General features: G+C 39.5%; 4 protein-coding genes, 2 long non-coding RNA genes and 3 pseudogenes across 8 annotated transcripts in view; 3 read left to right on the top strand and 6 right to left on the bottom strand.

Annotated features, from left to right (window-relative positions):
* Window positions 1-2,648, top strand: part of PLR1 (NAD(P)-linked oxidoreductase superfamily protein) — a 4,847-nt gene extending 2,199 nt beyond the window's left edge. The window contains exons 4-8 of the mRNA XM_078584223.1: window positions 444-567; window positions 695-796; window positions 1,397-1,548; window positions 1,642-1,735; window positions 2,319-2,648. Coding sequence (XP_078440349.1) covers window positions 444-567; window positions 695-796; window positions 1,397-1,548; window positions 1,642-1,735; window positions 2,319-2,504 — 658 coding nt within the window. The 3' untranslated portion in view covers window positions 2,505-2,648. The remainder of the gene's footprint in view (window positions 1-443; window positions 568-694; window positions 797-1,396; window positions 1,549-1,641; window positions 1,736-2,318) is intronic.
* Window positions 2,649-20,042: 17,394 nt separating this feature from the next.
* Window positions 20,043-27,616, bottom strand: LOC144710646 (kinesin-like protein KIN-7C). The gene is made up of 13 exons (XM_078584466.1): window positions 27,097-27,616; window positions 26,936-27,025; window positions 26,533-26,633; window positions 25,936-26,049; window positions 25,762-25,843; window positions 25,614-25,681; window positions 25,465-25,530; window positions 24,242-24,366; window positions 23,773-24,109; window positions 22,669-22,770; window positions 21,930-22,601; window positions 20,814-21,094; window positions 20,043-20,490 (listed from the first exon to the last, which is right to left on the bottom strand). Exons 1-13 carry the CDS (start codon window positions 27,266-27,268, stop codon window positions 20,169-20,171), a joined length of 2,532 nt encoding a protein of 843 aa, XP_078440592.1. The 5' UTR covers window positions 27,269-27,616; the 3' UTR covers window positions 20,043-20,168.
* A 6,208-nt stretch (window positions 27,617-33,824) lies between these two features.
* Window positions 33,825-35,850, bottom strand: LOC144710609 (Pentatricopeptide repeat (PPR-like) superfamily protein). The gene is made up of 2 exons (XM_078584419.1): window positions 35,715-35,850; window positions 33,825-35,604 (listed from the first exon to the last, which is right to left on the bottom strand). Exon 2 carries the CDS (start codon window positions 35,587-35,589, stop codon window positions 34,108-34,110), a length of 1,482 nt encoding a protein of 493 aa, XP_078440545.1. The 5' UTR covers window positions 35,590-35,604; window positions 35,715-35,850; the 3' UTR covers window positions 33,825-34,107.
* Window positions 35,851-40,329: 4,479 nt separating this feature from the next.
* On the bottom strand, window positions 40,330-43,113 carry LOC144710722 (uncharacterized). Its single transcript, XM_078584558.1, has 2 exons — window positions 42,051-43,113; window positions 40,330-41,068 (listed from the first exon to the last, which is right to left on the bottom strand). The coding sequence occupies exons 1-2, from the start codon at window positions 43,106-43,108 to the stop codon at window positions 40,522-40,524; spliced, it is 1,605 nt and encodes a 534-aa protein (XP_078440684.1). The 5' UTR covers window positions 43,109-43,113; the 3' UTR covers window positions 40,330-40,521.
* A 5,108-nt stretch (window positions 43,114-48,221) lies between these two features.
* LOC144710053 (cytochrome P450 84A1 pseudogene) lies at window positions 48,222-50,801 on the bottom strand (annotated as a pseudogene). The gene is made up of 3 exons (XR_013583195.1): window positions 50,657-50,801; window positions 50,331-50,560; window positions 48,222-48,927 (listed from the first exon to the last, which is right to left on the bottom strand). The product of XR_013583195.1 is annotated as a cytochrome P450 84A1 pseudogene (transcript).
* A 418-nt stretch (window positions 50,802-51,219) lies between these two features.
* LOC144710300 (uncharacterized) lies at window positions 51,220-61,593 on the top strand. The gene is made up of 3 exons (XR_013583251.1): window positions 51,220-51,290; window positions 60,987-61,083; window positions 61,160-61,593. It is a non-coding gene; the product is annotated as an uncharacterized LOC144710300 (long non-coding RNA).
* Window positions 61,594-63,083: 1,490 nt separating this feature from the next.
* Window positions 63,084-63,716, bottom strand: LOC144710052 (cytochrome P450 84A1 pseudogene; annotated as a pseudogene).
* Window positions 63,717-66,452: 2,736 nt separating this feature from the next.
* Window positions 66,453-69,814, bottom strand: LOC144710376 (uncharacterized). 2 transcript variants are annotated; one of them, XR_013583274.1, is made up of 3 exons: window positions 69,405-69,814; window positions 66,886-66,961; window positions 66,453-66,735 (listed from the first exon to the last, which is right to left on the bottom strand). It is a non-coding gene; the product is annotated as an uncharacterized LOC144710376 (long non-coding RNA). The 2 variants fall into 2 exon arrangements; XR_013583273.1 differs by having other exon boundaries at window positions 66,453-66,961.
* A 16,154-nt stretch (window positions 69,815-85,968) lies between these two features.
* On the top strand, window positions 85,969-86,063 carry LOC144710784 (small nucleolar RNA R71; annotated as a pseudogene).
* Window positions 86,064-106,084: the final 20,021 nt, after the last annotated feature.

Raw genomic sequence — 106,084 nt, 5'->3', positions numbered from 1 at the left:
TATCAATTTTTAGTTGTAGGACTTTAGAATTTTAACTCAAGATAAGATTCTAATTTGGAAATCTATTCATCATCTACATAGAAATGTTTAATAAATTCAATTTTTTTGAGACTTCGATGCATTTTTTACTGGTCAGCTTTTCATATTGACAAGTCATCATGGACACGTGATGTGCATTGTGCACAGCACGTTACATGCTCTGCTTATTCCCTCTTTTCTCAACAGGAGGTATAAGTGCTGTGAGGTCTAGTTGTATGCCATGTATAATTATTATTGACTTATTAATTGCCTCAGATTAGTCAGCTTGATGGAACAATAGAGTCACTCTATTTATTGTGGGATAATATTGGCAATTATGTAATGTTCGAATGGCTTGTGTGTGGATTTTGATAGGAATAGAAAAAGATGTGGTATTTTATTCGTGGATCTTCCTTCATTTACAGGTCATCGTTAGAGAGATTGGAGATTGAGCAGATTGGGATTGGACAGCTCCACTGGTCGACCGCAAATTATGCCCCTTTGCAGGAGTTGGCTCTTTGGGATGGCCTTGTTGCCATGTATGAAAAGGTTCCCACATAACGTTTAATTCTGGGATACGACTGTTCAAGCAATATGATTAGCTATATATGGCGTCAATAATTTTTTTATTTAAGTTCTCATGGTCTAATTTTTTTTAGGTTTGATGAAATTTTAGGGTTTAGTTCGTGCTGTTGGTGTCAGCAATTATGGCCCAAAGCAACTTATCAAGATCCATGATTATTTGAAAGCCCGTGGAGTTCCCTTATGTTCGGCCCAGGTATTTGGATGGCCCTTCAACATATTTATTTAAAAACGCTGTACTCAACTTTTGCCGCACCTTAATAGTAATGGGTTCTCAAAGATGAGAAATCTAAGAGCTAGAAACCGTGATGTTAATTGGGTAGGGATGGGCTCGTCTCATCTATGTGAATGTTAGACGTTGATGTCCTCATGAACAATAAGTTGAGGATTTTTCTCCATGTCAACCGTCCATGAATGATGAAAAATTCTGTTCAACTACTGTGGTTGATGTTGAAGGTTGGCAATCCCTGTCTTTAAAAATGATTCTACTTTTTAAGAATCTTGTATCTTCGATGTTAACTGTCTGTGATACCTTTTCCACGTCACCTGTCAATGCTACCTGCAACTTCAATGTCATCATCAAGCACCCCCTAAAAAGTATCGGCAGGATGGTGGTTGAAAATGATAGTTGTGTTGAACATCATAGTTGGCCAACACTATGATGAAGACAGGTTTTCCTTCTATTTTGGTAATGAAATTCAGATTTTTTAGACTGACAGTGTTTGTACCCTAACGAAAGAACTCATCCCTTTTCTACTTTTAGAGTTTACCAATTATATGTTTTTTTTATCTTCAGGTACAGTTTTCCTTGCTAAGCATAGGCAAGGAGCAACTGGAGTTGAAGGCTGTGTGCGACTCCCTTGGTATCCGTTTGATCTCGTACAGCCCGCTTGGGCTTGGAATGCTCACTGGAAAGTATACACCTTCAAAGCTTCCCCGTGGCCCAAGGTATTAGCGTGAAAAATTTGTTTTAATGGCTTAGCTACAAATAAAAAAAGCACTCGATAAACTAACAGATTGGCTTGTCTGAGAATCGTACAGGGCCCTTCTGTTCAGACAGATTCTTCCCGGTTTGGCTCCATTATTGAGTTCGCTGAGAGGAATCGCAGCCCAAAGAAGAAAAACGGTGTCTCAAGTTAGTAATTCTGCCCATTGCTTTGTGTACAACCCTCAGTTATGGCTGGGGCAAAGATGTCAGAATAGGACAGGCAACATGGGATGGGATGTCATTTGGTCAGTCATCTGTCACAGATTCTGCAGTTTTGTTCCATTTCCATTGGAAAGGGATGAACGGAATGGATGACTGAACGAACAGAAGACAGTTGTAAAACTAGTGTAAATCACTGGCATCCGGTGACAGAACAGGACGGAACGGCACAAAACGGAAGGCACGAGGGCTTTCGTTACGTTTACGTTCCGAGGTCAGGACAGATGACTGATGTCAATAAGGGGCGGAAAAGATGATATATCATGGTCCCTCCACGAGCCGAATCCTCAATCCCTGTCAGGGTTATTTTCATCATTTGCATTTATGGTAGTGTTTTCGTTTGGAAAGCTATAGGTCTCCTGCAACGGATGCAGGCAGGCAAGAAAGATGAAGGCACTTTTTCCCTTTATCTTTTTCCCTTCTTCTCCTTCAGCACAGTTCATGATAGACACATACATCAAGATCCTTATCAATGATTTAATTAGCACTTAGTACTTTGCTTCACCTGCAGGTTGCTATTAATTGGTGCATCTGCCAAGGTACAATACCCATTCCTGGAGTGAAAACAATTAGACAGGCGGAGGAGAATTTGGGAGCTCTTGGTTGGCGTCTTACTGCCGACGAGATCCTCGAGCTAGAGTCTGTGGCGAAGGAGTCACCTAGGCAGATGATCCAGAATATCTTCCAGACTAGTTGACGAGAGAAAAATGATCACCACTCGCTCAAGATAATGAGTTTTTTATCCACCTGTTCTTAATATGCCTTCTATACAAGTGACTACAAATGTAAACATTACTTATCGTTTTTCAATGCATCCAATTCATCAAACTAGAACGTTCAAGCAGTTCGTCTGTCTTAGTGATGTTTGCAAAAGGTTTTGGATAATATCATCTTCTGTTTATGAGTAAAGAAACGTAACAGACATTGTAATCATCTAGCTGCAAGACATTTTAATCTCCCACTCTCTCCCTCTCTCACTGACACTTCCTCCTCTCTCTCTCGTTCTCCCCTCCTCTCCTTCCACTCCCACTCCTCCCTCCCCCCCTTCTCTCTCTCTCTCTCTCTATTTCCCTTCCTGACCCTCTCCCATCTCTCTCTCTCTCTCTTTCTTTCTCAAAATCCCCTTCCCTTTTCTCTCTTTTTCTACCTCCCCATTCCCCTTCTCTCTCTTCCTCTCTCTCTCTCTCTCTCCCTTTTTCTCCCTCCCCCTCCCCTTCTCTCTCCTCCCTTTCTCTCCCTCCCCCTCTTCTTCTCTCTCCTTCTCTCTCTCTCTCTCTCATTCTCTCCCTCTCTCTCTCTCTCTTCCTCCCTTCCCCTTCTCTCACCTCCTCCTCCCTCTTTCTCTCTATTACTCCCTCTTCCTTCCCTTCTCTCTCCCCATCCACTCTCTCCCTCTATTTCTCTCACTCCCCCTCCCCTTCTCTCTCATCATCCTTTCTCTCTCTCTCTTTCTCTATTTCTCTCCCTCCCCCTCCCCCCCCCCTCCTCTCTCCTCATCCCTTCTCTCTCTCCCTCTCTCTCTCTCTCTTTCTCTCCCTCCCTCTCTTCTTCTCTCTCCTCCTCTCTCTCTCTTCCTCTCTCTCTCTCTCTCCCTCCCCTCCCTTCTCTCTCCTCATCCTTTCTCTCTCTCTCTCTCTCTATTTTTCTCCCTCCCCTTCCTCCTCTCTCCTCATCCTTTTTCTCTCTCCCTCCCTCTCTTCTTCTCTCTCCTCCTCTCTCTCTCTTGCTCTCTTTCTCTCCCTCCCCCTCCCCTTCTCTCTCCTCCTCCTACCCTTCTCCCTCCTCCTCTCTCTTTCGCTCTCTTTCTCTCACTCCTACTCCCCTTCTCTCTCCTCCTCTCTCTCTCTCCCTCCCTCTTCCCTTCTCTCTCCTCCTATCTCTCCCTCTTTCTATTCCTCCCTTTCTTCTTCTTCTCTCTCCTCCTCTCTTTCTATTCCTCCCTTTCTTCTTCTTCTCTCTCCTCCTCTCTCTCCCTCTTTCTATTCCTCCCTTTCTTCTTCTTCTCTCTCCTCCTCTCTCTCTCTCCCTCCCTCTTCCCTTCTCTCTCCTCCTATCTCTCCCTCTTTCTATTCCTCCCTTTCTTCTTCTTCTCTCTCCTCCTCTCTCTCTCTCTCTCTCGCTCTATTTCTATCCCTCTTCTTCTTCTCTCTCCTCCTCTCTCTCTCGCCCTCTTTTCTATCCCTCCCCTTCTTCTCTCTCCTCCTCTGTCTGTCTCTCTCTCTTTCTCTCCCTCCCCTTCTTCTTCTTCTCTCTCTATCTCTCTCTCTCTCTTTCTCTCCCTCCCCTTCTTATTCTTTCTTCTCCTCTCTCTTTCTCGCTCCTTTTCTCTCCCTCCTTTTCTTCTTGTCTCTCCTCCTCTCTCTCTCTCTCTCTCTCTTTCCCTCCCTCCCCCTCCCCTTCTCTCTCCTCCTCTCTCTTTCTCTTTATTTCTCTCCTTGAAGAGAATCGAGCTTCCCGTGTAGCAGTTGCAAGAATGGGGGTAGAAGTGAAGGAGAAGAGAGACACCAGAGTAGTTGGAATCTTGATCTTTAATCCATGGAATCTTTAACTTAAGAATGGGTTCTTATTTATATATGTAAATTGGTAGCCGCTATATAATCGGTTTCTATGTTTTAACCATAGTAGTTATAACAGAATATAACCGCTATAATAAAACAAATTCTATCCGTTGGATCTTCCCTATCTATGTTTAATCCTAACGGCTATATTTAATCCTATCTATATTTAATCCTAGCAATCTATGTTTAAAATTATATTTAATCCTATTCACTATTTGCTCTAACGAGTATTGGGGTACGTGGCTTCATTTTACTAGCTAGTTATTATATTTGATCCTATTGGCCCATACCTGATTGTCCGGAGACCTTGACTCAACTTGAACAAAGTTGGAAACTCTGTTATTACCCCCCTTCAAGCTCAACGGCGGAATGTCCAGAACGTTGAACTTGCTTCTGAGCTGGAGGAACCTGCTTTTGGGAAGAGGCTTTGTGAGGACGTCGGCAAGCTGGCCATCACTCCCGATGAAACGGATATTCAGCTTCTTGCTCGCGACTTGCTCTCGTACGAAGTGGAAATCAATATCTATGTATTTTGTTGTTGCATGGAAGACAGGATTGGCGGCGAGATACGTAGCTCCAATATTGTCGCACCATAGGATGGGACTAGTTGTTGACATTTGATGAATTTCTTGCAGAAGAGACTCAATCCAGAGAACTTCAGATGCACAATTGGCTAACTCTTTGTACTCAGCCTCCGTACTCGAACAGGCTACTGTAGGTCGTTTCTTGGAGCTCCAAGATACTTTGTTTTTACCAATGTAGACAAGAAATGCGCCAGTAGATCATCTGTCGACTTTGTCACCTGCCCAATCTGCATCACTGAAATTGTTGATCGTGAAATCTGAATTACGGAGAATTAATAGTCCACAAAGAATAATTCCCTTTAGATGCCAGAGAAGATGTTTTAGAGCTTGCCAATCATCTTGTGATGGGGAATGCATTTTTTGGCAAGCTTTGTTAACCTCAAAGGCGATATCTGGTCGAGTAAGTGTCAAGTATTGAAGAGATCGAACCAATTGTTGGTATAAACCAATGTCATTCTGTGATGGTTTGTTAAGTTGAACGGGAGAAACAACACATGGAGTGGAGGATGGTTTACGGTCTGCCATGTTGGCTCGAAGTAAAATAGAGGCAATGTATCTAGATTGAGACAAGATAAAACCATCTCTATGTTTGATCAGTGCAATCCCAAGGAAGAAATGGGTGGGACCTAAGTCTTTAATAGAAAATTTAGTATTAAGATGGTTGACTAGGTTAAAAATTTTAGTATTAAGATGAGAATAAAAGTAGGGATTGGTTGTAATAGGAAAAAATGAAGTATCTGTTTTAGAAGCAATAAACCCAAGTTCTGCCAAACATTCAGTCAATTTTGTAAACCATGCTCTGGGAGATTGTTTAAGGCCATACAATGACCTACGCAAACAACAAATATGATTTGGATGAAGTTTACTCTTGAACCAGGAGGTTGTTCCATGTAGATTTGTTGTTGCAAATCACCATGCAAAAATGCATTTGGAACATCTAATTGATGAATTTTCCAGTTCTTACTAATTGCTAAGGAAATCAACAGTCGAATGGAGGTATGTTTGACTACTGGACTGAAAGTTTCATGAAAATAAATCCCCTCTTGTTGATTGTATCCTTTTGCAACCAACCGGGCTTTGTATTTATCGACTTCTCCAGTAGGCTTATATTTTAGTTTATGCACCCATTTACACCCAATTACATGAAAATTGTTATTTCAAGGTATTAAAGTCCAAGTATTATTATCAAGGGGAGAGCTTTATATTCTATTTCCATAGCCTTCATCCAAGTTGGACTTTTGGATGCAACAGTATAGGAAGTAGGTTCAATAAGTTCAGCAACATTGGATAAGAAACATTGTGGAAGGGGATGTCAAATTGAAAACGCAGAATAGAGTTGAGGATTTTCGGGTTTCATGTGAGCTGACTGGTAGACATTACGGAGAGTTTTAGCCTTCATAATGACTTCTAGAGTATGGATAAGTTCAGGAAAATTTTCAAGCAATTGTTCGGGCTTAAGTTGAATAGAGGTTGGAGTGGCAGAAGACAACCTCGAGGAATCTTGGGAAGCATCTGAGTTATTACCTGATGGAGAGCCTTGAAGATTTTCCGAGGCTTAGAAAGATTCTGATCCTTATGAGTCGATAACTTGAGTTTCAGCAGATAATTCTCGGACTTGAAAGTCAGGTAAGTGGTTTGAGTTAGAAAAAACGATTGTATATGCCCCAAGAATACCTTTGTCAGTTGTCTTCAGAGAAGTTTGGAAGGTAAATATGTGTTCATAAAATATCACATATCGAGAAATGAATAACTTACCTGATTCTAGAGAGAAACATTTGTATCCCACATGTAGATGGCTGTAACCCATAAAAATGCGCTTTTCTGACTTGGAGTCAAGCTTATTCACAGAATATGGTCGTAAATAGGGATAACATAGTCATCCAAAAGTCCTTAAAAAATTGTAATCCGGAGGAATTTTAAACAATATTTCAGAAGGACATTTATTCTTAAGAACAGAGGTAATCATTCGGTTAGTAAGAAAAGATGCAATAGAGACACTTTTGAAGATTAAGCTTTAAGGGTATTTTTAACAAAATGTTTTAATGAATGTTCAAAGTGATGCATGCCTCAATATGGGTTGTGATCAAAGCACAATAGGCCCTCAGTCAAGTAGTTGACTGATTGTATATGAAGATAAATATAGTCATTACCACTGTTCAGATATTTGTGTGAATTAATCTTCATTTGATTTGTTGAATAATTTGTTCAAAGTCTTAATTACTACCTTCGAATATTTAAAGCTGAATTAATTACATCAAGATACTATTATCCAATGGTGATATCTTGATTTAAATTGTGTTAAACATATCTAAAAGTTGAATATTATTTTAAATCTCAAGTCCTTTGGTATAACGGCTAGTTTTTGCTCTTAACTCTTGAAAGGTATTTTGAATTGATGGCAAAATTGTAAATATAAATAAATCAAAATTAAAATGATTATTATTTTATATTGCTTAATCATAATCAATGAATATGACTGTTGAACTTTTGACAGATTACCATTATGCCACTTTCGGATTTCCAAGTCCATATATGCAGTTTTGAGCCCTAATTTCAAACACCCTTCTCCTTGCCCTTTGAAAATCACAGTCCAAAAGCTAGAGAGATTTTTCAAGTCCTGGAGCAATTCTCAAGCAGTTTTTGAGCATTATTTGAAGAGATCATTTGTTTTGAACTTGGAATCGTGATTTTTGGTGCAGGGTATTTCAAGATTCAAAGAAAAGAAGGCTGGGATCTGAGCTTCGCACATCCTCGACCCTGGGATAAGTTTATAATTTTTAGCATATTTTTTATTCTGCTTTTGAGCGTTTGTTCAACATATGCAGTGTTCCCAACATCCATATAAAACCAAATAAATTTGAATTTCATCATTTGGTTGAGTTTTGAAAGAGTTACAGGCGTTTGAAGTTGGACACGAAGGAATTGAGCGGTAAACAAAGGACATTGAAAGATTGATCTCTATGGATTTCTCTGATTCATTTTTGAATACTTTGTGTGAGATTATATTTGTGCAAAATTGTGTTACAAAACCGTTCCAGGTAGAATCATTACATTTGGTGGAGGAGAAAAGTGTTGAGAATCCTCGTGTGCTCAGAGAAGAGAAAGATAGAGAAAGAATGGGAAAGAAGAAAAGGAGAAGAAGGCACAAGAAGAAGCAGTAAGATCGTTATTATTCTGCAAGTTTTCCAATTTTACATTGGTTGCATTTATATTACATATAGAGTAGTTTGTAAAAGAACTTCTGTTTCATATATCCGTTGTAGCAGTTCTACAATGGATATAAAATTCAGTTTAATCCCAACCATTATATCAGGTTGGGTGCACCAATCACAGCCGTCGATCGGTGCCATAGACCCATCTGTTATAACGGGTATCTAATGTTTAAGTCTAACAGTTAAAACAGGTTGGGTGCACCGATCACAGCTTTTGATCGGTGCCGTAGACCCATCTGATATAACGGATATCCTACGATATAATCTCAACCGTTATAATTCTCTTTGGTTCGATCCTGGCCGTTTATGTTGAATCCTAATCTATCATTGATCCTAACCATCTATGTTTAATCCTAATCCAGATTTGAACCTATATTTAATCCTATTCTCAAGGTCCCTAACAAGTATAAAATATTCATTTATTTACTAACTAATCTTGTTTACGTCCCTAACAGGAGGTTGATGGCGAGGTCGCTGGCGCGATCCTTCCCGAGTAAAACTCCTCTCTAACAAAAAGGACTAAAGAAAGGACGACCACAAACAAGGAGGTATTATTGAAGGGAAGTCATAATGAGATTTATGAATCTTTAACTGTTAATTAATAAATTTTGACATAAAAGTTTTCTTGCTGAAATACTTAAAATTGATCATTGTCTTGAATACTATTTTGAGTAGCCATCAATACTAAGTGCTGTTGAGGAGAATACATTATTCAGAAATATACTGTTAATCTTAGTGTTCGCCCATCCCGATGATGCCGGTACCGGATACCGGTATCGGGACGGATGCCGCACGGATACCGGAAATAAATTTTCCGGTATCCATTTTTTCTGATATCCGGTATCCGGATATCGGTATCGGATATCGGTTGCTACAGTGCCGATATCCGATACCGATATCCGTTTGATACCGGCATCCGTCTCCCGTCTCAGGGGGACAGATGACGGCACCGGATATCGATTCGGATATCGGGTTTTCGATATCCTAATCGAATTTCTTAAGTTTCAAAATAATTTTTTTTTTGAATCGAAAGGGGCGGGCAACGGTGGCAACGGTGAGCGGGTAATTGCGAGCGGCCGGCGGAGCAGGCGGACGGCGAGGAGTGGGCGGCGGAGTGTCGGCGGAGTGTCAGCGGAGGGCAGACTCGCAGGTACGTATTTGTAAATGCACGTAATTTTGGCTTAAATCTCGTCCTCCTGAATCCTGAAAGTCAATCTCGTCCTCCTGAATCTTGAAATGCCAAACCTGTACCAGCCCCTTCCTGGTTCCAAAATGGGTTTATTCATGGTAAATTGCTTACTATTGTCTTAGAGGCATGTACGAAACAACAACAATCACTGAGGTCAATATATTTTTAACCTGAATCTACAGATATTGTCTTAACTGTTGATGTATATGCCGAACAGAAAACAATTCCTGCAATGCTTTTCAATCATAATTATCAGATTGTCTTGTTTACTTCAGGCATGTACGATTCGTCATTCCTCCCAAAAATGAGTACCTTTGAAATTTTGGAATCTTAATGATGTTTACTTCAGCGTCGTTTCATCAAATATTTGAAAAATCAATTGAAATAATGCCAAGCTATTGACATTTTTATGATTGGGTCTGATTTCTGCATAGTTAGTAACTCTTAAGTGTTCATCTTCCTAAAATTGCTTTAGTTTTTGCATTTGAAAACTGTGCAAAAAGATGAAAAACATGAAAATAATAGGCTGATTGTATATGACTGTGACTTCTTAATTTTTTTGGTCACTATTTCGGTGTGATTTATCATAAACCTGCTGATTTCTTCCCGATTGAGCATCTTCATCAAAGTTTTTGAATGTTTACTCGCAAGAATCAAAATCATAAACCGGTTGATTTCTTCATCAAGGTGTGAGATCATCACTGGATTTTCTCCGGGTCTATCGAAGTCAAACCAATTGAATGATGAATCCTCATGAATTGGCATTTAACTTTCGAAATAATTTTTTTGGAAGAAAAAATCAATGATGTCTTCCGGATTGAGATTATTAGCCTTCTTTCTCATCGATTTCCGTTGAAGTTGCATGAGGATTTAGCTTCTTTATGCATCTCAACTTCTAAGACCCTCTCTATCCTCGTCCTTTTCCTCTTCTCTCTTTCTTCCATTTTTGATTTTCTTCTCTTCTTAGTCTTAAATTTATTCATCTTTTACCCTTTTTCCTATCCATGAATTTCCTCTTAATCTTCTTTTTCCTCTCTCTTTCTTCCCGTATTTGTGTTTTAGCCTTCTTCCTCTTCTACCCAGTTCAATTCTCTGGTTTTTAGCCTTCTTTCTCATCGATTTCCGTTGAAGTTGCATGAGGATTTAGCTTCTTTGTGCTTCTCAACTTCGAAGACCCTCTCTATCCCTGTCCTTTTCCTCTTCTCTCTTTCTTCCATTTTTGATTTTCTTCTCTTCTTAGTCTTAAATTTATTCATCTTTTACCCTTTTTCCTATCCATGAATTTCCTCTTAATCTTCTTTTTCCTCTCTCTTTCTTCCCGTATTTGTGTTTTAGCCTTTTTCCTCTTCTACCCAGTTCAATTCCCTTGTTTTTAGCCTTCTTTCTCATCGATTTCCGTTGAACTTGTATGAGGATTTAATGAAAGTTTTTGGGTTTGATTTAAGTGTTCAATGAATGTTTGTATAATACAAGCATTAAAAATGTGGAACTCTTGACTTAGGTAAAGTTATAGAGGAGCATAAAACTCAAGTCAAACCCAAAAACTTCATCATGTGTTTAATCTGTTCTGTTTTAGTATCCAAATAGAAAGCAGAGGCAGGAAGCAACTGTTTTCACTCTCAAATACAAGTGGACTAAGTGGGGAGGGTTTGGAGAAGAGTGATATCATGCATCCCATTAAAGCAGGAAGTCGGATTTAAGTCGAGAAAGCATCTTCTTTGACCAATACACTGTTCATCTTCTTTAAATTGCTTTAGTTTTTGCATTTGAAAACTGTGCAAAAAAAATGAAAAACATGAAAATAATAGGCTGATTGTATATGACTCTGACTTCTTAATTTTTTTGATCACTTCTGATCAAGTTAAAGTTAATATTTAATTATTGAGCTAGCGTCATTTTATTGGAAAAATGCAGGAGCGTCTCCGGGGTGAAGATAAAGAAGGAATACAGAGAGTTTGTTGAAACGCACAAGTGACCGTTGGGCTCACATTTCAGGTCTGAGTTCTCCTTTTTATCCTCATATCTTGCCATTATAGCCGAATCGCTCTTGGATATATATTTGCACATCATGTTTGTTTCGCTTTATGATTGGGTCTGATTTCCGCATAGTATCTAACTCTTAAGTGTTCACCTTCCTTAAATTGCTTTAGTTTTTGAAAACTGTGCAAAAAAAACGAAAAACATGAAAATAATAGGCTGATTGTATATGACTCTGACTTCTTTTTTTTTCATCTTTTTCATGAATAGAAATCTTGACTTCTTAATTGAGTATGGACGCATCTACATATATTTTTATGACCATAGTTGAAGTATTGTCATCTTTATCGTTAGAGTATGGACTTAATGATCTCTCAAACTTTGAACTGGTGTTTGAACGTACGTAACTCATAACACAAATTGGAATTATGATACAGAAACATGAATCCAACTGGAGGCAGTGACCCAGCCCAGGAAAGAGCTGGGTCAGGAGCCGTAGGTCCCGAACGTACACAGCGGGGAACTTCCCGTGCCGTACAGAGTCAACCTCATACGAATCGTTCCCTCATCATTGACTACTTCGAACTGATGGAAGATGGATACTATATATGCATACTGTGCCGGGAGTTGAACCCGCACAGTAAGAGGAGACCCATTAAGAGGCAAGCCGACAAAAGCACAAATGTGTTTTGGCGCCACTTCAAATCATGCCATCCAGCTCGTCATGCCGAACTGAAGGGCGAAGTCCCTGAAGAACGTGGTCAGACACGCATCATTGACAGAATGCAGAGCAGCCAACAGGGAGAGCCTAGCTGACGGGGGCCGATTAGAGTGCACACTCCAGATGAGACGAAGAATTTCATTGCACGGTTTGTATGCCTGACAGATTCACCCTGGAGCATTGTTGACAACGTCAGCTTCAAGGATATGTGGCGTTACGTGACGCTTATCGACTTGGATCATCCAAGTGCGAAGGTCATCAAGAAGTGGACCATCCAAATGCACGACCAAATGAAACTTGGTGTGAGGAAGCTTTGGGAGACTATGGCCCGAGTGTCACTCACCGTAGACGCGTGGACTGCGGAGAATAGGACCGGATTGCTAGGCATCACCGTCCACTGGGTGGACGAGACATGGACGTACAGAGAGCGGGTTCTTGCCATCCGAGAGATCGTCGTCAAGCACAACGGGGAGAACATGGCGTCCATTGTTCTCCAGGCACTGGATGAGTTTTGTCTGCAGACGAAGGTCAGAACTCAGCGTGTTATTTGTTGTACTAGTAGAACTTGCTAGTTTTCATGTCTAACGTAATTATGCAAGTCTACGCTGTTACTACGGACAATGCCACGGCGAATAAGAAGATGTTGGCTTTGATGGTGAGAAAGTAGAAGAGCGTAAACCCGACGTTTACTGCCAGGAGGCACATCCCCTATGTCTCACACATTTTGAATATTGTCGTGCAAGCGGCGTTAAAAAGCTTCAATATTCCTTCGGCCCAGGGTATGGAACCCGAAGAAAGCGATGTGACGAGGACCACAAATCAGTACTACAGCGACCAGGACAATGATCTCGGTGATGTATACACAGTATCTGATGACAGTGACGGACCGTGCAAGCCATTATGTATGGGTGATGTAGTTGCAAAGGTCCGCAACATAGTGCGGAGTATTCGGAGCTCTACACAACGAAGAGAACTCTACACCCAAGCCTGTGAAGACGACCCCGAAGTCGGGGACTCCAACATGGTTGTCCTCGACTGTCCTACCCGATGGAACAGCACGTACACTATGTTGGCGGTCAGCGTGAAGAAGCGTGATGTGCTGGACGAAGTCTCGACGGCTTTCGGCCAGAAGACGACGTCATCGAAGCTGTCGAAGGACAAGTGGGAATTGCTCAAACAGTTATGCCGCATCCTTGGCTGTTTTGCCGTATCGACGAATCATGTTTGCAAGACAATGATGCCGGCGATCTGTGATGTCCTATATCTCGTAAACGGCCTCAAGTTTCACATGGAGGAAGTGGTCCAGCAAATCAAAGAAGGCACATTTTTTACATCTGTTCGACGCTTGCATGAAGGAGATCGTTCAAACATGGCACAGGCGTGTAGAGCGATGCTTTCCAAGCTTGAACAGTATGCGGAGATATTGTGGGCAAATGAGGCGATCACGACCGCAACATTTATGGATCCAATCCATGAAGGGGCTATGCTCCGCCCGGGGGTCCGAGAGGCGACTATCGCATACGTACGATCGTTGTTGCCCGGTGACAGGTCGAGCCGTGTTCCGAGACGGACCGCTGAGGAGGGGCAGCGAGGAGGTGAAGAGCTGGAGGAATGGCTTAGCACCACTATGCAGCGCGTGGAACCGACACCGGTGACAACGCGGTCGGCCTGGGATGAGTTCAACTAGTTCCTTGCAGAGATTGTGCCAAACGAGGGTGTGTTAACGCCACTATCTTGGTGGGCCACGACGGGGGCGAAGCGTCTCCCCTTGCTTACAGTTGTCGCGAGGGACTTATTATCTGTATGTGCGACAAACGTCCCTGCCGATCGCATGTTCTCGGTTGGCAACACTATTGTCACGTACAAGCGATCGCGGCTCTCGCCAATCAGCATTGAAACACTAATCACTGTGAAGTGTTGGCTCCGTACGGACAACAAACGTTCGTACAATGACGTCGAGCTAGATGAGGATGCCGACGACGAGGAAGATGGTGTGGTCACATTTGCCAAAGGTATACATCACATAACTGAACTAGATCTTCTTATTTATATGTAATTATCGTTACTTATCACTTATGTTATGCAACGCAGGTGATGATCAGTTGAGCACAAATCTTTGCCGGAGCCGTTGGGAGTACACTTTTTTGACAGGGCTCCAGTCATAGCATACGTGTAGATTTTGCTACAAATCTCAAATCAATGATGTGTATGGTTTCTTTTGAAAACGTAATTTTGTTCCCTTAAAATGAAAATTCCATTTATTTCTTAATTCTATAACTACAATGTCAGATTAAATATACTGTTAATGTAATTCACTATATTAGTAACTGTATTTAATCCTAATTGACTACATATTAATTACCTACTAGCATTAGTTGTTAGGTCATAGTAACATTAGTACTTAATACTCTAACGACAAAACGTAATTTTGTTCTCTTAAAATGAAAATTCCATTTATCTCTTAATTCCACTAACTACAATGTCAGATTAAATATACTGTTAATGTAATTCACTATATTAGTAACTGTATTTAATCCTAATTGACTACATATTAATTACCTAGTAGCATGAGTTGTTAGGTCATAGTAACATTAGTACTTAATACACTAACGACAAAACGTAATTTTGTTCTCTTAAAATGGAAACTCCATTTATTTCTTAATTCCACTAACTACAATGTCAGATTAAATAAACTGTTAATTTAATTCACTATATTAGTAGCTGTATTTAGTCCAACTTGACTACATATTAATTACCTAGTAGCATTAGTTGTTAGGTCATAGTAACATTAGTACTTAATACACTAACTACAAAACGTAATTTTGTTCTCTTAAAATGGAAATTCCATTTATCTCTTAATTCCACCAACTACAATGTCAGATTAAATAGACTGTTAATGTAGTTCACTATATTAGTATCTGTATTTAGTCCAACTTGACTACATATTAATTACCTAGTAGCATTAGTTGTTAGGTCATAGTAACATTAGTACTTAATACTCTAACGACAAAATGTATTTTTGTTCTCTTAAAATGGAAATTCCATTTATTTCTTAATTCCACCAACTACAATGTCAGATTAAATATACTGTTAATTTTATTCACTATATTAGTAACTGTATTTAATGCTAATTGACTACATATTAATTACCTAGTAGCATTAGTCGTTAGGTCATATTAACATTAGTACTTAATACTCTAAGTACAAAACGTAATTTTGTTCTCTTAAAATGAAAATTCCATTTATTTCTTAATTCCACTAAATACAATGTCAGATTAAATATACTGTTAATGTAATTCACTATATTAGTAACTGTATTTAATCCTAATTGACTACAAATTAATTACCTACTAGCATTAGTTGTTAGGTCATAGTAACATTAGTACTTAATACTCTAACTACAAAATGTAATTTTGTTCTCTTAAAATGAAAATTCCATTTATTTCTTAATTCCACTAACTACAATGTCAGATTAAATATACTGTTAATGTAATTCACTATATTAGTAACTGTATTTAATGCTAATTGACTACATATTAATTACCTACTAGCATTAGTTTTTAGGTCATAGTAACATTAGTACTTAATACACTAACTACAAAATGTAATTTTGTTCTCTTAAAATGAAAATTCCATTTATTTCTTAATTCCACTAACTACAATGTCAGATTAAATAAACTGTTAATTTAATTCACTATATTAGTAACTATATTTAATCCTAATTGACTACATATTAATTACCTACTAGTATTAGTTGTCAGGTCATAGTAACATTAGTACTTAATACTCTAACTACAAAACATAATTTTGTTCTCTTCAAATGAAAATTCCATTTATTTCTTAATTCCGCTAACTACAATGTCAGATTAAATAAACTCTTAATGTAGTTCACTATATTAGTAACTGTATTTAGTCTAACTTGACTACATATTAATTACCTAGTAGCATTAGTTGTTAGGTCATAGTAACATTAGTACTTAATACTCTAACTACAAAACATAATTTTGTTCTCTTAAAATGGAAATTCCATTTATTTCTTAATTCCACTAACTACAATGTCAGATTAAATATACTGTTAATTTTATTCACTATATTAGTAACTGTATTTAATGCTAATTGACTACATATTAATTACCTAGTAGCATTAGTTGTTAGGTCATATGAACATTAGTACTTAATACTCTAACTACAAAACGTAATTTTGTTCTCTTAAAATGAAAATTCCATTTATTTCTTAATTCCACTAACTAACTATTAAACGCCATACATTTTCCTCAAATAACATTACAGTTATTGATATTTTTATTAGCTATATCTTCTTCATCATGAGGTTTTAAATTTTTTAACACAGAATAATGGGCCACGTAGTGGCTGAGATGTGATTTAACTGAAAAAACGGTCGAAGGTCTATATTGTCTCACGGAAGTTTGAATTTTCGGTATGGGATTGCAAATAACTGAACAAAAATTGCTTGATATCGATTTTCGATATCCAGCATCGGAGATCCGCCTCGTCCCTCCCCCTCCGATATCCGGTACCGATGTCTGTCCAACCTCTAAGGGACGGATATCGCCCGATATACGATATCCAATATCCTAAACTGTCCCACTTTATCCCGGATATCGGATATCGGTTGTCCGATACCGGATATCGGACAGATATCGGGACGGGCGAACACTAACTGTTATTGCTAGATCTTTGTGATCAACCAAGTTAAGGCTTTGGGGGCCATATGAAGAAGGCTTTGGGGGCTAAGTTGAAGTAGATTAAGCAACTCATTCCGCGGAAGCCTTTGAGGGTTGAGGAAGACAAAGCTTTATCGACTTTTTCTTTTTCTTGGTATCCTTGTTCAGCCCTATTTCCAAGTGATTTGCTTGGGGGGCATTCACACAAACTTGGTTAAGGCACATCAGCACCTCGGGACAGATACCCCCAGATAGCATTAAGGATTAGCCTAAGCTGTCTAAAAAAATAACTGTGTCTTCCATTTCCTCTACCTCATTTATTAAGTAGAAAAATTCTAGGCTAATTAAAATAAAAATAAATGTAGAACCTAATTCACCCCCCCCTTAGGTTGTTCCTTGGCCACCTAAACTAACAACTTTCATCCCAGAATTTTGAGGGCATATGAGAATTTTTTAGTAGTGCTAAAGCGGTTTCTATCAAATGCATGTGTTTCCTTTCTACAGTGCCATTTTGCTCTGGTGTGTGTGGACAATAAATTTGATGTACAATTTCTATTGTCTTAAGATACGAGTGGATACCTTGATATTCTGCACCCCAATCCGACTGAAAATAACAGATTTTAGAGTTGAACTGGTTTTGATCTCTAGTTTGAAAGTCGATAAATGTTTGAAGAAGTTCATTTTTCTTCTTCAAAGGATATAATTGCTATAATTGCTATAATTTGCTATAATTGCCAATAAAAACTACATAGTGTGAGTAACCAGAGTGGGAAAGAACAGGTGCTGGTCCCCAAAGATCTGAGTGAACCACTTCTAGAGGAGTCGATGAACTATGATTTGTAGGAGAAAATGGAAGCTTGTGACATTTTGTAACATTACATGAGTCACACACAGATTTTATTCAAATGAAAAGTAGGTAATCAAAAATTTTGAATGATAGAATTTAAAACTCTCATTTGGGGGTGTCCAAGCCTGTAATGCCAGGTTTCCGTGGACGGCTTTTCTCCAGCCAATGCAACCTTTTGTGAAGAATGTGGCAGGAGATAATAGAGACCATCTCTAACTGTTCCCTTTAGAAGTATCTGGTGTGTAGCTTTGTCCTTCACAAGGCAAAAAGAATTGTTATCCATGGTTAGTTTTTCTATGGATAACAGATATTTATTGATGTCTGGCGCATGTAAAATATCTTTCAAATATAAAATACGATTTGAAGTAGAAATCTTTGATGAACCAACATATAGAATCTTCAAACCTGTTCCATTACCAATTTGGAGTGTGTCGTTGCCATGATATTCCTGGCTTGATGAGAGATTATGTTGACTTGAAGTGATGTGGTGTGTTGCACCTATATCAAGATACCAGGCTTGATGCTCCACTTCGTGTGATGCGTGTGCTGTGTGCCTCAGCTTTCCCTGTTGAAGATTTCTAGTTCTAGAAGCTCTTTTGGAGTTCAGGGCACTCTCTTGCTCTGTGCCAAAACTAGGTACATAGTTGGCAGCGGGGTTGAAATCTTTGGCCCCTGCCTCATCCGTGACCACGACGCTGAAAATTCCATCGATTTTGGTCGTAGTCTTTCTTTGAGAAAGAGTTTGATCCTTGAAATCTTTGACTCTGAGAATAGTTGGCTATTGGTGGGAATGCATTTTTGTTGTCATCTTCTTGTGAGAAGGACAGGAAGGGGTCGAGTGCCTTGAGGTTTGCAACAATTTCATCAAATTTAAGATGCCCCAAATTTGCATTCGTGCTTACCAAAATGGTGCATATGCTGCACCCAGACCTCTTAAAAATGTGCTCGCTATGCCAAATGGGTAGGGTGGCTGTCCAGCAGCTTCTAAACCTTCCACAACTAATCTGAAACACTTCACATATTCGTTAGTGCTCATAGTACCTTTTTCATGTTGTGGAATCTTCTGTATAAGTCCATAATTCGAGCTTGATCACATCCAGAAAATACTTCTTCTAGCTTTTCTCAGGCCTCATTTGACAATCTTGCCTTACTAATGTAAGGAGCTACGGACTCAAAAATTGTTTGATAGAGACCCAAGCACATGTTGGTCAGTCCACCACCAAATTATGAATGACTAGTTCTCGATAACATTTCCTTGATCATCAGTGATTGAAATAGGAGGGGGAAAATCTTCAATAAGCCTCATGAGCTCATACCCGTGGAGCAATGGCAGCATTGTGCTTTTCCATATGCTGAAATTGCTCTTGTTGAGCTTGTTGAGCACCATGGCTCCTGTAATAGTAATGATTGAGACTTGTACCATATTTGTTGAACTGAGATCCCTTGAGAAAGATGCAGCATACGCTGAAGGGAAGGCAGCGTATGGATGCACTCCAGACATGTCGAAGATCCGCCTTGGCTCCGATACCATGAAGAGAATCGAGCTTCTCATGTAGCACTTGCAAGTATGGGGGTAGAAGTGAAGGAGAAGAGAGACACCAGAGTAGTTGGAATCTTGATCTTTAATCCATGGAATCTTTAGTTTAACAATGGGTTCTTATTTATATATGTAAATTAGTAGCCGCTATGTAATCGGTTTCTATGTTTTAACCATAGCAGTTATTACAGAATATAACCGCTATAATAGAACAAATTCTATCCGTTGGATCTTCCCTATCTATGTTTAATCCTAACGGCTATATTTAATCCTATCTATATTTAATCCTAGCAATCTATGTTTAAAATTATATTTAATCCTATTCACTATTTCCTCTAACGAGTATAGGGGTACGTGACTTCATTTTACTAGCTAGTTATTATATTTGATCCTATTGGCCCATACCTGATTGTCCGGAGACCTTGACTTGACTTGAACGGAACTGGGAGTATGAATGGAATTGGAAACTCCGTTATTACTTCCTTTCTTTCCTCCTCCCCTCTCTTTCTCTCAGTCCCCCTTCCCTTCTATCTTCGTCTCTTAATCCCCCTCCCTTTTCCTCTCCTCCCTCCCCTTCTCTCTCCGCGTTCCTCTCTTTCTCTCCCCCTCCCCTCTTCTCCCTCTCTTTTCTCAGTCCCCCTTCCCTTCTCTCTCCTACTTCCTCTCTCTCTATCTCTCCTCTCAATTCCCCTCCCTTTTCCTCTCCTCCATCTCTTTCTCTCCCCCTCCCCTCTTCCCCCTCTCCCTCCTCCTCCCTCTCTCTCTCTATCTCCCTCCCCTCCTCCCCCCCCCCCTCTCTCTCCCGCCTCTCTCTCTCTCAAAATCTCATTTCACAATTAATTTTAAGAGCAGGTTTTTACCACTTCTATCTCTCTCTGTATCGATCTCTCATTTGACTTTCAAATTTTAAGATACACATGCCACATATAGACAAAAAGGAGTGGGAATGACAGGTTGTTGACACTCCTTTTTCTTGCGAGAGCTGAGAGAGAGAGATAGATGTATAGATACATAGAGATAGCGAGCGAGGGATACAGAAGGGAGAGAAGAATTAAATAATTGAAGACATACCATGCTTCCAGCTCTGAGACCTGGTGGGTATTTGCTGGGGCACGAAGCTCAGCTGGAACATCTCCTTTATGGTCTGGTTTGGCTCAAGTAAGCCAACAAGCGTAGCCACAACTGCTGCACTCTCTTTAATGTGTTCCATGTTCATTGTATCTCTCCAAAGCATCCGTGAAAGCTGAGCCTTTCTCTGCTTCGACTCCAGAGGGATCCCCCATTTCTGGTAAAGTTTCACCCTCTCTTCTGCAGCCAGTCTTTTCTGAAGCTTATGGGCAAGCATATCCCTCTCTCTTTGGAGGGCCCTAACACTGTTCCAAGTTTTAAAGATATTTTTATCAGTTAGAAACAGTGAAAATATTATTTTTTCTTCAAAAAACATGTAACAGATTTGTCTCTTAAAATTGTATTCAGATTATAGTTTTTATATTTATTTAACTTGCTTTGACAAACTCAGGTTCATATGAATGAAAAATCCTATCACAAACGTTTTTTTTCTATTTGCTCTTCCATGGTCTGGAAATCCTCTTAAAAGAATGCCATTTAATGGAATGTTCTGGTTAAAACTGTTACAACATTTTGAGGCATCTGAGCAAACCCATCATAAGATATGTAAAGTTTTGGAGAAATTTACCATGATGCTGGTGTGATCTTTATGCCATTCTCAGCTAGAGCTTTGTCTACTCCTCCCTCAGTGAAGACCCGTCGGAGGAAGCACATACGCCTCAGCTCAACCTCCATGTAAATGGAGTCAGCCGGATCTCCTTTGAAGAGGAGAAAAAAATAAGTCCTGTGGAGCAATGAAACCTTGCACATGTCCCAGAGCTTAATGATCTCCCACCGTTGCTGTTCAAATTTTTCCTCCCAGCTAATGGATTCGTTAGGACTAATCCCTTCATCTCTATCATCCCCGACCTGCATAGATAATTTGACCCTTTAGAAGTAAAATATTACAACTACATCAATGCTCCATTTAATTTCGTCATCATACCTGGTTACGTGAATAATAAAAAGGGAGTTTGATTTTAGGAATTGAATAATTCGAGTATTAAGACGTAAATATAAGATATACATGAATGGCCCATGTAATTTGATCATCATACCTGGCTCCATAAGTAATAAAAAATATATCTATTTTTTATGAATAGAACAAATTGAATCTTTAGAAGTGAAATTAGGTCTACATAAATGTTTCATGTCATTTCAGCATCATACCTAGCTGCAGTAGTATAATTGATCCAATTATTATTTTTGCATGGAAATAATTTTAGTGTTTAGAAGTTCATATAAAATTTGCATTAGTGTGTAATCGAATCTTATCACTATAGATGACTCTGTAGGCAATAAACAACAAATTTAATAGACATGTTCGAAATAATTTGGACACTTAGACATAAACACAAGATCCTACGAGGTACCATGCAATGTCAGCATCATACCCGGCTGCATCCATATAAAATAATGAAGTTAATCATAAGGTTAGAATATAAATCATTAGAAGTAAATTTAATATCTTAATTAATGTGGCATGTTATTTCATAACCATTACAACCTGCGCATGTAATACGCATAAATTTTTTTCGGCTGCTTTGAAATCATTTGAATTTGTAGAAGTAAAAGATCTAAATCAACCTTGAATGATTTACCTAGCTGGAAGCAACCTACATCAATATATACTCCATGCAGGTTTTGTCAAAATAAATGCAATTATTAGAAGCACCAGATATAACATTTTTCTGACATATCTTACCTGCCTAGTATTTGACATGATGTGTGACTGATCTTTGGCCATACCCTTCATCTCTGCCATAAAATTATGGATCCCCATGACACCATCCATATGCTCAAGGCCATGTTTAGGATTCTGCTGGGGACTCCCATCATCATCTTCAGAGCTGACCCTGTTTTTCTTTCCATCATCTCTACCATTTTTTGGGAGCAAAGGTGGAGTTGTTGGGATCCCTGCACTTTTCACTGTGTGATCTCTGGTCAAGCCCCTTGGTGTTGGTTCCTCCACTGTAAGCCATTTTTGCATTAGAGAGGGCCTACAACTTATACTCCTGGAAAGCCAGGGAGTAGAGGCAACTGTCTTCTTCTTCTCTATCACCTCCTCCACCTTCTCTGACCTAATTGGGAGACGTGGATAGGGGCTTCTACTGGTCACGACTTCATCAATTTCTATGCATCTTACGTCCCTACAGCTCTCTTCTTGGCCTTTATGGGTTGAGCTATGTGGGCTTACACCGCTGTTTGATCTTGTTTCAGCTCTTTGGATGACATCCTCTCGTGCAGATGTCTCTTTCCCAGAGGTATTGCAATAGTTGAAGCCAAAGTCATTCAGGCTGGAAGTCTCGTAAAGAGAGAAGAGTTCATCGTCTACCATACTATGGTCATGCTGAGAAGAATTTGCGCCGAGTTCGTCCTGAAAAAAAAAGGATTTTTGATATGGGAATACGTTATTTTATGATATGATTATCGAGTTTGTTTACCGAGTTCTGTGAATCTCGGTCTGTTGAAGCCCTGAGCCATTCGTTGAGCTGAGACTGAGCCAGATCTCGCTGCCTGGTTAGTTCCCTCATCTCCATTTCCATCTGTAAGACATACCCAGAAAATAGCTTCACTCATCTGGAAAAATGTTATATTTTAAGGCATCATATGATTTGGATGTCAGGTTTTATATTCGAATGATTTAGATTTATTTTTTGTTCATGAAAAAAGAGTCGCACAATCACGGTTTTTGGCGCTAATGGAAAGGAGCCCTGAACTCTTTAAATCCCAAAAAAAATTATTTTTTTGCGTTTAACTTTAAATCAAGGAAGTGAGGTTAGATTTGACGTAACGTATAAAAAGTAATAATCATCCGTTGAAACACCCCCAAAAATTTTTCATCTTTTGCCGCATTCACTGGTTAACATCTGCCTAGCCTTCTCTATTAATCCATTCGTCCTATTCTTGTTTCATTGGTCATTGTAAACAAGATAAACAAAGAGATAGAACCATTTGGCTACAATTATTTAATCGAACAATATAACTGACACATTCATACATGAATACTTGAAACCCATCTATCCATTCAGAACAGGACCCACGAAGATAAAGTCGAATTTAGTATTGATTTTTTCCTTACTATAAATCTTAGGGAAAAATTGGTGTGACTTAAAATATGCCAGCTAAAAAGGCTTGAACCTTAGACCCAGCATAATCAAATCCACTTTTGTCAATTTGTATGTTAGTACTTGTTCATGAACATTAAATCCATTCATAATTTTGCGCATAGGAAATAGTTGAAAGTCAATGGTGTTTCAGGAAAATAGAGTGAGACATACATACATAAGTACAAACAAGATAAAACTCTTGACTCTACATCGATTTAACCGAATTTTAAAATTTTAACTCATATTCCAATCCTTAAATTTCATTCATCAATTCAGACGGCCATGTAAAGAAAAAATGATTGGGTATCCGGCAGTACAACTGATCTCTTGTCCTAAAACTGCTCTACCCATTTGAAACCAACCAAAAAATGAAATACTAAAACAAATTCCTACAAAATCCAACGAACATGAAAATTAATGATCAAAACAGAGCATTACCTTTTGAATCTGGGCATCTTTTTCTCTCAAGAGGGCCTCTGAAGGGGAACCGGAGGAAGAGGGAGGAGGGCCTCTGACCTCAGCCTCCAGCCTCTCCAACTCCCTCTGCAAGTGCTTAACCAGAGCCTTATCAGACATAACCACGTTAACCTGAGCATTGGTCGCCACTTCCTTAGCACAACAGGCAAAGAGAAGCGTATTCCTGGACTGTTCAACATGGCATCTCGCTGGACTCATGGTGCATATAATCGTCGTTCTCGCATTTCCCCCGAGAGAAGACTGAAGTATGCGTGTTAACTTAGAGTCTCGATAAGGTACGTGGCCGCCCCTCCCTTTGCTGTTTATCCCATTGAGAAAGCCAACCGTTTGACCCAGAAAATTCAGCTATTAATGGGTTAATCGTCATCGGCGAGGGTATTAACGTGGTAATTTGTTTTGAGGATGGGTTATGGTGGGGGCAGAAATGAACCTTAGCTTGCGGATGACCGTCCCCAGAGTGAGTAAACTGCGGTTTATGTGGCAGCCCTCTTTAAGCCGAGTGCCGGCCGATAGTGTCTGAGACGCCCTCTCGCTGCCCGCCAGGTCTACAAAGTTCTGCCAGTAGATGTCGATTCAGAGATATGCGAATAGATAGATATGTAGATACAAGAACAGGTATATATCTGCATGAAGGTCTATAATGAAATAGATGAATCGACAGGGGTATGGGCAGATGGATTTACAGAAATAGTGAAGGAGAAAGCGAGAGAGATGGATGGAAGGACGTAGAGATAGATTGATAGATAGGTGAATGGGTGTGCAGCGATACTGAGACGCGGATTCAACGAGATAAATAAACAGATTGACTGATACATTGAAAGATAGAGAGGTAGATCGATAGTTGGAGAGACAGAGGGAAAAATATAGAAAATTATAGAAGATGGGAGAAAGAGGGAGAAATAGAGAACAGTAAAGATGAAGAGAGATAGAGGAAGAAACATATAAATGTATAGAAGAAGAGAGAGATATAGATAGATGAAGAGATATGGGTAGCTATAAAAGAAGAGGGAAGGATAGAGAAATGTAGATTGGTTGAGAAGAGTGAGAAAGACACTTATAGAAAGGTAGAGAAGAAGAGTGAAAGAGAAACAGATAGGTGGAGAAGAATAGATAGATAGAGAGATATTATACATAGGTAGAGAAGAGTGATACAGAGACTTATGAAAAGGAAGAGAAGATAGATAGAGAGAAACGTATAGAAAGGTAGAGAAAAAGAGAGAGAAACAGATAGGTGGAGAAGAATAGAGAGATAGAGAGCTGTATACATAGGTAGAGAAGAGTGATACAGAGACTTATGAAAAGGTAGAGAAGATAGAGAGAGAGATACATATAGAAAGGTAGAGAAAAGAGAGAGAGAGAGAGAGAGAGAGAGAGAGAGAAAGAGAGAGATAAACATTTAGAAAGAGAAGAAGATAGAGAGAGAGAGAGAGAGAAATATATAGGTAATGATGAGTAACATATAGACGTAGGGAAAGGTAGAGAAGAAGAAAGATTGAGAGAGAGCGCGAGAGAGAGAAGAAGAGTAAGAGAGAGAGATATATATGTATACGCATAGAAAGGTAAAGAAGAAAAAATGTAAATAGGTAGAGAAGGAGGGAGAGAGAGAGAGAGGAATATAGATAGGTAGATTTTTGCGAGTTGCGTTGAACTAACCACACATGCCGTGAGGCTGCTGGAGTTTCCCCTCGTCGTAAACTCCCGCGCCGTGCTCTCAACCGACTAGATTCCAAACAATAAATAAATAACCGATGGCACTCTCAAATCTTCGTAATTTAACTGATCTTGGGAACAACGGAACTTACCAGTCTGAGAATTTGATGAGATCTGGAGCTCATTGCGTTCAGGGATGTCTCTCCAATCTGCCTCTGAGCTGCAACACAGAAGATATGAGAAATACGCTGACAATCTTATGAAGTTTATTAAGAGCATATTAGAGGAAAAATCTCAGACCTTCGCACACAGATAGAAGTTCTTGCATATGTTCCCAGTCTGTCACTACCTCCTCTGTTAGCTTGTCAACGATAGTTCCTCTCTATAGAAAAGAAGAAGACGGCCCAAACTTGAGATATTTTATATTGGTTGAACTGTAGAAGAAGATTAAAAATGGTGAGATGTTGTTCTTGCATCAGGGTCATCTAAAAGCCTTAGAGGAGTGTTGTCGCCGCTCAGTAGATCCTTCACTGCTTCGTTGTAAATCTCCAGCGCCGAAAATTTCAGCACGAAATCTCTTTCCGTGTGCTGAGAAGCAAGGAAAAAATACAATATTATTCAAATTGGATTATCTTTCATTCGTTTAGGCACACACCATTGGATTTAAGAGCCATTTGATGTAAACTTGACGATCATCTTCCATTAGATTCTTAAAGATGAATCAATTTTTTTAACAGAGGATATAGAACATGCCTGAGTCCATTGAAGTAAGATTATTTTGAGGGGTAGTCTTTTAATTTAACAGAAAGGAACTTGTTGAACCTTAATTGGAACTGCTGCTATTTATAGGCAGCAAAAACTTGAATCTTGTTTAGTCTAGCCTAAGGTATCCCATCATTTTAATTAGGATGGACTTAGTTTCTTCAAATTTAATAAACCCCAGAACTTAAGAAGTATCTGAATGCCAAAATTGTCAAAAGTGAATCACTTTACTAGGAATTATGTGATAAAAATAGTCCAAAATAATACATAGTACTGTCTATTAATGCATTCAATCTTAACAGCATTTACCCTCTCAATGTAGTCGTAGATGTCAGCCATGGCGTACTCTGTGACCCCAGTCATGGTATACGTCTTTCCACTGCTCGTCTGCCCGTAGGCGAAGATGCTCGCTGCAACACACAGATCAATCATCTGTATATTTCTCTCTCTATCAGTATACATTGATGTCTATGAAACTATCTAATACCTCTATCTATCTATCTCTCTATCTATTTATCTATCCATCTGTCTCTCATCTATCTATCTATCTATCTATCTATCTATCTATCTATCTATCGATATATATATACATCCTTCTATCAATATATCTATCTATCTTTCTATCTAGCTATTTGTCTATCTTTATATCCATCTATCTCAATATCTACCTATGGATATGGAAAAGCTGGCGGAGGAAAAGAAATAGGCCAACCATTAACACCGCTGAGCACGGAAAGAGCAACTTCTCTCGCCCCTTCCTCATACACTCGCTTCGTATCGCAGTCATCCCTGAAAACTCTATCTGAAGGAAGAACATGAACAAGGACACCAAACCTACAAAAAATCACCAAATACCCTTCAAAATCTCTTTACCGAAGGTGTACGCGGTGGGAAACATGGATCGCTCGGGCAAGACGTTCCTGAAGATGATAGTGCTCTCGTTGATGCATTCCCAATCGGACTGATCATTTCTCGATAATTCCTTATCGCTTAATGGCCGCAACCTCACCGATACATGTATCTTCTCCTCCTGGGCCTTGTCCATCTCTCTCTCTAGCTCTCCTTCTATCTTCCTCAGCAGTGTTAATAAAATAGGGTTGCACAAGAAGAAGGCTTCCCGTGAAGAGTTTGTTTCCGCCGAGACTCACCATTCCATCAATCTAGTCACGGAGAGCACTGCAGAGAGAGGTTTTCTGAGGAAAATTTAATGCTGTTTTTAAGAGAAAATAGACGATTGTTTTCTGGGGAAGTCTGTTCTTCTTGCTAGAATTGCTGCATGGGGCATGCAACGGAGGACAACGAAGAGGGTCGGTGGACGCGGTGTCTTTTCTCCAATCCTGGCCGTCCGTTGGGTTTTGCCTTTCTTGTCATGGTTTCCTCCGATTCCACCGCTAAGAAGCCGATCTAATAATGGAAAACGAAATCTGGACCGTCCGTCAACTCATCACGTCTCCCGTGATCTTTCTTATGTTGCTTTCACTGCCTGCATGAATTATCGTGAAGATCCCTGAGAGTGAGTTGATGAGCTCTCCAAGAGCATTTTTTTAAGAGATTGGGGGACGGACGGATGACGGGTTAGGGCGGATACTGTTGGAGTTAAACGCCTATCACTGTGTTAAAAGCTATAGCTGATAATCTGATATCAAGGGTGCTACTTTTACTCTTTGATCTTTCTGGGACAGGGACCGAATGGTTTTTTGGAGTTCGATCACAGAACCGGGATGGGACAGAAAGGGAATCAGTAAAGGGTTTTGTTTGGTTTCTGCTTGGGGATCAGGACAGGTGAATGAATTGGATTCCGTCCCATTTCGTTTGTCATCCAGATATAAGATGATGAAGTTTTATTGTTATGTCAGAATTCAATGGGTAAGGGTTTTAATTGGTCATTTAGTCCAGGAAACCATAGCAGCCTAGGGAAAGCCTGATGAGTTTGAATTTACTTAGTGGACAAGATGATGCATTAATTGTATGATATAGAATATTATGACTACTTTCCAACTGACATTTCATTTAGTGTGAGGTTAAGCCCTCATAAAGTGATTCAATTATGATAAATATGTAGAGTCTATAAAGAAGAAGGGATACTTTGAGATGGATTAAAAATGATATGGTTACTGCTCTTTTCTATGATTGGGGTCAGCCCTTGAGCCAGGAGTGAAGTTTATTTGAGGGTCCCCGCTACTCTCAATAGTATCCCTTGATATCATAATGGAATTAGGTATTTTTTTAAGAATTCAATGCAAGATGATAACTAATTATGCATACAAGCCTTCGTCCTTGTCAGGCATTACACCCTTGGAAAGCCCATGAATGCCACTATGACAAAGAGAAAAACTGGTTAGGGTCATGTAATGGAGTTGAATGGAAGAAAAAATAGATTTGAATTTTGAGTCAAATTTGATTCTTTGAGGAAAAGGAACATAGTTAGTTATGATGAATAAAATGCTGAAATGGGATATCAAAGAATTTAATGCGTATATAGGTGAATCATCATAGTCAACGTACTACTTATAGTTTGACTGTTCTGAAGAACACTCGACCTCATCGGCCATAGGGAAAGCATGAGCAATGATATCATCATAAGAAATGTAGCAAGGATGAATCCTAACCTGTACCAGCAACAGAATGAAGCACTACAGGCTTAGGCTGAGAATCAACTTCTGGTTATGCTATTGGATGCTATACAACTTGTAAGCCAATCACCTTTCCATGTGTCGTTTACGCTAATTTAAGTAAATCTTCATTCAGGATTACCTTCATTTGATGTTATGATAAATTCATTGAATATAGTGTTCAATTGCATTTAAACCTTTGTTATGCATAATTCTATTCAAAGGATGGTCAAGATGAGTATACCATAGAATTAAATTTTCAAATTCCCCAGTATGATAGTAGGGAGGATCATCTAGCAATTCGTCTATATACACTGTGGGTAGGTGATGGGTGTTATATAGGGAAATAATGCACTGAATTAATGTGTATTAATCCATGAATGGTAACATCAATCAGGTTAAATCATGCTAGGGTTATATAGGTGGTCCATTAACATGATACACCAAAAACACCTGGTGGTCAGATGGTTATGTTTTTACTATAACTTATTTGTCTCTAACCATGGGATTTAAATCAATCATTACACAGATTCAACAACTTCATGTTCCATGATAAAATGATGTCTAGACCCAAATCATTCAACTCTAGTTGTATTTTTTCAAAATTTTCCGTTTTTATTAAATTATTTAAAATAGCAGTATTCAGTTACATATCATAAAATAATATATTTAATTTAAACTAATATGACGCTAATACATAATCAAGTGAAAGTGTGGATTTAAATGACACATTCAGAAAACTATGGTAATCATTTTTTTTAATTTATTAATGTAGTGTAATCCGCAAATTTGATATACTATTAAATTTTATGTCCTATCTCTACCGGCATCAAAATTTTGATAATAACAAAACGCTGAAATCAATGTATAAGAATACTTCTGTCATTTACCCTAACACTGATCTCAGGGGCCTGGGTAGATGAGTTGACTTTTGGGGGTATTTTCTCAAATGTTCGTCCCATTAACATCAACTTTATATTATGATTTAATCTTGTCTTGAAGAAAATTACCCTGGAATGTAAGTTTTTTCATTTAATACACGGATAGTTTCAGTGAAATTTCCTGTAACACTTTATGTGAAATATATTTTTGAATAACATACTATGGATATAACTTTATTACCTTACCTCTATTTCTCAATAAATGATTGTGATACCTTTAAGGGTAAGAATTAATTACAGATAGTGTTTTCTTGTATCTCAAATCTAAATATTGTTATTTAATTTTTTAGATATTATACTTCCAAGGACTTCATACTAACATACGAAATTTTAATATCTTGAAAGTTTCATAATCACTTGGTACTGTAAGCCAGTTCACATAGCTTGCATGATTTTTTTTCTCTAGATATCTTTCATTTATACTGCAACCGTATGATTGTCATTTATAGAATAATCACATGTTGAGCTAAAATTATAATCTAAGTTCAACATTACAGGTGGTGTGAACACCATTTCACATGGCTTCTGAATTTAGAACATACTTTTCGCACAACATGTGATTCATCAAATGTGTCTTTGTTGTTATTACAGTAAATATTGCACTGTACTAGAAGAATCACCTAGTTGTCTTAAATTTGGCTTCATGTAATTAGGTCATTTCATGACCAGCATACTTTGTACATTCAATGCTATGAATATGAATATGTGAGTAAAATCCATGATATATTCAGTGATTTAAGAAATAAATACTTTTTTATGATGGTATTCACTCTTCGCAGTCCATGCAAACCCATATTGATAAGCCTAAAATTGATGTGTAAATAGGTCGTTGTTTGAAATTTAAGACATGCAATAAAATTTATTATATCCCTTAATCATTAAATACTACATATAGAGTAAACAAGGAGTCGAACCACAGGGAGGCACTAATCAAGAATTTTTTTCCTATTCCAAATCAATTAATTCAAGAATGAATTAATTTGCACATAATAGACCTCAATTATTTTTAATTCTGTTTATAATTAATCAAAATTAAGTAGAATTTTAACTTTGATCTTACTGTTTTCGGTAAAGACACTCAAGATAGGATAATTTTGATTATAATATCAGATTAATTCGGATTACCCATTTCCCAATCAAGGTAATTTTTTAAGACAATTTTTATTTATTAAAATTGGGAATTAATAATCAAGAAAGGGATTTTATAAATTGGACTTGAAGATGGATTACTTTTTTGATGAAGTTTTCGATTTAGGTTGTTTATATATTGAATTTAATTTCTAAATAATCAATTTTGAAATCAAGAGAGAGAGTATATTAATTAAAGTAGAGAGAGAAAGTAGAAGAATTTGGGGGAAAATAGATTGAAGATGAAATTCGACCCTAATCTAAAGATCTAAGATGCCTAATTGGATGAAAATCAAAGTAGAACTCAGGATTAAAAACCAGATCTTGAATCAAAATCAAAATGCAATGCTAATTTCATTTCAAATCAACTTCAATGGCATGTACATTTTGCCCATGCCATGGCGTTGTAGAATCTTTCAAGAAGAAGTTCAGAAACCAAATTAGACACTTCCAACTTTCAATGATGAATCAGGATTTGTCGACTTCCAAAGCAACTCCTGTGTCCTTCCTGGCCAAATCCTTAGGGAGAGCTTCAAAAAGTCCTTTGCCCCTTCTTCCCGACCTACATTTAAAAATCCAACCACATGGTCGTAGAGGGGGAAAAGACAAACATGCACTAAAATTTTGGGCGCAACCGGACGGCTAGATCTCAAGATATCGTAGATTTATTGGCGCATAATCCTGGCCGTTGGATCATTTGATTATTTAAAAAATTAGCTTTTTCTCACTGGCTGATATTTTTCCTTGTTTTCTCTGCCCTCGGATCGTGTTCTGACTGTGTTTGGGTGCTTCCACAGGCCGCAATCATCATGAAATAATTCTGCATTTTAACGGCTCACAAAGCGCCACGGCATCGTATCTATTCACGTTTGAATAAAATAAAATCCAAAAAAGAAGGTAAGCTTACCAGAATTTTTTAATGCACACAGAGTTGATTGCCACTTGCATTAGACGTGCACGGCGAATCGATTCTGCGTGCGTGTCATACACAAAGAATTGTCATAAATGTACGTGTGTCGATTGTCGCGTGCAGTAAATGCACGCGGCTAACCAACTGCGCGTGCGAGGTATCTTTTAGATCTTTTAAATATATGCAAAAAATATCCTTTAATAAATGCACGAAAAAATCAATAAAACGAAAAGGATAAAACACACCTTTTCCTCTTCACATTGGGCCTTGTACTTTTCAGCGTACCATGATTTGCTCATTATGGCATCGTGATGCACGATGCCATAATGAGCCAATAATTGATTATTTTGGCGCTTCTAATCATTCACCTCCAATTTTAATATAAAAAAATCATAGATAAATCATAAAAATCAGTTCTTTTAATTCTTAAATCATTTCTTGGCTAAATAATGGTCAGAAAATAATAAAACAATATGGAAAAATTCCAGAAAATTAGTAAAACCCTTACCAACCTTTAGCCAAGTATTTTAAGCCCTGTAAAAATATTTATTCAATGAAAAAGAGGTTAAATACCATGTAAAAAATACTAAAAATTTGAAACAATCATAAAATCAAAGTGCAAGTCATTTATATCCATTTATATATGATAACATGCAAATATGGCAATTAGAACACACAAATGTACTGTAATATACATCAATTTAACATTATAATTTGCAAGTTATCACATATTGAATGAGTAATTCCATCGTCAGCACGCTACTTAAATTACTCCAAAGAGATGAAACATAACAAGTTCATTAAACGAGCCACCTGCTTAGGAAACCCTAAATTCGTAGAGCATCGTTCTCTAAGTCAGAAAACAGTTGTATTCAGTTGGTAGCATCTTAAAGGTGAATATTTTTGTATTCACATATGCCCATTACCTCTTGTTTCAAAATTCTGCTCTTTGGTAAAATATTATCCAGTATTTCTCAAGTTATAAGTTCTCCAAGTCACGAATAATAAAATTTCATTATCATATCATGGAAAGATATTATAATTTAAAATGATAGTCCTTCACCCAAGATAAGCAAAAAAATCCAACTTGGGAGATAAATTGAGGATGAGTCTGATCTTTGAAAGCTGAAAAAGCTCTTTGAAAATTCAAACATTCAATGTGGAATTGTAAGATCAGTCAGGTAAAGTATACATGACTAAGTATAAATTGTCTGCTGGAACAGACTATGATAAGCCAATGGCCATTTCACAGCGTAATGACCCATTTCCAGGTGAAAATAAGCAGAGTCTCTAAAAGTTGGCTAAAAAGACATAATATAATTATATATGATTCCCAGAGAAAATGGAGCTATGGAAAAGTTTGACCTAGTCCACGCATATCAAGTCAGCTCAGCTGAGTCTTTAAGAATTAATAAGACCTGTTCCCGCAATGTTCTAACTAATCATTTAAAATAGAAACTGCTTGTAACCAAACGTCAAACACAGCCAAAAAGGTCCAGGTACAGAGAAATAATAATCACCAGAATTAGGGTTGTCGGAAGATGAAGAACTTTTTATCACTGTTGCCGTTATCATTCTTGAATTTTATCATCATTCTTGTCATCCACGATAATGAAATTCAGGAATCATAATCATATTGATCAGGATTCCCCACTTCTGAGCTTAAGACAGCATTTAATAATGCAGTCCCCATCATCTTCCATCTGTTGACTTTATCAACATAATTGCCACCATCAGGAATCCAAGCCGCACATGGACGATGAAGATGATCATTATGATGAAATTTAAGAATGATGAGGACGATGGCAATGTTCAGGAAGGATAATGACAGTGACAATGATGAATTCAAAGGATTGATGCCATTGATGATGATTGCCCAAGAAAACTAGACCATGCTTTTATTAAATCCTATGTCTCAGATTGGATGTGAACAGCCTTAGAAAACTTCGACGTCCCAGCAGCAGATAAATGTTTTTTAAGGTAAGACTTAATAGCATAAGAACAGGTGAGTCAACAAGCCATGTTAAAGTATATTGACAAAACTATCTGTCAAGACACTTCCCACGTTTTTTTTGAGTTACTACTTATCTACATAAATGAATGGGTACTCCATAAGCATGGAATGAGATGACAGGGGTTTTCCTCACATCGTTCTTCCATCTTTTTTCATGCTGCAAAACCTGTTTTTTCGAAAATATGGCCCAACTCCAAAACAAGCCCCACTTGAGCTTTCTCCGAGTAATCTCTGGATTATGGGAGTTGATGATTTCTTTCTCTAATCATCTCTCTCTCATCATTCCCATCTCTCCATCAGCTGACTGAGCTCGTCAAGAACTTGATAAACAACCTCCATCTCTGGCTTGAGTGGAGCACCTGAGGTAAAGACATACACTGCCTTGCCCACCTCAATCCAACTCTGCCCAGGGCTCTTTCTCAGTTCCTTATTCCTCATCATCATCCTCACCTGCCCAGAATCATCCCACCTCCCACACGCTGCATACACATTCGCCAGCAAAGAACAGCTCCCTGCAATCTCTGCTCCCAGAGAGAGCATCCTATTTCCAACCTCCTCTGCCATGACTTCATTCCCATGCATTCTGCAAGCATTCAGGAGAGCTCCCCACACATAGACATTGGGCTCCATTACCATCTGCTCGATCATCGATCGAGCCTCATCCAACAGCCCTGCCCGGCCCAGGAGATCGACCAAACACGCATAATGCTCCACTCCTGGCCGCTTTACCCTTCGGAAAAGCTGCTTCCCCTCTGCGACGAGCCCTGCATGGGCACAAGCAGATAAAACAGCCACATAAGAGATGCCATCAGGTTCAATCCCTGCGACAACCATCTCCTTGAACAAGGCCAAGGCTTCCCCTCCAAGCCCACTGATCCCATAACTTGAAATCATGGCATTCCATGAGACGATATCTCTTCGTGTAGACAACCCATCGAAAACTCGGCGTGCATCTTTCAGGGACCCGCACTTGGCATACATACTGATGAGCCCATTTTCAACCAGGTTGGGCCCAGAGTTTGCAGCAAAGGAAGTCCTGAGAGTATGACCATGGACCTCCTTACCTAGCCAGAGAGCGGATAACTCGGCACAGGACGAGATAACGGTGACCAGGGTCACTGAATTGTGCCTCACACTGAGCTCCTGCATACGACGGAACATCTCCAGCGCCTGCGAAAATCGCCCCCCGGAGGCAAGACCTCCAATAACAGCGCTCCAGGTGACTGTATTGGGCTTCAACCCGGCTGTCTCCTGCATCTCCATGAACAACTGGAGGGACTTTTCGTGTCGAAGACGCGCGGCATGGCAGGAGATTATGCAATTCCATGTGACCAGGTTCTTGGGTTTGGTCTCAGAAAAGATAAGCTCTGCCTCTTTCTCTGTGTCTCCAAGCATGCCATATAAGGAGATGAGTGAGTTCCTGACAAAGACATAGAGCTCAAGGCCGTCCCGGACGACGATCAAGTGCAAGGCCTTCCCCTCATGTAGTAACCTCATCTCTGTCGAAACTGAGAGGACGACGGCGAGGGTCTCCGGGGTGGGTCTACTTCTTCGAGATACCATCTCTTGAAAGAGCCCAAAGACGAAGGCGTGCTTCCCCTCCCTGGCATGAGCAGAGATCAGAGATGTCCAGGATACTGGACTTGGCTCCGGACCCTCCAATTCCATGCCCCGGAAGAGCTTCAACGCGCCGTCGCCATCGTGAGCGGCGGCAAAGCCTGCCAGAAGACTGTTCCAGGCGATGATATTTCTGCTCGGCATTCTGTCGAACAGGTTCTGGGCAAGAGACAATTCACCGTTCGACCCATACATTAAGATCAACTCATTGGTAACATGGAGATGATGGGAGAAACCCCAAACGACGACATGAGTGTGAACAGCCTTACAGAGCTTCGACGATCCAGCAGCCGAGCAACTTCTGATGATCAGAGGGAGAGTGAGGCCATCAGGGGCGAAACCCAGATCGCGCATTCTTCGGTAGAGGGCCAAGGCGCTATCGTGGCGACCGTGAGAGAGATTTGATCGTAGGATGGAGTTCCAGAGGAGACTTTCCTTTGGATCGCCATGAAAGACTTGATGGGCTTCGTTGAGGAGGCCAAGACGGCCGTAGACGGCGATTAGACGTGCAGAAAGGACGGAAGAGTGGTGAAATTTGCCCAAGAGGATGATGCGGGAGTGAAGCTGTTTGCATTGCTGAGGGTTGCTGCATCGCCGGAGGAGAAGGTCCAAGATAGAGAAGTCTAGATTTTGGCGCCATGGAAAGAAGGGCATGAAATTCTCCGCTGTAAATCGTCAAGTCTACGAGTAATGCAAGGAAAAGTTGAAGTTTTTCGTCACTATGTAATGGGTTGAGGCGTGACGGGTTCAATTTCGATCGGAGGGGCTAAAAAAGAACGGTTTTTTCGCGCTTTGGCGAAGAGGAAGAACAGATGAATCCTTGTTGATTGGAACCGGTACTGAGAAGGTGAGTTGTTCAAAAAACCAATGAATTGTTAGTGATGGCAACATGAATAAGAAAGGGAAGTTGGGGCTTGGCGTTGACGGCGTCGACGTATTGTGGCTCGGGTCGTTCCCGCGGTGTCCCCGGACGGCGAATGAAAAGATACAGTGCATTCTTCTCTCTCTCTCCTAATCTCTCTCTCTCTAATCTCTCTCTCTCCCTCTCTCTCCTAATCTCTCTCTCTCCCTCTCTCTCCTAATCTCTCTCTCTCTCTTTCTCTCTCTCGTCCTCCCTTGTTCCCGCCTAGGCATCGAGGATCGGATCGGATCGGATCGTTCGAATCTTGATCAACAGATTCGAACGAACAAAAGCCAATTCGAACAATTTGTTCGAATCTTTCGATCGAACAGACCCTTTGTTCGTGTTCGATTGAAAGTTTCGAACGAAAATTTTAGTTCGTTCGTGTTCGATTGCCATTTGTTCGAACAAGTTCGAACAATTTCGAACAAATGGCCAGTGGCGCCAGCGACTGCCAGCGACTCTCTCTTGCTGCTGCTAGCACCGCTGGCCGGCGCTGGCGGCCGCTTGTTGGCGCTGGCACCGCTGGCGGTCGCTGGGGGCAGATCGCCAGCGCTGGCGGCCGTTGGCCGGCGCAGGCGGTCGCTGGCCGGCATTGGCAGCCGTTGGCCGGAGCAGGCGGTCGCTGGCCGGCACTGGCAGCCGCTTGCCGCCGCTCAGGGACGCTTGTCGGCACTGGCGGCCGCTTGCCGGCGCTAGCGGCGGCTGGCGGCGGCTGGATGGTAGCTGGCTGGTGCTGGGCGGCCGTTGGATGGTCACTGGCTGGTGCTGGGCGGCCGTTGGATGGTAGCTGGCTGGTGCTGGGCGGCCGTTGGATGGTAGCTGGCTGGTGCTGGGCGGCCGTTGGATGGTCACTGGCTGGTGCTGGGCGGCCGCTGGCCGGCGCTGGGCGACGCTGCCGGCCACTGGCGCCGCCGGATTCGAACATTCGACTCGATCGGATTCGAACAACGTGTTCGAATCGGATCTTATTCGAACATTCGATCTGAACAGCCACCTTGTTCGAACAGTCGGATCCGAACAGATGCTCAGAATGGGTTCGGATCGGATTTGAACAGAGCAGATCGGTGTTCGGATTCGATCGTTCGAATGCCCGATCCGATCGAACATTCGAACGATCTGTCCGAATCCCCGAAGCCTATTCCTGTCGTGCTTCTCTCTCTCTCTCTCTCTTTCTCCCTTGTTCCTGTCGTGCTTCTCTCTCTCTTGTTCTCCCTTGTTACCGTCGTGCTTATCTCTCTCTCTCTCTCTCTCTCGTTCTCCCTTGTTCACGTCGTGTTTCTCTCTCTCTCTCTCTCTCTCTCTCTCTCTCTCTCTCTCTCTCTCTCTCTCGTTCTCCCTTTTTCCCGTCGTGCTTCTCTCTCTCTCTCTCTCGGTCTCCCTTTTTCCCGTCGTGCTTCTCTTCCCTCTCTCTCTCTCCCTTCTAATCTCTCTCTCCCTCGTTCCCGTCGTGCTTCTCTTCTCTCTCTCTCTCTCTTCTAATCTCTCTCTCTCTGTCTTCTAATCTCTCTCTCTCTCTCGCTCTCTTCTAATCTCTCTCTCTCTGCTCTCTCTTTCTTCTAATCTCTCTCTCTCTTTTAATCTCTCTCTCTTCTAATCTATCTCTCTCTCTCCTCTCTCTCTCTCTCTTTTCTGTCTCTCTTTTAATCTCTCTCTCTCTCCTCTCTCTCTCTCTTTTAATCTCTCTCTCTCTCCTCTCTCTCTCTCTTCTAATCTCTCTCTCTCTCTCTCCTAATCTCTCTCCCTCTCTCTCTTCTCTCTCTCTCTTCTAATCTCTCTCCCTCTCTCTCTTCTAATCTCTCTCTCTCTCTCTCTCGTTCTCTCTCGCTGGCTCTTGCTTATTCTCTGTCTCTCTCTTGAGCTGCTACACACATTGCTGTCTATCATTCTTTCGGGGCCCAAATTTATTCAGATTCGCGCAGATCCGCTGATTTCAGCCTCAAATCTTTAGCTTTCGTCGTTAAAATTTCTTCCGATTCGCCCAGAATATATTCAAAGACGCAGACGGGACGATTTTTTATCTCGGGACGAAAAAATCGTCCTGTTCAAGGATATGGACGATTTCGGGATGAAAATTCATCCCAGGGACCATCGGACGGGACGGATTTCGTAATGTGGGACAAAAAAACCGTCCATCCGGAGGTACCAGACGATGGACGGACAGATGTGGACTAAAAACCACCCGATTCACATTCGAGGGTTGAGATGTAGCTACATGGCTCGCCATGACAATTTGCATAAAACTCCCTGTATTTTTTCACGCATGCAAACTGACGTCGCTCAGAAATAATTATACATATGTCCATTTGCATTCTCTCTCCTCCATATTTCCCTTAAAAAACTTAGAAAAATCTATACTAATATATTAAAAATATTCGGACGGAACGAAAATTCCACCCGGGAGGACAGGACGGGACGGTTTCGTACCGTTGGACGAAAAATTTGTCCCGTCCTTCGGCCCTGCACTGAATCCGAATGTCGGACAGGAAAATATTCATCCCCTCCCATCCATCGTCCATGTTCGAGATGATCCGGAACTATAATTGCAAGTCGACTTGCAATTAGGGAACGGCACGTCCGAGACGTGACGTTCCGTGACGGACAATGATGTGACGAAAGTTTCATCACGTCACCGTCCCATCGCACGTCCATGGATATCATTTGAAAATGAATGGTTCAGAGAAAATCAAACTTTTGATTCATCGGGGCACGTGGGATCCTATGGATGAGAAAAATCCATCACGTTATCGACATGCATCCGTCTTTGCGTCATCCTGTCACATCCTGTTGCGGCATCTGATACGGGTCTGTCTCGCACATACTTGGAAAAAAAGAAGAAAGAAAAGAAAGGTCAATGCTGCCAGGTCAGATCAAGCTCAGGGGGGCCACTAGGCGGATGACTCCGCCTATAAATAAGGAGAAGCAAAGCGACAAGGGCATCTTGAAAAGTGGTTGGTCTTCTCCAGGAGAGGGAGATACTCTCTCTCCGTGGCGACGGGAGCGATCCGCCCCGTTGATGTTTCCCTATTGATTCTCTATTGATTCTTGATCTCTCTTCTGCTACTTCTGATGAATTGGAGCGTTGTATTGGACTTCATTCTTATCGGATCTCACCGTATCGTCTAATTGGTAATTCTTCGTCTTGGTTTCCTGAATTTCTAGTACTGAAGGATTTACAAGCTGGAATTTGATATCTCCTATGAGGACTGTATCAGCATCACCATCACGTGTAGGGAAATATGGAGGAGAGAGAATTGGAGGGGCATATCTCCGATTATTTTTGGGCGACGTCTGTTTGAGCATGCAAATTGTTGCAGGGACTTTATTACAAAATGCCAAGGAATAGAGTTAGCGACGCCATGTGGCGAGATCTCGGCCGTCTGAAAGCGTAAATATAACCATTTTCAAGCATTTTGGCCATTTTTAAAGTTTTCAAACTTCCGTCACCGCCTTCATCTGTGACAGCCGTCCCAATCACGTCATCCATCCAAGGCACCCCGTCACCTTCGCGTCACCGTCACACCCAGTTCATCATCTGTCACCGTCACCATCACGGGCCCCTAATTTCGTCACTGCCACATCATCTGTGACATTGCCGTCACCGTCACGTGTGACGTGCCGGATGATGGCTGTCGTTCCCTAATTGCAACAACAATAATAAAGGAAGTTGGTATCCTGGACTCGACATTGATGACGTCGACGTGTTGTGGCTCGGGTCGTTCCCGTGGTGTCGAGTGGGTGTCCGTACTCGGCCACTGCTTCGGACTCACCACCATGGATTTCTAGAGGCGTTTGAGGATGATATGAACATTACTCTTGTACTTTAGGCTAAGATGATTGATATGAACATTATTCGCCACCCAAATTAAGGATTCCTGCATCAAAATTTTTAATAATTTCTAAATAAAGCAGCCTCAAAATATTATGAAAACAAAGGCGAAACATTATGAAAACAAAGTCAAGTTTTAGAGTCTGATTAGGAGTGAGCAAAACCCACAGATGCGTGCTGACATTCTTCATTAGAAATAAAACAATGTAATCGGAGATGCTGTAACAAAAAATTGAACTTCAGCAAATGAACTCCGCACACTTCTTGAAATCATATATGATTCAGGACAAAAAACTTCCCCTTACACTGGACCTTTAAAATTAAATGCTCCAAACCTGACAACACATTAAAAAACTTGTGCAGCTACTCCGCAGTCTGAATCGAACTTAGAACTTCCATTAAGCTCTCCAAATTTTACACTTCTCAGTTGATTTATCTGCTTCCCAGCAGTCCAAAGGTGAGATTTTCCATTGTTTTCTCCAGGCAAGAACACTAAATTTGCATCGTATCCAATCATACCCTTGCTAACAAGGGTTCCACTATCCACAGCATAAATTGATATCTTCTGAGACCCTTCTCCTGGTGTGGCAATCATGAATCCATTGTTCACAAAAGCTGGCCTATAAATTTGGCTACAAATTCCTGTGCTTGACTGAACATGACCCTGAAACTCTTGAACAGGTTTTGCATGATTTCTGATATCATATAGTCGAAGAACAGGGTCTTTACTTGCTGTTAGAAGGATATTCCTGTCTGATGGGCACCATTCCAGAGAATTAATGTGGGTTTCATGGGTTGATTCAATGGTGAGTGTACACGGCTCTGACAATCTCCCATCTAATATGCATACGCAACCATCACCCCCGCAGTCAGCGATTATATCTTTTGTCTCCCTGCAGATCGCAAAAAAGGATAAAAGTAAGACTAAGATTCTAACTTATTTTGCTCAGCTTAATTATTTTTTTTATTTCAACAAATGAACTAACAGATGGAAAATAGTTTCAGCTCACGTTTTGGGGAAGCAAATTTTTTCAAAAGTAAAATTGTTCATAAATATATACATAGATCATAAGGAATGCATGAAGAGCAGAAAGATAAGGCAAGAAAACTTGAGGTTTGCAGGTAAACAACTATCCCCGTAATGTTCTAGAGATGTTACATGCCATTATAACTAAACATCTAAAATTAATTCAAAAAAAAAAAACTAAACATCTAAAAGAAAAACTGCTTATAATCGAAGTTCAAACCAAGCAAAAAGAACAGGGTACAGAGAAATATAATCACCAGAAGTAGGGTTGGCGGAAGAAGAAGATTTTTTTTATTACTGTCGCCATTGTCACTATTGAGTCTTATCATCAACAACGATGAAATTCAGGAATCATCATCATATTGATCAGGATCCATCAGTTTCCAGCTTAAGATAGAGCATGTAATAATGCCTTCTTCATTGGCATCTCCATCATCATCCATCCGTTGAATTTATCATCATCATTCCCACCATCAGGAATCTAAACCTCACATGGACGATGAAGATGATCATTATGATGAAATTTAGGAATGATGAGGATGATGGCAATGTTCAGGAAGGACAGTGACAATGAAAATGATGAATTCAAAGGATTGATGACATTGACGATGATTACCCAAGAAACTAGACCATGTTGTCACTAAATGCTATGTCTCAGCTTGGAAACTGATGGATGATGATGATTACTATGATAGCAGCTCTTAAAAACTTGATGACATTGACGATGATCATTTGTCATAGACCAATGGATAATGAAGACAGTGACAGTGACAAATTCTGAAGACTCATTGACAGTTCATCATTCTCTAAAAACTTAAGCCATAGAATCCAGAGAAAACCCAACCCACCTAAAGCAGACGCTTCTGATAACTCCTGAATGGTGGCCATATATCTTTCTTTCCATCTCAAGCCGCCCTCCACTAAAATTAGAGATCACAACGCAGGAATCCTTAGAACCTGTGACAATCGCATGCCCAAGATGATGCATAGAGAAAATTCCCCCAGAATGTAGCCCAGCAGCTTCATCAACCGACGGAGGAGACCAAGACATTTCTAAAGAATCCACAAAAGGCTGCCTTCCCACATCCCAAACCACAATCTTACCATCATTTGAGCTTGATATCATTAGCATTGGGTTATCATCTACGAAGAACACGCCAGAAATCCAGCTTTTGCTAGCCTTCCAGCTCAAGAGCGGGCTCTCAATCTCTTCCTGAGACAAACCCTCTTCACAATCACTGTTTTCATCCACTCCAAAGACTGAAATCACTCCTCCGTGGCCCCCAGCAGCGATCAAAACTCTTTCATCGTTCACATGACGAGCATCCAGAGTGTAAATTTTCGCCAAAGAACGACTCTGGAGTGTTTTCCCAGTGACCCTGAATCCCAAAACAGGTGAAGAACAAGAAGAAGAAGAAGAAGGTGAACTCTCCAATGGTGGCAGACGATCCGCGGGGGCGTTATTTCTCTTGCAAGCGTATTGGAAGACGGAAGAATCAACAAATACCGGAGATTGAGGCGCGGCGGGTTCAATTTCGATCGAAGGGGCTGAAAAAGAGCGTTTTCTCGCGCTTCGGCGAAGGGGAAGAACAGAAGAGACAGGACATTCCCTCGGAAAAACTTTTCTCTTCGCCTGGGGCCGTGAATCTGATCTTGGGGCATGAACTCCGCGAGAAATTCCAAGGGTCAAGAGGAAATCTCGGTTTCGACGAATGTTCTCTGTGCGAGCGCGCTCGTACTCCGCCGCGGCTTCGGATTCGCCGCCATGGATTTGTAGAGGAGTTCGAGGATGATCTGAAGTTTGGTGATGATCTGTAGGTTGGGGATGATCTTCTCGAGATGGGTTTCTTCGCGAGATGAAGGAATCGAGAGAGGATTGCTTCAGCTCCGCGCGCCGGAGTCCCATGCCGATCGTCCAGACAGAAAGAAAGCGCGGGAGTGCATTCAAAGCTATATATATTTCATACAAAGTACATATTTTTAATAAAGTTCAAGCTATGTATATTGATAGGAAGTTCATATTAATTGCCATTTAACAAAGCTTAAACATTTGTTGATATAAACATTATTCTTGTGCTTTAGGCTAAGTTGATTGATTTTCCATGGTGAAGAATCATTGAAAAGTTCATATTTTAGGAAAGTTCATGCTATATATATAGATAATATGTGTTAGAAAGTTCATATTACTTACCATTTAACAAAGCTTAACATTTGTTGATATGAACATTATTATTGTGTTTTAGGCTAGGATGATAGATTTTCCCCTGTGGACAATGCTTGAAAAGTTGTCATATTATGATTCTAAATAGATAGTGGGTCATGTTTCAGATTTGTTCCAAACTTGATTACATGGTCACATTTTGCTTTAATTAGAATGGTAGTTGTGTTCATTACTTGTTCTCTGCATTTGGATTCTTCATGTTTCTATGTTAGGCCAAAATAATTCCCAGTGATAAATAAAGTTGATGTATTATGTTGCAAACCTGGTCCCAACAAGAGAATAAATTTCTAATCATAAATGACGGATATTTAAATGAATTATTTACAATCTCAATCACGAGTATTTTCTGAATTTATTTATATTGTTGTTTCCAATATATCGTTTCTACTCTTTTGTTGAGAGTGTATGTTCATGCACATGATATGTTTTAATATCAGCAATTGAAAATTCATGCATGTTTGCCCTTGTTGAGGGGTACTGCTTTTTGCTGAAATATGTATATAAGACACTTCATATAAGATAAAGAATTAAATTTACAATACATACTATGGAAGCTAATTTGTAACTTGAACTGGATAAAAGGTTAATATCATGAAAAAAAATTACATAATATATTGTTAAAAAACTTAGAGTTGCCAGAACTGCATAAGAAAATTGAGATTCTAGTGTGTATTTGAGATGATAACTCCTTTTATTTCTTCAATTAAGCATTCATGTTAAACTTGAAACAAATACTCATATCCAACTATCCTACCAGAGTGGACATGAAGAGGAAGGAATTCCAAAGCTAATTGTGTAGTTGCTAGGGAAGGACACGGTCCAGTCTCGGTTTGATTTTATCTAAACCCAGATCCAAAGTTAAGTCGGGAGGGAACAAGTTACCGACTCCTAATGGTCAAAATGAGCCCTTTCATTCAATTCTTTTTGATCTCAGTCCCGTCTCACTCAGTCATTTTGACTAGTCAATGTAAAAGTCAATGTCAGGTTGAATTGGTCTACTCACTGTATCTAACTAGAAACCATCTGAATGTTACCTTGGGTGCAAAAATAGTGTTCAATAATTAGAGACTGAGAGAGGGAGAGAGAAAGTGTTATGGGACTATAATTAGATAGTGAATGAGTGCAAGAATGATAGAGGGATAGAGTTAGACACTAAAATAGGGAAAGAATGAGAGGGGGAGAGAGGGAGAGGTAGGATGAGAGGGAGATAATGAGAGAGTGAGAGAGGGGGAGAGTTATAGAGTGAAACAAGGAGAGAATGAAAGTGAGAAAAATGAGAAAGTGGGACACAGAGATAGGGAGAATGACATAGTAAGACTGGGATAGTACAAGATGGATAGAATATGAAAGGGAGAAACTCAGAGTGCAAAACTAAGTGAGAGAGACTGTGTGTGAGAGCGAGAGAGGGAGAAAGGGAGAGACGGAGAGGGGGAAAAGTAAGAGGGAGAGAGGGGGAGAGGGAGAGGGGAAGTAGGTTATACGTCAATATCTTCAAGGAGTGGATGATCCATGACTATATCTACACTTACAAGCTCCCCAGTTGATCATCCAAAGTACACTTACGGATACGTTCTGGTTCATTTCCAAAAACTTTTAACTTCAATGTCATCATCAAAATCATCCCTAAAATCATTTTCAGTATCTTCATAAGTGATATCCTGGATTCTCTTGGTTAACTCCTTGTGCTACCCAAGAATGATGCTTTCAAGATTCTTGATCAACCTTTTCAATTTAGATCTCTCATGGATGTCACATCCTCTAAGTGTAACAGCTAAGGTATTGGTCCTGTCCCTACCTAACTTGAGCATTCCCAACATTCAAAGACATAGGTCATTCATGTCACCTCTTTCGAGTACAGGCCACGACTCACTAATATGTTCATTCAACTCATAAATCGACCTAAAGAATAGTTCTATTCTCTTAGCGTTGCAAGTCGACAGGCCCCATGACCATTGTGGATCTAGTGCATAAAAATCAGGTTCAGCTCTTACTATGGAAGTCGTGTGCTGATCTCGATGATTGTAGTTGTGATCGTGTGTAAGAAATTCATCATTCTCGTATTGCGAACCATGAAAATAATCATGAGCAGTGCAATGGAAGAGTCATCTCTAGATTCTAAATATGGGTGATACTCTAGAGTATGGCCATGAGGTGCTAAGTTCTGGCTGTGGTCATCCTCGTAATAATCATGAGGTGTGAAGGGTAAGGTCATGATGTTGGATATTGGAATATGTGTCGAATGAGTGTGATATCTGATGATTGATGATGACTCATTCTCATCCCAAGGTGAGGATGGGTATTCATACCCTGAATGAGCATGGTTCCAACTATCATCTCCTTTCATGATCAATCATGAAAGGGTAGGTACATGGAGGTTTTCAACAATGTTGGATTTAAAATCAATAAAATAGAAATGTAGAGAGCATAAAATATATGAAAATTAAAATAACATAAATTAGAAAATAAAATTTCACATGAAATTTAAGTAGTTCATATATCTGGAACACGTATACTAATAATGCATGCAAGTATAAAAATATTTCAATTAAAATAATCCTAATTAGGGGAGATAAGATGTTAACTCCCTTTTCTCCTAATTAGCTGATATAATTGGAAATTTATTTTCATGTAATGTTAGGCTCAAGAAAAAAATATAAAATTATATGTATATTTATCTTTTATTAGGTTCAAGAAAAAAATGGAAAATAATATGTATGTCTATCAATTACACCCTGATGTATGTTTATCTTTGATTAGAGGGATTGTGTCTTATATGGTTGTGTCAATCCACTATACCTCAATGGGAAGTCCATGAGACCTTCACAACTTTGGTGGCTTTTGATAACATGCAAGTAGGAGCTAAATAAGTGCTAATTTTATCATATTTTTGGACTTTTAATGCTTAAAAACATTAATTTTTAAATCATGTTATCATATTTTAGGTTAAAATAAGGATTTCCTTAATTTTCAAGTTAAATAATACATTTGATAAATAATTAGGTCAATTTATACATTTTAAATGTGTTTTTAAATGAATTTTAAAAGAAATTAAATGTCTAATTGTCCTATTTCTATAAATAAAAATAAAAGTAAACAATAAAACATATTTTAGAAAGGAATAAATTAGTATTTATGAATTAAGAAACAATTTTTACAATTTATGTTAAGTATTTATTTTAGTCAAACGTCTTTTTATTAAAACTCGCTCTTATTGGGCTGGGTTTAGTGCTAAACGTTTGTTAAGTGTGCAGTGAAACTCAGCAAGCAACGCGCGGACAAATCAAAAGCCAGATGCCGAGTGTGGTGCATGACACGCACGCACGTGCTCGCCGTGTGTGTGCATGACGCGCAGCACACGCCAGGCGACGAGGATCAATCACGCTCGACTTAATGCTGTCGCATGCAACGCCCGACCTGGACCAATAGAAATGCAGATCAAAACTAAGATGGTGAAGTCTCCTCCGTGCGTTTCACACGTATACACCGTCGTGCGCATGATGCCTGATGCTCCACACCCGACGTGGACCAACCAGCTTGCTCTGTGCAACCTGCTTGAAAAGCAAAAAAGATGAAAATAATAACGGAATCGAAAGAACATGTTCTTCCGATTCCACGGCGATAAAAGAGAAAAATGAGAAATTAGACAGGCAGTATTGATTTTAAATCTCAAGGAGAAAACACTTAGCTCCCTTGAAGACTCGAGATCCAACCAGGAACGATTTGGAGCTCAATCGGGGCAGGAATTTCGCAGATCCGTCGCCGCAGTTTTTCATCAAGTTCAAGCCAAATCCGTGGAAAAATTTGGTGTTCGTTGCTCGGGGTTTGCTTTAATCGACTCTCTAATAATTCCTGGTATTTCTAGGTTTATTTTGAATTCATTTTTCAATTAGTTACATCTTTGATTTTCCCAATTTCGTAGTTCATTCATGTTCGCCGTTTTTTTTTAATTTCCGATTTTAATCATAGTTATTTGTAAATCTTACCTTGTTTTTAATTCAATTAGTACTCCTCGAGTAGCAATTAACAATTTTGAATTACATTTATCTCTTAAATCATCCAAATTAATCTCGTATTTCTTTAATTAGCAAATCATATTCACTATTTGCTAATTTAGGGCATTTCTACAATTACAAATTAATAAGCATAAAATAAAATTTGAGTAAAAACTTTCATGTTGTCCCAAATCTTTGTGTTGAAATTGGATTTTGCTACAAAATTTCATAAATTAATTTGAATTCACTATATTTGCCTCAACTAAATCATACCAATTCTACTATCAATTTGAATTGAAATTTACTAAAACATATTAATCCCACAAAATCTGATTAGCTAAAAATTCTGTGATTACTTTGTAATTCTTACCAAAAATAGTTAACTACTCATACATCCGAAGCTTGAACTTAAACACTAAGGGATATATAAATTTTATTGATTAAGTTCAGAAAACCGTTAAATAACGATATATAAAAAGGATATAAATTGTAAAAATTGTTTCTTAATGCATAAAAACTAATTTATTCCTTTCTAAAATATGTTTTATTGTTTACTTTATTTTTATTTATAGAAATAGGTCAATTAGCCATTTAATTATTTTAAAATTCATTTAAAAAATGTTTAAAATGTATAAATTGACCTAATTATTTATCAAATGTGTTATTTAATTTGAAATTTAAGGAAATCCTTCTTTTAACCTAAAATCATGATAACGTGCATTAAAAATTAATGTTTTTAAGCATTAAAAGCCCAAAAATATGATAAAATTAGCACTTATTTAGCTCCTATTTGCATGTTATCAGCTTTTAAGAAAGAGATGCAATATAAACATGGTCACTAGAGAGAGAGAGAAAGATAGATGATAGAGAGAGGGGACGCCAGATCGGATTTGGCAGGTCAATCGAGGCGTGGGGACAGCGTAGAGGACTGCCCTCGGGGCTGTATCCCAAACACATCCCCCATATCCATCTCTTCCCCCTTCATCCCCTCCGGCAACTCCCAGCTAAAACAGTGCACCAGCTGAGCCACCGCCAGCTTGAGCCCATACAGACCCAGCCGCATCCCCGGGCACGACCTCCTCCCCGACCCAAATGGCAACAGCTCGAACGACCCCCCACTCATTTCCCGAGCCGCCTCCTCCCCCTCCACAAACCTCTCTGGCCAGAATTCCTCTGCCCTCCTCCACGTACCCACATCCCTCCCAATCGCCCAGGCATTGACCAATACTCTTGTGCCAGCTGGCACCCAGAACCCTGCCACATCGACGTCCTCCATTGCCTCATGCATTGCCATTGGGATCGGCGGGTGTAGCCTGAGAGTCTCCTTGATTATACACTTGAGGTAAGGCAGTTTGTCTAGGTCTTCCTCGTTGACTTTTCGGTCAACGCCGACGACTTTAGTCAACTCGGCCTGGGCCTTCTCCATCTCTGATGGGTTTCTTAGGAGCTCCTCCATGGCCCATTCTATCGCCAACGCCATTCTACCGTCTCTGTCCCCCCAAACATGACATCCTATGGGGAGAAGTGTTTGTTAGGGTTCAAGCAAGTGTAAATCACTTCACTAGTTAACATGATTAGGGTGTGGTTATAGGAGATTCAGCATATTATGTGTAAAACCAAAGTAGATTCAGCTTGAAGTTGTTTAAACTGCATGACCCTAATCTTACATACATACTGGATGGAGGGAGGGATGAGAGAATGAAAAGGGTAAGGGGGACAAAGGGAGAGAGTAAGAATGAAAGAGAGAGGAAGGGGGATGGAGGGAGAGCGCGAGACATAGGAAGAGAGAGAAGGAAAGAGAGGGAGAGAGAAATAGAGAACGAGAGATGAGAGATAGAAGGAAAGAGAAAGGAAGGCCGATAGAGGGAGAGAACACGACAGAGGAAGAGAAAGGAAAAAAGAGAAGAGAGATGGAAGGAAATAATTAGGAAGATGGAAATACAAGGAGAGAAAGGATGGGAGAAGGAAAGAGAGGAATAGAGAAAGAAAGAGAGGAAGAGAGAAAGAGAGAACGAGAGAACAAGAGATAGAACTATAGAAGGAAGGAAAAAGGGAGAAAGAGAGAACGAGCGAGAGAGAGAAGAAAAGAGAGAGGGAGAGAGAAATATAGGTTTAAGGAAAGGGTGAGAGAGGAACGGGATAGAGGGGGGGGAGAGAGAGATAGAGAGAATTGGAAAGAGAGAAGGAGAGAGAACTGGAGACATAAGGAAAGGGAGAGAGGAACGGGATAGAGGGAGAGAGAGAGAGGTAGCAGGAAAGAGAGATAAAGGGGAATAGAGGGAGAGAGGAAGACAGAGGAAGAGAGAGAAGGCAAGAGAGGGAGAATGGGAGATAAGATAGAGAGAGAAGCGGGATAGACGGCGAGATCAAGACGGAGGAAGAGAAAGGAGGAGAGAGAGAAAGATACGATAGAGAGAGAAGCGGGATAGATGGAGAGAGCAAGAGAGAATGAAAGAGCGATAGAAGGAAAGAGAGAGGAACGGGTTAGAGGGAGAGAGAAAAAGAGAGATAAGGGAAGGAGAGAGGAATGGGATAGAGGGAGAGATAAAGGGGGATAGAGGGAGAGCGGAAGACAGAGCAAGAGAGAGAAGGCAAGAGAGGGAGATAAGACAGAGAGAGAGAGAGAAGTGGGATAGACGGGGAGAGCAAGACTGAGGAAGAGAAAGGAGGAGAGAGAAGGCGAAAGAGAGAGAGCTAAGATAGAGAGAGAAAGAGTAGCGGGATAGACGGAGAGAGTAAGGCAGAGGAAGAGAGAGAGAGAAAGAGAGAATGAAAGAGCGATAGAAGGAAAGAGAGAGGAACGGGATAGAGGGAGGGAGAGAAAGAAAGGAAAATCGAGAGAGAGAGAGAGAGAGAGAGAGAGAGAGAGAGAGAGAGAGAGAGAGAGAGAGAGAGAGAGAGACAGACTTTTATACCATAATGATCGCCTTGATGTTATTCCTGGTGAGCGTGAAAGACCCGGCGAGCTCAGCAGAGGCAGCGTCGCCCCCGCTGGCGCCCGACTCATCCAAGAGAGCGAGCATATCATCAACCATATCCGCCTTTGGATCATCACCCTCCTTCGGGCTCGCTAGATGATCACCGATAATCCGATCAATAAACGTGTCAGCCTCCGACCTCACCTTAACCAGCCGCTTCTTAATCCCTTGTGCCAAACAGAATGATGCCTACTCAAGTACAGGGGTATGGACGTCTGAAGGCCTCAACTCGACATTAGGCGGAAGCCTCCAGAAGATCGTACGGACGCCGTCATCAACGTTAAAGCAAGTCCTTGTTAGTCTCTGACAAGGCGTTTCCCAGCAGCTGTCGCACTGTCTCAAGACGACAGAAGGCGGCGGCGTCGACCTGGCGGCTGTACTGACGCAAACCATCATGACAAGCAGCATGGCTGCTGGCGCAGTGGCTAATGCATTATTTAATGCATTACCGCCTTCTAGTGTTCGCCTGTCCCGATGCCGGTACCGGATACCGGTATCGGAACGGATGCTGGACGGATGCCGGTACCGGAAACTTCTGGTACCGGTTTTTTCCGATATCCAGATACTGGATACCGGTATTGGATATTGGTTGCTACAGTGCCGATACCCGATACCGATATCCGTCCGATACCGTGATCCGTCTCCCGTCTCAGGGGGACAGATGACGGTATCGGATATCTGACGTGGATATTGGTTTTCGATATCCGCATCGAATTTCATAAACATTTCATATAAGTTAGTTCTTTTATGAAATTTCATACAAGTTACGTATTTCAAATTTTTTAAGTTTTGAGCCTTGTTTTCTAGCAATGGCAGGAGCGGGCATCGGCGAGCACCGGCGGGCAACAGCGAGCAACGGCGGGCAACGGCGGGCAACGGCGGCAGAAGGCAACAGGGGTAAGTCGATTTTCAGCTCTCTCTCTATCTTTCCTCTCATCTTCCTCTTTTTCTCTATCTTTTCTCTCCCGTTATCTTCGCCTCTCTCAATTTCCTATCTCTCTTCGTCCTCTCCCTCTCTCACTTTCATATCTCTATTTTACTTCTCCCTTTCTCAATTTCGTAGCTCTATTTTTCTTCTCCCTCTCTCAATTTCATATCTCTATTTTTGTTCTCCCTCTCTCAATTTCATATCTCTGTCAATTTCCTATCTCTATTTTTCTTCTCCCTCTCTCAATTTCATATCCCTATTTTACTTCTCCCACCATCAATTTCATAAATACATTATTCTTCTCCCTCCCTCACTTTCATATCTCTATTTTACTTCTCCCTTTCTCAATTTCGTAGATCTATTTTTCTTCTCCCTCTCTCAATTTCATATCTCTATTTTTGTTTTCCCTCTCTCAATTTCATATCTCTGTCAATTTCCTATCTCTATTTTACTTCTCCCTCTCTCAATTTCATATCCCTATTTTACTTCTCCCTCTCTCAAATTCATATCTCCATTTTACTTCTCCATCTCTCCAATTCATATCTCCATTTTACTTCTCCATCTATTAATTTCATAACTCCATTTCTCTTCTCCCTCTCTCAATTTCATATCTCCATTTTAAATCTTCATCTTTCAATATCATATCACTATTTTTTTCCCCATCTCTTAATTTCATAACTCTATTACTCCTCTCCCTCTCTCAATTTCATATCTCTATTTCTCTTCTCCCTCTCTCAAATTCATATCTCTAGTTTACTTCTCCCTCTCTCAATTTCATATCACCATTTTACTTCTCCATCTCTTAATTTCATAACTCTATTTCTCTTCTCTCTCTCTCACTTTCATATCTCCATTTCTCTTCTCCCTCTCTCAATTTCATATCTCTATTTCTCTTCTCCCTCTCTCAAATTCATATCTCCATTTAACTTCTCCATCTATTAATTTCATAACTACATTTTCCTTCTCCCTCCCTCAATTTTATAACTCCATTTCTCTTCTCCCTCTCTCAATTTCATATCTCTATTTCTCTTCTCCCTCTTTCAATATCATCTCACTATTTTTTCCCCCATCTCTTAATTTCATAATTCTATTACTCCTCTCCCTCTCTCAATTTCATATCTCTATTTCTCTTCTCCTTCTCTCAAATTCATATCCCCATTTAACTTCTCCATCTCTCAAATTCATATCTCCATTTTACTTCTCCATCGATTAATTTCATAACTCCATTTCTCTTCTCCCTCTCTCAATTTCATATCTCTATTTTACATCTTCCTCTTTCAATATCATATCACTATTTTTTCCCCATCTCTTAATTTTATAACTCACGTACTGCTCTCCCTCTCTCAATTTCATATCTCTCTTTCTCTTCTCCCTCTCTCAAATTCATATCTCCCTTTAACTTCTCTATCTATTAATTTCAAAACTACATTTTCCTTCTCCCTCCCTCAATTTTATAACTCCATTTCTCCTCTCCCTCTCTCACTTTCATATCTCTATTTAACTTCTTCCTCTTTCAATATCATATCACTATTTTTTACCCCATCTCTTAATTTCATAACTCTATTACCGCTCTCCCTCTCTAAATTTCATATCTCTATTTCTCTTCTCCCTCTCTCAATTTCCTATCTCCATTTTACTTCTCCATCTCTCCAATTCATATCTCCATTTTACTTCTCCATCTATTAATTTCATAACTCCATTTCTCTTCTCCCTCTCTCAATTTCATATCTCTATTTTACTTCTTGCTCTTTCAATATCATATCACTAATTTTTTCCCAATCTCTTAATTTCATAACTCTATTACTGCTCTCCCTCTCTCAATTTCATATCTCTATTTCTCTTCTCCCTCTCTCAAATTCATACCTCTAGTTTACTTCTCCCTCTCTCAAATTCATATCTCTAGTTTAGTTCTCCCTCTCTCTATTTCATAACTCCATTTCTCTTCTCCCTCTCTCAATTTCATATCTCTATTTTACTTCTCCTTCTTTCGATATCATATCACTATTTTTTCCCCCATCTCTTAATTTCATAACTCTATTACTCCTCTCCCTCTCTCAATTTCATATCTCTATTTCTCTTCTCCCTCTGTCAAATGCATATCTGCATTTAACTTCTCCATCTCTCAAATTCATATCTCCATTTTACTTCTCCATCGATTAATTTCATAACTCCATTTCTATTCTCCCTCTCTCAATTTCATATCTCAATTTTACATCTTCCTCTTTCAATATCATATCACTATTTTTTTCCCCATCTCTTAATTTCATAACTCTATTACTGCTCTCCCTCTCTCAATTTCATATCTCTATTTCTCTTCTCCCTCTCTCAAATTCATATCTCCTTTTAACTTTTCCATCTATTAATTTCATACCTACATTGTCCTTCTCCCACTCTCAATTTCATAACTCCATTTCTCTTCTCCCTCTCTCAATTTCATATCTCTATTTTACTTCTCCCTCTTTAAAATTCATATCACTATTTTTCCCCCATCTCTTAATTTCATAACTCTATTACTCCTCTCCCTCTCTCAATTTCATATCTCTATTTCTCTTCTCCCTCTCTCAAATGCATATCTCCATTTTTGTTCTCCCTCCCTCAATTTTATAACTCCATTTCCCCTCTCCCTCTCTCAATTTCATTTCTCTATTTTACTTCTTCCTCTTTCAATATCATATCACTATTTTTTCCCCATCTCCCAATTTCATAACTCTTTTACTCCTCTCCCTCTCTCAATTTCATATCTCTATTTCTCTTCTCCCTCTCTTAAATTCATATCTCTAGTTTACTGCTCCATCTCTCAAATTCATATCTCCATTTTACCTCTCCATCGATTAATTTCATAACTCCATTTCTCTTCTCCCTCTCTCATTTTCATATCTCTATTTTACATCTTCCTCTTTCAATATCATATCAATATTTTTTTCCCAATCTCTTAATTTCATAACAATTTTACTTCTCCCTCCCTCAATTTCATATCTCTATTTCTCTTCTCCTCCCTCTATCAAATTCATATCTCTAGTTTACTTCTCGCTCTCTCAAATTCCTATATCTAGTTTACTTCTCCCTCTCTCAATTTCATATCTCTATTTTATGTCTCCCTCTTTCAAAATCATATCACTATTTTTTCCCCATCTCCCAATTTCATAACTCTTTTACTCCTCTCCCTCGCTCAATTTCATATCTCTATTTCTGTTCTCCCACTCTCAAATTCATATCTCTAGTTTACTTCTCCACCTCTCAAATTCATATCTCCATTTTACTTCTCCATCGATTAATTTCATAACTACATTTCTCTTCTCCCTCTGTCAATTTCATATCTCTATTTTACATCTTCCTCTTTCAATATCATATCACTATTTTTTTCCCCATCTCTTAATTTCCTAACTCTATTACTGCTCTCCCTCTCTCAATTTCATATCTCTATTTCTCTTCTCCCTCTCTCAAATTCATATCTCTAGTTTATTTTCCCTCTCTCAAATTCATATCTCTAGTTTACTTCTCCCACTCTCAATTTCATAACTCCATTTCTCTTCTGCCTCTCTCAATTTCATATCTCTATTTTACTTCTCCCTCTTTAAAAATCATATCACTATTTTTCCCCCATCTCTTAATTTCATAACTCGATTACTCCTTTCCCTCTCTCAATTTCATATCTCTATTTCTTTTCTCCCCCTCTCAAATTCATATCTCCATTTAACTTCTCCATCACTCAAATTCATATCTCCATTTTACTTCTCCATCGATTAATTTCATAACTCCATTTCTTTGCTCCCTCTCTCAATTTCATATCTCTATTTTACATGTTCCTCTTTCAATATCATATCACTATTTTTTTCCCCATCTCTTAATTTCATAATTCTATTACTGCTCTCCTTCTCTCAATTTCATATCTCTATTTCTCTTCTCCCTCTTTCAAATTCATATCTCTAGTTTACTTCTCCCTCTCTCAAATTCATATATCTAGTTTACTTCTCCCTCTCTCAATTTCATAACTCCATTTCTCTTCTCCCTCTCTCAATTTCATATCTCTATTTTACTTCTCCCTCTTTCAAAATCATATCACTATTTTTCCCCCATCTCTTAATTTCATAACTCTATTACTCCTCTCCCTCTCTCAATTTCATAACTCTATTTCTGTTCTCGCTCTCTCAAATTCATATCTCTAGTTTACTTCTCCCTCTCTCAATTTCATATATCCATTTTACTTCTCCATCTCTTAATTTCATAACTCTATTTCTCTTCACTCTCTCTCACTTTCATATCTCCATTTCTCTTCTCCCTCTCTCAATTTCATATTTTTATTTCTCTTCTCCCTCTCTCAAATTCATATCTCCATTTAACTTCTCCATCTATTAATTTCATAACTACATTTTCCTTCTCCCTCCCTCAATTCTATAACTCCATTTCTCTTCTCCCTCTCTCAATTTCATATCTCTATTTCTTTTCTCCCTCTTTCAATATCATCTCACTATTTTTTCCCCCATCACTTAATTTCATAACTCTATTACTCCTCTCCCTCTCTCAATATCATATCTCTATTTCTCTTCTCCCTCTCTCAAATTCATATCTCCATTTAACTTCTCCATCTCTCAAATTCATATCTCCATTTTACTTCTCCATCGATTAATTTCATAACTCCATTTCTCTTCTCCCTCTCTCACTTTCATATCTCTCTTTCTCTTCTCCCTCTCTCAAATTCATATCTCCTTTTAACTTCTCTATCTATTAATTTCATAACTACATTTTCCTTCTCCTTCCCTCAATTTTATAACTCCATTTCTCCTCTCCCTCTCTCACTTTCATATCTCTATTTAATTTCTTCCTCCTTCAAGATCATATCACTATTTTTTCCCCCATCTCTTAATTTCCTAACTCTATTACCGCTCTCCCTCTCTCAATTTCATATCTCTATTTCTCTTCTCCCTCTCTCAATTTCCTATCTCCATTTTACTTCTTCATCTCTCCAATTCATATCTCCATTTTACTTCTCCATCTATTAATTTCATAACTCCATTTCTCTTCTCCCTCTCTCAATTTCATATCTCTATTTTACATCTTTCTCTTTCAATATCATATCACTAATTTTTTCCCAATCTCTTAATTTCATAACTCTATTACTGCTCTCCCTCTCTCCATTTCATATCTCTATTTCTCTTCTCCCTGTCTCAAATTCATACCTCTAGTTTACTTCTCCCTCTCTCAAATTCATATTTCTAGTTTACATCTCCCTCTCTCAATTTCATAACTCCATTTCTCTTCTCCCTCTCTCAATTTCATATCTCTATTTTACTTCTCGCTCTTTCAATATCATATCACTATTTTTTTCCCCATCTCTTAATTTCATAACTCTATTACTGCTCTCCCTCTCTCAATTTCATATCTCTTATTCTCTTCTCCCTCTCTCAAATTCATATCTCCTTTTAACTTTTCCATCTTCTAATTTCATAACTACATTTTCCTTCTCCCTCTCTTTATTTTCTAACTCCATTTCTCTTCTCCCTCTCTGAATTTCATATCTCTATTTTACTTCTCCTTCTTTCGATATCATATCACTATTTTTTCCCCCATCTCTTAATTTCATAACTCTATTACTCCTCTCCCTCTCTCAATTTCATATCTCTATTTCTCTTCTCCCTCTGTCAAATGCATATCTTCATTTAACTTCTCCATCTCTCAAATTCATATCTCCATTTTACTTCTCCATCGATTAATTTCATATCTCCATTTCTCTTCTCCCTCTCTCAATTTCATATCTCTATTTTACATCTTCCTCTTTCAATATCATATCACTATTTTTTCCCCATCTCTTAATTTCATAAGTCTATTACTGCTCTCCCTCTCTCAATTTCATATCTCTATTTCTCTTCTCCCTCTCTCAAATTCATATCTCCTTTTAACTTTTCCATCTATTAATTTCATAACTACATTTTCCTTCTCCCTCTCTCAATTTTGTAACTCCATTTCTCTTCTCCCTCTCTCAATTTCATACCTCTATTTTACTTTTCCCTCTTTCAATATCATATCACTATTTTTTCCCCCATCTCTTAATTTCATAACTCTATTACTCCTCTCCCCCTCTCAATTTCATATCTCTATTACTCTTCTCCCTCTCTCAAATGCATATCTCGATTTAACTTCTCCATCTCTCAAATTCATATCTCCATTTTACTTCTCCATCGATTAATTTCATATCTCCATTTCTCTTCTCCCTCTCTCAATTTCATATCTCTATTTTACATCTTCCTCTTTCAATATCATATCACTATTTTTTTCCCCATCTCTTAATTTCATAACTCTATTACTGCTCTCCCTCTCTCAATTTCATATCTCTATTTCTCTTCTCCCTCTCTCTAATTCATATCTCCTTTTAACTTTTCCATCTATTAATTTTATACCTACATTTTCCTTCTGCCTCTCTCAATTTTATAACTCCATTTCTCTTCTCCCTCTCTCAAGTTAATCTCTCTATTTTACTTCTCCCTCTTTCAATATCATCTCACTATTTTTTCCCCCATCTCTTAATTTCATAACTCTATTTCTCCTCCCCCTCTCTCAATTTCATATCTCTGTTTCTCTTCTCCCTCTCTCAAATGCATATCTCCATTTAACTTCTCCATCTACTAATTTTATAACTCCATTTTTGTTCTCCCTCCCTCAATTTTATAACTCCATTTCTCCTCTCCCTCTCTCAATTTCATATCTCTATCTTACTTCTTCCTCTTTCAATATCATATCAATATTTTTTTCTCACCTCTCAATTTCAGAACTCTATTACTCCTCTCCCTCTCTCAATTTCATATCTCTATTTCTCTTCTCCCCCTCTAAAATTCATATCTCTAGTTTACTGCTCCATCTCTCAAATTCATATCTCCGATTTACTTCTCCATCGATTAATTTCATAACTCCATTTCTCTTCTCCCTCTCTCAATTTCATATCTCTATCTTACTTCTTCCTCTTTCAATATCATATCACTATTTTTTCCTCACCTCTCAATTTCATAACTTTATTACTCCTCTCCCTCTCTCAATTTCATATCTCTATTTCTCTTCTCCCTCTCTTAAATTCATATCTCTAGTTTACTGCTCCATCTCTCAAATTCATATCTCCGATTTACTTCTCCATCGATTAATTTCATAACTCCATTTCTCTTCTCCCTCTCTCAATTTCATATCTCTATTTTACATCTTCCTCTTTCAATATCATATCACTATTTTTTTCCCCATCTCTCAAATTCATATCTCTAGTTTACTTCTCCCTCTCTCAATTTCATATCTCTATTTCTCTTCTCCCTCTATCAAATTCATATCTCTAGTTTACTTCTCCCTCTCTCAAATTCAAATATCTAGTTTACTTCTCCCTCTCTCGATTTCATAACTCCATTTCTCTTCTCCCTCTCTCAATTTCATATCTCTATTTTACTTCTCCTTCTTTCGATATCATATCACTATTTTTTCCCCCATCTCTTAATTTCATAACTCTATTACTCCTCTCCCTCTCTCAATTTCATATCTCTATTTCTCTTCTCCCTCTGTCAAATGCATATCTGCATTTAACTTCTCCATCTCTCAAATTCATATCTCCATTTTACTTCTCCATCGATTAATTTCATAACTCCATTTCTATTCTCCCTCTCTCAATTTCATATCTCTATTTTACAACCTCCTCTCTCAATATCATATTACTATTTTTTTCCCCATCTCTTAATTTCATAACTCTATTACTGATCTCCCTCTCTCAATTTCATATCTCTATTTCTCTTCTCCCTCTCTCAAATTCATATCTCCTTTTAACGTCTCCATCTACTATATTCATAACTACATTTTCCTTCTCCCTCTCTCAATTTTATAACTCCATTTCTCTTCTCCCTCTCTCAATTTCATATCTCTATTTTACTTCTCCCTCTTTCAATATCATATCACTATTTTTTCCCCCATCTCTTAATTTCATAACTCTATTACTCCTCTCCCTCTCTCAATTTCATATCTCTATTTCTCTTCTCCCTCTCTCAAATGCATATCTCCATTTAACTTCTCCATCTACTAATTTCATAACTCCATTTTTGTTCTCTCTCCCTCAATTTTATAACTCCATTTCTCCTCTCCCTCTCTCAATTTCATGTCTCTATTTTACTTCTTCCTCTTTTAATATCATATCACTATTTTTTCCCCATCTCCCAATTTCATAACTCTATTACCCCTCTCCCTCTCTCAATTTTATATCTCTATTTTACTTCTGCATCGATTAATTTCATAACTCCATTTCTATTCTCACTCTCTCAATTTCATATCTCTATTTTACATGTTCCTCTTTCAATATGATATCACTATTTTTTTCCCCATCTCTGACTTTCATAACTCTATTACTGCTCTCCCTCTCTCAATTTCATATCTCTATTTCTCTCTCAAATTCATATCTTTAGTTTACTTCTCCCTCTCTCAAACTCATATCTCCATTTTACTTCTGCATCGATTAATTTCAGAACTCCATTTCTCTTCTCACTCTCTCAATTTCATATCTCTATTTTACAACCTCCTCTCTCAATATCATATTACTATTTTTTTCCCCATCTCTTAATTTCATAACTCTATTACTGCTCTCCCTCTCTCAATTTCATATCTCTATTTCTCTTCTCCCTCTCTTAAATTCATATCTCCTTTTAACGTCTCCATCTACTAATTTCATAACTACATTTTCCTTCTCCCTCTCTCAATTTTATAACTCCATTTCTCTTCTCCCTCTCTCAATTTCATATCTCTATTTTACTTCTCCGTCTTTCAATTTCATATCACTATTTTTTCCCCCATCTCTTAATTTCATAACTCTATTACTCCTCTCCCTCTCTCAATTTCATATCTCTATTTCTCTTCTCCCTCTCTCAAATGCATATCTCCATTTAACTTCTCCATCTACTAATTTCATAACTCCATTTTTGTTCTCCCTCCCTCAATTTTATAACTCCATTTCTCCTCTCCCTCTCTCAATTTCATGTCTCTATTTTACTTCTTCCTCTTTTAATATCATATCTCTATTTTTTCCCCATCTCCCAATTTCATAACTCTATTACCCCTCTCCCTCTCTCAATTTTATATCTCTATTTTACTTCTGCATCGATTAATTTCATAACTCCATTTCTATTCTCACTCTCTCAATTTCATATCTCTATTTTACATGTTCCTCTTTCAATATCATATCACTATTTTTTTCCCCATCTCTGACTTTCATAACTCTATTACTGCTCTCCCTCTCTCAATTTCATATCTCTATTTCTCTTCTCCCTCTCTCAAATTCATATCTCTAGTTTACTTCTCCCTCTCTCAAACTCATATCTCCATTTTACTTCTGCATCGATTAATTTCAGAACTCCATTTCTCTTCTCCCTCTCTCAATTTCGTGTATCTATTTTACTTCTTCCTCTTTCAATATCGTATCACTATTTTTTTCCCCATCTCTTAATTTCATAACTCCATTACTGCTCTCCCTCTCTCAATTTCATATCTCTTTTTCTCTTCTCCCTCTCTCAAGTTCATATCTCCTTTTAACTTCTCCATCTACTAATTTCATAACTCCATTTTTGTTCTCCCTCCCTCAATTTTATAACTCCATTTCTCGTCTCCCTCTCTCAATTTCATATCTCTATTTTACTTCTTCCTCTTTCATCGTGAAGTGTTGGCTCCGTGCGGACAACAAACGTTGGTACATTGACGTCGAGCTAGGTGAGGATATTGAGGACGACGAAGATGGTGGGGTTAGCTGTTCTCGAGGTACACGTCACATAACTCAATCAAATGTTATTTATATATATTTATCACTCCTTATCACTTCTCTTATGCAACGCAGGTGACGATCAGGTGAGCAGAAATCTTTGACAGAGACATTGGGCTTATGTTTTTTTGACATGGCTGCATTCATAGCATACCCGTAAATTTTTTGACCGAATATCGAAAAACCGGATACCGGCGAACACTACTGTATGGTGTCTTTTGTATTAGTAGAGTTTTAATGCACTGGCCAGTCATGTAATTAAATATCCCGAATTTACTACGACAATACAGTTGAATGTACTTGCCATTAATTTCTTCATCCCATTCACTAACTATCAAACGCCATAAATGAAAATTAACTACAACCCGTGAGTATGTTCGCTTGAAATGAAAATCGTTTCCAGTTCTTAATTCAATTAACTATGTATGAAACACCATAAACTCAATTAACTTAATATGTTCGTTACTCTTAATAACTAAATCTGCACTCCTCAATACACTAACTACAACACGTGACTTCTACGCTCCCAAATACACTAACTACGCTCCCAAATACACTGACTACGCTCCCAAAAACACTAACTACAACACGGGACTTTGTTCACGTAAATGAAATTTGTATTTACTCTTTAATTCAGTTAACGCAAATTTATTATTATTTTTATGAAATACATCACGTAATTCTGTTAGCTTAAAATAAAAATTGTTTTCACTTCTTAATTCAATTAAGAATTATTTATTACTATTTTTTACTGTTTCTGATAACTACAACACGTTAGTTAATATTTTTGTTACCTACATCTATGCTCCCAAGTACACTAACTACAACACAGGACTTTGTTCACGTAAATGAAATTTGTATTTACTCTTTAATTCAATTAATACAAATTTATTATTATTTTTATTAACTACAACCTGTAATTCTGTTAGCTTAAAATAAAAATTGTTTTTACTTCTTAATTCAATTAACAAATATTTATTAATATTTTTATTAAGCACATCACGTAATTCTGTTTACTTAAAATAAAAATTGTTATTACTTCTTAATTCAATTAAAACAATTGAATAATATTTTTTACTGTTTCTGTTCAGTACAACACGTTAATAAATATTTCTGTTAACTACATCCACACTCCTTAATACACTAACTACAACACGTGACTTACTTCTCTTAAAGTGAAAACTCCATTAATTTATTAATTCCACTAACTAAATATCAAATGCCATGAATTTTCCCAAGATAACATTAAAATTCTTAGTATTTTTATTAACTGCAACCCGTAATTCTGTTAGCTTAAAATAAAAATTGTTTTTACTTCTTAATTCAATTAACAAATATTTATTAATATTTTTATTAAGTACATCACGTAATTCTGTTCACTTAAAATAAAATTTTTTTTTACTTCTTAATTCAATTAAAAAAATTTATTAATATTTTTTACTCTTTCTGTTCAGTACAACACGTTTATAAATATTTTTGTTATCTACATCTACACTGCCAAATACACTAACTACAACACGTGAGTTTGTTCACGTAAATGAAAATTGTATTTACTTTTTGATTCAATTAATACAATATTATTATTATTTCTATTAATTACAACCACACTCCTTAAGGTCATTTTGAAATGTTAACATCGTTATTAATGGGCCACGGGGCGGCTCAAATGCGTTTCAATTAAAAAGTGGGCCGCCCGTACTTATACTCTCCCGGAATTTAAAATTTTCCGGTATAGGATAGCAAAAACTGTACAAACAATTCGCCGGATATCGATTTTCAATATCCGGATATCGAAAACCGATATCCGGTATCCGAGATCTGCCACGTCCCTACCCCTCCGATATCCGATATCGATATCCGTCCACCACTTGAGGGATGGATATCGGCCGATATCCGATATCCGAGATCCTATACCGTCCCTCTTTAGTCCGGATATCAGATATCGGTTGTCCGATATCGGATATCGGACGGATATAGTTACGGGCGAACCCTACCGCCTTCAATCCCCTATAAATACTTGAACAGTTCGATCATTTGGTTTATGGGATTTTCTTCTTCTATCCCTATCTCGTCTTCCTCTCAATCTCTCTCCTTCACCACTACTCCTATCACCTTGCAAGTCCAACACCTCGAGCCAAGGCACGAAATCCGCCAAATTGAACACCCCCAACAGGTTAAAAATCTCCTGAAAAATCCCGATAAACTTATCCTGCTCTTCGCCGTGCCCGCCGCTCGAGCCGAAGGCCGCGCGATAAGTCACATTCTTCGCGAGATTGAACGCGATCTCTCCGAGGTTGACGGGCTGGCGAGGAGGGGAAGAGGCGATGGCGGAGGTCACGGAGTCGACTTCGGAGGAGACGCAGTCCCAAGACTGAGCGTGGCCGCGACTGAAGAGCTTAACGACGCAAAGCTTTCGTATTTGTCGCCAGAAGGGGCCGTAGTTGGCGAAGGCCATGTCGCTGAGGTCGTAGGTGAGGTAGCGGATGGAGGCGGTGGTGGGACGACCGGCGAAGGCGTGGTCGTGGAGCTGGAGGAATTGCTTGACCATGGCGGGGGAGGAGACGATGAGGGTGTGGGAGAGATTGAAAACAACCATTCGGGGGAGGAGACGGCCGAGATTGAAAACAACCATTCGGGTATACACGAAGGAGTTATAACGGCCAAGATTAAAAACAACCATACAATTTGAAATACCGTTGGAACTATCCCAACGGACATATACGTACATAACTATCTACCAATACGATATACATAGACAACAAATGTAAAGAGATCTCTTGAGGAAAATACAATGATTTTTAAACTCTCTCTTCTCTCTTGTGTTCGTTCTCTTTTCTCCTTCTTCTTTCAATTTCTTTCTGTCAAAAGTTTCTTGTGCAACGGCCAAGAAACCTCAACACGGAGAATGGCCCAGACTATCTCTGTTAGAGGGGCGAGGAGGAGTACCAGCGGCCATGGGAGATGAACTTCCGCAGAACCCATCTCTCTCCCTCTTTCTCTCTCTCTCTTTCTCTCTCTCTCTCTCTCCCTCTCTCTCTATCGCTCTATCGTTCTCTCTCTCTCTCTCTCTCGCGCTCTCTCTCTCTCTCGCTCTCTGTATCTCTTTCTCTCTCGCTCTCTGTCTCTCTTCCTCTCTCTCACTCTCACGCCCGGACTCTCACTCTCTGGCTCTCTGTATCTCTCTGCCTCTCTCTGGAAGGTGAGCTCGGGATGGGGAAGAAGGGGAAGGATGTGAGAATGGGTTGGGCTATGCTAGGCGTGGGTGCTTCTATAGGTGTTTCTCTCTCTATCCCTCTATGCTTGTGTTTCTCTCTCTCTCTCTCTCTCTCTCTCTCTCTCTCTCTCTCTCTCTCTCTTTCTGTTCGTCTCTCTCTCTCTCTCTCTGTTCGTCTTTCTCTTTTTCTCTCTATCTGTTCGTCTCTCTCTCTTTCTCTCTCTCCGTGTTTCTCCTCTCTCTCTCTCTATCCTTATCTCTCTCCCTGTTTCACCCTCTCTCTCTCCGCGTTTCCCCCTCTCTCTCTATCTATCGCTCTCCCTGTTTCATCCTCTCTTTCGCCGTGTTTCTCCCTGTCTCTCTCTATCTATCTCTATCTCTCCATATTTCTCCCTCTCCCTCTCTATCTATCTCTATCTCTCCATATTTCTCCCTCTCTCTCTCTCTATCTCTATCTCTCTGTAGTTCTCCCTCTCTCTCTATCTATCTCTCTCTCTCCGTGTTTCTCTCTCTCTCTCTCTCTCTCTCTCTCTCTCTCCCTCTTTCTCTCTCCCTCTCTCTCTCTCTCTCTCTCTCTCTCCCTATCTATCTCTTTCTCTCTCTCTCTCTCCCTATCTATCTCTTTCTCTCTCCGTGTTTCTCTCTCTCTCCATCTCTCTCTCTCTCTCTCTCTGTCTCTCCCTCTCTCTCTCTCTCTCTCTCTCTCTCTCTCTCTCTCTCTCTCTCTCTCTCTCTCTCTCTCTCTCTCTCTCTCTCTCTTTCGCTCTCTCTAATGGTTTACACACCTAGTACGATAGGTGGGAAGGGAATTCAGATATTAAACTAGGAAGGCCGAGGCTAACGAGAGAGGCGGTAGAAAGTACGAGAGAGAGAGAGAGAGAAGAGAGAGAGAGAAAGAGAAAGAAAGAGATGGTCAAGGAAACTACAGACCCTCCCTACTACTATAATAGGAATACATGTCCCTTCCTAGCCTCTGATTGGCTGACAAAAGAGTGAGAGAGAGGAGAAAGAGTGAGAGGGTGAAGCCTTTGTTCGGGAGAGAGAAGCCTTTGTTCGATCGTCGTTTCGAGAGCATCGAAGGGGATATGAGAAGAAAAATGGTCTTCTGAGCTACATCAGGAACTGAAGAGAAATAGGGCCACATACTCTCGGAACTACGATCGACAGAAATTTAGGGGAAGAACGAGGCGGGTGGCATGAGCAATGCTTTGGAGTGGTAAAGCATTTCATCTGTTCTCTCTCTCTTCTCTTCTCTCTCTCTATCTGTCGACCCACGCTTCATCTGAACCATCCATGTTTCTAATGGATCAACTGCATTTTCTGCTGAAAATGGATCAATGGCAGATACTTTTGAATTTTGACCAGATTATTTAAATGAAATCTTCGTCCAAATTATTTTGACCAATTCTTCTCTTCCTATCTCTGTCGACCCATGTTTTATCCGATCAAAGTGTGCCGTTGAATTTTGAAAATGAATCAATTTTTTGAATCTATTTTCTGCTGAAAATGGATCAACGGTAGATGCTAATGAATTTTGACCAAATTATTTAAATGAAATCTTTGACCAAATTATTCTGACCAAATCTTCTCTTCTCTCTCTGTTGACCCACGTTTCATCTGGACCATCCACTTTCTAATTTTTGATCCGATCAAAGTGAGCCGTTGAATTTGGAAATGAATCTATTTTTGAATCTATTTTCTGCTAAAAATGGATCAACGATAGATGTTGTTGAATTTTGACCAAATTATTTAAATGAAATCTTCGACCAAATTATTCTGACCAAATCTTCTCTTCTCTATCTCTCTGTCTACCCACATTTCATCTAGACCATCCATGTTTCTAATTTTTTATCCGATCAAAGTGTGTTGAATTTGGAAAATGAATCTATTTTGAAAATCAATATCTTTTTTTGAAGATGAATCTAGTGGGGCCTGCTCGCAATGCTCGCTTCGGGTATAGACATTATAGAGGAGAAGCATGTCTGTCCTCATCCTGGGAGAGAAGAAAATCAGTGTCTTGAATTATTTAAATCATAAATGTTATCAATAAATCATCGCCAGATTTTGAGAAACTTCAAAAATCAACAAAAAGGATAAACCTGTATATAGAGAGAAGAGAGAGAAAGCAGGGCCATCCTCATTATGGGAGATAAGAAAAAAATGCCATTTCAGCCACTCAGCCAACCACATAGAACTGAAGCTCGTATACGGACGACGGAGAAGAAAACAAACAAAGGCTCTTTCGTTTAGGTTACATGCCTGGGATAGCATAGACGACGGGTGAGGGAGCAGACCTCACCTGGTCCCTCTGCAATAATGTCACCCATTCCTTCTTTGCATCCAAGCTTCTTGATGTGGGCACCGGCAGCGAAACTCTATAATTCAGATCCCTCAAGAGAATTATCCAGCTGCCACATATTTATTTTTGTTGTCGTACCTGCTTGTTGATCTTGAGTGAGCTCAAATGGAAAAAGAGAGACGAACTGTTCCAGGTTCGAAGTTTTTTGGGTACGGTGTTGTCTTTTTTTTAGCATATGGAGATGAGGCTCTGTCAAATCGACAACCATTTTTTGAATTGAAATCTTACTCTTCATCCTTCTCCTATCCCAAGCACTTCTGTCAGACAGTTCGTTCAATGCACCAAATTCCTTGTTTCATTTGGACTGCGTGAAGGGTAGTATGTTAAACTGATGAACCTCAACACTGATGATCAAAGAATTCTTCAAAGAATTCATGATAGAGTAGAAACATGAATGTTTTCACAGTGTATCAAAATCAACAGCCTCTGCCGTTGATCCATTTTCAGCAAAAAAATAGATTCAGAAGTCATTAATTTCATTACAACACATTCAAAATTTCATTAAAATACATTTTCAGAAAATAGATTCAAAATCTCAGAAAATAGATTGAAAAATCAACAACATCTACCGTTGATCCATTTTAGCAGAAAATAGATTCAAAAACAGATTCATTATTTTCATTAAATTTCATGTAAATACATTTTCAGCAGAAAATAGATTCAATATTCATTATTTTCATTAAAATGCATTATTTTCAGAAAATAGATACAAAAATCAACAGAATCCACCGTTGAACCATTTTAAGCAAAAAATAGATTCAAAAATAGATTCATTTTCGGAAAATAGGTTCAAAATTTCAGAAAATTAGATTCAAAAATAGATTCATTTTCAGAAAATAGATTCTAAATTTCAGGAGAAAATAGATTCAAAATCTCAGATAATAGATACAGAAGTCAACAAAATCTGCCGTTGATCCATTTTCAGCAGAAAATAGATTCATTTTCAGAAAATAGATTCTAAATTTTAGAAAATGCTTCAAAACGCAACAACATCTGCCATTGATTTATAGTCAGGAGAAAATAGATTCAGAAGTCATTAATTTCAGTAAAATACGTTCAAAATTCAAATATATCTATTTTCATTAAAATAGATTCAAAATAGATTAAAAATCTCTGAAAATAGATTTAAAACTCTACAGCTGCCGTTGATCCATTTTCAGCAGAAAATAGATTAAAAAACAAATACATTTTCAGAAAATAGATTCTAAATTTCAGCAGAAAATAGATTTAAAAATAGATTCATTTTCACAAAATAGATTCCAAATTTCAGATAATAGATTCAAAATGCAACAACATCTGCCGTTGGTTCAGTTCCAGCAGAAAATAGATTCAGGAGTCATTAATTTCATTAAAATGCATTGAAAATTTCATTAAAATACATTTTCAGAAAGTAGATTCAGAATCTCAGAAAATAGATACAGAAGTCAAGAGAATCTGCCGTTGATCCATTTTCAGCAGATAATAGATTGAAAAATAGATTCATTTTCAGAAAATAGATTCAAAATTTTAGAAAGTAGATCAGAAAATCAACAGTGTCTGCCGTTGATCTATTTTTAGCAGAAAACAGATTTAAAAATAGATTCATTTTGAGAAAACAGATACTAAATTTCAGAAATAGATTCAAAATCATTAATTTTATTAAAATACATTCAAAATTTCATTAAAATACATTTTCAGCAGAAAATGGATTCACAATTCATTAATTTCATTCGCAATTCATTAGTTTCAGAAAATAGATTTCCGTGGATTTAGAATTATTGTATTGTAGTATTTAGTGTGCCAAACATGTGGGGTACTCGATGGACACACGAAAAAAGAGGGAGAAAACACAGTCCCATAGATTTATTTTTGTTGTCGTAACTGCTTTTTGATCTTCAGTGGGCTCAAATGGAAAAAGAGAGACAAACTGTTTCAGGTTTGAAGTTTTTGGGGTACGGTGTTGTCTTTTTTTTAGCATATGGAGATGAAGCTCCGTCAGATCAACAACCATTTTTTGAATTGAAATCTTACTCTTCATCCTTTTCCTATCCCAAGCACTTGTGTCAGACAGTTCGTTCAATGCACCAAATTCCTTGTTTCGTTTGGAGTGCGTGAAGGGTAGTATGTTAAACTGATGAACCTCAACACTGATGATCAGAGAATTCTTCAAAGAATTCATGATAGAATAGAAACGTGAATATTTACGGAGACAGATGTTTTGACAGATTGTCAAAATTCAACAGCATTTGCTGTTGATCCATTTTAGCAGAAGATAGATTCAAAAAAATATTCATTTTCGAATATCAATGACACGCTTTGATTGGGTAAAAAATTAGAAACGTGGATGGTCCAGATGAAATGTGGGTCGATAGAGAGAGAGAAGAGAAGATTTGGTCAGAATAATTTGGTCGAAGATTTCATTTAACTAATTTGGTCAAAATTCAACAGCATCTGCCGTTGATCCATTTTCAGCAGAAAATAAATTCATTTTCCAAATTCAACGGCACACTTGATCGGATAAAAGGTTAGAAACGTGGATGGTCGAGTTGAAAAATGAGTCCACAGAGAGAGGGAAGAGAAGATTTGGTCAAAATAATTTGGTCAAAGATTTCATTAAAATAATTTGGTCAACATTCAACAACATCTACCGTTGATCCATTTTCAGCAGAAAATGCCATTGATCCATTAGAAACGTGGATGGTCAAGATGAAATGTGGGTCGACAGAGAGAGAGAAGAGAAGAGAGAGAACATATGAAATGCTTTTTACCACTCCAAAGCGTTCCTCACGCCCGCCCGCCTCGTTCTTCCCCTAAATCTCTGTCGATCATCGTTCCGAGAGTATGCGGCCCTATTACTCTTCAGTTCCTGATGTAGCTCAGCAGACCATTTTTCTTCTCATATCCCCTTCGATCCTCTCGGAACGACGATCGAACAAAGGCTTCTCTCTCCTGAACAAAGGCGTCGCTCTCTAACTCTTTCTCCTCTCTCTCTCACTCTTTTGTCAGCCAATCAGAGGCTAGGAAGGGACATGTATTCCTATTATAGTAGTAGGGAGGGTCTGTAGTTTCCTTGACCATCTCTTTCTTTCACAAGGCTCTCTCTCTTTCTCTCTTTCTCTCTTTCTCTCTCTCTCTCTTACTTTCTAACGCTTTTGTCGTTAGCCTCGGCCTTCCTAGTTTAATATCTGAATTACCTTCCCACCTATCTTACTAGGTGTGTAAACCATTAGAGAGAGCGAGAGAGAGAGAGAGAGTTTAATTTAATTTACCTTTCGACATGCGCTTGCTCGAAGCATCTCCATAGAGTTCTGGAAGAAGCGGGTGTGGAGTTTTACCCCCATGCAAAATTTGTCCGCGTATGTTGCTCATGTTGGGTTCTTTAGGCCTTGACATGGATGAACAGAACAAAACGATGCGCAGCGAAAGACTTTTGCGAATAAAACAGCATCGACCAAAAACATTAAACGAAGTACCTTTGCACGAATCTCATTCGTGATTTCTTCGATCCCGGAGCGATATGAGTGAAGCTGCTCAAGTGTGCAGCCTCTAGACGTATCCACGCAGTCCTCGTCACGTCAGATCTCCTTCTTCTCGTTGACGAGCCCTGTTCTTTCTCCGTCGGCGTCGTTACGTCGTCCCGATCACATCAGGGATGGAGAGGGGTGTGGGGAGAGTGGAGAAGAAGGGGAAAGGCCCCTGAACAATTCTGGCCTGGGAATTTCGTTCAAGGCCTTTCCATATTTATATTAAGTGGGTATTTTTCATAAAAAACCCCAAAACTTAAGTATATCTTCCAACGTCCAAAAGACCATTTGCGTGTGACCCTCTAGGCCCATGTATTAGTCTAGTTAACGACTCCAGTGGCCCAATAACCTTTATTGGCCTTCCAAATTAATTAACTATATCATATAGATTAATTAACGTCAGATCGATTTAACCCAATCGATAGGTCGAGACTCCGACACGTGGGGTGCCAAGCTACACCTCGTGTCCTAGAAGATACAAAGGAGTGTGTATCGACTCACTCATGGAACCTGTTCATCATCAGTTACCGTGTATGTATAATCCCTCATCCACTTGACGCTCCTTGGACGACTTAGGATATAATCAACTGTCAAACCCTAATTGGTCATCCTAGTTAGTACTGATGCATTTAGAAATCATCGAAGAATTCTTCTCCGATATTTCACTGCCTTGGCCAAGGACTTTGTTGTATCGTCTTCCTTGAGCTTTCACCTCTTATACCGAGGGTGGACGATCCCATCTTGACCACTCAATCGCCTTCGTGTACTTCTTGATGCACCCGAACTAAGATCGTTTAGAATCCCATGATTAGAGACTCGTTGGCCATAGCCAAAGTACAACCGTCCGTCCACAAGACGTCTTTGGTGTCTCAGGTCTAAGGACCACTTACACAACCGTGACGTGAATCAACCTGATTGACAGTTCGGTATAATACCATTCAGGGATTCGTACGGATCAGTTTAGTGAACTCTTTCCGCTAAAGAGCACCCACTATCTATCCTTAGTGTCGCCACACTAATGGCTATGGGACCGGCCATACTCATCATATGAGTGAGGCTAGATAGCGCTATTCTATCCGGATACTTCAATGTCCTTCTCACATATCCTTTGAATAGGAATGTTTAGAACATATGCTTAAAGACTAGTGATATCTGTATTACGATCTCATCATAATTCACTAAGTCCGATCTTGTATTCATGGACTTCATTATACGCATCACATGTGCACTATAATGAATACGTTCCATTGATGAACATGGAACGAGATGTGGAAATATATTTCCATCAGCTCATACCTTTTACTATGGATTCGGCGGAGTCATTATTAATGATTATTTTATTTTAATGAAAATAATGAATTTTGAATCTATTTTCTAAAAATGAATTTATTTTTTAATCTATTTTCTACTGAAAATGGATCAACAGCAAATTCTGTTGACTTTTTTATCTATTTTCTGAGATTTTTAATCTACTTTATGAAATTTTATTTTGATGAAATTTTGAATGTATTTTAATGAAATTGACTTCTGAATCTATTTTCTGGTGAAAACGGATCAACGTCAGATGCTATTGCATTTTGAATCTATTTTCTGAAATTTAGAATCTATTTTCTGAAAATGAATCTATTTTTGAAAGTATTTTCTGCTGAAAATGGATCAATGGCAGATTCTGTTGACTTTTGTATCTATTTTCTGAGATTTTGAATCTATTTTCAGCTGAAATTTAGAATCTATTTTCTGAAAATGAATCTATTTTTTGCTGAAAATGGATCAGCGCCAGATTATGTTGACTTTTGTATCTATTTTTTGAGTTTTGAATCTACTTTCTGAAAATGTATTTTAATGAAATTTTGAATGTATTTTAATGACATTTATGACTTCTGAATCTATTTTCTGCTGAAAATGAATCAAGAGTTTCTTCCTTCAGAAAAAGAGCTTCTGCTCAGTCTGCTGCCATCTCTCATTCGGCGAGGCCGCCGGAGATGAGCGGCAGTGCAACCACATCCCTGCCAAGACACTGCATGCATCTTGATATCTAAATATCAAGATCCTCTCTCGCCCCACCTTCCTCCGCCGGTGGCCAAGGAAAACCCTCCACCACGAGTGAGAAACATTCGCCAAGTCAAGACACAAACTACACCAGATACAGATCATAATATTATAGTCTAATTTATTTTGAATTATTTTGTTACTGTGGTAGCCAGATAATTCTCTTAGGGGATCTGAATTATAGAGTTTCGCTGTCAATGCCCGCGGTAGTTTTTTTTCAAAAAATGGTTGTCGATTTGATGGAGCTTTATCTGCATATGCTTAAAAAAAAGACAACACTGTACCCAAAAAACTTCGAATATGGAACAAATCATCTCTCTTTTTCCATTTGAACCCACTCAAGATCAACGCGCAGGTACGACAGCAAAAATAAATATGTGGGATCTGAATTACAGAGTTTCGCTACCGGTGCCCGCGGCGAGAAGCTTGGATGAGAAGAAGGAATGGGCAACATTGTTGTTGAGGGACCAGGTGAGGTCTGCTCTGTCACCCTTCGTCTATGCTACCCTCGGCATGTAACCCAAACGAAAGAGCCTTCATTTGTTTTCTTCTTCATCGTCCGCCTACGAGCTTCACTTCTGTGTGGTTTGTTTGAGTGGCTGAAGATGGGATTTTCCCCTTATCTCCCATAATGAGGATGGGCCTGCTTCCTCTCTCTTCTCTCTCTATACAAGTTTATCCCTTAAATTTATTTTTGAAGTTTCTCAAAATCTGGCGATGATTTATTGATAACATTTATGATTTATATAATTCAAGATACTGATTTTCTTCTCTCCCAAGATGAGGATGGACATGTTTCCTCTCTCTTCTCTCTCTACGCGAAGCGAGCATTACGAGTGGGCCCCAATAGTTACTAAAATGAAAATAGGAATAGAGAAAGAAAAATAACTTGAGATATGAAACATGGTTGAGGAGAAAAAGAGCTTAAGAAGTGATAAGATAGTATAATAGAGAGAGAGAAACATAGCACTATTTTTGGCCTACGGTAGTCATACATGGCACTATTTTTGGCCTACGTATTAGAATAGTCAACGAACTGCTGACAAAATAAAAAATGGGTAAGAAGCTTCACGGATGAGATGGTGTATGTCGACTCAGGGATGACAGCCATCATCAGTCACGTCACACGTCACGGTGACCCCAACGTGGCACATGACGTGACGGTGATAGTGACGAAAATAGGGGCCCGTGACGGAGACAAACTCACCGTTACAGTGACGGGGTCCTCGAACACGAGACATGATGGAACCACCATCACGGATGCTGGCTGTGACAGATTTTTTAAAACGTTAAATTTTTTCAATGGCCATAGAAAATTCCAGATTGATTATGTAAGACCCCACAAATATATTTATTGGATTTTTACACCTGCAACGCGCGAGCGAGAGATGTTTTAAGGGCATTTTGCAATAAAAAATTTAACAATAGTCCCTTCAACTTTTGAAAATATTCTAAACTCCTATTTTCCTGATAAGTATATCCATTTTCTATATAAAATTCATTTCTTCCTCTAAAAAATTCCCAAAAAATCTATTAAATTCGCAAAAAATCTAAAAAATTCAGTAATTCATCTCCGCATTAATTAACATTAAAATTAATTTTTAAACTTGGGTGAAACCATAGTAAAGGATAGGGTCATGTATTAATCATATGTCAATATGTTTTTTGCATGAATTGCACAACGTTATTTCCCACTATTTTATAAAGATAGATGAGCAAAAACTTTGACTTTATGCCAATTTTTTCAATATATTAAAATTTCATCTTCTATATTTTATATGAATTCCATTTTATAATTGTGAGATTCAATACTAATGTTGTCCTTGGTTCCTATTGAGAAAACCACTTTAATATTTCCAGAATATATGATACATGCATTAATTTTTTTGACATAAATTTGGATCAATTCCATGTGAGTCTACAAAAAAATATGAGATAAAATGCAAGGTTTATGTGGTTATTTGGAAAATTTTATAAGGTACATAATTAAAATTTCTGATATAGCATGTTAACATACAAATAGAAGTTGGATTGCTTGAAAATTTTCAAACATTACCAGAATATGTACAAAATGGATGACATTCATGTATCAGAAGGGTATTTCTTATTTGATTTATTAATTGATGTTACAATAAATGATCACTAATCCGTGATATAACACGATGCACCGGGATTGAACGGCTCGTGTTACACCAAAAGGAGAGAAGGGCTGATCAGTAGAGGGACAGCACGAAGCAGCCGCGTCGGTAACGCTGACAGGTTGAGCCTCGGCTACGGCTCGCTATAAGCAACAAAATCGGCGTCGGCGGTGCGGAGTGGCGGCTGTATATCCTGCGCCGGCATGTACTTCGCGACGGTGAACTAACGGCAACATGTCATCTGGCGATTGTCTCCCTTGAAGCTTCTCTAGGAGACTGTAGTGGCGGCATGGAATGGGTAAAGGCACAGCGGCATAGAACGGCTGCATCTAGGTACTATCGGACGTTGGCGACCATGACGTCTAGCGTCGCTTCAATGATGAAGAGGAATGTAAACTAACTATCGGCGAACAGAGGTAGCCATCGGCAGCGACGGTGGCAGTGATTCATCCTGTAGTGGCATGCACTTCGCGGCGGGAAAGTGGCGGCGGTGGGTCGTCCCACGGTTGATCTCCTCGAAACTACTCTAGGGCACACTAGGTGCGCGTGTGGCACATGTAGACACAGCATCGGGCTCAGAGGGGAGCGCAATGGCAAGGACGGTGGCGCCACAGCTAGGCGCGGTGACGGGCTGGAAGGCGAGCGTGGTAGAGAGGATGATGTGCACCTATGCGGGGTGACGGGCTCAGTGGCGCGCGCTGTGACAAGGACGGTCAAGGCGTAGCTAGGCGTAGTGATGGGCTCGAAGGCGAGCACAGTGATGAGGATGACCGAGGTGCAGCTAGGCGCGGTTAAGGGCTCAGAGGCGAGCACAGTGATGAGGACGGTCGAGGCGCAGCTAGGCACGGTGATAGGCTCGGAAGTGAGCATAGTGACAAGGACGGTCGAGGCGCAGCTAGGCGCGGTTATGGGCTCGGAGGCGAGCACGATGCCACGGACGACGGCCATGCATGTAGGCGTGGTGATGGCTCGAAGGCCAGTGCGGTGACGATTGCGGCTTGCTGCAATCGCGCAGCCACACATGTAGGCACTGCGATGGCTCAGCGACACGTCCAGGTGATAAGGCTGGCGTTGTACTAAGCGATTGCACGGTGTCGGTTGCGGCTTGGCTGCGTGGCTACGACTCTAGTTGCGGCTTGGCTGCGCGGCTACGACTCTGGCTGCGGTTTGGCTGTGCAGCTACGACTCCGACTGTAGTTGCATTACTCCCTAGCTGTGGCTGCGGCTATGTGGCTGCGCGGATGCGGCTATGGCTGCGGCTGCGGCTGCGCTGTAGCTGCGCGCCTGCGATGTGGTTTCGGCTGCACAGCTGCGTGGCTGCACGAACGTATGGCTGCACGGCTGTTGCTGCTTGGCTGCACGGCTGCGTGGCTGCATGGCTGCGCTGCGGTTGCACGACCTCACGGCTATGGCGGCTCCGGCGGTAGCGGCTACTGCAAGTGGGTGCGGTCGCTCTAGCGGCTGTAGTCACTCTGGCAGCTGCGACCTGCTCTGGCGGTTGTGGCCGCTTCAGCGGCTGCGGCCGTTGCGGGCACTACGGCTGTGGCTTACGGCTGCAGCCGCGAGTGTGACTACGTCCTGCTCCAGTGACGGCAAATGCACGCTGGTGCAGCGGTGGCGTTGCAAACCCGTGGACAACGCTAGCGTGGGCGGCGGCGGCGGCTCCGACGAAGTCATGAAGGAAGTGCCCTAATTTCTCTTCATGAGGGCATTTTTGTAATTAACCCAAACTTTAAAAATAGTAATAAAACTACCTAAAATAACCCAGAAAATATCAACGGACTACATCTTGACTTTTCTTACTTCACTTGGCTCTCTCTCTCGTACAATGGACACCCCTCCCCTCTTATAGGGGGGATATGGGCCTTCCCCCTTAGAAAAAAGGGAAGAAGGCCCAAATGTTTAAAAGAGGAGCCCAATTTAGGGAAAAAAAAATGAAAAATAGATTATTTAATATTTATACACGCCGGGCATGCGAAAACCGTCTAAGATATGCCTTTAAGGCTGGATGGTCCCCCATCAATCCGATTATAAATATTAAATCAAAAAATAGATGATCTTATTAATTAAACAATCCAATTGCAATTACTAATCCAATTATAACTATTAAATCATAAGTAAGCTAAAATTTTATATGACAGCTTGAAGCACAGAATTTAATTAAAAGATCCATCAGCATTTTTATGTGTTGGAAATATAAAATACATCAAAGATGACAATGAGAGTTTTAGATAATTAAGCATGCGTTTTGGGTTCCACCCCAACTCCCTTGTGCAGACTTCATAAAATCTCATTGCCCTTCCATCATGTTTTGAGAAAATGACATCAGTGAATGAGATAATATGGTTTGGATAATCTTCCTGATGAAGACCAATAGATCAAATATATGAACTCAATTGACTAGACAAAAGTAAAATCTGAAGTAGCGCAATTTATCTGTCTCAGATATTTCTATGTTTCTGTATCAAAGATTAAATCGCTTTATTCACAAATCACATTGGTAGTCCAAAATGATCATTCAGAACACTGTCCTTAATCAATAATGACAATAAAGATGAATAGTCACAAAGTGTGTGATCAAATCCGTCACTAAATCTGTCTACATGTCTTCAGTCAAGTAATCAATCTCAATGCTTCAAAATTGGTTTACATGATATCAAAACTTCAAATGATTGCATCCTTAAGATTCTTTCAATGATGTAAGAAGAGACAACTATAATCTAATAGATCCATCAATCTTTGACTAGAGATAATTCATTAGACCTAATCTCAATTCCGTGGATACGCATGTGAATATGAATTCTAAACAATCTATCAAGTTCACATTAGGTTACACAATGAGAAATATGAAAGCCGACAACAATAAAAGTAAAGATACGTGAATACAAATAAAATAACACAAGCAATAGTCAAAAACAGGATTAATACCTGATAAGCCGAAAAATCACGTAAAATTACGTGGTCGTTGCGCTTTTTAGACTTATGCAATAAATTTATAATTCCCTTAATTACTAAATAAGAATATAGAGCAAGCAAGGGGTCGATCCGCAAGGAGGCAACAATTCAGAATTTTCAAACAATTTTTATGAATCAAGTCAAGTAATTTTGAATTTTGCAATATTTAATTCAATTAATATTAAATAATATTCTTAAAATAATCAAAATTAAGTGAAACTTAATTTTGATTTCGGTCAGATAATTCCAGATAAGAATATTATTATTATTTTAAGCTCATAAAAATATAAATTATTAATTTCCCAATTTAATAAAATTTATAATAATTTTCAGAATTAAAATTGGGAAATTAATAATCAAGAAAGTGATTTTTGAATTGGAGTTCAAAATGGATGAATTTTCGGTTCAAATTTTATTTTTGGGTTTTTTATATATTAAATTAAATTCCTAAACAAGAAAAACCGAAATCTAGAGAGAGAAACAAATCAAATTAACCTAGAGAGAGAAAGTGAAGAAATTGGGGAAAGCCCCAATTTCGACCCTAAATTAAAAATGTAATGAAGCAGAAATGTCCTAAAATGATTAAGAATTAATTATCAAAAGTCAGATCTCGAATCCAAATCAAAAAGAAGTGCTGATGCATTCAAAACATGAATCTAGGGCATGTACATTTCGCCCATGCCAAGGCGTTTTCGAATCGTTCTAGAAGATGATCAAATACAATTCAGAAACTTACAAATTTGATAAAGAGATCCAGATCTGACGACTTCTAGAATGCCTCCTATGTCCTTCCTGGCCAATTGCTTGGGGAGAGCCTCCAAAAGTGATTTTCGCCCTTTTCCAGACCTCCATTTAAAGATCCAACCGTCTGGATTGTAGAGGGGGAAAAGACGAACCTACCCTCAAAATTTCAGCCCAATCGGACATGTAGATCTCAAGATATCAAGGTTTTAGTGAGAAAAAATCTGAGCCGTTGGATTTATTTATCTCTCCTCCAATAAGCTTAGAAATGGCGCATTTTGATTGGCTAGCATGATTATTTCTCGTTTTCCGCTTTCTTGGATCACGCCCTGACACGTTGTTGTGCGCGTCGTCCGCCCGCAATCATTGGCAAGTGATTTCGTCATTTGAACGGCTAGGAATTCTCCACGTCACCCTGAAATAATAAAAACAAAAGAAAAGGACAAAAGGTCTTTTTAAAAAAAATATATATATATTTTTATTCTCTTAGCCGTAATCTTTGACCATTCTTCTCTCTTTTATTTTAAATCATAAGCCGCTATTCTTCTCTCTCTTCTCTCTTTAAATATTTTAAATCATAGCCACTTATGTTGACTATTCTTCTCTCTCTCTTCTCTCTTTTATATATTTTAAATCATAGCCGCTTGTGTTGACTATTCTTCTCTCTCTCTTCTCTCTTTTATATATTTTAAATCATAGCCGCTTGTGTTGACTATTCTTCTCTCTCTCTTCTCTCTATTTATTATATAATAATAACCACTCATTCTCTCTCTCTCTTTATTCTTATTTAAATAAATATATCCATTTATTCGCCCGGGCGAATGACGTGGATACTCCTTAGTAAATATTTAAATATATTATAAATGCCAAATAAATAATATATGTGTTATTTAAATATGTAAAAATCATTTCTTGGCTATATAATGGTCAAAAAATTATATAAAAATATGGAAAATTCCATAAAAATCATGGAAACACTTACCAACCTTTAGCCAAGTATTTAAAACCCTGTAAAAAATATTTCTTCACTGAAATGAAGTTAAATTCCATAAAAAATGATAAAAAATCAGAATTAATAATAAAATGAAAGGTTAAATGATCTATCTTTATTTTAATATGATAACATGGAAATATAGTCATTAAAACACATAAATATAATATAAAATTCATTAATTAATCATGTTAATTTGCAAGTTATCATACCCCCCCACTTAAATTATTGCTAGTCCCTTAGCAATGTACCATTATTTCTTTAGATGACTTCTTCATCCATCAATACTCATTCATCTGTATGAAGTGTTAGAATTATCAATAACATGCTTAAACGAAACTCTCTTCGACAATTCGGATTCCACCTTGTGAGGAATATGAGTGCCATCCTCATGGTTTGGATAGAGCTAATGAAATGAGTAGAAAGCTGTACTTCTCTCTAGATATTACACTATGATCCATAATGCTCCTCACTGCACTCATCAAGTGGTGGGCCTTTCCCTCTCATAACAAGATCACTCTCTCACGGGTAGCGGCTACTTGTGTTCAAATTCTCCACTACGTTTCCTCCCACTATAAGATGAAATTTAAACATTCTCCGCCTCCCAGTTAGCACAGAATATCAAGTGGTGTGATGGCATGGGTAAGAGTATAAGAATGAATGAAAAACGTAGGCTCAAAGGTGAAGAGATGGGTCGCGAATGGAGGGTATATCAAAGATGTCTCATTTCAAGTTGCCTTCTCCCAAGACTTAGACGAAGTGAGAAAGAAATAGAAAGAAGATATAGTGAAAAATGCCCTTACTAGAATCAATAATTCAAAGCAAAAATCTACCAATAATCCCTATCACAAAAAACCCCATTTGTTTTCTTTGAATGAATTTTTTTTTTTTTTTTAATTTTCCTCATATTTTTTCTTGAGCTTGAGGACTTCCACTTTTTTTTTTTTTTTTTTTTAAAAACTACTAAATATTTTGAAGAAGCAAATACAAACATATTTATCATTGACTCTAATAAGGGCATGATTTTTTTGTTTGAAAATCATTTGAGAGAAGAAGAGTTAATAAGAATATGAAGAGTGAAATTTAGACAGAATTGGAGATAGAGGTGGGATAAAAGTGATCCCATGGAAAGAGAGAGAGAGTGGCTTGGGAGATGCCTGCCATTCTTGATAGGCTGTTAGGTTAGAAAAAAAAAATTCAACAAGTGGATAGGAAAAATTGGCTCATGGTTGAATAAATAGATGATAATGTGGATAGCATGATAAGTAGAATGGTATGGCAAATGGCATAAGGTAGATCAAGAAAAGGGAGTTTTGTGCTTAAGGACTTGGAGAAATGCCTATCTTCCAGCCTACAGTAAGATTGACTCAATGGAAGAATGAAAACAATCAAGTAGGATCGGCTCATTTATTGGTGGCGCGATGGGGGTCCTCAATTCACTCAACTCTCTAGCATATTGAACCATAGTGCTTCAATCCTTTGATTTTCCTATCCCCTACACACCCACTAGATAACCTAGCCATTTGGAAATCAACTCTCATATCATCCAAAATCAAAGTTTGTCCCATCTTTGCATGATCATGATCCGCTATATAAAGCCAAACTTCCCTACACATGTAATTCGAATTCATGGATGAAGAATATCTCCTAAAGGTGGGTTTCATTTATACATGGGATTTATATGACATAAAGAAAAGTAAAGGTTTGCATTATGCAATGTAAACACATGAAATGTTCTCTCCCCCCCACTAAATTATGCAATGTCCTCAATGCATGGGAAAAAGATCAAAATTGAAATTCAGAAGTTCAGAATTGCAAACCTGCTTGGCGTGATCTTTGAAAGACTTACTAATGATGAGTCGACATCTCGTGTTGTTTCTGAATTGTACTTGATCATCTTCTTTATTCTGGAAAAGCTATAAACTGAAAACAAAATCAAAGAAAAATTACGAGCTAGGGAATTAGGTTAATTCCTTTATTTGCAAAATCAAAATTCAATAATAAAAAGAAAAGTAGTGAAATCAAAATCCTAGATTTATGCTTCCTGTATGGTGGTTTCGATCGGATTTAGCGTTATTGTTGCCGTAGGTTGCGATATATCTTCTGCTTCCACATATGGCTTAAGTCGCATACCATTAACTATGAACTCCTTCCCTTTCTTAGGATCAAAAATCAAAACAGCTCCATTATCATATATGTCAGAAATTGTAAATGGCCCATCCCATCTTGATTTTAATTTTCCTGGAAAAATTTTCAACCTTGAATTATAAAGCCAAACCTTTTGTTGTTTCTGAAAATGCTTACGGTTAATATTCTTGTCGTGGAAGTGCTTCATCCTGGCTTTATAGATTCTTGAATTTTCGTAAGTTCCTTAGCTCCTGGAGTTCATGCATCTGCAATAAACGCTGTTTTCCCGCTGCATCTAAAGAGAGATTAAGTTTCTTAATGGCCCAATAAGCTCTATGTTCTATTTCAACCGGAAGATGACATGCTTTACCAAAAACAACCCTGTAAGGAGACATCCCGAAAGGTGTTTTGTAAGCAGTTCTATAAGCCCATAGAGCATCATATAATCTGCTAGACCAATCTTTTCCATCAGGCCTAATGATCTTCTTTATAATCTTTTTAATCTCCCTATTTGAATTCTCAATTTGACCATTTGCTTGTGGATGATATGGGGTAGTGATTCTATGTTGAACCCCATATTTTTTAAGCATGGTCCTGAATTGAGAATTATTAAAATGGCTTCCTCCATCACTTATGATTGCTCTAGGACAACCAAACCTGCAAAATATATGTTGTTGAATGAATTTAAGCACTACTTTATGATCATTTGACCTAGTGGGGATTGCCTCAACCCATCTGGAAAGATAATCCACTCCCATTAAGATGTACTCATGCCCATCTGAATTAGGAAATGGTCCCATAAAATCAATCCCCCATAGGTCAAATATTTCTACTTCAATGATAGGCTGTAGTGGCATTCTATCATTCTTTTTGATATTCAGCGCTGCTTGACATTTTAAACAACTAGAGCAAAACTTAAAAGCATCAGAAAATAGAGTTGGCCAGAAAAATCCACAGTTTAAAACTTTAAATGCAGTCAATTTAGGAGCATAATGTCCAGCACATAAAGAAGAGTGGCAAGCATCTAAAATGCTCCATTGTTCTTCCTCCGTACACACCTTCTAAACACATGATCAACACCTAATTTAAAAGCTCAGGTTCATCATAATAATAGTAATTAATATCTTTATAAAATTTCTTTCTATCATTCATATCCCAATCATTAGGTATTAATCCTGTGACAAGAAAATTCACAATATGAGCGTACCATGGAAGCCTTTTACTTTGAATTTTAAAATATATTGTCGGAAAACCATCATGAATAGGAATAGATAATTCTGTAGATAATCTAGAAAGATGATCTGCAACAGTATTATCTATCCCTCGTTTATCTTTATTTCCAAATCAAATTCTTGCAAAAGTAAAATCCACCGAATTAATCTAGGTTTGGTTTCTTTTTTATTCAGTAAAAACTTTAAAGCTGCATGATCTGAAAACACAATTATTTTACTACCTAAAAGATAAGAACGAAATTTTTCTAGGGCAAAAATAATAGCAAGCAATTCTTTTTCAGTAGTTGAGTAATTTACTTGTGCTCCTCCTAGAGTCTTGCTTGCATAGTAGATGGCAACTGGCTTCTTATCCACTCTTTGTCCTAAAATTGCTCCCACTGCATTGTCAGAAGCATCACACATAATTTCAAAAGGCTTACCCCAATCTGGAGCTTGCAAAATAGGTGCTTGAATTAGAGCTTCTTTAATCTGCAAAAAGGATGCTTTAGCATTTTATCAAAACAAATAGTGTATCTTTAGAAAGTAAATTAGTTAAGGGTTTAGAAATTTTAGCAAAATCTTTTTAAATCTTTTGTAGAAGCCAGCATGCCCTAGAAATCCCTAAGTTGCTTTAGGGTTGTGGGCAGGGGGAGGTTCTTGATAACCTCGACTTTGGCCTTGTCCACCCTTAGCCCATCCTTGCTGATATGGTGGCCTAGGACAATTCCCTCCTCCACCATAAAGTGATTTCTCCCAACTTAGAACCAGATTGTTCTGTACACATATCTGCAAAATCTTAGTTAAATTAGATAGACAAATATCGAATGAGGAACCAAACACTGAAAAATCATCCATAAAAATTTCCAAGCAATCCCCTACTAATTCAGAAAACATGGCAGTCATACACCTTTGAAAAGTAGCTGGAGCATTACATAACCCAAAAGGCATTCTTTTAAATGCAAAAGTACCTACTGGACATGTAAATGTTGTTTTCTCTTGATCACTTTTGTTAATTTCAATTTGATTATAACCTGAATATCCATCTAAAAAACAATAAAAATTTTGACCTGAAAGTCTTTCAAGAATCTGATCAATAAATGGTAATGGATAATGATCTTTCTTAGTCACAGAATTAAGCTTCCTATAATCAATGCATACTCTCCAACTAGAAGCTACTCGAGTTTGTACCTCATTACCATTTTCATCTTTAGTCACTGTTATTCCTGTTTTCTTAGGTACTACATGAATAGGACTTACCCATGGGCTATCTGAAATGGCATAAATAAAATCAGCTTTTAGCCATTTCATGATTTCCTTTTTAACAACCTCCAACATGTGCGGGTTAAGTCGCCTTTGGGGTTGCCTTGTTGCCCTAGAATTTTCTTCTAGAAAAATTCTGTGCTAACAAATATTTGGACTGATGCCTTTAATGTCATCAATTGTCCATCCTATAGCAGATTTATAAGTACATAAGACATTCAAAAGCTCTAATTCTTGTTCAGATGATAACAATGATGATATGATTACAGGAAAAGACTTGCATGGTCCTAAATAAGCATATTTAAGAGATGATGGTAAAGGCTTAAGTTCAATTTCAGAATGCAAAGAAATATTTGTTGGCATGGAAGATTTTTCATTCAAACATTCATTAGATTCACAAGAAAATAAATCATAAGAGCATGGATCAAAATCAAAATCATCTTCTTCTACCAACCCTAGAAAGCAAACATCTTCACTTGTGTCTTTAGGGTATTTCATTAATTTGGAGATAGATAATTCAAATTTTTCATCTCCTACTTTAAGTTCCACTGTACCCTTATCCCAATCCGTTGTGGCTTTCAGTAGCTAGGAATGGTCGACCTAAAATGATAGGGGCATGGCTCAAATTTCCTGTTATTTTCATATCTGCAACTATGAAATCAACAGGAAATTTACAATTCTCCACTTTTACTATGACATCTTCTAATTTTCCATAAGGTTGCCTAATTGAACCATCGGCTAATTGTAATTCAAGAAAAATAGGTTCAAGCTCACCAAATTTAAATTTATCATACAAAGCTTTAGGCATTATGTTTACACTAGCTCCTGAATCAAGAAGTGATTTACTAAAAACCATGCCTCCTATTTCACATTTAATGAGAGGAGCACCCGGATGTCTTCTTTTCCTAGGAATATCATTCAATAAAATTGAACTGATATTTTCAGAAAGTTGTACCCTTTTCTGCTTTCTAGAAGGTGTACATAGTTCCTTCACATATTTTGCATAAGAAGGAATATTTTGTATTCCCTCAGTCAGTGGAATAGTGATGGTTGCATTTTTAAATATTTCAAGCAAATGAGAATTTTAGGTTTGTGCTTGGATATATTTAAAGCACTAGGAAATGGAATGGGTGGTCTATAATCAATTGGATTAGGGTCTGTCATTCGTGGATGCCTTTCCTCATCCTGGCCACCCTTATCTTGTTGATCATTTTCCATCTCTCCATTTTCTTTATCTTGATGCTCCGACAATCCTACATTTTTTTTATGAGTATCTAACAAAACCTTCCCACTTCGTAATTTTGAAATCACACTCACATGTTCATCATTAATCATATCTTCTTCAAAGCCATGTAAAATATTATTTGTAAAATCATGACATGATGCAACATTATTATTTTCACCAATGCAAGATTCATTTAAAATTTCGGAAGACACACAACATGATGATTCTAAATTTCTATCTACACACAACATGATATTTCTAGGATTTATATTAGGTTGGGTAGGGAGTTGACCTGGATGTCCTTCTCTTAGAAGGATTTCTTCTGATTTACCTTTCATCCTGAGAGCAGGTTGTTGTGCTTGAATCCCTTGTCCTCGCTTGAGCATCTCAATTTCCTTCTTGTGCTCTTCTAAAGTTTGCATCAACATCTTCCTTTCCTCATGCATGCTTTTTCTCTCTTCCTGCATTTCCCTGATAAAATCCATTAAAGTAGAGTTAGTGTTGTCATTATTGTTGTTAGGACGAGAGTAAAAGGGCTTAAAAAATTTTGAAAATTTTGCTGATATGGTTATGCGGGCTTTGCTTTGAGGCGAAATTGTTGTTTCCTCCTTTGCTCCAATTTTGATTAGGTCGTGCATTCCATTGGTTTTGACCTGCATCTTGTCTCCCAAATACATTAACCTGTTCAACCATAGGACAAGCCTCATCAGAATGTTCTTCACTAGAACAAAAACAACAAGGGTTGTTAGTGGAATTGTTGCCCTCGTTTGCATTCGCCTTTCCTTTAGACTCCTGCAAAAAAAATTTAATATCATTGCTCATATCTTTAACTGCTTTACCAATATTGCTCATTTCTCTTTCTAGCTTATCAATCCTGATCTCCGGTTCAACTGCCTTGACGTCAATGATTCCTCCACGCTTGGGACCTGCACTTCGGTTAGTGTACGAAAAACTTTGACGGTATGTCCAATCTTCTACTAATTTTTCCATCAATTTCATGGATTCATCTGCATGGGTATCAAGGAACATTCCTCCACTAGATATATCCACTAGATGCCTTTCCTGATCATTCAATCCACCATAAAAAATTTCAACCAATTCATGAGATGGTATGCCATGATGTGGGCACTTCCTAGTGAGTGACATGAATCTCTCCCATGCTTCTCCTAGAGTGTCAGTTCAGACAAAAATCTCTTATATGTTTCTTAATTGAAGATGTCTTTCCATAAGAAAAGAATCTCTTTAAAAAGCAAGCTTGCATTTCACTCCAAGATTGAAATTCTTGACCTACCCCTTTAAACCAATCTTTTGCCCTATTTTTCAAAGCAAACTTAAATAACCTTAGTTTGAGAATTTCCTGAGGAACACCTTCATAACTATAAGCAGAACAAATCTGGTTATACTCTTCCAAAAACTCATAAGGCTCCTCATTAAATCTTCCATAAAATGTAGGCAATTGATTAATCATATTCGGGTCAATTCTAAAATTAACATTTTCTGGTAAAGGAGCAGATATTTTAGTGTAGGTTTCACTCTCTATAGGGTCAGAAAATTCTCTCAACCTCATTCTTCTAACACCCTGTTCAACCCCAAAATTTTGATTATTCTCCATTAAGTCACAAAAATGCTGATTTTCACCTTCGGAGCTTTCAAAAATACAATCAAAACTAGGAGTTCTACTAACTGTTTCAAGATTCACGAGATGAGGTTTTAAAGATCTCCTACCGAACATGCAATGTTAAACACATCAATATAAAAAATAATCAGTTTTAATGAACAAGAAAAATTAATTATGCAATGATGATTTTTTTTTTCAATTTCACTATTTCATCAAAATTCACAAAATAATTGCAAAATTCAGCTCAATCCAAGACTTAATATAAAAAATAAAGAGTAATGAATCCACACAGAATAATTTAAAAACTCAAACCGTGCGTCCCCGGCAACGGCGCCAATTGGTAAGCCGAAAAATCACGTAAAATTACGTGGTCGTTGCGCTTTTTAGACTTATGCAATAAATTTATAATTCCCTTGATTACTAAATAAGAATATAGAGCAAGCAAGGGGTCGATCCGCAAGGAGGCAACAATTCAGAATTTTCAAACAATTTTTATGAATCAAGTCAAGTAATTTTGAATTTTGCAATATTTAATTCAATTAATATTAAATAATATTCTTAAAATAATCAAAATTAAGTAAAACTTAATTTTGATTTCGGTCAGATAATTCCAGATAAGAATATTATTATTATTTTAAGCTCATAAAAATATAAATTATTAATTTCCCAATTTAATAAAATTTATAATAATTTTCAGAATTAAAATTGGGAAATTAATAATCAAGAAAGTGATTTTTGAATTGGAGTTCAAAATGGATGAATTTTCGGTTCAAATTTTATTTTTGGGTTTTTTATATATTAAATTAAATTCCTAAACAATAAAAACAGAAATCTAGAGAGAGAAATAAATCAAATTAACCTAGAGAGAGAAAGTGAAGAAATTGGGGAAAGCCCCAATTTCGACCCTAAATTAAAACTGTAATGAAGCAGAAATGTCCTAAAATGATTAAGAATTAATTATCAAAAGTCAGATCTCGAATCCAAATCAAAAAGAAGTGCTGATGCATTCAAAACATGAATCTAGGGCATGTACATTTCGCCCATGCCAAGGCGTTTTCGAATCGTTCTAGAAGATGATCAAATACAATTCAGAAACTTACAAATTTGATAAAGAGATCCAGATCTGACGACTTCTAGAATGCCTCCTATGTCCTTCCTGGCCAATTGCTTGGGGAGAGCCTCCAAAAGTGAATTTCGCCTTTTTTTCTGACCTCTATTTAAAGATCCAACCGTCCAGATTGTAGAGGAGGAAAAGCCGAACCTGCCCTCAAAATTTCAGCCCAATCGGAGTTGTAGATCTCAAGATATCGCAGTTTTAGTGAGATCAAATGTGGGCCATTGGATCTCTTTTATTTTCTCTAAAAAAGCGGAATTTCCTATTGGCTGGGCTTGATTTTCTCGCTTTCCGTGTTTCGGGACACGTGCACCCTCGTTGTCCGCGTTGGCCGCACTTTCTGACTTTTCAAATCTCTCTCCTCCTATTAAATATCTTTTCTTCTCTCTCCTCTCTAGCCGCTCTACTCTCTCTCCTCTCTCTTCCGCTTTTCTCTCTCTCTCTCTTTTAATCACTCTATTTGACTTTTCCTATCTCTCTCCTCTCTTCTCTCCTTTCTTATTTAATTAATATATCCCTTCATTCACCAATTTGCGAATGACGTGATATTCATTTTAAATGCATTTAAAATGCAAAATAAATAATCAATATATTATTTAATTAAATAAAAATCATTTCTTGCCTAAATAATGGTCAGAAAAATTCAGAAAAATTCATAAAAATATGGGAAAATTTCAGAAAAATCAGGAGATGATTTACTGACCTTAAACCAAGCAAATAAAATCATGTAAAAATATTTCTTCACTGAAACAATGTCAAATTCCATGTAAAAAATGATAAAAAATATGAAATAATAGAAAAACGACATGTTAACTGATTTCAATGTATTTTATCATGATAACATGCAAATATGACCATTAAAACACATAAATAGAATGTATAATTCAGTAATTAAGTATATTAATTTGCATGTTATCAATACCACATACTAGTCATCGTTAGAGAAGTCCTTGGCATTACCTCCATTACACAATTGAGCACTCTCAGCACACAACCAACACTTTACTGTAACTAGGAGCTCAATGCTTTCAGTAGTAAGACGTGCCTTCTTGAAAGTAATGACTGCACGTTCTGTGGATAGAAACGCTCTACTGGGGCACTAGTCTCTACTACTATAGTAGGAATACATGTACCCTTCTGGCCTCTGATTGGGTGACAAAAGAGTGAGAGAGAAGAGAGAGTGAGAGAGCGAAGCCTTTGTTCGGGAGAGAGAAGCCTTTGTTCAATCGTCATTCCGAGAGAGAGAGTGAGAGAGTGAAGCCTTTTTTCGGGAGAGAGAAGCCTTTGTTCTATTGTCTACTACTATAATAGGAATACATGTACCCCTCTGGCCTCTGATTGGCTGACAAAAGAGTATGAAGAAGAGAGAGAGTGAGAGAGCGAAGCCTTTGTTCAGGAGAGAGAAGCCTTTGTTCGATCGTCGTTCCAAGAGCATCGAAGGGAATATGAGAAGAAAAATGGTCTTATGAACTACATCAGGAACTGAAGAGAAATAGGGCCGCATACTCTTGAAATAATGATCGACAGAGATTTAGGGGAAGAACAAGGAAAATCATGGACGCAGAGAGAGAGAGAGAGAGTGAGAGAGAGTGAGAGAGAGAGACAGAGTGACCCAGAGGAAATAGAAAGAGGGAGAGATGATATGGACAATCAGGGGAAGAGTGAGAGAGAGAATATGACTCAGAGAAAAGAGCAAGATGGAGAGACGATATGGACAATAAGGGGGAAGCCAGAGAGAGAGAGGGGGAGAGAGAGAGAGAGAGAGAGAGAGAGAGAGAGAGAGAGAGAGAACATGACTTAGAGAAAAGAGCAAGCGGGAGAGAGGATATGGACAATCAGCGGGAAGATAGAGAGAGATATATATAGAAATGACTCAGAGAAAAGAGGAAGAGGGAGAGAGGATATGGGCGATCAGGGGGAAGAGAGAGAGAGAGATTATGACTCAGAGAAACGAGCAAGAGGGAGAGACAATATGGACAATAAGGGGGAAGCCAGAGAGAGAGAGAGACAACATGACTCAGATAAAAGAGCAAGAGGGAGAGCGGATATGGACAATCAGCGGGAAGATAGAGGGAGAGACAGAGATAGAAAATGACTCAGAGAAAAGAGCAAGAGGGAGAGAGGATATGGACAATCAGCGGGAAGATAGAGGGAGAGAGAGAGATAGAAAATGACTCAGAGAAAAGAGCAAGAGGGAGAGAGGATATGGACAATCAGCGGGGTGTGAGAGAGAGAGTATATACTCAGATAAAAGATCAAGAGGAGAGAGGATAGGGACAATAAGGGGGAAGAGAGAGAGAAAGAGAAAATAGGACCGAAAGAAAAGAGCAAGAGGGAGAGACGATAGGGAAAAAAGCTTTGAAGATCCATAAAAAATCTGAAAAGAAATAGAAGGAAAGTGAGATAGAGATATAAAGAGATCAATAGCATGGAAGGAGTAAAATAGTAGGACAAAATTGGGGAAAAATCATAAAAGCCTCTTAGATGATAACTAAGAAGGAACTAAATTTTGAAGACCAAAGAAATTCTAGAGGTCGGCATATATAAAGAGATCAATTTAGAGACGTAGAAAAACATGAGGGAAAGATATAATTGACTCAATTAGGGAAGGGAAGATATCGACTAATAGAGGGCGTTATACCGGTGGATGTCTTTTTTCTGAGCGAGGAGGCATTCGAGGATGCACTCGTTGCATAAGACGTGTCCAGTGGGGCAGCAAAGAGGGGAGACGAAGGGCTTCAGGCAAAGGCCACACACATCGAAGAGGTTGATCGAGTCTTTGCCGAGTCGATCCTTCTGCGTGCCATACACGGCCTTCCCCTTCTCATCGTACGCGAAGAATGCGAGGTTGTTGTTGTTCTTTGAGTGCCTCTATGGCATCTTAGAAGAAGAGTAAGTAACCCTAAACCGGCGCAAAATTCAGGATTGGAAAGCAGGAAGTGGACGCGGAGCGAGAAAGGAATGATCTCCTATAGCGAGCATTGCGAACGGGCCCCCTCTTCTCTTTCACTCTTTTGTCAGCCAATCAGCGTCCATAAGGGTACACTAATCCTATTAGTAGTAGAGATCTCTCTCTCCTGATTTCTCTTCTCCAGCTCACCCTCCATCTCTTTTTTTTTCTCTTCCGTTGACCGCACCCTCTCTCCTCTTTCTCTGCCTCTTTCTCTTCCGTTGACCGCACCCTCTCTCCTCTTTCTCTGCCTCTTTCTCTTTTGTTGACTGCCATCTCTCTCTCCTCTTTCCCTACCTCTTTCTCTTCCGTCGACCGCCGTCTCTATTTCTCTCCCTCTTTCTCTTCTCCTCTCTCTCCCTCTCTCTATTTTTCTTCTGTCGATCACCCTCTCCTCTTTCTATCCTCTCTCTCTCCATCTTTCTTTTTTTCTCACTCATCCTCTCTCTCTCTCTCTGCGTTTTTCTTCCTTCCATTACTGTGTCTCCCTCTGTCCATCTTTCTTTTCTCTCGCTCAACCTTCCCCTCTCTCTCTCCGTTTTCTTTTCTCTCCTTTTTGCTCCTCTCTCTCCCTTTCTTTTCTCTCACTCACCTCCTCTCTCTCTCACCCTCTCTCTTTCCATCTTTCTTTTCTCTCACTCAACGCTCACCGTCTCTCTCTCTCTCTCTCCATCTTTTTCTCTTCTCTCGTAGAGTTGGTCGTGTGGTGCGGTGCAAAAATTCACACCGAGTGTGCAAATTTTTGCACGCACAAAAGGGCATGTGCGATGTGCGGTGCAGTTCTGTGCGGAAATTTGCACCGCACAGCGCACAAATTCGCACAGCTCACTGTCGTTGGGCCAGGGCAGCACCACCGCGTCGCCCAGACGGCGGCGCCAGAGAAGACGGCGCCGGCAAAGGTGGCGAACACGCTGCCAGTGGCCACTCCGGCCAACACCACAAGCAAATCTCGTTGATGGCGCAGGGGGGGGAGGAAGTGGAGTGGGCCGGAGCAGGGGGCGCCTTCAAAAATTAGCACAGCCGCACAAAACTGTACCGCACCGACCCTTGCACGGTGTGCGGTGCAGTGTGCAAATATTGTGTGCGGTTCATCGCACTATCGCACAAGCGTGAACCACTTGCACGGTTTGGTCCATCCCTATTCTCTCACTCACCCTCCCTCGCACAACCCCTTTCATTCTCTCTCTCTCTCCCGCTTGACTTCTCTCACTGTCTCTCCCTTTCTCTCTCCCCTTTGTATTCTCTCAACGATACCGTCTCCCTCTCTTCGCCGTTCTCCTCTCTCTATCATCCTACTTCCTCTCTCTTCTGTAGATCACCAGGTCTTTCTATCTTTCGATCTCTCCCTCCCTCTTTCTCTTCTCTCTTTTCTCTCTCTCTCCCTCTATCTTCTCGGATCACCTCCTCTCTCCCCTTTCTTGCTCTCTCACTCCTGTTTTCTCTTCTCCAGACCACTCGTCTGTAGATGCTCGTTCACTTCTATAGGCATTCCACGGAATAATCTCTTCTAGAGAGCATTGAGAGCAGGCGCCCTCGTCTCTCTCACTCTTGCTCTTCTCTCTCACTCTCTTGTCAGCCCATCAGAGTCCAGAAGGTTACACTAATTCCTAGACATGAGAGCAAGAAAGAACAGATGAAAGGAATAGAAAAAATGTACCGGCGGATCACTTGGGTTTAGAGGCCAGTCTCGCAGCTTTGGACAATTGAGGCCTCTGCCCTAGCTGCTTGCTACCGCCGAGCCTGACTCTGTCGCTCTTATCTGAGTCCATCCAAACATCGAGAAGATCAGCCTCCTTGATCACAGGCTTCTCCTCTGAGGAAATCTTCTCTTGGATTCTCTCTTCTATGGCCAACTCCCGGGCTTCTTGCTTCACGGCTCTCTCGTATCGAATCCCCTCTTCGCTCTTCACAAACTCAGCCTTACCCGTCTGAGAAAGAAGAGTGAGAATGCCATTCCCCAACAGAATAAATCAACGAAGAAAAAAAACTCTACCTTGGTGTCCTCCGCAGCAGCTTCAGACTCCATCTCGAACGGCGGCTTCCCAAGAGGCAGCGCCTGAGCAGAGAGAAGGATAACGGATTCCATCTCAAAAAAGTGTTGGATTTCGTCGCTTCCTGAAGAAGAGGAGAGAAGAGAGCGACAAACAGAAGATTGGAAAACAAAGACTTTGTGTTCATAGGGAATGGACGAGAAAGATACAACTTGCCATTTTACAAAACATTGCTACACTTCTTATAGAGAACGCTAGGGCGGTTGTGCTGTTAACTGCTGCGTTAATGCGGCAGGTGGCATGATTATCTTGGCATTGGAACCATGCGGCGTCGCTGCCTTGGCATCGTGTCCTTGGCGGCGCGGCGTGAATGAAGGATCCTCCTCGGAGACTGTCATCTTTTGGAGGCTTCTAGAAGGTGTGCTGACATTGTCGGTGATTGCGTCATGGTCAGACTTGACCCGTGGCGGAGGTTCCTCAACACGCCCCGGCAAACTCAGCAGAGGGACGAGGTTGAGTTTGGGACGTATTTGAAGGAAAGGCTGTTTAGAGAGACTTCTGGTCAACAGATCAGCCAGCTGGTTGCGGCTAGACGTAAAGCCAATTTTGAGTTTTTTGGCAGCAACAGGTTCGCGGACGAAGTGGAAATCGATTTCCACATGCTTCATGCGGGCGTGGAAGACGGGATTGCGCGCCAGGTATGTCGCCCTGAGATTGTCGCACCACAGCGTGGGAGTTCCGGTGACAGGGAGCTTAAGTTCCTGCAAAAGGGAATTAATCCAAATGAACTCAGAGGTAAGGTTTGCCATGGACTTATATTCGGCCTCCGTGCTTGATCGGGAGACGGTGGGCTGCTTCTTTGAGCACCAGGATACCAGATTTGTTCCTAAGTACACAAGGAAGCTGCTGGTGGAGCGTCGATCCTCGATGTTACCTGCCCAATCTGCGTCACTGAACATACTCAAAGTGTGGTTAGAGTTTTTACGATATAGCAATGCAAAGTTAGATGTGCCATGAAGATAGCAAAGCAGGTGTTTAACGAATTTCCAGTGTTCGGGACGAGGTTGATGCATGTGTTGACATGCGCGATTTACCGCATAGCATATGTCGGGGCGAGTGAGTGTGTGGTATTGAAGAGCCCCCACAATTTGTCTGTAAAGAGTAGCGTCGCACGTACCTGCACAAGGAGAGCTGGGAGAGACAGGAGCTGGAGTCGCAGTGGACTTGCATTGACCCATATTGGCGCGTCGGAGGATGTTAGATAAATAATGAGATTGCGATAAGGCAAGGCCATGTGGGTGTGGAATAAGCTGAATGCCGAGAAAGGTGCGAGCGGGGCCGAGGTCTCGGATAGCAAAAGCCTTATGAAGAGATTGAATTAGAGAAGATACCCCCGCGCTATCCGAGCCAAGGATCAAGAAATAATCGACGTAGATGAGAAGATAGAGACGTGAAGAAGAAGTGATACGAAAAAAAAGCGAAGGGTCGGTGCGTGAGCCAGAAAACCCAATGCGTAGAAGAAAGGCGGAGAGCTTTGAAAACCAGGCGCACGGTGCCTGTTTGAGGCCGTAAATAGATTTGCGGAGAAGACAAACGTGTGAAGGTAAAGTGGGATGAGCAAAACCTGGGGACTGGCGCATGTAAACCGTTTCTTGCAAGTCGCCGTGAAGGAAAGCGTTGGAAACGTCCAGTTGGTGGATGCACCATCCTCGGGAGATGGCCGTGGCGAGAAGAAGGTGTACAGTTGTGATTTTGATGACGGGGCTGAAGGACTCGTCAAAGTCGACGCCGAGCGTTTGACGGAAGCCTTGTGCGACAAGCCGAGCCTTGTGCCGGTCAACAGATCCGTCTGGATGAATTTTAAGGCGGTATACCCACTTGCAACCGAGAATTCGGGCGTGGGACGGAGGAGGGACAAGAGTCCAAGTGCCATTGCGAAGGAGGGCATGGTACTCAGATGTCATGGCGTTGCACCAGTCAGGATGAGCCATGGTGATGGAGAAGGATGAGGGCTCGACCGAGGATGTTTGCAGAACGTGAGCTTGGGGAGAGGAACTGGTCGAAGCAAGAGGTTGAGTCTGAGCGTAAAGTTCGCGTGGGGAGCGATAGTTGCGAGGACGAGAGGAATCATTGGACACGGAGGAAGAGGTTGTAGACGAGGTGAGTGGGGAAGAGGGAGAGGGTGGGGCGATGGATGGCGGATGGTCAGCGGGCGACGAGATCTGCTTAGGTCGCAATGGTGGAGGCGAAGTGGGAGGAAGCTCAGGGAGTGAAACGAGGCGAGGATTAGAGCCGAGAAGGCTTGGCACGGGCGAGAAAGTTGATGCAGGCGAAGAAAGACCAGGAAAAGTATCTTCATGAAAAAGTACGTCATGTGAAATGTAAATTCTACCGGAGAGGAGAGATAGACATCGATAGCCCGAATGATGAGAGCTATATCCCAGAAAAATACATCGTTCGGAGCGAGGAGATAACTTGTGATCTGCATATGAGCGCAAGTAAGGAAAGCATAAGCAGCCGAAAGGTTTGAGAAAGTGATAGTCAGGTAAAGACCGATGAAGAAGCTCGAAGGGGGACTTATCTGCGAGATTCGGCGTCGGAAGTCGGTTGATCAAATACACTGCGGTAGCTGCCGCCTCATCCCAAAACCGGGGAGGTAAGGAGGCTTGTTGCAGGAGTGCAAGAGTTGTTTCAATGACATGACGATGCTTCCGTTCGCGGTCGTTTTGCTGAGGAGTGTGTGGGCAGGATACGCGATGGTGTATGCCATGGTGTTTGAGATGGGACTGCAAGGCTTGAAATTCTCCCCAGTCGGACTGAAAGGCTAGTATTTTGGAGGAAAATTGCCGTTCGACCAGCGATTGAAAATGGACGAATGTAGAAAACGTCACTTTTATGTTTTAAAGGAAAAACCAAGTGTAACGGCAATAATAAATCAATAAATATAACATAGTAGGAGAAATTTGAATTCGATATGACAGGCGGAACCCCATAAGTCTGAATGTATTAATTCCAACGGCTTAAGAGAACGAGTGCGAGAGGAAGTATAGGGGAGGCGATGGCTCTTAGAAAGAGCGCAGGCCGTGCAGACATAGTTTTTAGGGAGTGAAGCGGGAGGAAAACCGAACCGTTGGATCGTCTGTCGAAGAACGCGAAATGAAGGGTGACCGAGGCGGCGATGCCATGTGTCGATGGAGCCACGTTCACCGACGAGTGCTTGGGGGAAGTTGCTCGGTGAAAAGCAATATAAGCCACCTTCAGTGAGACCCGTGAGCAGAACCTGCCCGGTATGACTGTCTTAAACGACGTAATAAGAGGGGTGAAATTCGAAAAACACTTGATTTTCTTCGGAGAATTGGCGCACGGAAAGAAGGTTACAGGTAATTTCAAGAGCGTGTAAAACATGCTTAAGAAGCAAATTCCGATGGACCGTAGGGATAGTACTGTGACCTGAGTGTTGAATCTGCAAACCTGATCCATCCCCGATGAAGATTTTGTCTTGCCCCGAGTAGCTTTGAGCATCCATGAGCATGTTTGGGTCTGCTACGAGGTGGTGCATTGCTCCACTGTCGGGGTACCATTGCGAGGACGGGGCGATTGAGGACGAGGTGCTGTATGCTTGTGGAGGCTGACGCGCGTAGGACTCGTACTGCGACGGTCGCTTGTTGAAGTTTCCGTGCCCCTCTGTAGGAGGAGCTGGATTTATTCGGGGGTCTTGCAGAATGTACGACCGATTGAATCGGTCGTAGCATTCCAAAGCTCTATGACCCGTTCGGGAGCATATCTGACACTTGGTAACAAATCTTGTAGTTCCGTTTCCACGACCTGCGCCGCCGCCTCGTCCGGTTCCCCTGCCACGGTTACGGGTGGAGTTTTCGTGCTTACCTTTGCTTTGAGTGGAGTTGTCCGTGGATGAGTGGGCAAGATTGACGCTTGGTGCAAATTCCGGTGTTTCCTTGGCGGGCTGATGGCGAGCCAACATAGCTTCATGATCCCGAAGATGGGATATAACTGTGCCCAATGTCATGGGTTCTGTTGCTGCTCTGACCGTGGATATAATTGGTGCGTACTGTGCACCTAATCCCCGGAGTAGCGCATGTACCATGGTTCGCTGATCGACCCGCTCTCCAAAGGCTGCCAGAGCGCTGCAGATTGTCCAAAACTGGACAATGTAGTCTTCCAGACTTGTGTTTCCCTTTGTAAGGGTGTGGAGCCTTCCAAGTAGCTCTTGCACGCAAGCTTCGGCAGACGAGGCAAAGTCCTTCGCCAGCATGTCCCAGACTTCCTTTGCTGTGGATGCTTCCGTTACGCATCCTATGATTCCTTCTGTCATGGAAGACAGAAGAAACCCCATAACGTGTTGGTCGAAGTTCCACCAATCATCGTCCGGGTCTTCGGCTTGAGGAGGGGGACCGGCTTCAATGTGATCTGCAAGACGGTGAGATCTCAAGGTTGGCAATACCTGAGTCTTCCAAACGATGTAGTTGTCCCTTGTGAGCTTCACTGAGGGTGCTAGTGCGGCAGAGATCTTTGTAGGACCTCTGCACGCACCTCTTCTCCTTCTTCGGGTCGTCGGCGACTCCTCCGGAGATGAGAACTCTGACGTAGTTCCGTCGTCGAGATGGAGGGCTTCGAATGCCGACTCTGGCATTGGCTCTGATACCATGTTGGATTTCGTCGCTTCCTGAAGAAGAGGAGAGAAGAGAGCGACAAACAGAAGATTGGAAAACAAAGACTTTGTGTTCAGAGGGAATGGACGAGAAAGATACAACTTGCCATTTTACAAAACATTGCTACACTTCTTATAGAGAACGCTAGGGCGGTTGTGCTGTTAACTGCTGCGTTAATGCGGCAGGTGGCATGATTATCTTGGCATTGGAACCACGCGGCGTCGCTGCCTTGGCATCGTGTCCTTGGCGGCGCGGCGTGAATGAAGGTTCCTCCTCGGAGACTGTCATCTTGCGGAGGCTTCTAGAAGGTGTGCTGACGTTGGCGGTGATTGCGTCATGGTCAGACTTGACTCGTGGCGGAGATTCCTCAACAAAAAGAACCCTTTTTTACGGATACCCACCATCAAATCGATCTGGAGCTTCTCTCTAGGCCACCGAGACTCTGAAGATAATGGACTGGGGATGATCATCAGGAAGGAGAGATCAAGAGAGGAAGAAAAGGTAACGAGACTTACGGGTTGGCGTCGAATCCGACAGAAGCCGGTTCTTTGGAGTGAACGGAAGCCTCCAACTCCATCGCTGGTTGATTCACGTTGGAGGCCACGGAAGTGTCCTCCGGCCGTGACTCCTCTACCGCCGCGCTCGACGGAGCGCGAACGTTCTCCATCGGAGACAATGCCATCTCTCCGATTTAGGCGAAGGGAGGTTCGCCTTTGTCCTGTTGCCTTCCATGGTGGTCTTACTGGCCGAGAAAATAGAGGCGCTCGTCAGGCTCTCCTCCTCGCATTTGATCTGCCATGGTCTCTTCCTCTTCAGCATGACAGGCAAGATCGAAGACTGAGAAGGCGCGCAAGGAGGGGAGAGCCGAGCCAGGGAGAAAGTTCTGGACTTGGGTCTCCTGGCAAGACCCGCTCCCCACTTTCGACTCCGATTCGAGGTTATACGGCTTTGAGGGCTCCTAGAGATGCCTCGTGAGGCGGCTTGACTTCTCTTGATTACCATCTCTCTCACTCTCTCTCCTCTCTCACTCTCTTGTCAGCCAATCAGCATCCAGAAGGGTACATGAATTCCTATTATAGTAGTAGAGAAGAGAGAGAGTGAGGGAGAAGAGAGAGACTGAGAGAGAAGAGAGAGTGAGAGATAGAAGCCTTTGTATGGGAGGTTACGCTGTGCACAAGAGAGAGAAGCATGGAAGGGGATATGAGAAGAAAAATGGTGGTTATGAACTACCATATCAAGAGTCATCGAAGCATCGAAAGGGATCCAAGCAATGGGGATATGAGAAGAAAAATGGAGGTTCTGCACTACATCAGGAACTGAAGAGAAATAGGGCCGCATACTCTCGAAACGACCGTTGACCCTCGTTTCATCCCCGATGCTTGGATCCCCTTCAAAATTAAAGCATTTCATCAAAGTGTGCCGTTGAATTTTCAAACTGAATCTATTTTTGAATCTATTTTCTGCTGAAAATGGATCAGCGGCATATACTGTTGAATGTTGACCAAATTATTTAAACCAAATTTTGAATGTATTTTAATGAAATTAATGAATTGTGAATCTATTTTCTGCTGAAAATGGATCATCTCCCTGTCTCGCTCGCCCTCTCTCCTCTGATGCTATCCATCTCTTGATCTATCTAATTTCGCTCTGATGCTGTCTATATTTCTATCTTAATCTCCCTGTCTCGCTCTCAAAATCTCTCTCTCTCTCTCTTTATTTGTCTCTTAATCACTCTCTCTTTATTCCTGTCTTAATCATGCTCTCCCTTTCTCTCTATATATCTCTCTCTTAATCACGCTCTCTCTCTATTTCTATCTTGATCACGCTCTCTCTTTCTCTTTCTCTCTCTCTATTTCTCTCTTAATCAAGCTCTCTCTCTCCATTGCTCTCTTAATCATGCTCTCTCTATTTCTCTCTTCTTCATGAAATTTTGAATGTATTATAATGAAATTAATGAATTTTGAATCTATTTTCTGTTGAAAATGGATCAACGGAAGATGCTGTTGAATTTGGAATCTATTTTCTGACATTAATGTATTTTAGTGAAATTAATCAATTTTGAATCTATTTTCTGCTGAAAATGTATGTTAATGAAAATTTGAATGTAGCTTAATGAATTTAATGAACTTTGAATCTATTTTCTGCTGAAAATGGATCAACAGCAGGTGCTGTTGAACTTTGAATCTATTTTGTGAAATTTCAATCGTCTCTATTGCTCACATCTCTATCCCTACTTCGTATTTTCGGAAATTAATCAAAATTTTCAAAAGTTTCGTTCGGAATTGGTTAGCGTTTATAGCTGAATCAAATAATCTATTTACCGATCGTCGCTTGAATCAAATATTTTTCTGCTTGCAATATTTTCTGCTGAAAATGTTTTGAATTTTCTGTTGAATTTTCTGCTGAAAATTGATGAACAACAGATGCTGTTGAATTTTGAATCTATTAATGAAAATAATATATTTTCTGGGCTGTGTCAAAATTCTGATTGCGGCCTGAAATATTAATCTTGTAAGGTTAAGTGAGCGTGTAAGGTTAAGTGAAGAATTATTAATATTGAGGGTCTTACCCATTTGGTACGAGTCGGGTCCGCCCGTCCCGTGCGAGCATCATCCAGCGGGAGACATCCTGTTTGGCGCTGTAACGTCCTCGTCCCACCGGATGAGGGTCGAAAGGTCTACCTCTGTTTCTGGGCGACTCCATCGATACCCCAGAGGTCGGCACCCTTTTGCTTGCCGGCATTCGCACGTACTAAACCCACGCCCGTGCATTTTCATCGTAGGTCGTCCTCGTAGGATACTGTGTCGGACGACTTCCTCGGCGTAGACGTACGTCCACGTCGCACTCGACACTGAGTCCAACACCTCGGTGATGGCCGGATCACATCCCCCGACATTGTCCTGCATCAGACATGAAATGTGTGATTGGCTTGTCGGCCACATATATTTCCATCACTCAACAGATGAGGCGTACCATCATTTGTTCAAACTCCATTAGTGAGGAATAGTGGAAGAACTCATTGCAGAATTTTAACAACTAGCAGGGTATGCTTTCGTCATCCCTACGGACATCCTCGTGAAGGTGTTCCACTCGGCTCTCCAACTAGATCTTCGTGTCAAAGTTCAAAGGTGTCGGACTCGATCCCTCGATGAGATGAAAGAGTATGCACTTGAAGTCGAGCATCGGGTGCAAATGAAGATTGTAACTGCTAAATCCCTACAAGAGAAGGAAAAAATACTACCTCCAAAAACATGGTGTCTACCCATCACAATAGGGGGACAAGTGGCGTCAAATCAGCGCCGAATAGGGGGTTGGACCTATGTTGGTCTGATAGAGGCAGAATGGAGGATGAGGAAGAAGAGTCTTTATTCCGATTGTAATGAGATATTCACACTCGGCCACCGTCGTTGAGAAAATTGGTCAAAAGATATACAATTGGGGGCCTTTGGGTCCCTTTAATGGCTTTGGAGTGGCATCCCAAGGCCTTCATTGGAATGGACGACCGTGGGGGTCCTCCTAGGCTGTCAGATGGTCTGGCGGTCCCCCCTATGATGGAAAACCGCTGTGAAGTCGGCAACGTCAACATCCATGGATGGGAATTGATGAAACTGCCCTTGACCATCTGATCCCCCTCATTAAGGGCTCAACAACTGCGATTAAATTGCAGTCGTGTAGCCTTTTTTAGTTTGGAGCACCCTGCCACACCATCAGCCTCATTAGTGTCCCCCGTCACTACACCCTCTTTGTGATTCACCAGCGCATGTGGCCTTGGCGTCTGCATCAATTGCTGCAACCAATTAGAGCCATGAAAAATAAATAAAAATAATTAAATAAAAAAAAATAGATCTCACCGTTAGACCTTCTCTAAAAAGATTGGACAAATGCGATCATATCCGCCTATTTAAAATAAGCCCAAAATGGTACAGGCTTCAGACGGGGTCGGCTCGAAGACAGATCACGGTTTCATTTAAAACTTGATAATATAGCAGCCCGATGGGCAGCGATCAATCGTGTTGCCTCGGCCAGGCCCAGCACGAAGATAAAAAGAGCCTGCTATTTTAATCCCTTATGGGAAGTATTTCAAAACAAAATGCTATATAGAACTTGACAGATATCTTATATCCAAATAAAAAGGCTTCCCTCTCCATTGATCGCACTTCTCCCTAGGCCTTTATGGGCCTTATGTTGGCCCTCTCTCTGGTGGATGTTGGTCTTGTGTCGGGTACCGCCCCTTGCTGGCTGTCAGCAGGCTTGAGTGCCCTACTTTTGCCCCCTCTATGGCCAGCTTGCTCAATGTTGCGCCTGGATGGCCCAATAAACAAACTATTTCTTTATTTTTATTTATTTATTTACTTTTATATATGTAAATTTTCTTCCTTTCTCTCCTTCTCCCTTTTATTTCCTTTTCTTCAACCTTGATTTCATCCCTATAAAAGCATAAATGACATACTAAAAGGATCATTAATCTTATACATACCAACAATGATTTAAATGTATTTTTATTAATAAATTGTTGGGTTTTTAAATCATGTAAAAATTACATTAGATAAAATGATCCCAAAATGACTTTAAAAAGTGTGTGATTCCATGCCATTTTGGGTCTACCAAGCAACCCCCCCCCCCCATTTAAAAAATTTTAGTACCTTAGGAATGATGCATAACCAGGCCAAAAGATCTTCTCCTGATGCAGGTTGACTTTAGATTATATATCTTCTTGAAGGGGGTTAGCTCCCTTTGAAGGTGAGGGCTAGGTCGGAGGAGTTTCTCACCTCATATCAATCTCTCAATCACTTGGGATACTCAAGAGTCAAATCCTCTACAAACTTCTCTGTACACTAAGAAAAGTTCCAATCGCACTCTTTCTTTTGGTACTATCCAACATCCATTGAACCTACCATTGAGCTGGGCACGCACATTGTGGTCCACTGTATTTGGGAAAATGTAGATAAATAAACTTGATGGCTCTCAACATTTTTTTCTTTTATATATTTTTTTATATTTTCACCTGCATAATTTTTCTTTGGCTTTTTCCTTGCATGGTTGAAAACAAGAGGCATATAGATCACGCATCTCTCTAGTCCTTGCTCGATATTCTGCTTGTTGTGCTAATTTTTCATACTTTCACGATTTGTGTAGGTGTTTAATGATTATCACTTTCAGGGTGAATATATCTGTAGGGGCTTAGGCTTGTGATGAAATATTCACAGCACGACTCGAGGTTATAGGGTGAGAATCAATGACTGGAGAATAGGCTTAGAAATTCAGAATGGTCATGTTCATCCACTAGGTAATACAGAGAGTGGCACACTTATTCAACTTCTACTTTTGAATGAGACAACAGACTTTTGATCATGATAGTGGCCATAAGCTCCTAGTTTTACCCTCTTCCTTCTCAGTTGTTCACCACACTAATCGAGATGCAAGAACCCTCGGTCATTCTTCATCTAAGAAGATTGGTGTGGATGTTTAAGCAGGAACTGGGTGTATGTACATGAAGGAGTGTGTTATGCAGCACATGGTTTGAATAAATTTCTCTACTCCATTGATCAATCATGACTATAAATGATATGTGATAACTTGCAAATTAACATGATTAATTAATGAATTTTATATTATATTTATGTGTTTTAATGACTATATTTCCATGTTATCATATTAAAATAAAGATAGATCATTTAACCTTTCATTTTATTATTAATTCTGATTTTTTATCATTTTTTATGGAATTTAACTTCATTTCAGTGAAGAAATATTTTTTACAGGGTTTTAAATACTTGGCTAAAGGTTGGTTAGGTGTTCCATGATTTTTGTGGAATTTTCCATATTTTTATATAATTTTTTGACCATTATATAGCCAAGAAATGATTTTTACATATTTAAATAACACATATATTATTTATTTGGCATTTATAATATATTTAAATATTTACTAAGGAGTATCCACGTCATTCGCCCGGGCGAATAAATGGATATATTTATTTAAATAAGAATAAAGAGAGAGAGAGAATGAGTGGTTATTATTATATAATAAATAGAGAGAAGAGAGAGAGAAGAATAGTCAACATACGCGGCTATGATTTAAAATATATAAAAGAGAGAAGAGAGAGAGAAGAATAGTCAACATAACTGGCTATGATTTAAAATATTTAAAGAGAGAAGAGAGAGAAGAATAGCGGCTTATGATTTAAAATAAAAGAGAGAAGAATGGTCAAAGATTACAGCTAAGAGAATAAAAAAATATATATATTTTTTTTAAAAAGACCTTTTGTCCTTTTCTTTTGTTTTTATTATTTCAGGGTGACGTGGAGAATTCCTAGCCGTTCAAATGACTAAATCACTTGCCAATGATTGCGGGCGGACGACGCGCACAACAACGTGTCAGGGCGTGATCCAAGAAAGCGGAAAACGAGAAATAATCATCCTAGCCAATCAAAACGCGCCATTTCCAAGCTTATTGGAGGAGAGATAAATAAATCCAATGGCTCAGATTTTTTCTCACTAAAACCTTGATATCTTGAGATCTACATGTCCGATTGGGCTGAAATTTTGAGGGTAGGTTCGTCTTTTCCCCCTCTACAATCCAGACGGTTGGATCTTTAAATGGAGGTCTGGAAAAGGGCGAAAATCACTTTTGGAGGCTCTCCCCAAGCAATTGGCCAGGAAGGACACAGGAGGCATTCTGGAAGTCGTCAGATCTGGATCTCTTTATCAAATTTGTAAGTTTCTGAATTGTATTTGATCATCTTCTAGAACGATTCGAAAACGCCTTGGCATGGGCGAAATGTACATGCCCTAGATTCATGTTTTGAATGCATTAGCACTTCTTTTTTATTTGAATTCGAGATCTGACTTTTGATAATTAATTCTTAATCATTTTAGGACATTTCTGCTTCATTACATTTTTAATTTAGGGTCGAAATTGGGGCTTTCCCCAATTTCTTCACTTTCTCTCTCTAGGTTAATTTGATTTTTTTTCTCTCTCTATATTTCGGTTTTTATTGTTTAGAAATTTAATTTAATATATAGAAAACCCAAAAATAAAATTTGAACCGAAAATTCATCCATTTTGAACTCCAATTCAAAAATCACTTTCTTGATTATTAAATTCCCAATTTTAATTCTGAAAATTATTATAAATTTTATTAAATTGGGAAATTAATAATTTATATTTTTATGAGCTTAAAATAATAATAATATTCTTATCTGGAATTATCTGACCGAAATCAAAATTAAGTTTTACTTAATTTTGATTATTTTAAGAATATTATTTAATATTAATTGAATTAAATATTGCAAAATTCAAAATTACTTGACTTGATTCATAAAAATTGTTTGAAAATTCTGAATTGTTGCCTCCTTGCGGATCGACCCCTTGCTTGCTCTATATTCTTATTTAGTAATTAAGGGAATTATAAATTTATTGCATAAGTCTAAAAAGCGCAACGACCACGTAATTTTACGTGATTTTTCGGCTTATCAATATGCATGACTATAAATCCTTTGTTTCCAGTGTCTTGGTTTCTTCATGGTTGGTTTGCCCGACGACACGTGGAATTCATTGTCCTCAGCATTTTATTGGAACCAAGGAAAATTCTAGTATAAAGTGAAATCTAGCTAAAAACGTAGAAATTAATCAAGATAATGGACTGGGTTGTCTAAAAGGAATTGTATGCGCATATGTATGTACTTGTATTTCAAGGTTGACTTTAGAGATCCCTTGACTTCTAAAGTTCAATATCAATAGGAAGTCAAGGTGCCTTTGATCCTCTAAATGATGTTCAAGAAATTCAAAACTCTTCCTTCTAAAATGATATCCAATATATGTCAAAGGTTCAAGCCAATTTTCAGAATTGTTATCTTCAAGTGGTTCCTCGAAATTTGGCTTCTCATCACACTCAAATAAGGATATTCTAAACATGTGTCCTCTCCTCTACATATATGATCCTCAAATGTGCCTTCCATTTACGCTACAATGATCATGTAAGCTTTGACACCATCCTCATAAAATGAATGCTCAGTCAGTACATCCATTCTTACATTTTCCCGGGCACATTTTCTGATGTAACACTAGTGGAGTCTAAATGTGTGTTATCCCCTGTATATGTTTGATCATCTAACACATAAGTATCCTCTTTATCATCACAAATAATGATGGGGTATACACCAATATCTTGAAGGAGTGGATGCTCCATCTCCATATCTACACATAGAAGCTCCCGGGGGAGATCATCCAAAGTAGAGGACATCCTCAAAATCATCCTTAAAATCATTTCGGTTTATGTTCAAAAATTTTAAATTCAATATCATCATCAAAATCATCCCTAAAATCATTTTCATTATCTTTATAAGTGATCTCCTGGATTCTCTTTGCTAACTCCTTGTGCTCCCCAAGAATGATGCTTTCAAGATTCTTGATCAACCGTCTCAATTTAGATCCCTCATGGATGTCACATCCTCTGAGTGTAAGAGGTAAGGTATTGGTCATGTTCCTATCCAACTTGAGCATTCCCAACATTGGAACACATATATCATTCACGTCACCTCTCTTGAGTATGGACCACAACGCACTAAAATATTCATTCAACTCATTAATCAATGTAAAGAATTGTTCTATTTTCTTAACATTGAAAGTTGACGGGCCCCATGACCATTGTGTGTCTAGCGCATAAAAATCAGGTTCAGCTCTAACTATGGAAGTCGTGTGCTGATCCCGATGATTGTAGTTGTGATCATGTGTAAGAAATTCATCATTCTCGTATTGTGCAACATGAGAATAATCATGAGTAGTTCAATGGAATGAATCATCTCTAGATTCTAAATATAGGTGATACTCTAGAGGACAGCCATGAGGTGCTAAGTACTTGGCTATGATCGTCCTTGTAAT

Source organism: Wolffia australiana, chromosome 12 (genome assembly GCF_029677425.1).
Source record: "Wolffia australiana isolate 7733 chromosome 12, ASM2967742v1".
Classification (NCBI taxonomy): domain Eukaryota; kingdom Viridiplantae; phylum Streptophyta; class Magnoliopsida; order Alismatales; family Araceae; genus Wolffia; species Wolffia australiana.
This window is presented reverse-complemented; position numbering and strand designations above follow the sequence as displayed.

Coding starts and splice junctions, on each gene's coding strand:
- LOC144710646 (XM_078584466.1), bottom strand. CDS start 27,268: ATGGACAAGGCCCAGGAGGAGAAGATACATGTATCGGTGAGGTTGCGG. Junction 25,844..25,935: donor GGCTTTTAGATGACCCTGAT/GCAAGAACAACA, acceptor TCTTTTCTATAG/AGAGGAACTATCGTTGACAA. Junction 24,367..25,464: donor GCAGCCTCACGGCATGTGTG/GTTAGTTCAACG, acceptor ATCTACTGGCAG/AACTTTGTAGACCTGGCGGG.
- LOC144710609 (XM_078584419.1), bottom strand. CDS start 35,589: ATGCCGAGCAGAAATATCATCGCCTGGAACAGTCTTCTGGCAGGCTTT.
- LOC144710722 (XM_078584558.1), bottom strand. CDS start 43,108: ATGGGACTCCGGCGCGCGGAGCTGAAGCAATCCTCTCTCGATTCCTTC. Junction 41,069..42,050: donor ATCAGAAGCGTCTGCTTTAG/GTGGGTTGGGTT, acceptor TGCGATCTGCAG/GGAGACAAAAGATATAATCG.